Raw genomic sequence first — 144179 nt, 5'->3', positions numbered from 1 at the left:
ATCAATTAAGACTCTTAGATGTATTATTGAAGGGGTATTGAATTTGATCCATTTGCATTGTTAATAAGAATGGTCATCGAGAGAATTTACTTGATTAAGCTACGCATAAACTGTCTGGACACCCTTGATCATGGAAAAAAAACAAAAAAAAAAAAAAATTACATGCACAACTTCTATTTATATGTACATTGTCCAGGTTGGCAATCCATGTGATTACAATCTGAGACGTACAAAAAATGAAGAAACAAACACACGTTTATTTATTTTATTCTAAACCGTCTGATTGAGAAGCTGTGAGTCTCTGACTTTGTCTCTGAGAAGAACTCTAAAACCCCATCACTGAGAGAAAACGTTGGGTACAATCAAGGTATCACATCAATGATACGATAAACCAATGAAATTAATAATTATTACCCACCGACCAAAAAAAAGAGGATCCTTATTTGCAACGTGACAGTTTATTATTGAAAAAAAATTAAATAAATATTACATCATATTATATTATATATTATTTATTTATTTATTTAATTATAATCACGATTTATTGATCTTAATATGGTATTATGGTGCCCGCCTTCTCTTAGTTATGACTTTTTCACTATTTACAAGTTACTAAATTTGTTTATCTCCAAAGGAAGCTGCAATGAATTGTTGCCTTCTCTATTATTAGTTGAAATATTAATTTAGTAAAATTTGTTTAAATTTAATTTAATTTAAACTAATTAAAAAGTAAATGTAATATCCAGTCCCAAGTTTCAACTTCGTTTAAATTTATTTACTTTAATTTATTAATCATCTAGTCAGATTATTTATAAAAATAATTGTTCACACCCGCCCTAATCCCAAGCGCATAAAATCTCAATTAATTTAGACAAACTTTACTTGAAAGCATAAAATCACTCGATTCTCCCTTTTATAATGAGACTCGTCAACGTGGCACATCCCTTTATAATTAAGCTTAATTAATCAAGATTAAGCATCATCATTAGCAACAAAGCATATTTAAGCAACATAAATTAAATTATTAAAAGACATTTATGAACAATAAAGATTGACTCATAACACGATTTTATAAACTCTCTCTCACAACCTTGATATAACAATTCGTAATTGATCAAACAAGAAAATTCATCAGAAACCAATTGCAAGCTATCACGTAAGGGTTATATAGTTTGTGAGATCGAATTATAAGTGTAGTATTACTCTATTTATGAAACTTCAAAGAAGTTTTGTACTTGAAGGTAAAATTAATGAAACGAGCAATACTAGTCTACAATAACAAAGAGGGCGTACAAAGATAATTTCCACTCTTCATCTTCATGATTTTCTCTCTCTCTCTCTCTCTCTCTTTTTTCATTTTTTCTTTGTTTTTTCCTTTTTGTTGATGTCACTTTATAGTCATCTTTATATTGTCTTTGTAAGAATAACATTTTTCATTCATCAATGGTCCTTTAAAATACGTTGGAATATTTTGCTGGGAAACAACACCTAAATTTGAAAGAATAACAATTTTATTGGTTGAAAAATTGAATGAAAGAGTTTTAAATTTGATTCGTGGGTTTTCTTTGTCTCACTAACTTGACTATATTTTTTTGGTACGACTATTCTCTAGGGAATTAACTAGATATTTATAGGTTTATAATATGTCCATGCTGACCGTTTTCGGCCAGATATATAGCCATTAAGACTAGCACGGATTTAGTTGTTAATGGCTAGCGTAGATCTTATCATTAACAACTATAAATCTAATTGAAAACAGTCAGATCAGTGTATAATCGCTTAAATTCGATCGGTCATGTGCCATTTCGATGACGTTGATCAGCAATAGATGACAGTTGTAAGATCCAGTTGTAGTCTTGAATAATTTGGTTTAAGTATAAGAGTAATAATGTCTTAAAAATCTTGTGTATAAAGATAAAATAATTTATGAATATTCTTATAAATTGTTTTACATTATTGTCTAAAATTTTTATTAATTAAAAATAAAATATAATAAAAATATGAATATCAAATAATCTTATAATATTTAATAATATAGTTGTATTTAAATTATTATCCCTGTAACAATAATTTCAATTATAAAAATATTTTAATACTTGTCAATAATTTGAGATGACGTTAGAGAAGCCCAACCAAACATACACTAGTACTTCAGTGGGTGTTTTACTTCCTTTTGTATCGAATCCCTGACACGCGCACACGGCTATGCTACCTATCGTCTGCTATCTTTAGCCACCATTACCGCTTGCTGTCATGGTGTGATTAAATCCCACCGGATCCGGTTGATGTCGGTCGGGTTCGGCTGCTTAGCCGTGATCTTACAGTCTAGCCGCGATCGCATGGGTGGACTCGTCTGTTTGACCGTTTGGACGCGATCGCATGACCGGATTTGCTCCGATTCAGCCGTTCGACCTGGGTTGAATACTTTTGTCTTGCAATTACTTTTGCCTCCTCTGCATCCGATTCCGATATTCTTAATCAGGTTTCAAATCTATGTTCGATTAATTAATGGTGCGACTGTAGAGTTTTATTTTCTCAAACCTTAGCAGTTTGCGGCATGTCACTGCTAGTTGCCATTTTTGTTTTATCTTTTGATGGTGAGATTTGGTGTTTATTGTTTCTGTTTGCTTTAAGATAGTTTTTGCGTTTATTGGAATTAATTGTTGGTGATTTATTTATTTACTTTTGGTTTTGTTTATGTAGTGTCAAGTGTATTTGGATCATTAGTTCTTCATTACTGGCCTTTTTTTTTTTTTTCTCCATGTTTGGTGATCGTGTGCTTAGAAGGTGTTTGGTAGCTTAGTAGATATTGAATTGTAAATGTTGATAATAAAACTGAATCTTAACGTGCTTATTGGGATTTATGGTTTTTGACTTATGACTTGTAACTTGACTTTTCAAATTAGGATAGTTGAAACACGGGGATAAATGGATAAGTGTAAGGGGGCGATAAGTTTTATGATTTTGGGCTTTGGTGGAAGGATTTTGGATGGTTAAATGGAATTATCAGGAAGGGAGTTTTATCAAGTTGAAAAGAGAGAAACTGGATAGAGACAGAAAATAGGAAATTTAGAGCATGGTTGTTGATTATGTTTTACTTGAATGGTGACGCTGACAGAGCATATGGGGGGCTATTGGGAGCAGCATAAAGCAATTACCATTAGAAAAAGGGTTTCTGTGTTCACCTGAATATTTTTACATGTCAAATATTTGAAATGACCTTGAAATTTAAGATAATCTAACTAATGTTTACTATACTGTTTTATTAAATTTATGGCCTATATCAAGATTAATTGGTTTCAAATCCCAGTCTTGCCATAGAGAACTATAGTTGGCTATGATTTGGGATCTAGAGCATTAGGTCTACAACTTAACAATGCCTTAACACTTGAGTTATGGGCCTTGAGCTTGGGTGATTTGTTAGTTAACAGGTTTGTAATTTTAGGAAGCTCATTGCTAGCATCATAGATTGGATAGGTATCAGCCCAAAACCTTGTGAATTGGTCTTTACAGTGCTTCCTCTATCAATTAGATCCTTTATTCATAGAATAAAGTATCTAGGCATATTTATTTCTTCATAATTCGACTTCTATGAAGTTGCTTCCTTTGCTACAGCTGATAAAAATCATTTTTTCCACGATGCATATGTAGAAAGCCTTCTTTTTTTTTCTTTCTAGTATTTATTAGTGTATTTGCTCTTTCTTCCCCTTTTTCCTTTCTATAGTCAAGATAGTCGAACGTAATGACAGAACACAGCCATATTATTATGAGCTTGTGGTAAGAACGGGTTGTAGTGCCCAAAAATAATATTCTAAAGCTTTTGTATTTTCTCCTTACTTGTGTGGATCAGGCCTATGTTATAGAGTATATAGCTTCGATCATAGGGATCAATTTCTAGTCGCATAGTTTCATAATAATTCTGTAAAGCTTCTGCATAATTTCATTCGGATTGAGCTGATATCAGTTAAGGTCTTCATTATATATATAAAATTCAGATGAGTGTTCCCGGTTACTTGTGAGCATGCTTATGTAAATTAAAGAACTTTGTGATTTATTTTAGATATATATAAAAATTATTAGATTTATAATATACTTTTATGTGATTTAAGCCCAAATGATGAGCTAGATAGTTGGATGCCCGAATCATATAAAGCACGACCGGCCTAAAGATATTAATAGCCCAAATGATAAGCTATTCCTACTATTACCCCAAAATGTTTAAAATAGGTGAATTTAGAATGACAAGTTTATGTTTGGAATAGTTGTATTAAATAATAAACATCATTAATCTATGTTTGAAATTGATATAACTTAGACATTAATCACTTCATTTTTAATTTCTAAAATTTAATTGAAAACTGAGACAGAGAAATAAATGTAATTAATTCAAATCAGAACATTATTTATCATTCACATTCTTTCTCCAAATCAAAAACCTATAGAATTTCGGATTTACTGTTATGATAATAATTAATTTGGTAATGAAATAATCACAACTTTGGTTTAAATGCGTTTATCAGTTTTAAAACTGAGCTTGTTTTCTTGTTTTCGTTATTTTAGTTTTTCATTATCATTTTCCTTTGCTGAAGCAATATTATTGAGAAGTTATAAGTTTATTGACTCTATGCATACCATAAGGTATCATGAATTTAACTGTAACTTTTATCAGTTAAAAAATGTTTATTTAATTACATGGTAAACATAAAGTAAAATATGTTTGTTCATAATTTTTCTTTCAATGCCCAATTAGTCAAATGCATAATAAATCATCTTGCGGAACTTCTTCCCTCTTATTATATTTACCACAATTGATATGGGGCTACGTGGCTTCATAATCTTTTTGCATGAGAAACTCGTTTGATATTATATACTTGTTAGATGACTTTACGGGGACTTGTCAAACCTTCTTGTTGAAATACCTTGGTTATACTATTAATTCACATCTTTGGATTGAACTTTGTGAGTTTTAATTGTTTTGGATTTGATGTCAAGGAGTCTGGTGCTGTTTTGTTACATTATGTGTAAGTATGTACAAGGTGTATCTGGCTATTTGAATGGACTTTTGAATGATACATTCTTATAATATGTGGTAGTTGTGCTTGTGTTGGAAATGGGGAATATCACTATTCATATAGCTTTTCTTGTTTCTTATAAAATAAATGTTTATTGGTAATCTTATAAAATAAGTTTCGTTTCTTTGATCATCTTAGCGCTTCAACGTCTAACAGAAATTAATTTTTATCAGCTTCTGCACTTCCGTTACTCAACTTAAGTGGATTAACGGACTAAACAGACTTCGCACTTCCGTTACTTTTGTACAGCAATTCATTTTGATCAGCCTAACTTCGTTAGTCCTTGTCCATTAATTGTATTTAACTAACTTTTGAACATTAACTAAATTCTTCATTTCTTCAAAATACCCTATAGATGCTGATGTCAACAAGATGGTGTCATGCTGACATCAGCATGAAAGTGTTATCCGATATGAAAAGTTTAAAAATTATAAACCCTGTAACAAAATAAAATCTGAAATCCAAAGAACACTGTAACAAATACAATAAATCCAAAATCCAAATCCAAAGATCAAGCTATAAACTAAATAAACTAAAAACCAATGTCCAAATCCATTTCAATTTTAATGTTGTGGAGACCTACTAAATGATGACATTCTCGGTCTTTATCTCTTCCTTGACAACCAACAACAAGAAGCAATCATACTATTAGATTCAATTTAGTATTCTACGTATGAAACTTTTGATTAGTAAGAAACTGCATAATTAAACATTAAGTAGCATAGCAAAATGTATTCAACATGCAGCTTACAATTTTTAATTTTCAATTTTCAATTTGCAAACTGCAAATTTCTGTATTTAATTATTATGCTTAAATCAACAGCAATATAAGACCAAACAACCGCTTGAAAACATAATTTTCTGTATTTAATTAAGAAGAAACTACATATTTAAACATTAAGTAGCATAGCATTCAACATGCAGTTTGAAAACTGTAATTTTCTGTATTTAATTATTGGTTGAATCGTTTCCTAATCACCTGAATCGTTGAAGAATAATCCCCAACTTATCAATAAATGGAGGCTCTATCAAATTTTTGATTGAAAATTGGTGCATTCCAAGTATCCCCAACTTTGCACTAATGAATATATCAACATAACACAACCGCCAAATCATTAATTCAGAAAAAAAAAAAAAAAACATTTATCAAATAGAAAGAATTAGACCAAAAAAAAGGCTCTCAAACCAGAAGGTACTGAGGAGCTCCCAAACCAGAGAAATATTTGCGCAAAAACCAGAAGCTCCCAAACCAAAAATGAAAACTAGAAGAAAGCTTAATCTATATACACAAGCATTTTTTCAAAACAACAGCATTGCCATATCCAAGTGAACCCACAAACCAAACCCCACAGGGAATATCCACTAATCATCAATTTCACAAATAAAATTCCCGAAATATATAAATATAAATGAGTAATACAAACAAATAAACTAAANAACCGAAAAAGGATGTTATCCAAACGCATTTCAAGTAATTGTAATAAAACTTGACCCGTTGACCCCTTGGCTTTTCCGGCGATACGAACATATTTAAGTAATTGGCGTTCTGTAAGACCATAATGAAAACGCAATTTTTGTTTTTCTTCTAAACGAATACGATATTGAGATTTTTTTCCGGAGCGTGATTGGTTTCTAAGATCGCTTCCTGCCCTAGGCCTTTTACTAGTTAGTCCCGGTAAAGCCCCCAGACGGCGTATTTTTTTAAAACGAGGCCCTCGGTAACGTGACATAAAGACTCCTTTTTTTATTGAAATTGTACAAAAACTAAACAAAATTAAAACTGAACTAAATGATAATGATAAATAACGTAAAATCCACTCCAATAAACTATTGGAATACAAAGAGTCAGAAGATATATTCTCTCAATATACAGATTTTTTTTATTGTATATACAATATATATAAATCAATAAATCACAAAAATTTTCCTTTATTTTCTTCATTTATTTTGCCAAGATCTAACCCTTTTACCCCAATATATATTCCTATATGGAAGTTTATATGACATAATATAAATGGCGTGGTAACTCTTGGAAAAAGGTGAAAGAAGTCTTTTCAATCTTATTTTTTTTGAAAGTACATTAAAAATCATGTAAAAAAATGAAAAACTATGTAAAAGCCGGCTATCGGAATCGAACCGATGACCATCGCATTACAAATGCGATGCTCTAACCTCTGAGCTAAGCGGGCTCAACTAAAATAGTGTATACAAATTCACTAAACTACTAGATCGTATTAATTAACTATTCTATTCATATTTTTCCTTATCTATTTAGAATTCATCATATTTTCGATATTCTAGAACAGAATATAGCTCAAATAAATAGTGACTATCATTAAATAAATAAAACAAAACCTTAATTAATTAATATAATATAGCAATATATCGACTTTCTAATTTTGATTTCATGAGTTTCTAAATAAGAAAATTTTAATTAGACCGGAAAGCTTTTTTTTTAAGTTAAATGATATCTGATTTGAAATTCTTGGTTTTTTTGTTCTAACCTCATGCAATTATNTTTTTTTTTTTTATATAAATTTTGTAAAATTTTGTTTTAACCCTTATAATTTATGCTTATTTCAAAATTTATAGGAGGTTTTATGTAATTGTACAAGGGACTAAACCAAAAATGTGCAAAGAAAATTGGGCCCAGGCCCGGGCCTTGGAAGAGGGCCCAATGGAGGGATCGGGCCCTCCTCCTTAGGCCTGGTCCCGTTTTGGGACCAGGCCTCCTAGGACCACGTTTTTGGGCTGGGTTTTTGGACCCGGTCCCAAATGCCCACCTCTACCTCACGCCATGGTTATTAGTATCCTACGATATGAGTCGCCAACGATACATATCAGAGAGTATATCCAAAAAAATTTTATATGTTGATATGTATCCTTAAAAATATTAATATAAACCGATACAACTTTATTAATTTGGGCCGAAGCCCCAAAAAAAAAAAATTTCGGGTCAAGTAGGAATAGATCGAGTGGAACTGGGTCATCTGACCCAGTTCACTAAAACACGCCCAAATTTATCCTTCCCTAATTTTACCCTAGTTAGATTCACTCCTAGTGAAAGAGCAGTTGCACCTCTTCGTCCGCACTCCTCAGCAATTAAACCAATTAAGTTGGACATCACCCGAGTTGTGGACGAATTTATTCAAGTAAATTAAGCTGCTATTTTTCTCTTTTCATTACATATTTAATCCCTTGCTTTTTGTTGAAGACTTTACAAGTAATATAATATTACAAAACCTTTCATTTGTTCGTCTTGTTCATCATAAATCAAAAAGTGAAGAGGAATACATATTGCCCATTTTGCGTGATGAAGATGGAGAAAGTGAAGAGGATAGATGCAGAGACTCAATGGAAGCTGTTCTAACAAATGGAGTTGACTGCCTTTTTTGGGGAAAGAAAGGAATTCTTCTATCGAATATCGAAAGGCCATAAAGCATGAAGGAGAAGCCTATATACACTATGTATACGTAATGAAAAAATACACTATGTATACGTAATGAAAAAGGATCTCAAAAATGACAACCCGAATCTTTTTTTTTTTTTTCTTTTGAAGAACTAATTAATCAGACAAGAATAAAGATAGAGTCCCATTCTACATGCCATGCAATATCAATACTGGCAACAATGAAATTTATAGTAAGAGAAAAATTCATCGACTTTAGAAATTGTGAGGGTTCAAGTCCCTCTATCCCCAAATCCCCCAAAAAGGGCCCATTTAACTCCCTAACGATTTATCCTATGTTAATGGTTCCAAATTCGTTATGTTTCTTATTCATCCTACTCTTTTTCATTTACAAACGTATCCGAGCAGAATTTTTTCTCTTGTCACACACAAGTCGTGTGGTATATAGGATACACGTACAAATGAAAACTTTTGAGCGAGGAATCTACATGTGAATGATTCACAATCCGTATCATTGCTCATACTGAAACTGACAAAGTCTTCTTTTTTAATATTCAAGAAATGCAATTCCCCGTCCAAGACTTTAAGACTGAATTTCGTCTTTTTTAATTGACATAGACCCAAGCCATCTAGTAAAATGAAAATGATGCGTCGGTAATGGTCAAGATAGCTCAGCTGGTAGAGCAGGGACTAAAAATCCTCGTGTCACCAGTACAAATCTAGTTCCTGGCATATGCTTAATTTGTATGAGTATCTATTCTCCAAATTAAGTGATATGGATCAACATACATATTCATTAGATATACATATTCATTAATAGTATAGATCCTGATACATACATACTTATCCATCTAGCTAGGTGTCTAGAAATAGACCCCCTTTTTTTTTTTCTAGATGAGTAAAGAGTATATAAAGTATGTATATGTAATAAAAGAATTTGATTCTCTTTCCTCTTCTTTTCATTTGTTCATACTATGTCTCCTCTCATTCAAAAAGAATGTTAATACATCATAGATATTTGAAAGGTTAAATTAGTTGGTTGAAAGACCCAACCCAAAATCTGGTCTAGCAGAGTTGAAGGAAGGGTGGGAATATCCAATATTCATCTCAGATATAGTACAAATAGAATGCTATCCCTTTTCATTTCGTTCTATATTTTTTTTATTTTTTTTATTTCTTCCTTCTCTATTATATGACCCTCTAGAGCCCATCTAAGTGATGTACGCGATACAAAGTTCATGATGCAGAACTCTATTTTTTTAGTTCATCCTATTGGCTCGGCTCATCCGAAATAAGCATACTCCAATTTTGAGAATCTCAAAGAATTCTTAATTGTATTGTCTTTTTTTTTTTTATATTTAATTTATTTATATTTAGTCCATTCATAATATTCATAATAATAATACAAATAGACTTCAATTCCTCTATTTGATCTAGACAAAAACGTACAAATATTTGTTGAATAGCAGGAGTTGTAAAAAGGAAGATTGTTTTCTTCAATAAGCATCTTGTATTTCATAAAAATTGGGGGCAATATAATCCTTAGATAAGGGCCATCCGATCCAACTTTCAGGCATTAAGATACATTTCAGCCGTGGATGATTATCATAAAAGATCCCAACATATCATAAGAGTCCCGTTCTTGAAAATTTGCACTTTTCCAAACCCAGAAAACAGACGGAATTTTAGGGTTACTCCTTGGACCAAATACTTTTATGCATACCTCTTCCAGTTGATCTACACCATACTCTATTCTCGTAAGATGATACACATTGGCTAACAGTCCGCTCGATGCTACATCATAGGCACATTGGGAACGTAGATAATTATAACCATATACATATAAAATGACAGCAACGGAATGCCAATCCTCGGGCTTTATTTGTAAAGTTTCTATTCCTTGGTAATCAAAGCCCAAAGATCTATGAACTAGCCCATGTTTGACTAGCCAAGCAAACAAACGACCCTGCATCTTTTTTATCTCTCCCGCATTTTGATTTCTATATGTATTTCACATTTACAATGAAATTTTTGAATTTATGAAAATGAATTCGCTCTTTCTTATTGTGTACAAGAGAATCCTACCTAATTAACGAATTCGGGGGAAGATATGAACTTTTGTATTTGAAAAAGGTTTCCAGAGGGATTTCTGACGTAGATGGTGGTTGATAAAGTAATTCTTGATCATAATTTCCAGTAGGAGTACTACATACAACACGAAACTTGCGATTGGTAGTAAAAGTAAACAACCGATTCTCCTGTTGCAATCGAATTCGTTCTTTATAGATTTCTCGAGATATTTTCTTATGAAGTTTTGTTATGACATCTATAACTGCCTCTAGTTTAGGCGGGGAAAGGGGGGGGGGGGGGGGTGTGGGGGGGAATGAAAAAAAAAACAATTATAATAAAAATTATAACCGTTGGTTGGCATGTGACCGTTGGCTACCTGTAATTTCTGTTAATTTTTTTTTTTTAATAAATTTTGTAAAAAAAAATTTTAACCCTTGTAATTTATGTTTATTTCAAAATTTATAGGGGGTTTATGTAATTGTACAAGGGGCTAAACAAAAATGTGCAAAGAAATTTGGGCCCAAGCCCGGGCCTTGGAGGAGAGCCCAGTGGAGGGAGCAGGCCCTCCTCCTTAGGCCTGGTCCCAAAAGGATCGGGTTTTTAGGCTGGGTTTTTGGACCCAGTCCCAAATGCCCACCTCTACCTCACGCCATGGTTATTAGTATCCTACGATACGGGTTGCCAACGATACATATAAGAGAGTGTATCCTAAAAATTTCTATATGTTGATATGTATCCTTAAAAATATTAATATAAACCGATACAAATTTATTAATTTGGGCTGAAGCCCAAAAAAAAAAAAGTTCGGGTTAGGTAGGAATAGATCGGGTTAGAATGGGTCACCCGACCCAGTTCACTAAAACACACCCAAATTTACCCTTCCCTAATTTTACCCTAGTTAGATTCACTCCTGGTGAAAGAGCAGTTGCACCTCTTGGTCCCCACTCCTCAACAATTAAACCAATTAAGTTGGACATCACCCAAGTTGTGGACGAATTTATCCAAGTAAATTACGCCGCTATTTTTCTCTTTTCATTACATATTTAATCCCCTGCTTTTTGTTGAAGACTTTACAAGTAATATAATATTACAAAACCTTTCATTTGTTTGTCTTGTTCATCATAAATCAAAAAGTGAAGAGGAATACGTATTGCCCATTTTGCATGATGAAGATGGAGAAAGTGAAGAGGAAGATATGTTACCCATTTTGCATGATAATAATAACACTAGTGGAGATATAGATATTTACATTGATCTTGGAAATGATATAGATTCTTAATTTTGTGATTAATTTTGATTATGTAATACCATAAATGAAAGCCAATAATATCACAAAATTCGTTAATTAATCTTGGGGATGATATTAATTTTTAGAAAAAAATTTATTATTTTTTAAAAAGGCGTATCCTATGATACGATACGATACGATTAGCGATACACGATTCAAAAAATTAGATTTTTGATATATGATACAATATGCAATTTGACAACCATGCCTCACGCCGTACAATCAAAATCATGGACAGACCCATGTTATGGCCTCAGGTGAGTTGTCATTTTCACCAAACAAGAAAAGAAATTTGGAACTTGACTTAAAATTTTTTTTTTTAGCACACACCAAAGAACTCCCTAACTAACTATTCTACTGGAGCTTGACTTGTTCACACTTTATCGACTTTCATTTCCATACATTAACTCCCGTAAGCTACCAAACTATATGAAATTATATAGTTGTATATGAAATATATTAAATAATATAGCTTTTCATATCAGCACAACATTAGCGTAGCATTAGCAGAACATTAGCTCGACATATTTGACATAATTTAGTACTTCCATTGATCATAAACTATGTGATAAAATAACCCATTTGACATCTCTACCCTTATCGTCTATTTGGATTAAAAAATGGAAGCTGGTTTTTAAGCACAAACAAATCATTCATTACAGCCTTTAGCAACCCTGGTTTATTATATACACGGTCATCAATAAGGCCTTTACAATAAAACCTATAAACAAAGAGATTTCAGAGCAAGACTTGCCATCAATGATAGAAACTCCACATTTGTGCATGTATATGATACACGAGCTGACTCAAATGAACCAATCATTCTAAAGAGGTATTGCACTACTAGGAAGCTAAACAATGAACTTTTCTAGATCTTTTTTCTTGTTTTCTTTCACTAGCTGTGATAATATTTATTAGCCTCGATTAACTTTTTTAAGATGAAATTTGGCTGGTAAAGGTAATGAGATGCAATCCTTTCTTTCACACTATGATATCTGCTAATGCTTAGGGGATTATTGAGTACTAGAGCCCTATTATGCTTCAGTGCCCAAAGAGCGAGTATGTGTTTGTATACAATTTTTATTATCATTACAAGCAATTGTATTATATAAGATATCTATAATAGTTCAACATGCATTTATGGGTAAAACTCTTGTTATATTTAAATAGATCACTAGTAACTTACCTAGAGTTATATAGGAATATCCAAGATGACATAATAAACAAAGTGGTTTGTGATTATAAGCCATTGCTCAGTATTTAATTTCTCTGAACTTACATAATTCTACTTATATAGTAGCTATTTGTATTAGCTACATAAAAATAGGTATTTGACATGTTGCATGTCTTACTATTTGCTCATTCAGTTGTGGAACTAAATATTATGTAAAAGATAGGAGCTAAACAAGCTTTTCCTGTCTTGGCATCAATTAGTGGAAGATTGTTGATGTTGAGAATTAAAAACACATATAACAATTATATTATTTGAAATGACAAGGACCAAAGTTATAATACTGAAACGATTGACCTTAAATATTAGTAAATTGAAACCATAAGGACAAAAAAGGAATTATTTGATTGTTGGGAAGAAGAAGTGATCTAATTTGCCTAAGTACATGAGTGGTGTTATCATTTACATACGAGTAGATAATATTTTAATTTAACACTTTATGATCATTGGCTCCTCACGCCATACAATTAAAATCATGGATAGACTCATGTTATGACTTGGAGTGAGTTGTCATTTTTACCAAACGAGAAACGAAATTTGAAGCCTAACCATAATGTCTTTTCTTAGCACACAATACTCCCTAACTAACTATTAAACTGTAGCTTGACTTGTTCACACTTTCTCTGCTTTCATTTCCATACATTAACTCCCTTAATTAAATTATCAAACTATATGAAATTATATAGTTGTATGTGAAATATATTAAATAATATATCTTCTCATATTAGCACAACATTAGCATAGCATTAGCACAACATTAGCATGACATTAGCACGACATATGCACAAAATATACACGACATAATTTAATACTTCCATTTATCATAACCTATGTGATAAAAATAACCCATTTGACATTTCTATCCCTATCGTCTATTTGGATTAAAAAATGGAAGCTAATTTTCAAGCACAAACAAATCATTCATTACAATCATTAGCAACTCTGGTTTATTATATACATGATCATTAATGAGGCATTTACAATAAAGCCTATAAATAAAGAGATGTCAAAGCTAGACTTGCCATCAATGATAGAAACTCCACATTTGTGCATGTATATGATGCACGAGCTAATTCAAATGAACCTATCATTTCTTATTAAATATTGCACTACTAGGAATCTAAACAATGAACTTTTCTAGATCTTTTTTCTTGTTTTCTTTCACTAGCTGTGATAATATTTATTAGTCTCAATCAACTTTTTTTAAGATAAAATTAGGGCTAGTAAAAGTAATTAGATACAATCCTGTCTTTGATACTATGATATCTGCTAATGCTCAAGGGATCATTGAAAATTGGAGCCCTACTACGCTTCAGTGCCTAGAGAGTGAGTATGTGTTTGTATACAATTTTTATTATCATTATAAGCAATTGGATTGTACAAGATATATATAATAGTTCAACACACATTTACGAGACACTACTAGGAAGCTAAACAATCACTACAACAAAAATGGCCTACGGTAACATGCAAAAAGTGTTATCGTAGATAATTCGTAGCATTTATAAAGATGCTATGATAACTCATGTTACTAAAAAGCAGACATTGGTAACACTTTTTGCATGTTACTAATCATTTCAGTAACTGTCATAAAATGTTGTTGTTAAGTATATTGTAGCACTTATTCGTAGTTACGAATGATTTTTGGTAACACTGCATAAATGCTATAAATAAGTTTTCTGTAACATTCTTAACCTGTTATAGTTTAATTTTCTGTAACATTATGAAAATACTATAAATAAGTTTTTTGTAACATTCTTAACCTGTTACAGTTTAGTTTTCTGTAACATTCTCAAAATATTATAAATAAGTTTTTTGTAACATTCTTAACCTGTTACAGTTTAGTTTTCTGTAACATTCTCAAAATACTATAAATAAGTTTTTTGTAACATTCTTAACCTGTTACAGTTTAGTTTTCTGTAACATTCTCAAAATGCTATAAATAAGTTTTTTGTAACTTTCTTAACATGTTACAGTTTAGTTTTCTGTAACATTATGAAAATGCTATAAATAAGTTTTCTATAACTTTCTTAACCTGTTACAGTTTAGTTTTCTGTAACATCTCAAAATGCTATAAATAAGTTTTTTATAACATTCTTAACCTGTTACAGTTTAGTTTTCTGTAACATTGTTAAAATGTTACAGAAGAGTTTTTAATAACATGTTAAAAGTGCTACCAAAGTATCATTCATTGCATTTAGTAAATTTTACAAAATTATTTTCCATAACATTTTGAAAGTGTTATCAATGTGTCTGTTATAGCATATATAAAAGTGTTATAGTTGTTATTTAAATAATACAAATTATAAACAATGATACACTGATTTTCCAAAAAATATTTCATCGATGGTAAACCTTCATATACAAAAAGTTTGCATAAATGCCTAATAAATAGGCACTCAACATCCTTTACATCCATAAAATCTAATATGCTTCATATATCATATCACATTTTGTAACATATAAACCTTCATACACAAAAAGTTTTATATATGCCTAACAAATATGCACCTATCATTTTTACATTATAATACCTAGATGATTGGAAAATTAACTATAAGCAATAGTTAATACCTTCCAATCATTCAAAGAATTCTAACAACAAAAACCATCATGCATACCATCTTCCATTCCAAAATGTACTTTACCAAAAGGGTACTCTTGCATTTTCACAACCTACAAAACCATCAATACAAAAAAAATCTTCAATTCCCATGTATATTCTCAAAGATGACAACACAAATATATTATAAATTCAAGAAAAGATTAAGACAAAAACACCCCAAATATTTAATGCAAAAGAAAGAGGAAAAGAACATGTTTAAATCTTCAACGTCACAATCACTAGTTCTAAAAAATGGCACCATATAAGTTTAAAAGAACATGTTTAAATATTCAACTTCACAATCACTAGTGCAAAAATGCCAACTGTAATTTTACAGTTTGCAAACTGCAGTCTACAATTTTACATACTGCAGTTTGCAAAATGCAGATTGTAGTTTGCAAAAATGCCAACTGCAAAATTGTAGACTGCAGTTTACAAACTACAGTCTGCAATTTTGCAAACTGTAGATTGCATATTGCAGTTTGCACACCATCAAGAATCTTTCTTCACTCAATTAAATAACAAAGAACACTTTATTATGTTATAGTGCAAAACCTTTAAAGTTTTACAAAGACAATAGAGTGACCTACTTAGATATATTTCATGTCATGCTACATAATTTAAATAAAAATTAAAAACTTCTGAAGATAGATCAAACTCTATACATAAATTGTGTGTTCATACAATTAAAACATTGAATACATATATACCTCAACATGAGCAAATTAAGATACTAACATAATGCATACCTCACTACCAGCTACACTAATGACATGAAGAGTATAACCTTGCCCAGAATTTCCTACATCCAATAATTTAAAAGAGCAACAGTAAGTTTCTAAGTTATACCTCAATCTCAATAGGAAATAATGAAGCCCAAACCGTATTTGAACTATACAGCATATAAACAAAATACACCATTTTACATGGGCAAAGTAATGATATTGCAATACTATAATGCAGAGTAAAAGAAAAAAAAACACAAAACAAAATATTCTCGGAAGTGAAAAAATAAGTATTTGATCATATGGTTAGTCAAACATTAATAAGAGGGAACTTGAATTATTTTCTCCCAGTAAATGAAGAAAAAGAGAAAAGAGATCTCACTTGCAACATAAACCAACTTCACATGTTACTAGACTCAAAACAAAATCGTATTAGGTACCTAAAATGGAAAAGAAGTTACCAAAAATTGTGTTCGAAAAGGTAGGACAACTTTGTCAGAAGGCTAAGCAACTGTACTCCCAATAGCATCTTCAATAAAAACCGTTTCGGATGCAGACCTCCACAAAAATGCATTAGGGACCTTGGCTATATCAATCCAAACTCTTATAGCATTAGGTCCAATAGGAACATGATGAACACGTATTTTTGGATCATCTGATGAGAAACGTCCTTTAGTTACTACTTCAGTAGACCCACTCCAATCAAGCAACTTGTATTTAGTTTTGTGGGGGATTGTTTTCACAATCTGCAACACCAAATGGATACAATAAAACAATTTCCATTCTCAAATGAAATGACTAAGGGAAAACGTATACATTTATTGACACAAAAACATCTTGATATAAAAATAATCTAACTGATACATCTTCGGATTCTTCAACTGTTTGTCTTTGACCCTGTAAAGTTCATGTGAGAATATGAGAAAAAAATACAAAGTATAATTATGAAATTAAAGAAAAGGTTTTAGTGATACTAGCCTGATTTTGATTCAAAGCTAGGTTGAGTAAGTCCTTCATATGGTTCATTTCCATTTTCATCTCCGCTTGCTAAAGAAAATCATTATTAATTCATACACATATGGAACTGTGTCTTTTAATCTTTTTCTTACTTATTCAGATGCACCCAATCCTTATTCATCATCATCATTACTTAATCTACACAATTATTAAAAGCCAAACAATACATGAATAATTATAGGTAAACATAACAAGAACATTATGAAAACAACGAAACATGAGTTGAATGTAACCAACATAATATGCAAATTCCATTGAACAACACAATAATGCTTACTCTCCAAATACTTAATGGTTGTAGCTTATTAACTCCAATCCTTCTTGTTGCAATAATCTTTAATGCCCTCTTGATATGGGACAAATTTCGATCTGCACAAACGGAAATACTATTACAATTTGACAAATACAATAAATTCATATTCAAATATGCACATGCAAACTGCAGTCTACAATTTTTTACTATAGTCTGCATTTTTGCAAGCTGCAGTCTGCATTTTTGTAAATTGCAGTCTGCATTTTTGCAAGCTGTAGTCTATGGTTTTGCAAGCTATAGTCTGTAGTTTTGCAAGCTGCAATTTGTAAACTGCAGTCTGCATTTGTGCAAGCTGCAGTATGCAAACTGTAGCCTGTAGTTTTGCAAGCTGAAGTTTGCAAACTGTAGCCTGCATTTTTGCAAGTTGCAGTATGCATTTTTGCAAACTACAATCTGCATTTTTGCAAACTGTAGTCTATATTTTTGCAAGCTTTTTGCAAACTGCAGTCTGCATTTTTACTCTGGATTTGTGTTTAATTTGGTTACTAGTTTAAATCTAAAAGCATGAGAAGCAGAGTGCATTAACAGAATATCAAGATTTTGAAGCAAAAAGTGAATTCAGGATATCCGAAAAAATAAAAGGCTTTACCGACCTTAGCCAACCTTTTCTCTTCAGCTTAAAAACTGTATCAACCAGATTTAACAAAGATACACTTACTTTAGATGGAGTCTACTGCATGAAAATCAATAATAAATATTACTAACATCTCCAAATATGCAATCAAAAAGAATAAGTCTCTCGAACAAGTAAATAACATAACATTTAAAAAGGCTAAAAGGAGTATACAAGAGGAGAACAGTAGAAGAAAAAACTAAAAATAGAAAATAATCCTCAACTCTAAAGCAAAGAAAACATCATATATGCTTAATTAACCAATCAAAAAATTACTTGAATCATCATCAATGGTACGACCCACCCTTTATCATCAATATTCTTATACTCAAAATCTTTAAGGTCATAACTGCATCTTCAGGATAGTACACATAAAATGCTAGTTAACATCTATATCAAGCTCCCAATGTCACTAAAATAGTCACTCCAAAAACCTTAAATCAACTACCATTGATTTTCTTTTGCGATCATAATTTTCTCAACCTTGCAACCAACGGCTCCCATTCCCCTGCTCCCAAAAGGAAATACATAAGATAGAGAGAAGAAAATGAATATGATGACAATGATAACTGCAGTCTGCATTTTTGCAAGCTGCAGTCTGCAAAAATGCAGACTGCATTTTGTAAACTATAGTTAAATAAACTAAATTTGACTAGCCATTGAGACGATTGCTTTAAGCTTAAAAGTTTCTACATTGCCACTTTTGACACAATTTTAATTCTAGCAAACAAAGCACAAAACAATAAACAGTAAATGCACAAAAAAAAGTAACAAATGTGAGGAAGGAGTGCAAGAGCGAAAAGAAGAATTGAAGGAACTAGAAATGACCTTTTTTACAGGCGGCCCTCCTCCCAGAGTTTGTGTACCCTGATGAACAACATACTCACTATCAAATAGCCAAAAAACGTAAGCAAACAACTAACAAGATTAAAAAAAATGAAGAAAATGATTCGCCTGAACCATAGCTTTACTGATTTGCCTCTTAAATGATGGGGGCTTCGATTTAGGATTCAATAGGTTATGGGTATTGGAGATTTTAAACTAAAAAATTGATGAAACCAATGATTTTCACTAGATTTTTCTAAATGAAGATGATTAAGTGTAGGGTATTTTGTTTGAGTGAGTAGCTTGGAAGAGTTGAAAATGCTCTAAGTGTAAGGTGGCTTCATTGAGATAACAAAAAAATTGTTATAGGGGGAAGTTTGTAGCTGAAATTTGAGTGAAGAAGTAAAATTGCAAAAATGGTGTGAAGAAGATGAGTGAATGAGGTATTAGGTATTCTTTTTTTTTTTTTTTTTTTGGGGGGGGGGGGGGGGGGGAGGGGGAATTTTGTTTGGCGGATATACAAGTTTTTCCCCGGTTAAAGTTTAATAAAATGGTAATAATTTTAAGTGTTATTATATTTTGATTTAGTAACACTTTTAAGTGTTACCATATTTTAATTTAGTATAATCAATATTATTTCAATACAGGCAAATTGCCTACGGGCCGGGAGGCGCTGCCCCTTGCACCCCTACCCATTGATCGGGCAACGAGACTCCCGAATGCGTATGCATGACCTCTTATTGTTGAAGTGGTGGACAACTCCAGCACTTGGGAGACGAAACGACACCAAAAAGTGATGAAATCACACTGAGAATTAAGGTGAAGAGTCAAGACAGTGAAATGGCTTTTTCAGGCGAGACTTCGAGTCAACCAAGCTTGGGGAAGGTAGGGAGTATGGACCAGCCCCTAAGATATCTAGAAGTTGCCGAAAATCTAAGAAATTAAAGTCATTGAGAAGATGAATGGTCACAGATGGAGGAAGCTTAATGGTCGTTGGAATCCATGAAGGTCTTACATGATGACGGCTGGCCATTGGAGAAGGAAAATGGTCGTCGAAGGTGGAAGTTGGACGGTCTCCGAAAAATGGATGAAGATGGGTGGACGTTTTTGGCTTTGCATAACCTTCCATCTTCCTTTTATACTATTTGTAAAAACATTTGAGTTTGGTCCCCACATGAATGAGATGTAACAAAGTAAAGCCCAAATAGTATAATTTGACCCCTAAACAATAAAAATGAGACCAAATCAACCTCATTTCATATTGACAGGAATAATATTTTGTTTTCCGGTAAATAATTAGGTTTATGGTAACACTTATAAAATGTTACTGTATTTTGATTATATGGTAACATTATAAAAAGTTACTATATTATTAGGTCTATTGTAACAATTTAAAAATGTTACTGTAGATATATTTTCCATAACATTTAAGAAAAAGAGTTACCATTGATATAAAATGTGTTACAAAAAGTTAAAGTGTTACATATAAAAATTGTTATCGTAACATTTTAACATCAAGTGTTACCATAGATAGTCTACGGTAACACTTTAATGAAAAGTGTTACTGTCCAGTGTTACCATAGGCCATTTTTGTTGTAATGAATGAACTTTTCTAGATCTTTTTTCTTGTTTCCTTTCGCTAGCTGTGATAATGTGTATTAGTCTCAACTAACCTTTTTTTAGATAAAATTGGGGCCGGTAAAAGTAATGAGATACAATCCTGTCTTTGACACTGTGATATCTGTTAATGCTCAAGGGATCATTGAATATTGGAGCCCTAGCTACTACTCTTCAGTGCCCAAAGAGTTAGTATGTTTTTGTATACAATTTTTATTATCATTACAAGCAATTGTATTGTACAAGATATCTATAATAGTTCAACACGCATTTACGGGTAAAACTCTTGTGATATTTAAATAGATCACTAGTAGCGTACCTTTAGGGTGCATTTGGTTCAGAGAATGTTATATTACTGGAAATGTTATATTAATGAAAAGATAGATTACCTTGAAGATTACTATAAATGTTTAGGGAAATGTGTTTGGTTGGTTGGAATAAATTGGTGGGTATGTTATATTAATATGTTTGGTTAGGAGGAATAAATTGGTGGGTATGTTATATAATTTACTAAATTGCCCTCCTTTTTAAATATTAATATAATATTATTTTTTGAATAATTTCTTTTAACCCCCTACATTTCAGATTTAGCTAAAACACCCCAGTAACAAAAAAAGTTTAAAACTTAACAAAAACACTCCCATCTACCCCAAGCCGCTGCCGACAGCCTGCCACCACTGCCGACAACGGCGAAAGTTGAGATTTGGCCATGAAAGGCCAAATATTTGGTCGTGAAATGATGGTCGTTTCATGGCCAAATCTGGCCTTTCACAGCCACAGATCTGGCCTGCGCACGAACGACCTAATATGGCCAATCATGGGCCATTCAGTTGCCTCCAACGGTGGTGGCCAGATCCAGCCACCACTCTCGGGTAATTTTGTATAATTTCAGGGGTATTTATGTTCTAAAAACTTTGAATGTAAGGATAAAATAATCAATTGGTATTTTTGTAAATTTTTTTAAAATAAGGGCATTATTGTCCTAAAATTTTAAATAATGGGTAAAATTGTAACAAAAATAAAATAACCAAGTAATCTTAAAATACCTAAGAAAATAGAGGTAATCAAATTACCTTCTATATTACCAACAGTACCTATTATTGGTATTGAAAAATTATCAGAATCTTATATTACTTGACAACCAAACATAGTAATCAAGTAATATAAAATAACATCACCTCAGTAATCCTATATAACCACCAACCAAACACACCCTTAGAGTTATATAGGAATATCCAAGATGACAGAATAAATAAAGTGGTCTATGATTATAAGCCACTGCCCGGTATTTAATTTCTCTAAACTTACAGAATTCACCTTATATATATAGTAGCTATAAAAATAGGTATCTAACATGCTGCAGATCTTACTAGTTGCTCATTTAGTTGTGGAACTAAATATTATGTAAAAGATGGAAGCTAAACAAGCTTTTCCTATTCTAGCATCAATTAGTGGATCAAAAACACATATAACAATCGACTTATGTTCTCTTTTAATGATACTACTTACTTACCAAAAAAATAAAAAACAAAAATTACATGCTAGGGAAAACAAAATGTTTGGTGGCTAACAACTTCAAGAATCTTAATATTAGTAGATGTTAGTTGTAAAATTACGGGTGCAATTTTGTGCTCTTTATTTTATGTTTTGAGTATCAATCTCATGATTACTTGTCCAATTTGTCACAGGCAAGGGAAGCTTGGGGGTGGTTAAGACCCTTGGTCCCAAGGTCATAGAGTTGGTGAACACATAAAAAAGTTGAAGAATTCTGGGTTTCAAATGTATATACACACACATTCTCAATACTATCTCCATGCAATTGTGTCTTGTGTTTACTAGATGTCATTCTTCTTACGTCTTGTTTCATGGATCCTTTCTTATAACAACTAGTGTCTTAGTAATATTGTTGAATGAGATGTAATTTATATTGTTGCCTCTCATATTTGGTAGGCCAGCCCTTTGATCATTTTTGTAAAAAAATAAGTCTAATTACATATCAGGATTTAGTGATTCGTGTAAGGACTATATGATAATGTTTTAGTTCTTCACTATCGTAAACTCTTCTAAGTTTTAGTTCGTATTCTTATGTATTAATTTACTTTATTCCCTTGCTTTAACTATTTCAAGTGTTGCACTTTGGATCCTTCTGATGCTTTTTTTACTGTTGTGGTCTTGTGAATGCTTGATCTGTAACTCCTTTCTATGTGGCTGAAATCTTGCATTGCACTTTGGAATATAACGTTGCTACTGTTGAAATAGATAATTTCGTTGTTAGATGCACTTGATTTTTCTCAGTCCATTAATGGCCGCAGATTTTTTATGTGTGCAGGTTGGATTTTTTAGATTTAGAAGTGATACTGATCTCTTTGAAATTGTGAAATGCAAGACAAGTGTTTCTGCTATTGAGGTAATGTAATCTATACTAGAAGAGTATGTTTTATAAATGGAATCTATTTCTCTCTCTCTCTGACACCCTTAATGCTTAATCATTTTATAAGTGTGTCAAGATTGAGGCTTGATGGTTATAAAATTTGTTTATTGAGAAAACTATAATCTGGCCTTTCAGGTGAGCCCAAAAGGTAAAGCAGTTTTCCACCACGTCGCCTGACCGTAGGATACGTGTATTTTGGTTCAGAACTAGTAAACTTAGAAGAGTTTATAATGAATCACAATCACTCGAGGTATATCAATTTGCTATAAAATTCTGGTAACAACATTTTATCCTTTGGGCCCAATGGGGATGGTCAAGTATCTTTTTTTTATTAGGTCGCCCAAGTTCTTAAAATAAGTGATGCTCCTTTATATCAACTAGAAGTTATTGATTTTGGGAGAAGAATGGCTGTTGAGAACAAAAAGTGCACCGCCACCAAATGCAATTTTCTATGAAAACTCTAATTTCCTTATATATGCAACCCCGTTTGGGATAAAAGTAATACATATTGCTCCATTTTTATAAAGATACAGAGATACTTGCTCTCTGTATTTTAGTTGTCTTAGCATCATCGATCATCGTCTTTATGTTTATTATTATATTCTTATTTCTTCCCTGATATTTATATCTGATAGGTAGTAAATTTACACATGATAAAGTGGCCCGAATCCTTGGGAAGGTGGAGAACAATGATAGGTTCTTGAGGATTGCTTTGTATCAAGGTGATCAAAGTAGTAAAAAGTTTAGAAAGATCCTAGCTGCTGCAGCAAATGCCAATGACAGCATAGAGCTTATAACAGATCCTACTCTCATGTGTTGTGCTTTCAAGAAGCATAGAATCTATTTATTTAGGTACGAGAGTACTTTGCTCAACTTTACTGTTTGCAAAATGGTTTCTAAATTTTGTTATCTTGTTACAATTAATCAATTATTTAGCAACATAAACAAAAACCAGAGCCATAAAAAAGTTTTACATAATGGACTTTTGTTCCATAGGACACATCAAGGGAGGTCATCTATGTCATTGTCACGGACATCTATTATTCATTTTAATTTTGAGGATCTACAAAACGGATTTGTTCAAGGTGGTTGGTGGGTAAGGTAAAACGATGGAAGAGCATATGGTGGGTAATTTTTTTTTTTACCCCTTTTTTGGAGATTTATGGTGGTGAGTTTACTTTTGAGGATTTGGGTATAGGGTGGTTGGTTGAGGTGGCTGTGGTGGTGGGTTTGGGGTGGCTAGTTGACATTGCATCTGTGTGTTTGTGTTTGTGTTTGGTTGTTGGACATTTTTAATTTTAGTTTATTATTTAAAAAGGGTCATTTTGATCTTTTCGCTTTTTACGCCAAGTTTGTTTGAAGAAAAAAAAAGGTGTGTATAATAGATTATTTAGAATAGTTTTTTTGAAAAAGTTGAGTTAGATTGTTATTATGATAATAGGATTTGAATTTGAAAATATGTTTGGTAAATTTTTTGAAAATATTTTCTAAAAATATTTATATTATTTATTAATCCCCTGTATTTGTTAATTTAGCTAAACACCTCTTACAATAAAAATTTTAAAATTAATAAAAACACTCTATCCACTCATTAAATGTCGGCAGCTAGCCACTATTAAATGTCGGCAACTGGCCACTACCGCCAGACGATGGCCGAAAGTCGTCGAAATGACGCACGACTGGCTAGATCTGGCTGGTAGTGCACCGATCAGGCATTTTTCGGCTAAATCTACTATGGATCTGACTGAAAATGGCTAGATTTATGGCCAATAATCTGGCCATTGACAACCATACCTTGGCCATCATTTGGCTATCAACAGCTAGATCTTTAGCCATAGATCTAGCATTTTTTGGTTAGATCTAGCCGAAAAATGCCAGATTGACGCACGACTGGCCACATCCAGCCGGTCGTGCGCCATTTCGGCCACCACCGCCGGGAATATGGGGTTGGGTGGGGATGTTTTTCTCAATTTATAAACTTTTATTGTTTTGGGTATTTAGTTAAATTAACAATTCTAGGGGATTGACAAAATCTAAATATTTTGAGTTGAATAGAATATGATTGGATTTTGAGAATATTGAAACAAATATGTATTTGGATAGGATTGGATAGGACATGATTTGAAATAATGAAACAAACACACCCATTTTTTAACAGTGTTTTTAGGGTTATGTTTGGGATTTCACTACTTTGTCTTTGTCAATCATAAAAGTTATACAGTTTACTAACTTCAAGGGTACCTTTTGTTATTTCCAATACCTTAGAGGGATTTCTGTAATTAGTTTAAACCTTAGGAGGTGGTGGAAAACCCCTTTATTTGTGAAATGCAAGACCAAGTCGACGAAATAATTAATTATTTGCATGAAACTTCTTTGAAATGATGATAACACAAAAACAAACAAAAATTAGGTGATCATAAAGTGTAATCTTTGTTGTATACGTAAGGATGCAAAACGAAACACCTAAACTTTTCTTGCTTTATCATTTTATATATAGAAATGGAAAAAAAAAAAAAACAAAAAAACGAAATAGGGAAGGTAAATGGTATGAAACTATCCATCATAAGTAAGAGAATATTTAATTTGTTAGGGCAATAGGGGCAATGTTACTGCTATCAGTGCAAAAATAATTGCAATATATATTTTAGTTTCAATACAAGGATTATAATAAGTTGCATTAAAGAGTTGACACTACCTTATACAATATTTGTATAACCTGGATTAGGTATATAGAATTGAAGTTACAGCAAAGACATAGGAACCTCCACCGAAATGAACCTCGTGTCATTGATTATGTCAATCGATTAGGTAACATTAAATAATAAATAATTTTATTGATATTTTTNCATTGCATCTGTGTGTTTGTGTTTGTGTTTGGTTGTTGGACATTTTTAATTTTAGTTTATTATTTAAAAAGGGTCATTTTGATCTTTTCGCTTTTACGCTAAGTTTGTTTGAAGAAAAAAAATGGTGTGTTTAGTAGAGTATTTAGAATAGTATTTTTGAAAAAGTTGAGTTGGGTTGTTATTATGATAATAGGATTTGAATTTGAAAACATGTTTGGTAAATTTTTTGAAAACATTTTCTGAAAATATTTAGATTAATTATTAATACCCTATATTTGTTAATTTAGCTAGACACCACTTACAATAAAAATTTAAAATTAACAAAAACACCCTACCCACCCATTAAATGTCGACAGCTGGCCACCACCGCCAGAAGATGGTCGGAAGTTGCTAGAATGACACACGATTGGCTAGATCTGGCCAGTAGAACGCCGATTTAGCCTTTTCCGGCCAAATCTACCATGAATTTGGCTGAAAATGGTCGAATCTACGGCCAACGATCTGGCCATTGACAACCATACATTGGCCATCGTTTGGCCGTCAACGACCAGATTTTTGACAATAGATCTAGCCTTTTTCAACTAGATCCACTATAGATCTAACCAAAAAATGCTAGATTAGAGCATGACTGGTCACATTCAGCCGGTCGTGTGTCATTTTGACCACCTTCAGGCGGTGGTGGTCAACTGCCAGGAATATGGGGGTGGGTGGGAGTATTTTTCTCAATTTATAAATTTTTAATGTTTGGGGTATTTAGTTAAATTAACAAACCTAGGGGGTTAACAAAATTTAAATATTTTGAGTTGAATAGAATATGATTGGATTTTGAGAATATTAAAACAAATATGTATTTGAATAGGATTGGATATGACATGATTTGAAATAGTGAAACAAACACACCCAAAGTTATTTTAACAGTGTTTTTAGGGGTATGTTTGGGATTTCACTACTTTGCTTTGTCAATCATAAAGGTTATAGCGGTTTAGTAGTTTACTAACTTCAAGGGTACCTTTTGTTATTTCCAATGCCTTATAGGGATTTCTGTAATCAGTTTAAACCTTAGGGGGTGACGAAAAACCCCTTAATGTGTGAAATGCCAGACGAAGTCGACGAAATAATTAATTATTTGCATGAAACTTCTTTGAAATGATGATATATATCACAAAAACAAACAAAAATTAGGTGATCATAAAGTGTAATCTTTGTTGTATACGTAAGGATGCAAAACGAAACACCTAAACTTTTCTTGCTCTATCATTTTATATATAGAAATGGAAAAAAAAAAAAATGAAATAGGGAAGGAAAATGGTATGAAACTATCCATCATAAGTAAGATAATATTTAATTTGTTAAGACAATAGGGGCAATGTTACTTCTATTAGTGCAAAAATAATTGCAATATTTTAGTTTCAATACAAGGATTATAATAAGTTGCATTAAAGAGTTGACACTACCTTATACAATATTTGTATAACCTGGATTAGGTATATAGAATTGAAATTACAGAAAGACATAGGAACCTCCACCCAAATGAACCTCGTGTCATTGATTATGTCAATCGATTACGTAACATTAAATAATAAATAATTTTATTGATATTTTTAATGAATAATACTAGATATACAAATTCTTTGTAATAACTATTTCATACAAATTAATGTATCCTAAAGTAAATAGATAAATTTATATATAAAGTTAACTTATTAAATGTTCAATAAATTGATATAGGTTATTCATATATATTAAAAAAGTTATACCACATCAAATTTTATATATAGTTCGTAGACATAACACCACTTCTTTTTAATTATTCACAAGAGATTTTTTTTTTTTTTTTGGTTTACCTTGGGAGTTTAAGCTAGTTTACGCCTCAACTAGTCTCCCGACCCCGAACAAGACTTTGGAAACAAGACAAGCCCTACGATTTGTGACCAACAATATTAGCAACCGTTCTTGTGATTTGAACCTGAGACCACCGGAAAAACAAACCCCTTGGCCCAAGCCTTTTACCATTTGACCAATCCATTGTTGGATATTCACGAGAGGTGATTATTCATGAGGTTGACAAAAGTTACACTAAATAAATTGAGGATTAATTTATCTAATTTACTTACAGGATGGACCACACAGTTTGTATAAAAGTGAGTAAAATGATATCTACGGCCGCAATAACCTAATGGAAGCCCAAGGAGTGTTGAAATAATCTTGTTTCAAATTCGCCATTCGTTTGAGACAAGGAGCTTCTCAGTATTTGTTCAAATCTTCAGCAACAGAAGAGAAGTAGAACCGGCCATCATAAGTTTCCGATGATGCCAACTCCAGTACAAGATTATGAAAAAGAATCGATACTCCTTTACTATTCCTGAGCTAATTTTGAATAATCCCATTTTTTTTACAAGTAAATCCACATCCTTGGAAGAGTTAAGAAGAAAATTCATGAGATCCACGCAGTCGTTTATGAAATTGTCTTGGCAATGACATTGGTCAAACGTCACAATATTTCTTAACACAAATTCCATGGCTGCGTCGATATTTATCTTCGGAATCTCCTACATTCCATTGTTGAATCTTATGTCAAATAAGTTTTTTCTCGAACTCACTTTGAACTTGACTCCAGTTTGATGTAGCACTGTCACACTCGGTATCCCAATATGCACAAGAGAATTTATGAGTAAGTTTGAGCATCGAAAGTATCTCAGCATTTTCCTCGGAGTAGATCGCTATATTGGCGAGTGTAAAAAATTCTTGGAGAATGAAGAATGGAAGCTGATTTTCGAGCACCAACATGTCATCTTTTAGGGAGTATCGGCCACGGTTTACTATAAACACGGTCATCAATGGGAACTTAAGCAAATATTCCCCAATAAGACATCAAAAACAAAGACAGCATCTATTAAATCATTTTCACAAAATCATGACTACTTATGCGTTCATTCTTCTTGATAAGATCTATGAAAAGCTGCCGGATTTTCAATGTCAATTGAAGCATCAACATCGCTTGTATATATCCATCTGGGTTTCAATGTCAGCTGAAGTTCTATTCTTTCATATGGACTTAAATTTACAAGGGCACACATTAAGATTTTATGTAAAGTGAATCAAAATTTGGATAAATAGAAAGAAGTAACTAGGAATGTGATAGAAACTATTTATGTTAAAAACAGATCCAAAATTTACTATGGGCCTTCGGGATACAAAATTTGGGTCCTACTTAGACCCATAAACTGACATGGCAGAATATATAAGACCCAGCTGAATCTGATTTTTGGTCAACTCTTCTCCGGTAAAAGCCCTAACCCTCACCAACAATTTATCAGCAGCAAAAAGTACAATACCGAAATGAAAACTAGGGCTTTCTCTAATCAAAGTAGACCTACATCTCTATAGCTTCGTATTTAAATCAACTCCTAATATATTGAGCTTGCGACATAAAAAATAAAAGCATAGTAAATTGTTTTTGTTTTCTGAAAACATTTTCATTTTCAGTCAGTCATTCCACATTGTAAAAACTCCTCCATTTGTTCCCTGAACTGAATCCCCTGACCAGTTGCCATATCCACCCGCCGGCATATCATAATCCACCTTAACCAGAGCGAGTTCTTCAGCCGATCCCACTCCGTTCGCTCCCGAAGAATTCGAAGTCATTCCGATCCCGTTTCCTAGATACCCTCCATTGTAACTCCCACTGGAACTTCCATTATTGTCCAGCACCGAAGAAGAATTAGAACCCATGTTGACCAGCCCGTGAAGCAAAGCCGGATTGTTCTGAAGATAACTGTTGTAAAAATGAGAGCTCTGGCTCGACGGGTGCAAGTTATACGTCGACCCTGCAGATTGCTGGTGCAATTGCAGCTGGGTTTGAATGTAACTTTGGTGAAACGAAGGGTCCTGAGTGTACTGAGAAACGTCCTGATTTTGCAAGGATAGTAAAGGTTGAGGACTCTGATCAAATGGTGTTTGCATTAATGGATACGCCTGTAACCTGCTGGAGCTGGAGCTGGAGCTTCCGTATTGGAAAGTTGAACCGAGAGCGATCATTTCTTCACGACGTCTTGAAGATTCAAGAGCTTGAGCCTCTTTTAATCGTTTCGCCGCGCCTCCTCCGATTGGTAGAGTGTTGCTTTCGAGTATGGCTTTTACATCGTAGCGATTCATGTCGAAATTGGTGACTGCGTTCAAGCCTCTGAACTTTATCGCCGCAATGTCATATGCTTCTGCAGCTTCCTCCTCCGTACCTTAAATTGTTAGAAATAAGTAAATAGTTTCGGTAATTCAATGAGTGCATGTGAATTTAATTAATTAATTTAATTACTCACTGAAAGTTCCCAAGTAGAGATCTTTGTTTCCTGCAACTCTTCCAATCCTTGCTTGCCATCTTCCATGCTGGTGATGCCTTGTAACTCCACGATACATGGAAGCACCCCTCGAAAAACCACTACTCTTCCTGTATTTGATCGCCAAAAATGAATTAATAATAAGCTTTTCGGTGACAAAATCGTTAATCATATCCAAACACGAAACCTCTTATTAGTTAATTTCGAGCTGTACAAATTTTTATCCCTACCTTCTAATAGAGGCCACAAATTCTTGTCTAGTCATGTGTTTCATCTCTTCCAATTCCTTCTCGTAGTTACTAATCTGCAACCACAAATAACAAGTTACAGAAAATATACATACAATCTCACATACAAATTATATTTTATTGAAAAGAATTTATTAATAATATATCCCCTGATTGTCATGATGTTTATTTGGTGTGATTCATAATCACATTAAATATTTTATATCAGTTTGTAGTTTATACATCGAAGTCGTAATGGTAACCTACTGGAAAATTGGTAGTGGTGGACGTGCCCCAGTACTTCAATGCAGCTAGATCATAAGCCCTTGCTGCTTTTTCTTCTTTGTCATACCCACCTGCACAAAGAAAAAAAAAAAATTAAAGAAACCTTTTTTGTGACTTATACAAACAGTAAAAGATAATGGAAAAGAAAGGTTCCAGAAAAGATGAAGAGAAGATAACTTTACTCACCTAAGTATACTGCAAGTGACAATACAAAGCAAAACCACCATGATAATTGATCAAAACAAAAAACCAAAAAACCAAAAAAAAAGTTAGTAACTTCTCAAACGAAGCTCCAGTGAAAATTTTACAACAATATCAAGAAACTCTTTTACCTTGTCGTCCTTTCCTTGATTGCCCTTCCCTTCTACAACTATTATCCCAAAGATGAGCTTCATATCGTCCTGTCCATCGATGCCTACAATTAACACATAAATTTTCAATGTAAACTATAGTAGTGAAGATGAAAGAAAAAAATATAATTAAAAGTATGAATATGTGTTTATGTTTACCTTGTTACACCGCGATATATCGAAGTTCGTTGGCCAAAAGTGTCCAGAGTTCGTCTAGGGGCGGCTTCAACGGTGTTAGTACTATTATCACCACTAGTTTCACAAGTTGAACCCTTGCCACTTCCCATGGACAATGTCAAAGACTGCAAATTGTTAGCATTTTCCTGAAACTCATAGTTAGCAGAGGCGGCTACAATGGTACTTTGCACTGGTACTAGGCTGTTGTTTTGAAATAGGTAATCAGATTCGTTGGCTTGAATTTCATTGAACGCCACAAGATCTGACTGATTCTCAGATTTGCTAACACCAAGAAAATCAGCAACCTTCGGAACTTCACCACTTCCATGAGTATTAATCAGATTCCATTCTGAAAATCACAACATATACACAAATAATGTGAGAGATAATGAGAGAAAGGGAGAGTGAAATAATAGGAGAAAGAGAGATATTTACCTTGGCCTTGAAATGGGTTGTCCATGTTATCATTCACTAACCCTAGATTGAACTGATGAGACTGAGATGTATGAAGTTGTGGAGGTAAGGAAGCATGAGTAGGAGAAAGAGGAAAGGAGAGCCAGTTGTTTGAATTCATGGAACCCATTATAATCTCTTTCTTTCTTTTGCTAATAATCTTTGGATTCTTTACACTTTATTTCCTTCAACAAATCAAACTATCTCCAACATGTAACAAAACACAGTGAGTATACATGTGATAGAGAAAATTCTGCAGATGGCGAACAAGTAATCAATATTCAAGTCCTCTCGTGAAGGAGAGGGAGAAGGAGGAGGTTGAAAAGAGAGAATTTAGAGAATGAATACAAGGGTTTAAAAACAGTCTGAACATAGACACTTCGACTGAGTTAATTTCAAAGGAACCCCTATGGCAGTGGTGATTTTAAGTGGTCTGACTATCAACACCATTTTCCAAGGCTTGAAAACCAAGTGATCATACTATAATAATAATAATAAATGTATATCTGTGATACTGAATATGGACACGAGTGTCATAATTAACTAAACTATAAGTTGGGGATCCTTTCAAATTCAGTCTTTGTACTAAGACAAACCCACAATTCCAACTGGAAAAATCCAACCCCCACCTCTCTCTTTACCCCCACTTGGTTTCTTGGAACTCTCGTCCTCGTTCTGTGCAATATATGACTCCCCAAAGCCCAGCATTCCCACACTCTGCAAATCATCTCTTAGTCTAAATATTGACCACTCTACGTAAAGTTACTTCTCTCTCTCTTTCTTTATATTCTTATCAACAAAAACTAATAAAAGATCAAACCCATCAACCACAGAAGATCTCACAAATGGTTTTACCCATCAGAAACTTAACAAAAATTTGTAGATCCCCGAGTTTAAAGAGGGGGTGTGTACGGACATGCAATATTATAAGGTAAAATCCGACATATTAAAAATTGAAAGTATTAGAGAGAAAGTGTAAGAATCACTCATGTTCACTGTAAAAACCAAAATTATTAGTTTAGAGAAAAATAAAATAAAAGATTGAAGGATTTCATTTGTTTCCCCAAGCAGAAATCTGTTGACCACCTAATTGGTTTTCGCACCCGTCAAAAGTTAATCTCAGATTTAATTAAAAAAGCGATCTCGTGCATGTCCTATAGAGACACTAGAAGGTTGTATTGTGGTGAGTAATTCATTGTTTATGAAAATTGTGGCATCCAGTTAGGCTAAGTCTAATTAACTTCTAAGAAAATTAAAGATCGATCTAAACCATCCATTTTATATATAATCACCTCACCAACTCAGATGGTTATTATCCCAATAAGGCAAAATGCGAGATCAAGTGAACTGTCTTTTTAAATTCACTGCAGTGATAAGAAGATCGAGAAAAGTTTCACATCACTTCAACATTACCATAAATATATTATCCTTCCGCATATTTTCCACTAGAAGTTAATTTCTACTTCAATAATATATCATCAATACATCATTGATCTCTATCCTCTCTAATTAAACTTTAAATACCATAATGTCTTTATAGAATCCAATAAATTACATAATCTTATTCGTTATAATACATAAAATAATAAGATACATATACACGAATGATCGATATGATACATCAGCTCTATTCTCTCTACTATAAACTTTAAATACCATAATATTTCTGTATAATACAATAACTTACACAATCTTATTCGTTATATATATAAATAATATGATATATCTAATTTATCAGCTCTATTCATTATAAATATATACGAATAGATATGGTATATCTATTCATTTAGTTTTTTTTTTGTTCTCTTTGATGTGCAGAGAGTTTCTAAAGATGTTGCATGTGTTGATAAACATACACATGCAAAAATATTCCCATGTGAAGGATGATTCAAAAGTGTACATCTACAAGAGCACAAATACATATATATAATATACAAAATCTCAATTCCTTAAAATATCTAGAAATAGATATAAGGGTCATCATTTGCGGACTGAACTTTTCAGAGATTAAGACTGTGCCCTTCTGTGCTTATTGAATAAGAAACTTGATACGAAGAATCTGAGACTGAACCTAAACCAGAAAATAATAAACAAAACATTCTAAAAGAAAACAAATTAAATCACCTGCCATTTTCTATGACACACTTCCCGCCAAATTCTTGTACTTAATATAAAGTTGGTTGACCGAAATGCTCCACAATAAGGGAGCAGGACCCACGTCTCTCGCTTTCTTCAACCTTTGCATATCAAAACCCTAATCAGAAAATGCAAAACGAAAACAAAACACAAAAAAGAAAAGAAAATCACTGCCTCTGTTCTTTTTTCCTTTTCCTAAACAAGAAAAAAAAAACTTTTAAAGGAATCCATTATTGTTTCTTGAAGATCAAAAGCTCACGAAGAACAAATTGAAAAAACTTTTTATTTACTGATAAAATTATCTTAACGAATCTCTCTGGTTCTCGTTCTCACTCACAGTTCAATTCGTTTCTTGGAAAATGTAAAGAGAAGAGTGTTGGGGATTCGCCACCGGCCCATAAGTGGTAAGGCACATTTAATCAAAGACACAACCCACGTCGTTTCAGATATTGCGGCCAAATTCGAAGGAATGTGACCGACACGTGGCGTTTTCATGATGGCGTTTTGTTCTCAGAGGTGCCAGCCAGGCGGGCCAATTATCCGGTTTGCATGCTTGCACAAAAAACCACAATTTAGAAGGCATAAATTTGACCAACCTTTGACCGTCTCACCAAATGTTCTTGCTTACAATTACCAAATTGCCCTCATCACCTTTATGTCATTCAACAATTTCATACTTCGATAAGTTAGGGCTAGGGAAAAACTCAAAAATTATTACATTAAAAATGGATTCATTTTTCCAATTTTCAAATTGTGGTTTCTAAATTTCTGAATTGTTGCATGGAACTTGTAACCAATTAAGTACAAATTTCAGGATTGTTTAATTTAATTTAATTTAATCTGAATTACTTCTAGATATGTAATTTAGTTCCCCAATGGCCTTTTTTATGGGTGAAAGTTGATTACATTATGTGATCCCAATAATAATTAGGCACCTGATGAGTTTATTTCTACCAATCATCAACTTCTTTAACATGAAATTGAGACTTGATGAATTCCTGCCTTGTGCTTTGCATCATTTTTATATATAAGTTGATCGATATACAAAATTATGGGATCAATAAAGATTGTATGGCCACGATAACATTAATAATCTGTTCTTGAATTAGTGTGCATATATATATGAAGTTGATGGCAAAAGAGGTAAGTTGAGAAATAGAATGAAGAAATGAGGGGCAGATTGGGGCGAAGGAGGTCACGAGAATCCAGAGAAAATTTTGAGAGTTTCCAGGAAGAGATAGGAGGAAACGCCGGGAAAGTGCTCGTGTCGCCTCGAAATGAAGCACTTTTTAATTAGAAAGGCAAAAGTAATTTGGTGAACCCTTGTTTTCTTGTACATAAAAACCCTAGTAAAGGTTAGGGTTAGGGTTAGGGTTAGGGTTAGGGTTTGTTAGGAGAAACAATTGCTTTGAAAGGAAGAGCCTAACATTATGTTTCAATTAGCACTCCAAAGTTGTTAATTAAGGCTCTACTGGATCACGTGCTGATGACAATAAAACACATTGTTCATATTAAATATAAGAAGCTAGTAATAGCTAGGCTGAATAATGGTGAAGGAAATCTGTAAAGGAAGAAAAGTTAAATTCCTTCGATTACAATGTTGGAAACAAGAAAAGGAAATCTTTGACCTATAGTTACCTTATGTTTTGGTTGTAATTATTTTAAGGAAAACCATGATGGTGCCTATTCTTCTTTACTAGTGTTTCCTTTAAACTTTCAGATCCGACTTGGTTTACCCACATACGTGTATATTCGGAAGATATGTATATTAATAAGATATTATTTCTTTCAAAGTGTATTTATTGCACAAACAACAAACAAAATCTTTTATATTACATATTGGGAGTTTGGCACCCTGTTTCTCTCTTTAATGGAGTTTAATTTTATCATTAGAGTACCATGTCATCCATACAACCAATCAATGTATTTATATCACCTATGAGTATTTTTTTCTCTTTAATTTTTATCAAAAATATGGTGGATAGTTATTAATTTAAAAAATTATGACACAATAATGGTACGAGTAACATAATATCCTTATATATGGTATCATGGATATTCTCCGGCCAAATTATTATATAAACCTAGAACCAAAAAAAAAAAAAAAAACCCTAAATTCAAACACTTTCTTCCCCACCCCACCACCACAAAATCCTCCAACCCCATCTTCATCAGTTGGTCGGAATCGCAACCGGCCAAGTGTGATTCGGCCAGAATCACACCCAGCTAGGTGCAATTTGGACCAACCCCCACCAATTGGTCATAATTGCAACTAGCCTAGTGCGATTTGGTCGGAACCGCACTTGGCTGAGTGCAATTTTTGTATTGAATTGTCGAGGAAATTGATGGGATTGGTATGGATGGTGAAAATTCCAAATCCGCGTCAATTTGGCCAGATGCGATTCAGTTGAAATCGCACCTAGGTGAGTGTGATTCCAACAGATTCGCACACGACCAGGTGCGATTTAGCCGAAATCGCACCCCACAATTCTGCTGAACTATTTTTTTCTTCAATTTTTTTAAATTTTTTTTGTTTGGATAATGTTGTTGTGTGTCGATTTGGATAAGGGTAGAGATTTTGTGGGTTGATTTGTGTGGGAAGATGTGGTGAGAAGGTTGGGTGTGATTCCGACTAATTTGTACCTGGCTAGGTACGAATCAATCGGAATCGCTGTGTTCAATTTCAATGAAAGAGAAAGAAGAAAAGAGAGAATAAGAAGAGAGAATAGTATTTTTGTTTTTACATTGTTTAGACCATGTCAAAGAACAAGTTTTCCTAACAAAACATAACGCCGAGTGGGAAAGTATCGTTTTGTCAAACCTTGTGTGGGAACATGTCGTTCTCCCTAACATAATATTATTAGTTTAGTGTGCGTGGATGATGTGACATATCCTTATATTATATTGAGTACACACTGTGTAAATCTCTAAAGAAAATTCAAATTGTATAATACATTAAATTCACTTCCTTGAGGATTGGTTATGTCTACTAACCATATAGCAGCATTAGTGTAGATATTTATTGCCCTCCTTAAAATATACAATGTGAATTGAAAATATCATAGAATAAATTTGTTAGGTTTTCGGATGCCGCAACTAAACCACCCCTATTAATTAAGATGGTAATGTCAGCATCCTTTACGCTTCATTAAAGTTCCGACTCTTCCAGTAGCCAAGGCGGGTAGCATTACCCAATAAACACTATATATAATTTAGACATTCTTGTTTTAATTTAACAAAAATAAGCCTGAAACCACAGTTCGACTCTGCACCAACGGGAATAATTTAATTCCTCATTGTCACTCAGAAAGCAATCGTCACAAAGTAGTTGATCAGGTCAGAATGTTTTGCAAATTAAAAAAGCAAAAATCTCCATTATATTCAGTGATTTGAAAAAGAAGAAGAATGAGCTATTAAACTTTAGTGTTTTAAGTTTGATTATTTAACATGCAACAAATAAAATAAATAAAACTCTCTTCATGTTATACTCTTGGGGAAATGTGATATATCTTTTGTATGAATATGGAATTTAAAAGCTACATACAAAAGGGTCATTGAATATAGTTTATAAAAGTTTTAAGTTATGAAAAAAAAGATTTGAGAGGTTTGATTTGGACAGAATTGTAGAGTGAGCTCGGTACAAATGTTGTAATGATTAGTTAATTAAAATTGTGCGAAAGGAATGAGATCTTGAGATCTAGCTATATACATATAGATAGATAGTAGTCTAATTAGGGCTTCCATAAATATACTTGGGGAAGATCGCTCCATATATGGATCACCATGTGTGTCTATATTTTTATATAATTATTAATTTAACAAAATCTCAATCAGCATAGATGTGTATTCCCAATTTCTAAGTCTAGATTATCGATTTAGAATTCTGGTTCTCGATTATCCAAACAACAATGTCGACTCGCATGTGGCCTGTTGGCTTCCATTTATTATAAAAAAATTCTTATTTTCCTATTATATATCAAATTTATATATCTATGTGCGTGCGTGTGTACAAATATAATTAACCATATATCTAGTTGTAAATATGGTTTAAGAAAGATAATAATATAGATGATGGGATCCTAGATTGGAGGGAGGAAGAAATGGTTTTCAAATATAATTTTGACTTTCTTCATTGATTGATTCAATAGGATTTTGGATCTTACTGGGAAATATAATGTTTATAAACTATAGTGACTGTAATCATTTAATTTAGTGCTTTATTATGCATGAAATCTTGTAGTTTTATTTACAATATCTATCACAAAAATATCCGCAAGAGATATCATTTCATTTACTGATTAAAATATAATAATACTTCTTGAGCTCCAAGTATATATTTTATTTCATTATTAAATTATTAAGAACCCCCTCCCTATATCCATGAAGGGTTATTTATTATTAGGGAATAGCAATTACGAGGTTTTGCATTCTACTAAAATTATTTTTAATCTAATAATATAATTAATATTGTCTCCCTTCATAGTAATTAGCTTTAAATTTAAGGCCTAATAATAACTGATTAATTATTTATTTATTTTTGTCCCTTCAATACTAAATAGATTGAAAAATGAGATGTAAATTTATGAATTTGTTTTTATTTGATAATCTTAACCTTAAATGAGATGACTATGAAAGGCTTGCAATAGTTAATGATATTATGGACTTATAAAGTCCATGATTTAGTACTAAAGAAAAACCCGGCCCAATAATGGCCCAGTAAGTCCTTGTTTTCGGGATCGTGAAGGGATTTTGCTATAACTATGCCAAGTATTTCCATTAATATTAAATTGCTCTATAAATGTCTTGTTAATAAGACTTTAAATTTATGGTCAAGGTCATCATAGAAGTGATACAAGTCATTAATAAAACAAAAATATCAAATGAATTATAAATTTATATTTAATACATATAAATGAAAATTCTCAAATATGAACGTTTCAAAATTTTATCTTATAGATCAAAGTTGAATGATTATTGGCTAACTTTTGATTTTGCATTTTGTAAAGGTGGCGAGCGATTGCTCATCTTTGATTTGCATATTAAAACTTCAAAACATTTGTACTAAAGATTGATTCAGCTTTGGACCCTTATTTGTAAAATATTATTTTAGTTTAACAAGTGAAAATGATCTTAATTGAATTAATAATAAAACGTTATAACTAGAGATTATTGTGTATATACGCAGTCAGGGGCGGATCCAGTACTTGGCCCACCCTCAATTTAAAAAAAAAAAAAATACTAATATTTATAATTTCTGGATTTTGGTCTACCATAACGAAATATTAATGGACAAAAATATTAATGTGTAATTAGTTTTTATTTTGGTTCACCCTAGCAGAAATTTCTGGATCCATTATTATCTATAGTTTTTTCTAGTGTTCAAAATTTTCATGTTAAGTTTATTTATTAAATATTAAAATACAATATATAAAAACATTTTTAATTTGATTGGCTTAGATTTTTTTTTTTTCTGATTTTAAGTGATTTTTTGATAAAATTATTGTTAGCAATCCGGCAATGGTTGGATAGGAAACAATAAATCAATGATCTTAGTGAATTAAAGATCCAATACATAAGGGTGTCACACAAAAAGACATTATAATATAAAAAAGGGGAAACGACTTACACCTACCCAAGGTTTGGAGATACGACAGATTGGTACCCAAAAGGTTTCAAAAAGACAAACAAGTACTTTCCATTAGGGAAAAGACTAGAATGCCTTTTGAGAAATATTAGTCTATTTTTTTAATTACTTTTAGTCCCCTTAAGTTTATTAATTCCATTAAATAGCCCCAGAAAAAAGTTTAAAAATTAACAAAAACACCCCTACTCACCCATACTTGCCAGATTCTGGCGGCCGCCACCGTAAATGGCCGGTAATTCACCGATCTGGCCTTTTCCGGCCAGATCTATAGTGGATCTGGCCGGAAAAGGCCAGATCTGACGTAAGAAAGCCAGATCTGGCCGGAAAGTGACGGCCAAAGTGTGGTCATCGTTGACAGACAACGACGGCCATGGACTGTTGCGGTCGTCGACGGCTAGATCTGGCCTTTTTCGGCCATATCCGTGGTGGATCTGGCCGAAAAAGGCCAGATCGGTGAACTATCGGCCATTTCCGGTGGTGGCGTAGACTGTTGTGATAGATTCCGACTACCACCGGTGGTGGCTGTCGGAATCTGGCAAGTATGGGTGGGTGGGGGTGTTTTTGTTAATTTTCAAACTTTTTCTGGGGGTATTTGATGGAATTAATAAACTTAAGGGGTCTAAAAGTAATTCCAAAAATAGACTAATATTTCTCAAAGGGCACTCTAGTCTTTTCCCTAACGAAAGGTACATGTTTGTCTTTTTGAAACCTTTTGGGTACTAATCATCATTTCTCCAAACCTTGGGTAGGTGTAAGTCGTTCTGCCTATAAAAAAGGACACTATTAATTTGGGACAATATTTTATGAAACTATTAAAAGGAGACACAAGTTTAAAAATAACTTATATGGTATGTGATAAGCATGTAATGCTTTATATTTTTATACAACTTTAAAAATATTTTTAATTACAGATTAAATTCATAATAAAATTAAAAAGATTTCTGTATTAATTTTTATAATAATTCAAAAATACAAATGGTTTCCTAACTATTTCTAATTTTGTAGTGAATTTAATTTTTTGATTTTTTTTAACCTTAATTTAATAATCTTAATTTTTATTTATTTTTACTTCTATAAGTATTTGTAGTGGGTATTTATGTTTTTTTAATTTTTTCCGTTAATATTCCTATAACAAATCATTATATAAGTATAACATGAAAAATCATATAATTTTATTTTTATCTTGACTTTCTATCTTACAAATAATAATAATAATAATAATAAAAAGAATAAATTAATATTGCTTCATATAGATATAACGCAGACACTTGGGGGTCTGATTTTAGTTTCTAAAAGAATTAGACTTTTAAGGTGCATTTGATTTATTATTTTGGATAGGATTTTGGGAATAATATTCGGTAGTTGAATAGGAGAGTATTATGAGGTAAAATTTAAAAATTTATAAAAAAGCCCCTAGGTTTACTAATTTAATTAAACACCCAATATATAAAATGACAAAAATACCTCACCACCTACAGTGCCAGATTCCGGCCACCACCGCTGGAATCTGGCCGGAAAATCGTGTTACGACACAGACCGCTCGGATCTGTGTCATAACGCGTCATTATATCTAGCTGGAAAAGGCCAGATCTACGGCATGTTGTGGCTGCGACGATCGAAAAAGGCCAAAACGATAGCCATCTTTGGCCGTCGCTGACAGCCAGATCGGTGAATTATCGGCCAGTTCCTATCGGTAATTCACCGTTGTGGCAGATTCCGGCTACCACTGATGGTGGTTGTCAGAATCTGACAAGTATGGGTTATAGGGGTATTTTTGTTAATTTTTAAACTTTTTTTATGGGGTATTTAATGAAATTAATAACCTCATTGGATCTAAAAATAATTAAAAAAATAAGATAATATTTCTAGAATAATGTGCCCAACATTATTTGGAGAATAGGATTAGGAATATGAGCAGAAATAATAAGTCAAACATGCCCTTAATATAACGCAAAACATAGTGGGTTTTAAAGTATTTTACGTCAGATCTTGCATCACATGGTTGTACCTACGTCGACTCATACTGCGGGACAACCTTGTCTTGAATGTACAACACGAATATATTACAGAAAGTACAAGGAAACCCCACTGACTTTTCTTTTCCACTTCCTTAATATCGTCGAATCACTAATAGCAGAGATCATCTTCAAGGCGTTAAAGGTTTGTTTTTTTCTCTCATTGTGATTTCTGATCTGAAATTATGCTTATGCTATCTTTCGATATTAGAACTGAAGAATTTGGTCTAGAAAAGACTCAGTTTTTTTTTCTGCAATTGGTGTCGCCATTAATTGAATTGAATTTAATTGTACCAAGTTCATGATTTTGGGTTCTTTGGTTTGACTGAATGATGGGTTTTACGTTTCTGGGAGAACCCAGTTTGGGTTCTGAATGGTTTAGTCTTGTGATAAGTCTTTGTGTTTGATTGCTAATTGATACATCTTTGTTCATTGTTGTTTTTCAATTTTGGCTTGATGAACAAAATTAGACATCACAAATCTAATTTAAAATTATAGTTATTACTTTTGAATCATCAGTGCTTTTGAATTATCAGCATAGGCACAGTGCAGGTTTTTTTTTTTTTTTTTCCTTTTATTGTACTTAATGTGCCTTCTGATACATGTCAGGGTAGGTTTATGTAATATTGTATTGTGTTATGGATTTTTCATGATCTATTGTTGTCTTTGGAAAGGTTTTTAGTTTCTAAGTTCTGTTGTCGTTGTTATACTGTGAGACAGTTGAAGAGGATGAGCTTCTGAAGAATCCTGTGTTGTTACATGGACTCTGTGTTCTTGATTAAGTATTATGATTTATGCGTGGTGTTACATGCGTGAGTGGCTGTTAACTGGACAAGAGTTACTAATTAGGGTTTTTTCTCTTGAGTGATAGTTCTTAGTTTTGAAGATAATTTCATTTATGCTGATCCTTTAGGCCATAGGTATTGTTTTCCTTAAATATATAATCAACGCTATTGGCTGATGAATAAATTGAATGAAATTTGTCCATTTGAATACGTAGGTGATTTGTCTTAAACAGACTATCATTTGTTATAGGAGAATAAATAGAGTCATCTAACCCATACGGTGATCAAATCAAACATGAGGAAACTAGCTATTTTGATGATCCCAGCTCTGTAAAATTCACTGGCCTCAAAAGTGTAGCAGTGATTAGGAAGAACAAGGTCCCTAAATTTAAGAAGAAAGATTTGACTTAGCTTCCCAAAATCGCAACCTTGGAAGTGATTTGAAATTATTGAATGAAGAGCAAGGGGATGAGGAAAAATGTACAGATATAATATATGATGACCAAAAAATAGATTCTCATTTGGACTGGATAGTGGCTTTCTTTGGAGGCGTTTCATGTATTAGCGTTATTTTTTGTTATTATTATTAGTATTATTATTGTGGAATGGTTGATTGGACCATACCTGAATATTTAATGTTTTATTTGAATTGTTTGAACTCACTAAGTGCTCCTTTCTCACAATGACAGACATTAAATAGATCGTGATGGTGAAAGCATACACACAAGATCATGTTTACAAGCACCCATGGGAGCGGGTAACTTCTGCATCTTGGCGCAAGTTTGCTGACCCTGAGAACAAGCGTACGTTGTCCCATATACTTGAAGTGGATACGCTGAGCCACAAGCTCGATTCTCTCTCCGGGAAGCTTTACACAACTCGTGCCCTTACTATACATGCCCCAGGACCATGGTTTTTACGCAAAATTGTTGGTCAAGATATCTGTCACTGTGTTGAATCTACAGTTGTGGATGCTCAATCAAAGTCAATGCAACTCACAACCCGCAACATTAGTCTCCAAAAGTTCATAGAAGTAGAGGAAAAGATCAGATATGAACCCCACCCAGAAAATCCAACTGGGTGGACTGTGTGCCAACAGGAGACTAGTATTCGCATTAAACCATTATCAGCACTGGCATCAATGGCAGAAAAGGTGGAGCAACGATGTGCTGAAAGGTTCATGCAGAATAGTGTTAAGGGTAGAGAAGTTATGGAGAGGATATGCAAATATCTTGAAGCAGAATCTGGTGGAATTGCTTCTAATTTTCACTGATAGAGTTAATTTCTGTCTTTTAGCATGCTTTCTCATTGGACTTTCGAGCTCTATGAGAGTAGAGAATAACTTACAATGTGAGAATGTAAAACTAATGCATGTTTTACCCACTGAATCTCCTTTCAAGAGTTTGATACAAATTTTGACCTAGTTCAATTGAAATTTTGGAACATAATGTTGCAATGTTCTTGTTGTTAAGCTAAAGACTGAGCTTTGTATTGCTTTCATGGATTTTGCTGAGAAGATATGTTGGTAAATTTGTTCCAACACTAGAAACATATAATAGGGTGTGTTGTCGCACCGTATTGGACTGGATTAACTTCATGGGATTAGATTAAAATGTATATTAATGGATTGGTAATGGATAGGACTGTATAAATTATAATACTATTTTGTGTTTGGTGAAGTAATGTATTAGACAAAATAAAGCCTAATGAAGACCATATACGCCTAGGCATTTTGTTCCAGTGGGGACTATATACCTTTATATCAAATCATCATATAAAAGGATCTGAGATGTAGGGATCAAACTCATGATTTACACAAGGGATGAGAATTTACTTTGATATCACTTGTGACAAGTCGAGCGTTTATTAACCCTTAAAAAAACTAATATTATTAGGTGATATTATCTATCTACCTTTAACTCGAATTCTACATATATATATTTACAATATCGCAACAAGAAGAAGCAATTATTATAGTTAATAGTTCATGTATAATAATGTTTTACGAGTTGAGTGCAAAAATATAAGCACCAGAAACAAACTCGAATGGAACCAAAATGTTATTTTATTATCAAGATTAGTCTTTAGTTACCTGGAGTCCTTGGGCCATGTAACCTGTTTTATTTTGAAGTCTGATAGCTGAAATAGCTACTGCAATTGCTTGCTGTCTTGAGGAATTATTGGGGTGTTTTTCTTCCTTTAAAAAACAAAGAGGATAAGGATGAAACAGTCCTTACATATTATCTACAACACAAATATTAGTAATTTGGTTCGGTGTCTCTTGTTTTATTTCTATAATATGAGTTGCATCCCTAAGGTTACCCTGTCAAATAATAAATCTTCTAATACCAATAGTATTCAGAAATTTGAATACCACCCATTACTTGAATATTTTAAATTATTAGATCATTTAAATTTTTTTATAATTTTACCCTTAATAATATTAAAAAAGAAAGATAATTAGATCATTTACATTTTTTTATAATTTTACAATTAATAATATTAAAACAGAAAGATAATTCAATAAAAAACTTCTTCCAAAATTCTTTTATTTCTCCCAACTAAACATATTAATTATTCCAATCCAACCAAACATATTTAATATAACATTCTCAAAAACACCACTTAAAAGTAAGATTTAGATCCTTATAAGATAAAAACTGTTTAGATTTTTTAATAGAAGTAAGATAAATATCTCTAGATAATTTGGCCTTTATCATCCTAAGATGAGACACGTGTCCTGTCATGTGTCAACAATATTAAGCCTAAGGCTTTCCAACGTTGTAATCCAACAAACCACGTGGGTTGTTTTGTATTATGTAGGATCCATCAAAATCAATGTGTTATTACTCCTTTGACACTACAGAAGAAACAATCAATTCGCACACAACACAATTCAAATACATACCCAAATGAAATAAACGCCAATAAAAATAAAAAAACAAAAGCAGAATTAAAAATTTACAAAGCTAGGCACAAGAAATTCCATGGATGTTTACTTTCCATATCATCTGGAAATTGCACAACCAATTTAACAGAAACTGCTAGAAGAGAGAATATATGCCATATGACATGACATACATTTCACAGCTAGCCAAGACAAAAAGTCCATCAAACCAGAGACCACAGAGATTCAGACCCTAAACACTGAAGCCAACATACAAGTTCTCGCCAATCATAAGATATAGAGTTCTTCATACTTTGCAGAGATGTCCTAACTCTCATTCATTCCCCTCTCCAGCATCATATATAACAATAAATAAGGACACCTGATAACATACGCGGCCAACTCCGAAGAAGCCCCACAGATGAAAATGACCATCACTATTTTTTTTGGTAAAATTGAAACGTTCGTTCGATTTAGATTTTATCAAGCTTCTCTGCCTTGATAACAGGGTTTGCTTTCGCTATTGCATCCCGTGCTGCAGTGCGGTAATCGAAGGGGCAGTTGTGTTTGTCTGAGTAGCGATGTGATGCACAGAACATGTTACCACAGCGACATTTGAATCCTGTCAGGCCAACCCGCTTCTTGCAACTGTTGCACCGGTTAGGACCCTCCTTCGGCTTTGCCTCAACACTCTCCCCTGAGCTTGAACCACATGAGGGCTGCTGCACAGAGATGACTTTTGACTCCACTGAACTAACTTGCACATCCACAGTGGCAGCAGCAGCAACAGCAACAGCAACAGGTTCACTTGCATTGCTGCTTGATGATTCATTCACAAGGCTTCCAATAGATGATGCAGCGAGCTTAGCTTGTTCTTGTTTCATCATCGTATCCTTGTAGCATTTGGAACACATATTCATCGTTGCCACACTTCCAAAGAAGCCACAGTTGTTGATGCACAAAATAGGGCGTTCAGGAGGAGCTTGGCATCCAGTCTCATCATTTTCCATTTTTTCACCTCTCCTGCACCATAAAAGTTGAAAACTTTTAGATGAAAAGAAATTCAAAGATTGAGTCTCGACTCATCCTTTGTGTACATTGAACAATAAGTGCATGCAAATGAAAACAGTAAGACATGAAGAACATTCAGGTTATTTTATTAAATATGACACTGTTAAACTATGATATAAGAGGAAAATAAATAGGTACATCAACGAACTAGAAATCCACAAAGCAATCAAAAGGTTGGAGCTTAATAAGAAACAAATTAGTTTTGGCTAATTGTGCCAAACTGAGCTAGAACAGCAATTCAAGCAAGCAACGCTCATTACACGGTTGTAATATGAAATGTTTAAAGCCAAAAAAAAGCTGTATTAAGCATATCACGTGTACTAACACCTTCTACCACGAAGCATATAATCTGTACAAGGCATTGATTTAGGTTGGTTTAGTCAAATCAATCCTCTCCAACCAACAAGAAAAACTTACCACGTCATTATGCTGATGTGGTGCATCCAACCGCACATTTAGACACACATGAATGTGAAAAGAAATTGTAAAAGTGGAGATAATTTTTTTTCTTTTAGAAAAATAGCCTCGTGTCAATAAATGAGTGGGTGGATGCACGACATCAACATAATGATTTGATACATAAAATGCACTCAAGTCTTTCTCCAAACCAAGAATTGAGCCACTTCTACAAGCGATGAAACAAAAGATGACATAGTTACAGAAAGTTGTGAAACAAATCAAGCAAACTGACTCATGGATATGTTTGGTTCAGTATTTCATGCCGCTGTATTCTAATAGCAACTCTAAATATCATAGAAGAAAATCATACTGACACCACTCAACTTTCAGTCAACCCTCTCACTTTCAGAACTACACTCCACACCCTCAATGTAAGTTGCTATTATGAAAATGATAGTATTTGACAGATCAACAAGATATCCCAACTAAGGTGAGATCTTCCAAGTCTTGAAGTGACACTAAAAAAATAAGCCAAATCTGGTTTCAAACCCAAGAAAGATCAAATGTTATTTAAATCACTATAACTGTTACAGTACAGACAATGAAAATGAATGAGTGAATGGGGTCTAGAACATGGTATGTCCAAATAAGTGCCGCTCCTTAAATGAGAAAACAATTCCATTTACACATGTATGCAACATTAAATATTTAAATTATATTCAAAAAAAGGACAATGATGTTCTCCTTATCTTAACTTTCCCAAACATTTTGAGATCTTGTGACAAATAGCAATAAAATTTTAAAATCATGATTTATTGATTAATATGTATCCTCATCAGCGACAAAATATACATTCTAAATTTTTATTCTAATTTCTCTTATGCATGCATTATTAACACAAATCTATTTCCCAACTCCAACTAGTTAACAAAGAAAAAATTGCGCACAGAATAACCCTGAAATGGTGCCAAAATCTATACAAAAAAAAAAAAAAAGGTACAGTCAATTCTCAAACTATGAACAACAAAATATCCTAAACCAAAAAGAAAAAAATGCAACCATGTTATGCAATTGAAGATTCCCAAATTTGATGAATTAAAAAACGGAGACTTCCTAAAATTATGAAGAAATAGATGCTGATAGAGATGCCTATATAAGAGTCCTTCTTGCTTATCCTTTTAGGAATCTCAACTTAATTAAAAATTTTAAAAGCTTCCTCAGAATGTTCAATGTCCACTTTGCTGGTTGAGTTTCATCTTCACAACCATAAATCTCAGGCCTCGGTTGGACTAACTTTTCAATAAGGTTGTTGTGAGTCAAATATATTACCAATATTCCAAGACTATTACTTTGTTAGATGCTATCTTTTTCAAAGACTATTAATGTTGGACGTGAATGATGGTATCAAAAACCAAAAGGTTTAGTTGATTTCGACCGAATGTCAAAGTGTCAATAATTTTTCTTGAATAAACGCATAAACCAGGAAATACAGTCAACAAAGAACAAACATCAAAATCAACCTGACACAACAATATATTTTGATAAACACACTGTCCCAATTATGCCCCACAATTTGCATATACACAGAACCAAAATAGAATCAATCAAACATGAGCACACAACATTTTATACAGTGACATGAAGTAAAACCCCAAACTTTTCAATAATTTCTAAAATTGCTCAGCCATCCCCCAATCCCATAAGTAAAAACCACAAACCATCAACAAAAATTAACAGCTAAAACCGATAGATGCTATCAGTAAAAACCAAACTCTGAGGCGACCGGTTCAATACATCAAAAAAGGAAGCAAAGCCAAATAAACTAAAGCTAGATTATTGAAAAGAAAAAAAATAACAGACACTTAAACATAACCCACTTGAATCAGCTTATTATACAAATTAAAAACGAGTTTTACTCATAAAAGTGTAACAAAAATTCAATCTCTAAACATGCCCAGAAAACAAAAACAATTTTTTTTTCTTATATTGGGCCATTACCATGCTGATCCACTTCAGCATTGTCAGTAGGGTAATCTTCATCCTCCTGCTCTTGATTTTGTTGTGGTTGATCTTCAAGTGGTCAGTCTCATCTGTTTGGATGTATTGATCAGGATTAGTTTCAGGCTCCACCTCAAACTGAGTGTGTCCCAGTTTGTCTAGAAGTTTCAGACTCTTCTTATGAGCTACCTGCACTGTTAGTACCAGATTTGCAAGGAAAAATTATTTCATTGAAAATCACATCCCTACTAACAATTACCCTAACCCCTGGGGCAGCCTCTCTACAGCCTATACCCTTAGTTCCTCTTGATGTCCCAAAAAAACACACTTAAGAGATCTTGGCTCTATTTTTTCCCTCTGGTATATGCATATGTAGCACTCCAAAGACTCTTAAGTGTTCAAGAGATGGTCTCCCTTCAGACCACTTTTCTTCAGGGTACTTAAAGTCTATTGAGCTAGAAGGGCTCCTCTTTATAAGATAGGCTGTTGTACCTAGTGCTTCCCCCCAAAAGGTTTTTGGTAGACCAGCTGTGAATAAGAGACATCTAACCCTCTCTAGAAGGGTTTTTATCATTCTCCAACAACCTCATTCTGCTGAGGGGTTCCCCTAACTGTCCTATGCCTCAAAATTTCCTCTTCTACACAGTAAGAGTTAAACTCCAGATTACAGAATTCCAAGCCATTGTCTGTCCTAAAGGTTTTCACCTTCCTATTAACTAGTTTTCAACCAGTTTTTTTCCAGCCTTAAACTTGGTTAAGGCTTCATCTTTGGACCTAAGCAGGTCGCTCATACCTTTCTGCTATAATCATCCACAATGGAGAGGAAATAGCAATCCCTATGTGTTCTAACCCTTTTAGGACCCCAAGATCTGCATGTACATAATCCAACCCTTTTTCAGCTAGATGATTCCCTTTTGGAAACTCATTCTGTGCTTTTTCCCAACACACAAACTCACAGAAAGTTAATTCAGATATGGATTCCTTACCAAAATTCTTGTTGGCTTAACATTGTCATACCTTTTTGGCCTATAGGCCAAGTCTCAAATGTCATTTCTCTGCAGCAGTCAATTAGTAGATTAAAAGCAGAATTATAGTGAATGCACAATGTTGACCACACAGAATATACAGCCTATTTTGTTTAACCCCTTCAAGCAAAATTTCATTATTCTTATACACAACTATGAACCCTTTTTCTGCCTTATAACTACATCCAGTCTCATCCAAAGTTCCTAAGGAAATCATGTTTCTTTTAAGGTCAGGTATATACCTTACTTTGGTTAACATTATGACTTTACCATTATTTAACCTAATGGTTATGTTTCCTATGCCTTAAACTTTACAAGAGTGATTATTATCCATGAAGACAGTTTCTAACTCATTTCCTAAAGTTCTGGAACCATTGGATGTTTAGACTCATATGAAAAGTGCATCCCGAATCTAGAACCATTCCTTACTGCTAGCTTGGTTTGAGACAGTGAGGGCTCTGAAATTTCAATGCCAGTGCTAGTACTAGCTAAATTACTATTTGTATGTGATGTTTTTGTTTCTTTATCCAATCATAGCAGTTCTTCTTAAGTGGTCTGGTTTATTACAGTGAAAACACTTCCTAGTTTTCCCCTTAGACTTGTTATTCTTCCCTTTTTCTTAGTCTTAGGGTTCGTGTTGCTAGAAATTCTTGTTACTACCTTCCTAATTGTCTAGGATCTATCCTACTTTTACAAGCAGTTATTCCCATTCCTTTCTGTATTTTCAACTCCAATTCCCTAGTTTCAGGCCAGCTAGAATCAGGTCAACACTGGGAACTGTCCCAGTGTATTGTAAAGCATTTTCACCACAAGTACCATCAGGCAATGAATTTACAGTATCATCGCCAAACTAGAACTCCTAACTCTTGATATGTACCTTTCAACACTAATGTCATCTTAAGAAACTCATCAAGGTTTTTTTCTACAGACTTAGTAACATCCTTTTATAAGAGAATAAAGCTCCTTTAAGAAATGCTAAGTGGTGCAAACTATAAGGAATAAGGATTCGAGTTTACCCCAAAGTGTGAGTGGTGTTTCCATGCCATCTATCTTTCGCAGGACTGCATCGGACAGATTCATTATTAGATTATAGGCTTCTCATCCACTTCAGCCTTCTTTTTCAGTTTCTTTTTAGACCATTGGTGGTATCTTTTTTCAGAGCAAGCCCTACCTTATTAGTGAAAGGAGGCCTTCATAGTCTTTTCCATGTATTAAATCGATCTTCCCATCGTATTGGGAGATCTCTATACGAGTAGTGCTCATTGTATTGTAATGATGGGGCAGGACAGTCTAAGGAGTACGTGGCTTGTTATACCAGAGGTTGCCAAGTACGTCAGGCAGTTTTTAAGGCAGTTACTGGTGTCCAACCGAAATACCCTTAAACCGTATCAAACAAAGCTAGACACAAACAAGACGAAAGTGACAAGACTACTACAACCCTTAGACAATACCAAGATTTCTCCCCTGACTCGTGTTTGTGACTCAGACTAACCAATTCGACCAGATTCAACGACAATTCGAAACCCTAAAGCTCTATAAACGTTTAATCCGAAAAACCCCCAAACCTAACAAAACCCTAATTTCGATTTTGCACAAATTCGTCGATCCCTTGTGTTTGTAACCTAATCTCACGAATTAATCTCAAGACTCAGCAAGATTCGAAGTCCTAATGATCTAAGAACCTTAAATCGAAAAAACCCCCAAACTGACAAACCCTAATTTTCGAATTCGTCAAGAATCAAACATTTCTAAACCTAAATAACCCTTAGAACTTTTCTGATACCACTGTTATAACCCAGCCTAATTAATCAATTCGCAACACAAACACACAATCAAGATTCAAGATCAAACCACACACACAAAATCAAGGCACGAATTTACCGTGGTTGTCTATCCAATCTTGGATAGACTACATCCACATTGAGCTCCGAAATACGGATACTCACAGTACTAAAAGAATATCCAACGATTACAAGAAGACAACCATACAAATCTGCCAAAACAAATCAACCCTCAACCTAGGCCTATTCGCTCAAGAATCTCTCAATAATATGCAAGAAACAGAGGACAAAAACCAACCTCAAGAAGGAAAGCAACCCCTTTCTAATCTACCCAGATTATACCCAAAACCCAGCAAATACTCAACCCTATTTGCTTTCTAATTTTCCTCTCATGAACCCTAACCTTTTCAGATAAACAAAAACATCGGCTGTTCACATCACTGTTGCTTCTTTTATATTGCCCATATCAGTAAATATCAGCATGTTTTGTCTGATCTGACGGCTAAATTCCACCAATGAACTTAAATAAAACGACCCCGTTTTGGCTTCACATTATTTTCAGCTGAAATAGCTACTGCAATTGCTGTCTTGAGGAATTATTGGGTTGTTTTTCTTCCTTAAAAAAATAAAGAGGGTAAGGATGAAACAGTCCTACTATTACAAATATTACATGTACGAACAAATTGATGTGACATAAAATGAATGAAAGAGCGAATATAAAAGTCAAACTCATTATATCACTTTTTCATTTATTTTGTGTCACATTAGTTTGTACATAAATCTTTAAATTTTGTGTCACTCAGTTTGTACACAAATCTTTATAAGACTTGTTTATACACGTAGCATTACTCTATCTATTATCTACAACAACCAAATATTAGTAATTTGGTTTGGTATTTCTTGTTTTATTTCTATAATATGAGTTACATGCATACATTCCTATAGTTACCATAACCATGTAGTTGCAAATAATAAAAGATTTCTGATAATCTAAAAATTTGAATACCACCCATTACTTGAGTATTTTAGATTATTATATAATTTTTTTTTATTTTTCCCTTAATAATATTAAAAAGAAAGATATTCAATAAAAAACTTCTTCCAAATTCTTTTATTCCCCAACAAACATATTATATTCAATCCAACCAAACATATTTAATAACATTCTAAAAACACCCCTTAAAGAAGATTTAGATCCTTATCAGATAAAACTGTTTAATTTTTTAATAGAAGTAAAATACAATAAATATCTCTAGATATTTGGCCTTTATCATCCTAAGGGAGACACGTTCCTGTCATGTGTCAACAATATTAAGCTAAGGCTTTCCAACGTTATAATCAACACCCACATGGGTGTTTTTGTATTATGTAGGGATCCATCAAAATCAATTGTTATTACTCCTTTGACACTAAAGAAGAAACAATCAAATTCGCACACAACACAATTCAAATACATACCCAAATGAATAAAATAAAATAAAAACAAAAGCAATTAAAAATTTACAAAGCTAGGCACAAGAAATTCCATGGATGTTTACTTTCCATATCATCTGGAAATTGCACAACCAATTTAACAGAAACTCTAGAAGAGAGAATATATCCATATGACATGACATACATTTCACAGCTAGCCAAGACAAAAAGTCCATCAAACCAGAGACCACAGTTCAGACCACACACTGAAGCCAACATACAAGTTCTCGCCAATCATAAGATATAGAGTTCTTCATACTTTGCAGAGATGTCCTAACTCTCATTCATTCCCCTCTCCAGTATCATATATAACAATAATAAGGACACCTGATAACATACGCGGCCAACTCCGAAGAAGCCCCACAGATGAAAATGACCATCACTATTTTTTTTGTAAAGTTGAAACGTTCGTGGATTTAGATTTTATCAAGCTTCTCTGCCTTGATAACAGGGTTTGCTTTCGCTATTGCATCCCGTGCGCTGCGGTATCGAAGGGCACGTTGTTTTGTCTGATAGCGATGTGATGCACAGAACATGTTCCCCAGCGACATTTGAATCCTGTCAGGCACCCGCTTCTTGCAACTGTTGCACCGGTTGGACCCTCCTTCGGCTTTGCCTCAACACTCTCCCCTGAGCTTGAACCACATGAGGGCTGCTGCACAGAGATGACTTTTGACTCCACTGAACTAACTTGCACATCACAGTGGCAGCAGCAGCAACAGCAACAGCACAGGTTCACTTGCATTGCTGTTTGATGATTCATTCACAAGGCTTCCAATAGATGATCAGCGAGCTTAGCTTGTTCTTGTTTCATCATCGTATCCTTGAGCATTTGGAACACATATTCATCGTTGCCACACTTCCAAAGAAGCCCAGTTGTTTCATCTAAAGGACTATTTTGAGTTAGGAACATATCTTTGACATCTTGGGTATTACATTGGGCCATGTAACTTAGTATATTGTTGTTGTGTTTTATTTTGAAGTATGATAGCTGATGTTTTAACCCAAGCCTAATTAATCAATTCGCAACACAAACAAACACAATCAAGATTCAAGATCACAAACCACACACACAAAATCAAGGCACGAATTTACCGTGGTTCATCTATCCAATCTTGGATAGACTACATCCACGTTGAGCTCCGAAATACGGATACTCACAACACTAAAAGAATATCCAATGATTACAAAAAGACAACTATACAAATCTGCCAAAACATATCAACCCTCAACCTAGGCCTATTCGCTCAAGAATCTCTCAATAATCTGCAAGAAACAGAGAACAAAAACCAGCCTCAAGAAGGAAACGCAACCCTCTTTCTAATCTACCCAGATTGTACCCAGAAAAAACCAGCAAATACTCAACCCTAGTTGCTCTCTAATTTTTCCTCTCATGAACCCTAACCTTTTCAGATTAACAAAAAACGTGCGGCTGTTCATATCACTGTTGCTTCTTTTATATATGTCCATATCAGTAAATATCAGCCCTTGGATCTGTCTTGATCTGACAGCTAGAATTCCACCAATGAACTTAAATGAAACGACCCCGTTTTGGCTTTACATTATTTTTCAGTCTCCACCTTGAAGCCAACTTTCTTTCTTTCATTTATTTCCTTTCTTCTTTTCCATTGCTGGACTTGTTTTTAGTGCAGTAAGTTATCACATATTTCTTCTCAACTCTAAGAGAAAGTGTTTATCTGATGTGAAGCAAGTTCAATCAGTGCTTGAACTTGGCTGTGGTCACCACTTTGGTTCCCATGTCCGCTGGATTCTCTTCAGTAGGCACCTTCAAAAGATTAATTTCTCCCTTGGCAATCAGGTCTCTGATGAAGTGATGCCTGACATCCACATGTTTTGTTCGTTCGTGATACACTTGGTTCTTACTCAAATGGATGGCACTTTGACTGTCAGAGTAAATTGTTGCTGTGCCATTCAACAGATCAGCTTCTTTCATAATCCCTTGCAACCATGTTGCTTCCTTTAATGCATCTGAAACTGCTACGTACTCTGCTTCAATAGTAGAAAGTGCAACCAGAGGTTGCAACTGTGCTTTCCAGCTAGCACAGTTGCCTTCTAGTGTAAAGTAATAAGCAGTTGTGGACTTTCTGGAGTCTCGATCACCTGCAAAATCTGCATCTACATACCCAACCAGATCAAGTGATGCATATCTTTTACAGAAAATTAAACCAATTTGAATAGTGTCATTAATGTATCTCATCAACCATTTTAAATCATTCCAATGTTCATTTCCAGGATTTGACATGAACCTGCTTAATAGTGATATTGCATATGCTAAATCAGGTCTGGTGGATATCATGGAATACATTACAGAACCTATGACATTAGAATAAGGGACATTCTCCATTTTCAAACTATCTGAATCTGTTTTTGGGGATTGAGACTTACTAAGTATGAAATGGTTTGCTAAGGGCATTGTCATTGCTTTGGATTCATTCATACCAAATTTTAAGACCAGTTTCTGTAAGTATGAGGATTGATGGAGTTTAAGGGTATTTGCACTTCTATCTCTATCAATCATCATTCCTAGTATTTTCTTTGCCTTCCCTAAGTCCTTCATATCAAATTCAGTATTCAATTTGGCCTTTAAAGCATTAATTTGAGACATGGACTTGCTAATTATTAACATGTCATCTACATATAGCAGAAGATAGATTGGCATGTTATTCATACAGGCAAAATAGAAACAGTTATCATACATGCTTCTAGTGAATCCATTTCATATTATGAATGCATCAAACCTTTGTACCATTGTCTAGGGGACTATTTAAGTCCATACAGAGATTTATTCAGTAAGCATACATAATCGGGCAGTTTTTTATCCTTAAAACCTACAGGTTGACTCATGAATATTTTCTCATCCAACTCACCATGCAAGAAAGCAGTTTTAACATCCAGTTGTTTTATCTCTAAGTCATAGTGAACAACAATTGCTAGCATGATTCTAATAGTTTTAAAATTAACTACTGGAGAAAATATTTCAGTGAAATCAATACCTACCCTTTGAGTGTAGACCTTAGCCACTAACCTTGCTTTGAATCTTGGTGGGTCAGATTCATTTATCCCTTCTTTCAGTTTGTACAACCATCTGCACTCCACCAACTTCTGATTCTTTGGCTTTGGAACTAGTGTCCAGGTTTTGTTTGAGTGCAATGACTCCATCTCTTCCTCCATAGCAGCCACCCATTCTTTTCAATCTTTTGAACTCATTGCCTCATCATAAGTGTTGGGTTCTGATCGATGTATCTCTGAACCAGCCAGGAGTGCTGTATAGATCAGGTCAGCATAGCTGTACCTTGCAAGAGGTCTGATCTCCCTCCTGACTCTGTCCCTGGCTAACTGATATTGGGCCAGATTACCATGCTGATCCACTTCAGCATTGTCAGTAGGGTAATCTTCATCCTCCTGCTCTTGATTTTGTTGTGGTTGATCTTCAAGTGGATCAGTCTCATCTGTTTGGATGTATTGATCAGGATTAGTTTCAGGCTCCACCTCAAACTGAGTTGTCCCAGTTTGTCTAGAAGTTTCAGACTCTTCTTATGAGCTACCTGCACTGTTAGTACCAGATTTGCAAGGAAAAATTATTTCATTGAAAATCACATCCCTACTAACAATTACCCTAACCCCTGGGGCAGCCCTCTTCTACAGCCTATAACCCTTAGTTCCCTCTTGATGTCCCAAAAAAACACACTTAAGAGATCTTGGCTCTATTTTTCCATCTCTGGTATATGCATATGTAGCACATCCAAAGACTCTTAAGTGTTCAAGAGATGGTCTCCCTTCAGACCACTTTTCTTCAGGGTACTTAAAGTCTATTGAGCTAGAAGGGCTCCTCTTTATAAGATAGGCTGTTGTACCTAGTGCTTCCCCCCAAAAGGTTTTTGGTAGACCAGCTGTGAATAAGAGACATCTAACCCTCTCTAGAAGGGTTTTATTCATTCTCTCAACAACCTCATTCTGCTGAGGGGTTCCCCTAACTGTCCTATGCCTCAAAATTTCCTCTTCTACACAGTAAGAGTTAAACTCCAGATTACAGAATTCCAAGCCATTGTCTGTCCTAAAGGTTTTCACCTTCCTATTAACTTAGTTTTCAACCAGGTTTTTCCAGCCTTTAAACTTGGTTAAGGCTTCATCTTTGGACCTAAGCAGGTACGTCCATACCTTTCTGCTATAATCATCCACAATGGAGAGGAAATAGCAATTCCCTCTATGTGTTCTAACCCTTTTAGGACCCCAAAGATCTGCATGTACATAATCCAACCCTTTTTCAGCTAGATGAGTTCCCTTTTGGAAACTCATTCTGTGCTGTTTTCCCAACACACAAACTTCACAGAAAGTTAATTCAGATATGGATTCCTTACCAAAATAGTCTTGTTGGCTTAACATTGTCATACCTTTTTGGCCTATATGGCCAAGTCTCAAATGTCATTTCTCTGCAGCAGTCAAATTAGTAGATGATAAAGCAGAATTTATAGTGAATGCACAATGTTGACCACACAGAATATACAGCCTATTTTGTTTAACCCCTTCAAGCAAAATTTCATTATTCTTATACACAACTATGAACCCTTTTTCTGCCTTATAACTACATCCAGCTTCATCCAAAGTTCCTAAGGAAATCATGTTTCTTTTAAGGTCAGGTATATACCTTACTTTGGTTAACATTATGACTTTACCATTATTTAACCTAATGGTTATGTTTCCTATGCCTTAAACTTTACAAGAGTGATTATTATCCATGAAGACAGTTTCTAACTCTCATTTCCTAAAGTTCTGGAACCATTGGATGTTTAGACTCATATGAAAAGTGCATCCCGAATCTAGAACCCATTCCTTACTGCTAGCTTGGTTTGAGACAGTGAGGGCTTCTGAAATTTCAATGCCAGTGCTAGTACTAGCTAAATTACTATTTGTATTGTGATGTTTTTGTTTCTTTATCCAATCATAGCAGTTCTTCTTAAGGTGGTCTGGTTTATTACAGTGAAAACACTTCCTAGTTTCTCCCTTAGACTTGTTATTCTTCCCTTTTTTCTTAGTCTTAGGGTTCATGTGTTGCTAGAAATTCTTGTTACTATCCCTTCCTAATTGTCTAGGATCTATCCTACTTTTGACAAGCAAGTTATTCCCATTCCTTTTCTGTATTTTCAACTCCAATTCCCTAGTTTTCAGGCCAGCTAGAATCAGGTCAACACTGGGAACTGTCCCAGTGTATTGTAAAGCATTTTTCACCACTAAGTACTCATCAGGCAATGAATTTAACAGTATCATCGCCAAACTAGAATCTCCTAACTCTTGATATGTACCTTTCAACACTAATGTCATCTTAAGAAACTCATCAAGGTTTTTTTCTACAGACTTAGTAACATCCATTTTATAAGAGAATAAAGCTCCTTTAAGAAATGCTAAGTTTGGTGCAAACTATAAGGAATAAAAGGATTCGAGTTTACCCCAAAGTGTGAGTGGTGTTTCCATGCCATCTATCTTTCGCAGGACTGCATCGGACAGATTCATTATTAGATTATAGGCTTCCTCATCCACTTCAGCCTTCTTTTTCAGTTTCTTTTTAGACCACTTGGTGGTATCTTTTTTCAGAGCAAGCCCTACCTTATTATGTGAAAGGAGGGCCTTCATAGTCTTTTTCCATGTATTAAATCGATCTTCCCATCGTATTGGGAGATCTCTATACGAGTAGTGCTCATTGTATTGTAATGATGGGGCAGGACAGTCTAAGGAGTACGTGGCGTTGTTATACCAGAGGTTGCCAAGTACTGTCAGGCAGTTTTTAAGGCAGTTACTGGTGTTCCAACCGAAATACCCTTAAACCGTATCAAACAAAGCTAGACACAAACAAGACGAAAGTGACAAGACTACTACAACCCTTAGACAATACCAAGATTTCTCCCCTGACTCGTGTTTGTGACTCAGACTAACCAATTCGACCAGATTCAACGACAATTCGAAACCCTAAAGCTCTATAAACGTTTAATCCGAAAAACCCCCAAATCCTAACAAAACCCTAATTTCGATTTTGCACAAATTTCGTCGATCCCTTGTGTTTGTAACCTAATCTCACGAATTAATCTCAAGACTCAGCAAGATTCGAAGTCCTAATGATCTAAGAACCTTTAAATCGAAAAACCCCCAAACTGACAAACCCTAATTTTCGAATTCGTCAAGAATCAAACGATTTCTAAACCTAAATAACCCTTAGAACTTTGGCTCTGATACCACTGTTATAACCCAAGCCTAATTAATCAATTCGCAACACAAACAAACACAATCAAGATTCAAGATCAAAACCACACACACAAAATCAAGGCACGAATTTACCGTGGTTCGTCTATCCAATCTTGGATAGACTACATCCACATTGAGCTCCGAAATACGGATACTCACAGTACTAAAAGAATATCCAACGATTACAAGAAGACAACCATACAAATCTGCCAAAACAAATCAACCCTCAACCTAGGCCTATTCGCTCAAGAATCTCTCAATAATATGCAAGAAACAGAGGACAAAAACCAACCTCAAGAAGGAAATGCAACCCTCTTTCTAATCTACCCAGATTATACCCAGAAAAACCCAGCAAATACTCAACCCTATTTGCTTTCTAATTTTTCCTCTCATGAACCCTAACCTTTTCAGATTAACAAAAAACATCGGCTGTTCACATCACTGTTGCTTCTTTTATATATGCCCATATCAGTAAATATCAGCATGTGGATTTGTCTTGATCTGACGGCTAGAATTCCACCAATGAACTTAAATAAAACGACCCCGTTTTGGCTTCACATTATTTTTCAGCTGAAATAGCTACTGCAATTGCTGTCTTGAGGAATTATTGGGGTGTTTTTCTTCCTTAAAAAAATAAAGAGGGTAAGGATGAAACAGTCCTTATCTATTACAAAATATTACATGTACGAACAAATTGATGTGACATAAAATGAATGAAAGAGCGAATATAAAAAGTCAAACTCATTATATTCACTTTTTCATTTATTTTGTGTCACATTAGTTTGTACATAAATCTTTATATATTTTGTGTCACATCAGTTTGTACACAAATCTTTATAAGACTTGTTTATACACGTAGCATTACTCTATCTATTATCTACAACAACCAAATATTAGTAATTTGGTTTGGTATTTCTTGTTTTATTTCTATAATATGAGTTACATGCATACATTCCTATAGTTACCATAACCATGTTTAGTTGTCAAATAATAAAAGATTCTGATAATCTAAAAATTTGAATACCACCCATTACTTGAGTATTTTAAGATTATTAGATAATTTTTTTTTTTAATTTTACCCTTAATAATATTAAAAAAGAAAGATAATTCAATAAAAAACTTCTTCCAAAATTCTTTTATTCCTCCCAACCAAACATATTAATTATTCTAATCCAACCAAACATATTTAATACAACATTCTAAAAAACACCCCTTAAAAGTAAGATTTAGATCCTTATCAGATGAAAACTGTTTAAATTTTTTAATAGAAGTAAAATACAATAAAATATCTCTAGATAATTTGGCCTTTATCATCCTAAGGTGAGACACGCGTCCTGTCATGTGTCAACAATATTAAGGCTAAGGCTTTCCAACGTTATAATCCAACAAACCACGTGGGTTGTTTTGTATTATGTAGGATCCATCAAAATCAATGTGTTATTACTCCTTTGACACTAAAGAAGAAACAATCAAATTGCACACAACACAATTCAAATACATACCCAAATGAAATAAACGCCAATAAAAATAAAAAAACAAAAGCAGAATTAAAAATTTACAAAGCTAGGCACAAGAAATTCCATGGATGTTTACTTGCCATATCATCTGGAAATTGCACAACCAATTTAACAGAAACTGCTAGAAGAGAGAATATATGCCATATGACATGACATACATTTCACAGCTAGCCAAGACAAAAAGTCCATCAAACCAGAGACCACAGAGATTCAGACCCTAAACACTGAAGCCAACATACAAGTTCTCGCCAATCATAAGATATAGAGTTCTTCATACTTTGCAGAGATGTCCTAACTCTCATTCATTCCCCTCTCCAGCATCATATATAACAATAAATAAGGACACCTGATAACATACGCGGCCAACTCCGAAGAAGCCCCACAGATGAAAATGACCATCACTATTTTTTTTGGTAAAATTGAAACGTTCGTTCGATTTAGATTTTATCAAGCTTCTCTGCCTTGATAACAGGGTTTGCTTTCGCTATTGCATCCCGTGCTGCAGTGCGGTAATCGAAGGGGCAGTTGTGTTTGTCTGAGTAGCGATGTGATGCACAGAACATGTTACCACAGCGACATTTGAATCCTGTCAGGCCAACCCGCTTCTTGCAACTGTTGCACCGGTTAGGACCCTCCTTCGGCTTTGCCTCAACACTCTCCCCTGAGCTTGAACCACATGAGGGCTGCTGCACAGAGATGACTTTTGACTCCACTGAACTAACTTGCACATCCACAGTGGCAGCAGCAGCAACAGCAACAGCAACAGGTTCACTTGCATTGCTGCTTGATGATTCATTCACAAGGCTTCCAATAGATGATGCAGCGAGCTTAGCTTGTTCTTGTTTCATCATCGTATCCTTGTAGCATTTGGAACACATATTCATCGTTGCCACACTTCCAAAGAAGCCACAGTTGTTGATGCACAAAATAGGGCGTTCAGGAGGAGCTTGGCATCCAGTCTCATCATTTTCCATTTTTTCACCTCTCCTGCACCATAAAAGTTGAAAACTTTTAGATGAAAAGAAATTCAAAGATTGAGTCTCGACTCATCCTTTGTGTACATTGAACAATAAGTGCATGCAAATGAAAACAGTAAGACATGAAGAACATTCAGGTTATTTTATTAAATATGACACTGTTAAACTATGATATAAGAGGAAAATAAATAGGTACATCAACGAACTAGAAATCCACAAAGCAATCAAAAGGTTGGAGCTTAATAAGAAACAAATTAGTTTTGGCTAATTGTGCCAAACTGAGCTAGAACAGCAATTCAAGCAAGCAACGCTCATTACACGGTTGTAATATGAAATGTTTAAAGCCAAAAAAAAGCTGTATTAAGCATATCACGTGTACTAACACCTTCTACCACGAAGCATATAATCTGTACAAGGCATTGATTTAGGTTGGTTTAGTCAAATCAATCCTCTCCAACCAACAAGAAAAACTTACCACGTCATTATGCTGATGTGGTGCATCCAACCGCACATTTAGACACACATGAATGTGAAAAGAAATTGTAAAAGTGGAGATAATTTTTTTTCTTTTAGAAAAATAGCCTCGTGTCAATAAATGAGTGGGTGGATGCACGACATCAACATAATGATTTGATACATAAAATGCACTCAAGTCTTTCTCCAAACCAAGAATTGAGCCACTTCTACAAGCGATGAAACAAAAGATGACATAGTTACAGAAAGTTGTGAAACAAATCAAGCAAACTGACTCATGGATATGTTTGGTTCAGTATTTCATGCCGCTGTATTCTAATAGCAACTCTAAATATCATAGAAGAAAATCATACTGACACCACTCAACTTTCAGTCAACCCTCTCACTTTCAGAACTACACTCCACACCCTCAATGTAAGTTGCTATTATGAAAATGATAGTATTTGACAGATCAACAAGATATCCCAACTAAGGTGAGATCTTCCAAGTCTTGAAGTGACACTAAAAAAATAAGCCAAATCTGGTTTCAAACCCAAGAAAGATCAAATGTTATTTAAATCACTATAACTGTTACAGTACAGACAATGAAAATGAATGAGTGAATGGGGTCTAGAACATGGTATGTCCAAATAAGTGCCGCTCCTTAAATGAGAAAACAATTCCATTTACACATGTATGCAACATTAAATATTTAAATTATATTCAAAAAAAGGACAATGATGTTCTCCTTATCTTAACTTTCCCAAACATTTTGAGATCTTGTGACAAATAGCAATAAAATTTTAAAATCATGATTTATTGATTAATATGTATCCTCATCAGCGACAAAATATACATTCTAAATTTTTATTCTAATTTCTCTTATGCATGCATTATTAACACAAATCTATTTCCCAACTCCAACTAGTTAACAAAGAAAAAATTGCGCACAGAATAACCCTGAAATGGTGCCAAAATCTATACAAAAAAAAAAAAAAAGGTACAGTCAATTCTCAAACTATGAACAACAAAATATCCTAAACCAAAAAGAAAAAAATGCAACCATGTTATGCAATTGAAGATTCCCAAATTTGATGAATTAAAAAACGGAGACTTCCTAAAATTATGAAGAAATAGATGCTGATAGAGATGCCTATATAAGAGTCCTTCTTGCTTATCCTTTTAGGAATCTCAACTTAATTAAAAATTTTAAAAGCTTCCTCAGAATGTTCAATGTCCACTTTGCTGGTTGAGTTTCATCTTCACAACCATAAATCTCAGGCCTCGGTTGGACTAACTTTTCAATAAGGTTGTTGTGAGTCAAATATATTACCAATATTCCAAGACTATTACTTTGTTAGATGCTATCTTTTTCAAAGACTATTAATGTTGGACGTGAATGATGGTATCAAAAACCAAAAGGTTTAGTTGATTTCGACCGAATGTCAAAGTGTCAATAATTTTTCTTGAATAAACGCATAAACCAGGAAATACAGTCAACAAAGAACAAACATCAAAATCAACCTGACACAACAATATATTTTGATAAACACACTGTCCCAATTATGCCCCACAATTTGCATATACACAGAACCAAAATAGAATCAATCAAACATGAGCACACAACATTTTATACAGTGACATGAAGTAAAACCCCAAACTTTTCAATAATTTCTAAAATTGCTCAGCCATCCCCCAATCCCATAAGTAAAAACCACAAACCATCAACAAAAATTAACAGCTAAAACCGATAGATGCTATCAGTAAAAACCAAACTCTGAGGCGACCGGTTCAATACATCAAAAAAGGAAGCAAAGCCAAATAAACTAAAGCTAGATTATTGAAAAGAAAAAAAATAACAGACACTTAAACATAACCCACTTGAATCAGCTTATTATACAAATTAAAAACGAGTTTTACTCATAAAAGTGTAACAAAAATTCAATCTCTAAACATGCCCAGAAAACAAAAACAATTTTTTTTTCTTTTTTTCTAATAATATATAAATCAAGCCCCAAAAAACATAACCCACAAAAATTTCCCTTAACACAAATACAAAAATAAGTAAAAAATCAACATTAAAAAAAACAAAACACTAACCTTTAGCCAGAGAAGTCTATAAATGAATCCCTAAAGCCGATCAAACAAGCTCAAAACGGCTCCGATGAGCCCTGCGTTTCAAAAAAAAAAAAAAAAAAAAAAAAAAAAAACCCAAAATCAATTCATTAAAAACCCAAAAACCCTACCAAAAAAAATTAAAAAAAAAAAACAGAAAAATCGAGAAAAAAAAAACACACAATCAAAACCAAGATCAGAAAACCTAACCCCAAAACGTTTTGGACCAGATCCGAGAGAGAGATTGAGATAACGGAAGCCGAAGAGACAAACCAGAGAGAGACGTTCCGAATTTTTTTTTATTTTTTTATTTTTCCCCTTCTGGTCTCTCCCTGATTTTTAAAAAGGCGTTGTTTCTCTGCCAACGAAGGCTCTTTATTGATTAGGAGCAACGTGTCGCCTCGCTATTGGATTGGCGTGTTACTTTATTTTTTCCATTTTGCCCTCCGCCGGATCCTTAATATCGGTTTTGACATGCTGGGATGATAGAGTGACAGGCAGTGAAGGCTGTGAGCTTGACGGTCGAATGAGAGTTGAGAGAAGTGGGCGTTTTGTATGTGATGGTAGTTGAGTTGTAAATTTTTTGGTAAGCAAAGTAATTAAAATTTTAATTTATTTTATTTTTGTTTAATAAAAAGATTAATAACCTTTTTGGGAGAATAATTAAGGATAATTAACAATAATTAATCACTTCATGAGGCTGGTACTTGGTACTTCACAGATAAAAGAGTTAATCACATTAAACCTCCTAAAGTATGATTAAACAGTAAAATCCTTTTGAGTTTTTTCAAATAACAAAAATTTTCCCACCATTAAATTTTAGATGTTAAAATAAGCAATAGGAGGGTAATTCGGTAACTACCTATTAACTTTGAATAGTATAAGTTCTAATGGCTCACTAACAATAACTCAATAAGAAGTTTTTTTGTCATTTTAAAAACTTTAGGGAGATTTATGTCATTCCATCATACCTCAAGGACTATAGTAACTCTAAATTGATTGGTACCCTTCATTGATAAAAATAGAACATCAAGATGATGCAAATTGCAAAGAAAAAATCAAGTACCCTTTTGTCCTTTAGATAAAATTTCATTGATATCTCTCTAGGTCAATTTTTATATTTTTTTTGTTAATTGAAGTATCCGGGTAAGCTTAAACGTACGTTGACTAATTCTCATATAAGCTATCCCACAACAATATATCGCCGCAGTCCCTCAAGAGTTTTGATTTTATTGGATGTTATAAAAGATTAAAAAAAATTAGGGTTTCAAGATTAATTTGATTAAAAATTGAAATCTTCGATACAAATAGATAATCCAAAGAAATTAAGAATTTAAAAACAAAAAAAAAAGTCAAGAAAATTTGTAATTAGAAATATACCAAGGCCTTGGATTTCCTTAGACCAAAAAGGTAAGAGTCCATAAAGATTATAGAGACTTTTATAAGATCTTATTAGAGTATCTTCAAATTACTTTTTATATAATCAAATTTTTTTATTTTAAATAGTTTATCCATAAAAATAAGAGTTCAACGGATTTTTTTATCCTTTAAATATAAATTAAAGTGTGAGTTTAACTCTTTACATCTAGAGAGTCAAATTTCACTCTCTATTATAATTTTAATTAATAAACTACAAGTTTCTATGTATTTTATTTATTATTTCTCTCTCCTATTAAGTCTCTTTCTTGAAAATAAAGAGCATCTTAATTAAATTTAAAGAGCCTATTAGATTTAAATAAAAATTTAGTTCTTTATTATATTTAGAATTTAATGAAAATATTCTTTATTTATAAGAAAAAATATTTTTTAAAGTAAAGAGCACCATTGAAGATGCTCTTAGATTTTGATTTAGGTGATTATATCACAAAATTAGGGGTGGACAAATACGGTAGAGTTCACTTTATTGGTCGAACTGGATCATAACAAATCAAAAAAATTTGGTGCAGTTTGGTTTATCGGTTTTTTAATGGAGGTTGTTTTATGTTTTAGGGGTTCTTTTTTAAAACTTTTTTAGGGTTTTATGATATTTGTTGGGTTTTTTTTTTTGAAATTTCTGAGAGTATTTTGAAAAAAGATTAAAATATAAAGAGGCTAGCTAATTAGCCTTGACTAGCATAATTACTAATTAGCTAGCCTCCGAAGATTTTTTTTAGTTAAAATAATTATTTGAATAGATAGGAAAAGTGTGGACAATCTTTTAGTTCCTTCAAACGAAATTGATGGTTTATAATTTGTGTTAAATGTATTTAAGTAAAAAAAAAAAAAACATATTTTTCATATATTTTTGTTAAAAAATCATGGAAGAAATTTCTACCCATCAAATTGGATTCTATCTAACTTCGTTGTTGTTTAGAATTCTATCTAATTTCGTCGATATTTCTAAATCGATGCCATATCAAAACTCCAGGATGAAATATAGTAACCAAATGTATATTTACTAATAAATTTACCAAAACTAGTCCATTATAAAGAGTACTATAAATTTTCTTTTAGCCCTCGCCCTAAGGGAACCGCACTATATTTTTGCAACTTCGCTGGGCAAAATGAATTCCATCGTTTCGATGTTTGGGTAAACGACAAAGATTTAGTGTGATGCCCAGAGTGCCCGTGGGTTATAAAACCAAATGACAACTCAGAAAAGGATAATGTATACATGTCTCAATAACAGTAAAAAAAAAAAAAAAAAAAACTTTTTTCAGAATTTCATGACTTACCAAAATTTCTTGTACTTTATAATGTTTTTGTTAGGTTAATTTATATTATATCGATAAATTAGTAATTTAAAAAAAAAAAATTAAATTGATACATATGACAACTCAGAAAAGAATAATGTATACATATCAGATTTTTCATTTCAAGTAATGTGTAATTTTATATAACATTAACGTGCGCAAATAAAAGATTTCCGTTGATCCTTGGTTTCAAACTCTTTTCGCCGGCTTTATTATTTGCTTGCCACCATGTATACAAAAGAAAGTGTACATATTCCACACTTCCACCGCATTTGAGAAATTAAAATTTTCATCTTGAGGTTTGGCTTAAGTAATACTTTAGTCATGAAAACTTTTCTAATAACGTTTTAGTCCTTCTCAGCTCTCAAGTCCCAATAACATTTTGGTCCTAACTAAGCAAATCTTACTATTTAGGGACCAAATGTTACTATCATTCTATCAAGGACCAAAACGTTACTGACAAATTTTACAAGACTAAAGTGATACTTACATCAAACCTAGAGATATTGTTATTAGAACCTTGAAAGCACGTGCTGCTACTGTGATTCCGATGTAGACTTGCCGGTTTTTCGGGCGGCAGCTGGTGGCTCAGTTTTGTCATTCTTAGTTCCTTACTTTCAGTATATCAACTTATCAACTTAAATTTGTGACACTAGTCAATAGATATACATAATTTATTCGTATATTCGAGCGTTTCGTTTGTGAATCGAAACATTATATTATAAAAAACTGGGATATATGTGAAGACTTTACAACACTTTGGCTTTAATTTACATGTTAGCATCAATCTCATCAGCAGCCATTGAAGACACTCTGAGATGACTGCTACATGACTAATTAGTATGGATTATTAGTTTCACTTTCAAAGTTGCTAATTAAGTTCCACCAGTACCATTTTTCTGAGCATTCATTAGGCTCTTTGTCAACCAGATTGCAGTCTCTCTCGAAGACACAGTTTCTTCGCCAAATGGCCTTAAAACACCGGCAAGATCCTCCAGCCTTTCCTGTCGAAGAAGATTTGCACAAATCTCTAGCAGTGATTCCAGGGCTTCTGCTCTTTGATGGCTCCGAGGATCCTGCTTTAGCCTCATCTCCTCGCTCTGCAGAAACGTTATTGTACTCATCAGCGAGTCACTAGAGTCCCCAATCAGTTCACGAATATCGCTTTTTCTTGCTTGTTTCAAAAGGCCAAGACCATTTTCTTTTGCTCCATCACTATTTCCACATTGCAGTGTTTTGCGCGCTGATAAAGTTCTTTCTAAACGCGGTGCATTGTGTTCATCTTTGTTATTTCTTCTCAATTCCGATGCCTTTCTATGATCAGTATGCACACCTTCTGTGTCAACTTCTTTAACAACTGGCAGTTCTTTTTGCATACTCTCCAACTTGGTTTCAAAATTTGAAGCATTTGCATGACAATTTTCTTCCCAAACAAACAAGAACTCCCTTGGTGGCGTCGCCTTTGTGCCTTTTGTTTCTTTTCCAGTGCCAAATTTGCTAGCTAATCCGGTTCCTTTTGGTTTATCCCTGCAGCTGAGCTCAGACTTTATCGGGAGAAACACAGGCGATAACTTGTGGCATTGAGCAACATATGGCTCCAAATGGGGATGCCTCAACAGCTCCGCGGCCTAAAATATGGCACCATGAAATGAAATTATTTCACACACATTATCATGTCCATTTACAAAGAAATCGAAACACAAAATCAGCCCATTTGAACTCACTGTTGGCCTGTGTTCCGGGTTCTTTCTCAGCATGCTCTTAATCAATCTTTTCCTGCAGTCGATAAACTTCCCGTAATCAGTATGCATAACACATTACTATCATAATTACAGAGGAGATTCATGACATTGTACTTACAATGACGACGAATATGCAGTTGGCAGTGGAGAAATGAAGGACCTGTTTATTTTGCTAATAAGTCCAGCCATATCCTGATTCACAAAATTTCAATAGATCAAAATGGGCTGATGATTCAGCAGTGTAGGCCAAGCCAATTATACTTACAAGAGCTCTGAATGCAGGTTGATGTGCAGCAATTTCAAATATGCAGCAACCTGCCATTGCCAGAACAGTGAAATGTCAATTCTGGGAAAATGATAAAACCTGGTGGCTAAATCAGACCATAATTGAAGATATATTATAATGTTTAATGTTTATAACCTAAGGACCAAATATCGGATTTGTAGCCATAGGGTATATCAGCAAGTAGCTCTGGACACATATAGTTTGGAGTGCCCACAACCTGCATAAATATAAACATGAGAAATCAACTAACAGAAGTAGTTTTTATGAAGAACAATCTAAGATCATTTGACAAACAAGAGAAAATAAACAGTTACAGTATGAGTACTAATTCAATATGAAAGATCGTACGAATGCAAGATTAGAATCACTCAACTCTGATACCATAAGTTCTCTTTTTATAAAGGCCCTTCTTAATTTAAATCCCCACTAAAAGTGTTTTGAGTTGAACACCTAAGTCTCCTAAATTCCTGTCAAATCAAGTGTCTTTCTTCTGCACCCTTAACTACTTCTTTGAACTAAAATGATCAAAGTTATACAAATTACAGGATATACTAAGGGATTGAAAAGGAAGTGTATCCATTACCGAGGAAGTGAGTTCATCTTTGCCGAGCAATTTTGCAAGTCCAAAGTCACCTAGCCTTATGTCATTTTCTTTTGTAAGAAATATGTTGGAGCACTGCAATTACATAAAAAACATAACTTCAATTTTCATATCATGACCGTCCTCTTCTATCAGGTAAAAGCTAAATAGAGGTACATACTTTTATATCCCGGTGAATGACACGATTCGAGTGAAGATAGTCCACAGCCAGCAGCAGCTGAGTCAGCCATTTGCAGAGCTTCTGAAGAAGAGAAAATTGAACATAATGTGGAGTTAAACAAAAATCTATCATGTTATATATATATATACAAGTTAAATCTAGAAGCACCCTAGTTTCTTAGTTACCTCTTCTGAAGGAACTTTCCCTTTAGAATTTTTTATCATGGCAGCCCTGTAAGATCATTATCAAAGTAAGAAAATTGAGCTTGCATAAGTAAGAAACAATCAACACTTAAAAAGAAAGCTTTCAATGAGACAGACAGACGCATGCACACAAGCACGTTTCATACGCTGTTGTAGCGTGTCATATGTCTTTCTTACTAAAGAATTTTCCTCAATGTTAGCACAAAACTTACATGTCTCCTCCCTCGCAGTAATTTGTCACAATGCACACAGAGGATTCCTGCAAAACATGAATGCATATAAACAAACAAAATGTATTCACCAATCTCCATGGTGTGTGGTTGATAATTCTGGAGAAAATTTATCAACGGTGGCGTTTCCACGGATTACCTTTTCCACCCATGAATCTTTGTACTCTACTATATATGGGTTCTTCAGCTTTGCTATCAAATCCATCTGCAAACACAAATAAATCTCATTCATTTAGTCTTTCCAACACCCCCTTCTATGCTCTTAATTTAGCAACGGCAATCATGCTTGAAGACGCGAAAGTTTAATGAAATTGTTGATGAAAAGAAAGAAGATTACATCATACAGGCATCAAAAACATGTATTGAAACAACATAATCAGTGACAAAGAGGACGAGAGAATTAGAAAATTAACCTCTTGAAGAGCAGTACGCTTGAACTTAGCTGTTTGTTTTGCTAAACGGATCTTCTTCAACACATACCTATACATACAATAATTGATGATATAATTATGGAATAAAAACATGACATCAAGAGAAAATAATTGATTTACTTACTTCTTTTTCTCAGATTTATACTGAACTAAAAAAGTAGCACCGAAAGCTCCTCTCCCAATCTGCTCTATCACTTCATAATCCTCCATCTTCGACACCGTTTCATCGTGCTTGATCTCCATTTCCATGTCAAAACACCAGTACTACTAACCTTAACCACAAGATCACCTCCTCATTAAATCGAATTAAATATGAGTAAAGGAAAACCCACGGGAAACTGCACACAGCATTAAATGCTATGGTGACACGACAAAGGAGGACTATCAATAATAAGACTTTTCACAGGAAAGTTTTTCCTGGGAAAATTCTTGGAAGAATAAAATTTGGTTTTGATTTGAAAAAGGAGGGAAGAAAAAGCAAAGAAAATATAAAAAAAAGCAAAAGGGTACAGTGACAGGTATGCCAACCAAGTGTAAAATTGTTAAAGGCAAAGTTTGCTTATAGTTTCAGATTGCAGAGAAAATCATGGCCACCATGTGTAGTTGGTATGTCACTTTCTCCCTAAACTGAAAATAATTGTCTTCTGGACATTTCAACAGCCAAAGATTTGTTCAAGATTTACATAGATACATATATAATGAACGTTGCAGAATTTCCATATTCAAGAAATTGATTGGTTCTCAGAACTCTTGCATTCATTATACTTCTCAGTAAGTTCTAATCCTGATTAAAAATAAAAATAGAATAGGATAAACGAATGCAATGCATCGCATCATTTATGTATTATCATATGGATTTATATGTGAAAATATATTTTATTAGTTACCTAAGTCTTTGTGGTCATCAGCTACCCTAGTTGAAATCAGCCACCAACCAAAAAGTCTTTCTCTTGTCTTTATTAAATACATAATGACAATAATCACCTTGAGATTCGATAAATAACGAAAATCTATTTACAGTTAAATTTTATGTCTTAAAATAAAGAACAAAGAATAAATGGTAGAAGGACACTTGGAAAATATATTTACAAACCCTTAATAGTGTAATTTTTAATGCCTCTATAGCGGTTTATTAAAGATAAATATAAGGGGCGTTTGGTTGGGGTAAGGTAAGATTATTAAAGTTATATCATCTTATATTATTTGATAACCACGTTTGGTTATCGACTAATATAATATTTCGGTAATCTTCAAATATCAATAGTAATTGTTGTTGGTAATATTGGAGGTAATCTGATTACCTCTATTTTCTTATGTATTCTAAGATTATTAGAGTAATTTTTTTTTTTATTACAATTCTATCTCTTATTAATAAAATTTTTAGAAAAAAATGCGCTTATTTTTAAATTTATTTACATGAATATAGCTTTTACTATTTCACCCAAATTAATTAATTTTTTTAACAAAATTACCCTTGAATTCAAAACAAATTGCAACCCACCTAAGCCACCACCCCCACCCACCTGCCTTCTATGCATCGTTAGGTTGTCGGCGGCCGGTAGTGGCTAGGTTGGTGGGGGTACTTTGTTGATTTTCCAAACTTTTATGATGAGATTATTTTTGCTAAATTTTTAAATGCAGGAGGGTTAAAATAATCCAAATAATAATCAATATTAAAAAGTAATATAATAATAATATTTAATTAGAGGACGATTCAGTAATTTAAATAACATACCCACCAATTTATTCCTTCCAACCAAACATATTAATATAACATATCCACTAACTAACCAAACACATTTTCTTAAAGATTCCCAGTAATCTTCAAGATAATCTAACATTCTCAATAATCTAACATTCTTTAAACCTTGAACCAAATGCACCTTAATGGTCATCCTTATTAGCAACCGATATGACTTGAACTTATGATCTTTTGAGTAATATATCTAAGAGTCTTTGTCTAAACAACCAAGGATGGTTACGGGGAAATTTTTGTTATTTCAAAAATCTGAAAAGGATTTTTTTTATTACATAAAAGCGCGAGGATCCATGTTTTTAACTCTTTAAAAGTTCGTACGAATTATTTCTTAATATATGTATATTCAATATCTTTTTTCGTATATTTTTATTATTATACAAAGTTGTCTCCACTTGCCAAATTTGTGATTCCGTCACATTTTATATTATTTGAAATAAAAAAAAAAAACGTTTCAATAATTTTAAAAAATTTATAGTAGAAAGTAGGAAATACTGATCAATTTGATGGAGACTAAAATCTACTCCCTTTTTTTCTTTTTCTTTTTTTCTTTTTTTCTTTTTTTTTAAATTTATGAGTATTCGTCACCAAGATTGTTGAGTCAATATTATGAAATCAAAAAGACTTCTTTCACAAGTCAAGTCTAACATGCTTGACGCTTGGGCAAAAATGGTGCGTTTGGTTTAGTATTTTAGATAGGATTTTGGGGATAGTATTGGGTTATTGGATAGGGGAGTATTACGAGGTAAATTTTAAAAATTTATGAAAAAGCCCTTAGGTTTACTAATTTAATTAAAGACCCTAACATATAAAATGACAAAAACACCCCCACCACCTGCAGTGCCAGATTCCGGCCACCACCGCCGGAATCTGGCCAAAAAATTTCGTTACGACACAGACCGGTCGGATCTGTGCCGTAACACGTCGTTATGGCCTTTTCCAGATCTACGGTCTGTTATGGCAGTCGACGACCGAAAAAGGCCAAACGACGGCCAAAGATGGCCGTCGTTGACCGAAAACGACGGTCATTTCTTTGGCCGTCATCTGGCCTTTTCCGGCCAGATTCGTGGTGGATCTGGCCGGAAAAGGCCACATCGGTGAACTTCCGGCCATTTCTGGTCGAAAGTTAGGCCGTTGTACAGATTCCGGCTATCACCGACGGTGGTTGCCAGAATCTGACAAGGTGGGTTGTTGGGGGTGTTTTTGTTAATTTTTAAACATTTTTTTAGGGGGTATTTAGTGAAATTAATAACCTTATGGGGTTTAAAAGTAATTAAAAAATAGAGTAATATTTCTGGAATAATGTGCCAAACATTATTTGGAGAATAGGATCCAAAATATGGATAAAAATATTAAGCCAAACACAGCATACTTTTTATTGATATTATTTTAAATCAATAATTACCTATTTATTTTAAATTAATTTATTAAAATTGTTAAAGTAAATGAAACATTATTTCATTGACCTACCATTTTACTTGATATTAATTAGTATAATATATATGTATTATATAAAAGGTATTATTTAATATACAACACAATATTTATACGAGCATTGTATATTATTAGTTAATATTATACAATACTTTTACTATTATATTGTCCATTAGTAAATCATGCTAATTGAATAAATAATTTAATCGATACTTTTAAAATACCTATACTTATCATTGTTATAATATGAAAAATAAGTAATAATAGTTGAAAATGAAAATTATATTAATGTCTCACATATAATTTAAATGAAATTCTCTATTTATAAAATAAAGAATACAACAAAACTTATATTTAAAAAAAAAAAAAAAACACGAAAACAATTTTCAAATATATAACAACACAAGTACACAATTGAAATTAGAGTTGATAGACCCTTAAAAATTCTCTTATTATTGATGAACGTCAAATTTTACACTATTATAAGTAGAGGTGAGTGGTTCCAAGTATCTTGTATTTTTTTAAGGAATCGAAACCGGCCGGTTCTTAAGATTTTGAATTAAATCAGAACCGAAACTTGAAACATAAGTTTCGGTTCCAATTTCGGGTAATCGGGCTAATTTTATTACCTCCCTCCTTTTAAAAATGATAAATGCACCCCCCAAAAAATACAAATACACCTTAATAATTTACAAAAATTACAATTAAATCCTAGTTCCTACTCGGGTACCTGGACCTCAGTTCCAGTTCTGATTCTCAGTTTCTACAGTGTTGGAATTAGAATTCTCGATTCCAATTTTTTAGAACCGAAATCGGACCCTAATAGGGTCAATTTTAATTTTACCCTTTACCCATACTCACTTATAGTTATAAGTTACCTAATATTATCAAATTACCTTTTTACCATTATTTCAACACCTAAAACTTTATGATAGAAGGATTTCTATCATGGAAAATGATAGAGTTACCGAAAAGTTTATATCAAATTTGTGCACCGAATGACGTGATAAAATCCTGACCGTTGATTAATATTAACTGATAATAAATCAACGGTCAGGATTGTACCACATCATTTAGTGCATAAATTCGGTGTACACCCGTCGATAACTGTAGCATTACTCTTCTATCATTTCCTGAACCTCAGATAAATTTTTGTTATTTTAACGTTAACTCAGGGAATTAACGTTATTAACTCTTTAAATTATTAAAATATCGAGTATATGATTTCTTATAATTTTTAAAATTTACTTTATTTTTCTTTTTAAAAATAATTATTTTTTTTATCCACCATTATCTCCATTATTAACAAAACATATATCCAAATTTTCCACTTCTCTCCAGTTGCTTCAATTCTCTCGAAGATTTATCCCCATCCCCCTCCTCGCAGCTACTCCCATAGAGAACCCAGGTCAGTTTCTCTTCAAGTGTTCCATTTCTTGTGTTCAATTGATTTCTCCATGACACCATTGACTAAAGCTTGAATTTTTGCTGAGTTGAATCATTAAGTGTATATATATGTGTATGGTAACTGCGCAGTTGCTTTCTGAAGCAGTTGTTTTGATTAAAGTTTCAACTCTTCACTATAATCTCTAAAGTTGTTTTCTTGAACTGGGTTTTTGAGTTCATGTATATATCTCAAAGGGTTTTTATTCTATTGAACTTTAGGTGATGTTTAAGATGACATGAAAATTGAGGTTTCTTGACTTTTTCAAGTTCAAACATTTCAGAATACTGTATTCTTTAATTCTCTGGTAGTTCAATGCTGTGGACTTTGAGAACTTAGAGGAGATGATGCAAAACATTTGGTTGATTGGAACCTTGGTTTGGAGTTGCTATATTTATTGCATCCAATGTGTCCATTTTGTCAAGATGCAATCTTTGAGTCATCGGATGTAGTTGAGCTTGTTTATAGAAACCTGGGGTCTTGGGGTCCTATCAGAGATGGGTTTTTTTCGTGGGGAAGAATCTGAAGATAAGAATACCAAGGATGAAGATCATGATGTGGTGTGTGAAATGCAAGAAGTAATTTAGAACTTTTTAGAAATTTTAACCAATCCAATGTGTGTTCACTAAAAGATGGGTCAATCTAGTTATTTATTTGGCATGTTTACATAGGTCCCCTTGCATTAGATATGACATATCTAAATTGTGAACAACACAAGAAATGCATTAAGATGAAATTTATAGTGGAATCCAGCATCACCCGAATCGCAGCTAACAAAAGCTATCCAACTTTTGCAGGGTCTGAGATAGGAAAAATATGTTGATAGCATTAAAGATGAGTATGCCGGCTCCATAAACAGGCATTCGTTTAGAAGATAAATCCAATGGTTTTCCTTTGGCTTCTTGTCCTCTCTCTGTCTCTAAACCATCTTGGGTGGTTCGAACTGAGGCAAAAACTTGTCTTTTCTCAAAATCATTTATAGAAATAGAAACAACCATCAGTACTGAAAGTAGTGCCATGTTTTATGTTGTTAATTAATGCTGTTTATTGCAGTCGAATGTTCGGAAACATGTAAGGAAAAAGCCAGATCCACCATGTGTTGTCTGCCAAGGTACCGGACGAGTTGATTGCTTCCATTGTTATGGAAAAGGTCTCTCCTCTTTCTGTGGGTTTTAATTTGTGAAATTCTTGATGCCATAGTAATTTTTTGCTCACCTAATTGGTATAAGAATGTCAAATCTTAATCAAAAAGTCTACCTCATCCATTCTCCATTTTTAGTTTATGTTCATTGACACTCGATTGGTGGGAGAGAAAAGGAAATTCAGAAGGAACAAAAGAAAGAAGTATTTCCCTTTGTATTTGTATGATGAAATGAAAGCAGGGTTATTCCTTCCCTTGTATTTTGCTCCTATTAATACAGAGGGTAGTGATGTTTAATACTAAAGAATAACAAAGGGAGTCAACTTGTTGAGTCTTGTCAATTTAGCATTATTTTTAGTTTCAATTTTGTGTTTATTTATGCTTGATTTGTATCAGTTTTCAGTGCTTGCTAAGCTCTGTGATTTTCCACTAAAAACATAAATTAGTTTTTAACATACCGTGATATTGTAGGCAGGACAAACCACGTCCATCTAGCAATGCTTCCCAAAGGAGAATGGCCAAAATGGTGTGTTATTGAATCATTTTTGTTACCTATATTTCCATTAGTAAACTGCATGGTTGTCACACAATAGTGCCAATCCGAACCGTTTGCAGGTGCAAAACTTGTGGTGGTAGTGGCCTCGGCTACTGCTCCCGTTGCCTTGGAACTGGGGAGTACAGGTCTAGAATGGGTTTCCATTTCATGAAGAAGGATTCTGATGACAAGAAGCCCAAAATTCGAGCCAGCCAAGGAGCACAAACTGCAGCAGATCGATTTCTTTTAGGAGAGCAATAGGACGCCAACCAGGAAATATGAAAACTGGATACACAGCTTGATACATGTCATAGGTTTGCAAGTACTAGGAAAACCTCCAAGCCTTCTCTTTACAATATAGATTGATAGATTAATATAATTTATGTTGTACTTCTTCAATGGAAGCAGTATTTCCAGTTTCGAATCTTAAATTCTGCACAATGCTAATTGAATTTGAGGCAGGTTTTCACTGTCTTTGCAATATAGACTGGTCGATTAACATTAATATTATTGTATGCATAGTATCTGATAACTTTTTTACTTTTGCACACAAATTAACACGCAAGATTGAGGGACTCAGAAGCTGAGAAAAGGAGGGAATGTGAAGGTGGGCATACACAGAAAGTTGCAAAATGATATATTAGTATCAGAGAATTTATTATAAATCTAGTTCCACAATGCGGAGGTATAAAATCAATGGATAAGAAGGTTATTTTATTCATATATTACATTCATAGAGAATTCGACCATTCAACTACAAGAAGATTCATAAAGGTGAGTGAATCCACCCTTCTCTTAGTTATTTTTTCATCTTCTCTATTTGAATAATTCTCTATTCTCCTTCTATTTACTGAAAGAAAATGCCAAAGAATGACAGGAGAAAAGCGCCAACCAAGGATTCAGCGACAGGCATGGTTGCGGCTGATTCACTAGGAGCAGCAGCTGCTGGTGTGGGAACTGATGCAGAAGGACCTGGAGCTGGTGCAGGAGCTAACACATCCTTCTTCGCCATAGTTGCGGTCATGGAGGCAGCTAGGATGAGGACAGCGCATAAGATCATCTTCATATCCATGGCGAAAAGGTTGAGTAAATTGGTAAAATAGAACTCGAAAATGAGATCTAATCACCGGAAATGCGAAGCCTTGGAGATGAAGAAGTGAGTAAAGGGTTTTTCTTATTTGCAATCCTGAAGAGAACTATGGGGTGAAGAGGGGTTATATAGGGAGTTTGCTGAGATTTTTTCTGGTTTTTTGAGGGTTGTGTGGATGAATTTGAATGAGCAAAAGCTGGCGAAGGGTGTGGTAATGTTAGGTAATTAATTACACTAGGCAGCTATTTGTAGTTCTGTGATGTTCAATTAGTTACTTGTAAAAGCCTTTTTTAGGTTTTATTTTATATACTCCTTGTGGGATTTTTTATTTTGAGCATACCCCTTTTTATTAAATATCCTTTTTCCTTTATAAAAAATCCCCCTTTCTCAGGGGATTTTCAATAATTATAGAGGGGTTTTTGATAGTTTTTGAAAATCTTGGTTGTGCTAAGATTAAACAATCTCATAAAGGGGTGTATCAAATAAGCCCAATTTTTTTTAATTGAATTATATGATAATTAATCCGTAATTAGGAAATAATAATACTTAAATTACCTTTGTTGATCATTTTAAGTAGTGGCTGTTATCGGCCTTTGAACAAAACAAAATCCAAGTAACAAATTAACGTTGAACCAAATATAATAGGATCTTGAGATCCTAAAGGCTCGGATTTGATTAAAATTTATAAATTAAAAATAACAAATAAAAGACTATGAGTAATAATTTTAAAGTCAATAAAAAATTTTAATAAATGGACACATCAAGGTATTGATAATTCTTTTATTACTTCAGCAGGTTACTCTTACACTCCAATGATTTCCTTTATATGATTATCAAAGAGTAAAAAATTATAGTTATTAAAAAAATATCCAAAGATACCTTGTATGAACCCTTTAAATAATAATTATTACGGGTTAATTTTATTCCGTCTAACTTAAATATGAGTGTGTTTGTCTCAGCTTATGAAAATTAGCTTACAAGCAACAAGTGCTTGTAAGTTAATTTTAACTTATAAGCATTTGAAATTTTAAACAATTATGTGTTTGGTTAAAGTACTTATAAGTGACTGATAAATAATTGACGTGTTTGATAAAATATGGCTTATAAGTACATTTTATTATAAAATGACTAAAAATGGTACTATATTAAACAAGGGTATACTATGAAAATTTAAAATTAAATAAGGATAATGTGGTAATATACTTTGTCAAATTAGCTTATAAGCAGAGTGCTTGTAAAAAAAAAAAAAAAANACTAATCTTCAAAGGGTGTTATCACACAGCAACCCATCATCGTGGCTTTCTAGATAAATCATGGACAAATGTACTACCTTTGCACCTAGTAGAGAATCGAACATAGGATTGTGAGTTGGACTATTTGCAGCTCTAACAGAGTTATGAAAGTGAATATGCTTAATAACATATATATGATAATACATAATAATTCAATTCTACGAAAAATGCGTTTAATATGTTTCATTTTAAATGATTAAAATATAATAATATACTGAAATTAATACAGAAAAATACATATAAAATTCTAAATATTATTTATCTATAATCGAATTAAATATAATTTCTAAGAAAAATAAAAATAAAAATAAAAACAGTTAATACTACACTCACAAACACTTCTCACTAATTTTCTCTTACAAATGCGACATATCAGCTCGTAATTGGTCAGCTCGCAATGGTCCTGCCTACCTAGCAATGGATCCCGCCTATCCAACCATGGGTCCTGCCTGACCAAATGCAAACTACCACATCAATGTTTTTGTGATAAAATTATGAGAAGTGTTTTTCAATATATCTTTTTTCAAAAACTAAATTTCATTTCTAGTTCAACACATATACTTAAATCCAAAAAAAAAATCAGTAGTTCTTGTTTGTTTAATGAATCTTGTAATCTTGAAAACCAGTTCTAAACTGATTCATATTCCTCTACAGCAAGGAATTCAATCTTCTCTACACTATATAAACCCAAACGTTTTTGTTTTTTTCAATTGACTTCATGTTCATTGGTTGCTTGGTCTGCAAGTTTCATTGAAAACACTGAGCTACTGCGGCTTCTGATTCCTGAAATTTCTGTAAATTAACAACAATGGCTTCTGCTAATGCCCCCCAAGAAAGCCTCTTGCTTTCTCTTTCTGGTCATGGCTCTTCAACTTCAAGAACCCATCAACCAAGTCCCATGCCACCCACCCACTATGACTCCTTCCTTTTCACAAAGTATCTGAACTGTTAGTTGATTTTAGGATAGAGATTCTTCTTGGACAATTCAATAAGGTTTTGATATTACATTTCAGGAAGAGCCTCTTTCTTGTGCTAATTTGGTCTGCGACATACGAGGATGAAATTTACTTGGCTCCTTCAAAATGTCTTGATTGAGGATGTGTATGTAAGTTGCTTAGAGAGTGCAAATTTCCTCTGAGCTTCATGTGTAGTATACAGCCTTTGTATATAGCTGGATTGAAGAAATATCATATTGGCATCTCTTCTTTAAGGATGAAAATTGTTTAGCAAAACATCTGCTATATTCATGAAGAATTTGGTTCATTCTGCTAATAGTGCTTTTGGTATGCGCCTCTAACCAATGAAAATACTTGATCTTTAGTGAAAAGCATACATTGGACAGCTCCTGCTTCGGACTAATTATATTCTTAATGCTTAATTATTCTTGCGGGATGGAAATTGATACTGTAAAGAGCACTGTAGATATCGGAGATGGGCATTCTTTTAAGTTAACAGGGTGATAGGAAAAAGCCACGAACATTCTGTGAAAGGAACAAATGTGAAGAATGAAGAGAAAATTGGTGGAGCTGGGAATAGACATTTACGTAGTTACCATCATGCATATGATTTATTCTCAATCAAGTAGCTAAATTCTGTAAATTGGTTTTTGTTCTTAGCCTTAAAACATTCTTTCAAGTTACTCCTACCATCATTTTTCTCATATTTCCATACTCGCCCATCAATAGCCAAATGATTAGCCCTATATTGAGTGTTACCCTTTCCTAATTTGAAAGAAGAAATTCTATCTGTTGCAGCTGTATCCTGGCCATAGAAGAATGTCAGTAAAATATCGTCAAACCAGATAATAGAGTCTTTGTTTGGATTTTTAATGTCGAGGTTATATGTGAGGGAGCCGTTCTGCAATTTCGAGGTTTAATTTCAAGGATGAAAAGAGAAATGGTCAGATTTTCAACTTAATATTGCCTGTATAACAAATGTGTTTACTAATTCTCTATTCACATCCAATTATGATAAGCATCATTTAGCTCCACAAACTGGATGATCAATTATCAAAACCTTATAACAATTCATCAAATAACTAAACAAGAAGGATGTGTCTTTCAACTTCTTACAGTAACACAGTATCTAGAAGTGAAAAACTTGTAGTTTTCCCATTAACAAAAAATGAATTCCTCAATCCCATTTCATATTCATGCACATTGAAACAAATATGTCGTACTAAACAATATATCAAAACTTAAAACAATGTTCCTTTGATACATTACTTCAATTAGTATAATCAAATTCAAAACTAAACCAATATAGCAAAAAGGAGAGAACCTATTTAATATACATTTCATTGATGTCAGCTCGAGTAACTTCCTTTAAACAATAAAAATAAGGAAAGCAACAATTAAGTAATCCTTCTTAAAACTCTACCTTTTCCCCCCTTCTCCTTAGGCACTTTGTTCAGTTCCAAGCGAAGTAAGACATTTTATTTTTTAAACACATATGAGATTTAAAATATAAATGCAGTTGAATAGCAGATCTAAAATATATGTGCTGCTTCTTCTTCAGGTCATACCATGAGGTCTATTTCTAGGAGAAGTTCAAGCAAATGCAAGTTAGACCAGGGCTTCCTCTCTTCCTATTCTTCCATCATCACCACCTCAACAAAATTAGAACCAAAGCAAGTTCATTCATTCATGTTTTATCCTTGCACACAATAGATTAAAACTAATAATACAAATGAAAGTAAATATCTCTTTCTCTAAAGTAGAAAGTACAACCCCAACTTCTGGAGAAGCACAGCAATTGCAAATGTTCTACAACACTTTGAATCTTCAAAAAACAGAAGTGAAAATGTACTAATTCTAAGGATGTTTTTATATCTCTACCTTTTACACATCGGCTCTGCTATCAACACCGAGTGACTCCAAACTTTCAATGCATGTAGCAGCTTCAAAACCAATTGTGTGACGAGGTAAGGAAAATTTGTTGTCTTCTTCATCCCTCAAACCATACCAGACCAAAGTCTTGGACCCGACAGTTAGGAGAAGTTTTTTACCCTTATCCGTATATGCCAAAGTCCTAATATTGGTTTTGTCAGAGGCTTCAAACACAACTGAATGTTGTTTAATCCAAGTCCAGGGTTCCCTGTTTTTTGCCACCCATATGACAGCAGTGGAGGAATCCTCATTTGATGCACAGACACTCAAGCAATCTCCTAAAACCCCCAAACGGAGGTCATCATCGCTGTCAACATCTGGAACTTGCAGCAGATCAAATTTTTCCACACCTAGCTTAAACCTAACAACTAAGGGTTTTGCAGTTGATTCATTCATTGGTTTTGCAGTTGATTCATTCATTGATGCCAACCAATGTAAAGCACCATTTAGGAAACACCCATTCTTGGGAAAATCAGACACACCGAATGGGAAATCTCCGACCTTTGTCCACAAATTTGATTTTAAGCTGTAAACGTTTACATCAGTTACCAACATCTTACCATCCTTGAATGATTGGAAGATCTTGACTACCTTGTAGTCATTTGTCACCCCATCATGTCCAAATCCATGGCTAAAATGTTCATGCCCTCCCCGAATCTTGCAGTCCCTAGGCTCGGGTAATATTTTATACTCTCTGGTGAATGCATTCCAGAGAACAAGTCTAAATTCCACATCACGATAAAGGCAAATTAACCCATTGCAACAGCCCACAATTTCATAATCCCTGCTAAACCGTTTGCTGTAAACGTCTCTTAGTGCTTGATTATGAGAAACATCAACAGAACCTAATGTGTTAATCATCTTTTGGCCAAGAGGCTGACGGATCGACACAAACAAATGGAAGTTGTCGCTGTTTGTGTTGTTATGGTGAAGATACAACCTCCGAAAATCCTGACTGTTGATCAACCGACACAAGTGCGGTGATACACATTTAGAACGCATCAGCATCTTGACTGGAAGTCGTAGATTCACAAGCTCGATTATCAAATACTTATCAGATTCTGACATTTCTTCATGATTGGACCCAGAATTTTGACCCAAGACTTCCATAACTTTTCAAGAGCTAATTGATATTGTGAATTTCAAAACGATCAATTGTGAGGTCCGACCTTCCTGTCACTGACAAACAGATAATCATTAGTTAGCTGCTCTGTTTCAGGGCTCCGAAAGACAACAAGAATCATATAACCCAATTGAGTTTACCTCCTAATAATACTGTTATTATAACTATAAAAGATATTAAATTCATTATTTGCGGTAGGTTTTGCCATGGCATCAAAGTCATCAAGTTTAACAAAGATACGTGAGAAATTGTTATTTGGTTCAAGAAAAGTTACCCTAAAAGAAAGTTCAAGATCATACCTGGTCAGGCGCTCTCCTCCTCCGCTCCACAATTTCCCTGTTCCCGGTCGAAGTTATTTATTTTCAGCTGAAGCGAAATGGTGAGAAATTCTTGATTGTTTGGGAGGAATGAATTAGATAGGTGAGAAGAAGTTGTTTGTTTACAAAGAAAGTTCCAGATATGTAGCCTAGGGTTTGCAAACTTCCTTTCGGCTTAATGGATAACTATGTCCATCCGAAGCCACAGAGTTAGCTACATGGTTTTTGCGGCAGGTACAGTGTTAGATCCAAAGTTGATTCCCGCCGCGGGCAACACACATTCGGCAACGAAGCTATTTTTTAGGAAATTTCCAATTAGTCCCTGAAGATTTTAAATATGGAAAAGCACCCCCGACAAGGCTTACACGGATATACCTGCGCGCGGGAAAAATCATGTTTGACCTTTTCTTGTTTCCAAATCTACCCCTGCCTTATTAGATTGACCAGCATGAAATATTTATTCAACCAACTTAATATTATTTTGCGGCTATATACGAGAAGTATATTTTAATTTCACATTTTAGATGTGCAGTATCCTATGTTTTATTATTGTTTAATTATTAATGAAATTGCATATCTTTTTATTATATTGATATTGTGAGTAATTTGAAAAACATAATGCTTTTTATATCTATCAAAGATGATACTGGAGTCTTGAAACTTTATCTGATTAATCTTTGCCGTTGCTTGCAAACTTATATAGATTAATTGAGAATTATTGTAATTTCAATGATCAATGCTGGCTATACTTTTAATTTAAATCTAGAATAAATTATTTATAGAATATAGTGATGAGCAAAGGGGGTGTTTATCTGAGCTTATGAAAATTAGCTTATAAGCAACAATTGCTTATAAGCTAATATTAACTTATAAGCATTTGAAATTTTAAACAATTATGTGTTTAGTTAAAGTACTTATAAGTGACTGATAAGTATTTGATGTGTTTGGTAAAATATGGCTTATAAGTACATTTTATTATAAAATTACTAAAAAATGTACTACATTAAACAAGAACATACTATAGAATTTTAAAATTAAACAAGAATAATGTGGTAATATATTTTGTCAAACTAGCTTACAAGCAAAGTGCTTATAAGCCAAAAAAAAAAAAGCATCTCCTGCCCAACTTATTTTTTTTTTTTTTGCTTATAAACTCAAAAAAATTATAAATAAACAGGTCAACTTAATTTTAGAGCTTATAAGCAACTTTGACCAGCTTATAAGCTTAGACAAACACCTTAATTAGCCGTTCTAGAAGCCTAAGGTCATTATGGTCATATGGTAAATGTGTTTAAACTAAGAAAGTAGGGCCCCCGCAACACACTTGTGCTCATGTCTAATTCAGTTGCTCATATTAAATTTCTTATGTTCAATGTTCTCTTAACCGTAAATATCAAAACAAGCTTACTCTTAACCGTAAATAGGTCAAAATTTGTGTGACAAAGGCTATGTGTGTATTGTGTAACAACCATAAACGGGGTTAGGTCAATATTCTTATTAAGTCGCTCTCAAAATTAATATATATATATATATATATATATTTTTTTTTTTTTTTTATTTTTACTTGTAGGAGAAGTTATTTCACTCTTCGTTGGATACGTTAGATCCATCTAGACCGTGAAGATCATTAGCTTTAAGCACATGCAATCAGACCGGGACTCCCTCTTGCTATTGTTCTATCATCAACACTTCAACAGTATTAAAATCACCATATAACTGAACATAACATTATTAATTTTCATTCTTTTTATGTCTCTAATTAAATCCTAACACAAAACTTATAGCTTGATAAAAATATCCAGAAGTAAAAAACTAAATAGTTTTCTAATAAACAAAAAAGGAATTCCTCAACCTCGTCTCCAAACATGCCATATAAAACAATGCATCAACTTTAAATTTTACTCAACTTAGCTAACAAGTACAAATAATAAACCAATATGGCAAACATCAGAGCAACTATTTAATTAATTTCTACAATATCAGCTAAAGATTTAGGGACAATCCATGCCAATCATATGTCAGATTCAAGTGGCTATTTATCAAGATTTCATATGCCCAAAATGTGACAGCTGCACAGATATTTGGTCAAAATGAAGGAGTTTGATGTGAAGGCGACATGGACAGAGCTGTGTGGTGGGTGAAAGTTCTGTCAACACACATGTTCATTCTTATCTTATCCTTGCATATGGTAAATTAAAACTAAGAATGCAAATGAAAGTACATATCTCTATCTCTGAACTAGAAATTACAAACCCATATTCTTGAGAAACACAGCATGTAAATGAGAGCCTATTCAGGTTATCAAAATGTTCTACAAAAAATTTGTATAATATATTACATTTTAAATTATTAAAATATAGTAATATACTGAAATTAATACAAATATTATTTATCTATAATCGAATTAAAAATAATTTCTAAGAAAAATAAAAATGTATCATTCTTAGTTCAACACATGTACTTAAATATGTAGTTATCCGTAATTCTTGTTTGTTTGATGAATCTTGTAATCTTGAAAACCAATCCTAAACTGATTCATAGTCCTCGACAGCTAGAAATTCAATATTCTCCACACTATATAAACCCAAAACGATTCTGTTTTTTCAATTTACTTCGAGAACATTGGTTGCTTGCTCTGCAAGTTTCATCGAAAACACTTCTGATTATGGCTTTTGCTAATTCCCCCAAAGAAAGCCTCTTGCTTTCTCTTAGTAATCTTTCTCTTTCTGGTCATGGCTCTTCAACTTCAAGAACCCATCAGCCAAGTCCCATGCCACCCACCCACTGTGACTCCTTCCTTTTCACAAAGTATCTGAACTGTTAGTTGATTTTAGGATAGAGATTCTTCTTGGACAATTCAATAAGGTTTTGATATTACATTTCAGGATGAGCCTCTTTCTTGTTCTAATTTGGTCTGCGACATACGAGGATGAAATTTACTTGGCTCCTTCAAAATGTCTTGATTGAGGATGTTTATGTAAGTTGCTTAGAGAGTGCAAATTTCCTCTGAGCTTCATGTGTAGTATACAGCCTTTGTATATAGCTGGATTGAAGAAATATCATGTTGGCATCTCATCTTTAAGGATGAAAATTGTTTAGCAAAACATCTGCTATCTTCATGAAGAATTTGGTTCATTCTGTTAATAGTGCTTTTGGTATGCGCCTCTAACCAATGAATGATGGATGAATAATGTATATGATTTTGTAAGGCTCAAACTGACAGCTAATATCAAGAACCAAGGGGAAACCAAAAGCAGGTTGAGGATGTAACAAACAGAGACCTGAATTTTAGTGTAAAAAAATGAGTCATAAAAGAAATCAGAATAACGAAAAGGATTTATCTAGCTCTAGCCAATCCTGAAATCTGTCTTAGTTGTGCACGTTGTGAAATGGTCCCAGAATCAGTCAGTCAATCTGATAGCATCTTCTTAAACCTCTTGGTAAGCAAGCGACAATCTTGACCAATAGCTGTATGTTTTCTTTTTTCTTTTTTATAATTTTATCTTTTATTAATAAAATTTTTAGACAATTCAAAAAAATGAATTGCACACACTCGATGTATGCGTCCCAGTCTAAGATTATGGAAGTACCGAGCATTTATTGCTACTGTGGAAAAAAAAAAAAGGTAAACGGAAATCAGAATGAGGAAAAGTATTTATCTAGCTCTAGCCAATCCTGATATCTGTCTTATCTGTGCTTGCCGTTAAATGGTCCCAGAATCAGTCAATCATTCTGATAGCATCTTCTTTTGAGTTTTGACAAATAGCTGTATGCTGTAATAGCTGTATGTTGTGAAATGGTGTCCGCCCATCTCATAAAAACGAAGCAAAAGCAAGGTTGCCTAAGAGTGAAAAAGTTAAATAAAGATGATGATAATAACGGGGCTTAGAAACGTCATGGAAGTTAGCTTACATGACAAGGGTCAAAGATATTTGATTTGAACAAATTACAATTAAATAAATTATAATAGTAGGTTGAAATTTGTAATTTTGTTTTGTTTTACAATTAAATAAACTATATGCATTATTTTTTTAAAAATATTATATTTATAAAAATTGTATACAAAATCTTTACTATAAAGTGACGATGAATTAATATAAAAATTAATTTAATAAATTCATGTTAAATGATAATAAATGATAAAACAATGTAAGAATAGTGTCACGTCAGTCACATCACTTTTATGGATGACCTTATTTTTTAAAGTATTTTTATATCTACAAATATGTCTCTACACAATGTATAAATGCATCTAATAATCAATTAACGGATCTTCATTAATAAATACTAATTATCGTATACATTAATAACATCATTTTGTCATTTAGATTAATAATGCTACCTGTCACGATGAATTTATCAACTAATTCCAATGTATTGGGTGTTATAAATTAAGATTTAACTAGTTTTAAATGTTTTTGAACATATTAACATTATATTATTATATATTAATTCTAATAAATATTGTAAATTAATTATAGAACAAAAAAACTCATTTACTAGCAGTAGATGACAGTCTTACAATATTTGAGTAATTTTCAATTTTCAATAAAAAATATGAAAAATATTTTTTACCAAATATGGTTTTCTAATTCAATCTCAATTTTATTGGTCTATTACTAGGGGTGTTCAAAAGCGGTTAACCGAACCAGTTCACCACTTTTTTTAACGGAACCGGTTTTTCGGTTTGGGAAAATTTTTGAACCGAAACCGAACCGGTTTGGAGGGAAAACTGGTTTTTTGGTTAACCGGTTTTCCCTTTTTTTTATAAAACTTATTTTTTTTATTTTTTTTAAATTAAATTGTAAATATAAATAATACATATCCAAATAAAAATTAGACATTCATATATATCCATTTACCACTATTAACAATACATTAAAAATATTATTATTATTTATTTAATATATAATATTTATTTTTATTTTATATATATATATATATATATATATATTGTAAAACCGGTTCAAAAAACTGGTTTCGATTAACCGTTTTTTATTTTTTTTCGAATCGATAACCGAACTGAAAATTCAATTTTTCGAATTTTTTAAATCGTAATTGAACTATTTTTTTGATTAACTGATTTTTTGATTCATTTATCGATTTGATTACCGATTCAATTCGATTTTTATATTTTTTTGAACACCGTATCTATTACCTATATGTGCTTTAATGCCATAAAATAGATATTGAACATCAGATATTTAAATCTTTTAAACAGATTTCTCTTTTCTCGGTTTCACCGCGTTAATTATTAATATATATTGAATGAAATCATAACTAACGTGGCAGTCTTACGTAGTCACATCCCAAAAGGATAAAGTCTGGGACGTTGGGAACGCACGTGATGGGTCCAATGATTAATTCGGACATTTTGGAGCGCTTTTGGAATGGTATTGAACTGAATACCCGTGACTCTCTTCCTCCTTTGCTCTCTCTCTCTCTCTCTCTCTCTCCTTCCGTCTAATAACATTTTCCTACACCCATTTTCGACCCTATTTCACTCAATCACCAGGACAGTGACTATACAATCAATCCACGCGGCATGGTGGGCCGGTTGTTGGTGATCAAGAGCTATTTCTAGATATTATCACTCTATCGTAATATAATAAAACCTCATAGTTGATATTTTATATAAGAATAAATTTTATTCAGTCATAAAAAAATCTAATCCTAATGTAAGATAGTTATAAATAAACATAAATTTTATATTGTAATAAGTTATAATTTTTTTAATTTTTAAAAAGTTGCCTCCATATAATATATGTTATATTATATTAAAGGTGTAAGATAAAATAAAATATTTATCTAAAGTTATTTGGGATAATTATTTATGTTTTAGAGCTGTTACTATATCTTTTAATTTACAAATGCGTAATAATTTGCTAGCATGGACACTTTCTTGTTGAAGCTAAAATATTTTTAGTTTCTCAAGCATGTTTAGAGAGTTTTATGTCACGAAACTTTTTATATTTTTATCCTATCATTGTCATGATTATTTCATTTATCTTATTGTCTAAGTACAGTAATGATTTATTCTTAAGTTAAAACATACACGATTTGTTGCTCATTTGGATGATCGAGTAAGATATTAATATCCATTCTATTAGTGTAATGAAGTTGTCGAATCTGATCACTCAATTCTGTAATGATTATTTTATTCTCTTTATCAATTTCATTTGTAACTTGTAATTTATCAACATCAGGGATTCTAATTTTACAGTGTTTAAAATAATTAATAATTGTATATGGCTTTATATCACGTTATTTTAACATGTGTCTATTATTTATATGAAGATTTAAAAAAGTCATTTCCAATACAGCATATTGATTTTGTGCCTTGATGAAATAGTATTCACTAATAAAAAAAACATATATATATATATAGTCTGTCATCTTTCAAGTTTAGTATTTTTGTTCTTTTCAGATTGATGCCAGATGGATCAGGTAGTGGACAGGACACATGAGGAAGTCAGAAAATGGAAGGTACAAAGGGTGGCTAAATTTCGTCGGCATTAGAACCATTAAAATAAAATAGAGTTTTAGTAATGAGAAGAGAAAAAGATTATTTATTTATTATAGTTTTTTTAGTATACCGAAAGAACAAACTGCCCTCCAGAAGTTAAATTTAGAAGAATTTATATTAACGGTGGGGGGAATTTTTGATGATTTTCATCAAATTTGAGTGCATATCAACTAAGTATTTTAATCCTAGGAAAACTGTAATTCTATTTAACTGCTCATATCATAATTAGTTGAGTATTAATTAGGATTTTATTTTGTTTACTTGATTAAGTAGAATTAGGATTCTTATTCTATTTATATACATATATAAGCTTTGTTATTTCAGGTTTCAACAACAATATTTCAGAATTTTCTTAGACATTTATCACGGTGGAGTAGTGAATCAATTGGCAAGTGGTTTGTTAATTTCATTCTTAATTATTTAGAATGTCAAAAGTTTGTGAAGATTTAATCATAGATATACTTTTGAGATTACCGGTAAAGTCTCTTCTTCATTTTAGATGTTTGTCAAAGTTATGGCGTGATTTGATCGATAGCAAGTATTTCATTAGTATGCATCATCAACAATCCATCAAATCCAACACCAACATTCATCTGATCATTGAGGAAGAGGAACATCTCGATAATCTCTACTCATATTTGGACTATTTTGACGATGATGGTCGGGTAAATAGATTATTAACAACAATAGACAACCCAATGAAGTGTTCAACAATAGGCTCTTGTACGGGGATGTTTTGTTCAATAGTTGGATGTTGTAATGGGTTGCTTTGCATTAACCATTTTGATTTTGGTCATGTTTTATGGAATCCATTTACAAGGCGGCATAACAGGTTACCTACTGCACCTGAATTTGTATTTGATCCTCTAAAGAGAATGGAGCTTCACTACGGATTTGGATATGATCATGTAAATGATGACTATAAAGTGGTGAGAATCGTTCAGAGTTTTGATCAAGATAATTTTAATGGCAAATATTATATTATTTGTATTCAAATTTGTGTTTATAACATTGTTTTAAAACCCGGACCGGAGGGCAATCCGTTTTGTTGTCTGAGTCACAGGTCAACCAGTCCAACCGGTTGGACTGATGACGTTAGAGACAATTTTATTTTTAAAAAATTACTATTATCTCTCAAATTTTAATATATTACAAAAATCTCCTTAAAAATTTTAATTAGTCCCTAAACTTTTTATTTATTTTAAAAATACCCCAAAAAATAACAATTAATCCCCAAACTTTTTACATATCTCCAAAACACCCTTATAAAACCGCAATTAACCCTTATAATTTTAAAATATTATAAAAAACCCCTAAGACCTGAACCGGACCGGAGAAGCTATCAGGTCCTGATCTGACCGATCTGGTTTTTAAAACAGAGGTTTACAATTTGAGATTGAATTCATGGAAGCGGATTGAAGATTATCCGCCTAATAATGACTAATGAGATAGTAGCTCAATCTCTCATGGTCCAGTTTCCGCTCAGATCATCATCAAATGCTGCCGCTCATGGTCATGGACTATCTCAACTAGTAGTTTGCAAAATGTCTCTTTTCAGACTCTAAACCATGGATTAGATCACACCCAATTACAATATCATTTTGCTTACATGCTCATATCCAAATCCATAGTCAGCTATTCAAAAACTGAATTCCTCGATCCCATTTCATATTTACTTTGATACATTACTTCAATTAGTATAATCAAATTCGAAACTAAACCAATATAGGAAAAAACAATATAGGACTATTTAATATATACTTAAATATGTAATTATCCAATAAAAAATCCATAATTTCTCTTGGGACAGGGTTGTTGTTTGGCCAACGGCTCGACAAGGTTGTCGTTGGTGGAGATACAACCTCTTAAATTCTTCGCTATTTGATTGTCTTGATTGTTAATCGTAAATTCTTGATGGTTGATCAAGTGAAAAATATTTTTTAATTACCTCCAACATCTCAAATGAATATTTAGGAGTAGAAATAAATATAGATTATGCTTGCATTTTATTTTTCATTTTAATATATATATGATCAAGATAGGGTAATGTTTCATGTTTCATTAATTCATGTTTTATACGATTGTTTGAAGAATTGAAAAGGATTTCCCATGCAAATATTTAATCCATAATTTTTCAGAATTCAATAAGAAATTACCACTTTCATCCTTTTTTTCGTTTCGGCTTGACACTTTGACCCCCAAAATCAATTGCTTTAGGCTATCTAAGTGAATATGCCTAATAACATATAAATTAATTAAAAACATTATATTCTCAACACAAATAATATTAAATATGTTATATATATATAAAAAAATCACCAATATTTAAAAAAAATAATAATATGGGGTGCGTTTGGCTCCATTTTCTACCCATATTCCCAATCCTATTCTTCAAATATTGTTTGACACATTATTCCAGAAATATTACTATATTTTTTTAATTACTTTTAGACCCCTTAAGTTTATTAATTTCATAATACCCCCAAAAAAAGTTTAAAATTTAATAAAAACACCCTCATCAACCCATATTTGCCAGATTCCGGCAACCACCGTCTGTGGTAGCCAGAATCTGTAAAACAGCCTACACCACGACCAGAACTTGCCGATAGTTCACTGATCAAAGAAATGGCAGTCGTTGATGGTCAATGACGGCCAAATCTTGGCCATCGTTGACCGAAAACGATGACCATATCTTTGGCTTTTTTTTATCGTCGACGGCCTTTTCTGGCCAGATCCCTGGTGGATCTAGTCGGAAAAGGCCATATCGACACGTTACGACACAGATCCGACCGGTCTGTGTCGTAACGCAATTTTTCGACCAGATTATGGCGGTGGTGGCCGAAATCTGGCACTGTGAGTGGTGGGGGTGTTTTTATCATTTTATATGTTGGAATGTTTAATTAAATTAGCAAACCTAGGGTTTTTTTTATAAATTTTTAAATTTTACCTCGTAATACTCTCATATTCAACTACCCAATATTATTTCCAAAATTTTATCTAAAATAATAAACCAAACGCACCATATATATGTTCTACCAGTAAAATTCAATTAAACAAAAAATGTGTATAATATATTACACTTTAAATGATTAAAATTTAAAATATAGTAATATACTGAAATTAATACAAATATTATTTATCTATGATCGAATTAAAGATAATTTCTAAGAAAAAAAAAATGTATAATACTAAAGTTCATTCCTAGTTCAACACATATAATTAATTATGTAATTCTCCGCAATTCTTGTTTGTTTGATGAATCTTGTAATCTTGAAAGCCAATCCTAAACTGATTTATATCCTTGTACAGCTAGGAATTCAATCTTCTCCTCACTATATAAACCCAAAACGATTCTGTATTTTCAGTTTACTTCGTGTACATTGGTTGCTTGCTCTGTAAGTTTCATTGAAAACACTCAGCCTACTGCTGCTGCTTCTGATTCCTGTAATTTCTGTAATTTAACAACAATGGCTTCTGGTAATTACCCCGAAGAAAGCCTCTTGCTTTCTCTTATTAATCTTTCTCTTTCTGGTCATGGCTCTTCAACTTCAAGAACCCATCAACCAAGTCCAATGCCACCCATTATGACTCCTCCCTTTTCACAAAGTATCTGGGCTGACCACTGTCCCAGCAATACTGGAGGTAACCTCTAACGGACTTGAAATTTGTATCTTTTCATGTTCTGTGTGCTTGAATCTTTATCTACGTGTGTAATTTTGTGTAAAGATTTGATTTTGCTGAATGAAGTATGTCAAGAATTGATTTTATTTTATTTTTTTTAATTATGTGATAGGGGCAAATCTTCAATATATGCCTTGGAATCTTCAAGATGATACTATGAGGGTGAATTTGAATTCTGGTTTTGGAGTAGGTTCTATGTCTTTTTGGGGAAATCAAGAAAACCCCTTTGGGCAGAATCTGGGCAGTGCATCCCTGGGAGGGAGAGGTTATATGTCGAATGATTATAATAGTTTGAATTTGTACAATAATGGTATGGCAAGTCAAGATTATGTTGCTAGTCATCAAGAAAGTCTGAGTAGTAATGAAGTTAGAGGTATAAATGCAGTTTTGGGTTTGGAAGATTCTGATATTATTTTGCTGAGTAATGATCAATGGAGCTCTGAGTACCTTCAGAAACTACTGTGTTTGAAGGATTCCAGGATTGTAAATAAGATGATGGGGGTGGTTTATAGCTTCCCAATTTATCTGATGACTCACCAATATGGACACCATCTGTTTGTGAAGCTGATTGAATCATGTGATGAGGAACAGCGTGGACTGATTACCACGACAATAACGTCAGATGACGAGTTGTTTTTGACAGCTTCAGTCAGTAAATTTGGGTAATGGTCCTGAATCTGAAACTTCAGTCATCTATTTATGGTTGTACTTGTCCAGGACTGATGTCAGTAGTTACTTGTTTTGTGCAGTTCACTTTGCATCAAGAGGCTGATCAAAAAGCTAGTGGGATCACCCCTCATTTCGCTGGTGATTTCTGCTTTACATCGAATATTTAAAGACACAATGCTTAATGGAAAAGGATCTTCTGTTATTATATATTGTTTAGAGACTCTCAGTGATCAGCAAAATGAGGTACTTTCACTTCAATGGAGCTCAATCATGGTTACTGTCTTTTAGATATATTAGCTGCAACATGACTTCGTCTTGTTTGGTTCCAGTTACTATATGTTGCAGCCATAAATCACTTTAGAGATCTAGCCACCCATGTCGTGGGATGTATTTCGTTTAACAATTTCATTAATGACATGAGAGGTCCACACAGAGCACAACTTCTAGATTTAATATCTTGTCATGCTGCATTCCTCTCAAAGGACCCTTCAGGGTAAAGATCACTTCCCATTTTAGTGTCAATATTAATAATTTCTTGGCATATTTTGGTGCTTAACCAATGGAAAATTTTCCAGGAACTTTGTTGTGCAGCATGTCTTAGAACTTAGAGATCCTATCTTGACACAAAAGATATGCTTTATCCTTAGAGGCAAGTATGTGGAACTCTCACTGTTAAAATATGGCAGTCATGTAGTAGAGAAATGCTTGAAATCTCCAGGGATGGCACATTATGCAGTTGAAGATTTTCTGAAGAGCAGAAGCCAACTTTTTCACCTTGCCAGGCATAAATATGGAAACTATGTGATCCAAACAGCACTTAAAGTCACAAAGGTATTATTTCCATCTTGAAAACTTATTATACCTCTGAAGATCATACATTGAAAATTAAGCATATATCTAATTTAGAACTTTTAATTCATCTTTTCTGACTTCTCCTTTCAATTCTGCAGAGTGAAAATATTTCCCTCCATAGGAGACTTCTTCATGAACTCCGAGATTATCATGATTTGCAGTTTGGATACGGAAGGAAACTCTACAACCTGATTGCTGCTGGAGTACCAGTTGGTGGGAGTGTGTGATGTACAGTCTTGGAACAAGCCCCAATCTGTTACCTGTCCTTGTTTATATTCAAAATTATGAACATTATATGTGTTACCATAATAGGGTCCTGTTATTTGTCTCTGTTTGTTGTTCTATACTGAAATGTATAGGGATGGCAGTAATTTACCTACAAGGGTTGCAATTTAAGTCGGCCATCTCCATTGTTCTGAATGGTATTTTTGTAGCCTTGTAGAGTCTTTCTTTTTTGTCAGATGAAGTGGAGTTTATGTTCATTCTAGGTTTTTAACCCTTTGAATGGTTAATAATGAATTTTGTTTAGTTGTGAATTAGTCTTTGTTTTCATATTGTGATGAACTAAATTTCTTGCTTTTGCAACTTCATTGTTCTCTTGGCTAGCCAATTCTCATAACCTAAGACCAAATTGCTTGTGAGACATGTTTAACATTTTTAAAACGGGTTGTTATTATTTAACCGTTGAGAGATAATGAAGTATAAAACGTATCCAAAAACCGTCTAATCATTCGGATCCTTATTGTACAGTCTATAAATTATACGCTCTCTATTTGAACTATAACAACTTATTTTAATTTTGACTCTTTTAGTTTTATCTCCAAGTAGTACATATATAAAACTTTGTCGAGCCTTTCCTAAAACATAACTTCAAATCTGAGTTTAGTATATAAATGAACTCGGAACATACCAGTAGGAGGTGCTTTAGTAATTAAACCTTCATAAATCTATTCATTACCATTTTTGTTCAATAAGATATCAAATGGATGATTGACTCATTCCATACTAGAATTAATTGCAGGAAATATATATATATATTGCATTATCATTTACTCCCTAATCAAGAATTAAAAAAAAAACTCTACACTTTCTGCAAGCGTGGGTGAAATAACTCCTTTCAAAAAAGTTAAATATAATAATTTAAAAATAAAATGCCAAAAGGCAGCAAGCTTTCGTAGCTCAGTTGGTTAGAGCACCCGTTTAGTAAGCGGGAGGTCTTGAGTTCGACTCTCAACGAAAGCAAACCATCACTTTTCTTCAGGGTTTTTTGCTTTGCCCGTAAAGCAATTTTTATTTTTTAATGTTTGAGCAAGATGGTGCTACCAAACTAAATATTTAAGTTTTATCATCAACATAGCTATTGTACTTTGTACATATAAACTGTAATTGAGAATTTATGTCTACATAATACATATCTGAAGTGCACAATACTTTACAAAGGGACACATTATTTCTACTTGTTTATCACTGTCCCACTTCTACCAGCCAATTTATGTTCTTCTACAATGAAGTGGTTACAGAATACAGAAACATGGGACTGATATCAGTGAAGATCTACATCTAGCTCGTCCTAGTAGATGCTGCAACAATGCACTTGCCGATGATGCGAACATCTCCCTTTGAAATTTTTACTTTACAGATTGGGTAAATTGCAACCATGACAAGAACATGGCTTTGAACAGATAAGTGTCTTCCATGCTTGTAAAACTTGACCTGTAAGCATGAGGAATCACAGAAGGATGAAAGTTAGCTTCCAGGCCATACTTCAAGAACTGTTACCAATGTTTAACTGTGAGTAAGACTAGACCATTAAGGTTCTCCGCATACCAAAAATTGGTCTAGATAATTTTCCTCTCACTGTAATATTCATTAGAATCCCCAGAAAGTAAAATTCGTGTTTTAAGGAGTATTCTTAAAAACATGAAGCACTTCTTCCACTGCATAAAATCAGGCAAAAATAACATCAGAAAATACCTGCAGCTCCTTGCAAGATTCAGAAGACTTGTGTTCTCATCCAATGAATTCTAGGCGACTGATGACCAATCCAAAAGATGCTCCTAACTGATTGTCACCTCCAGAATATTCAAGATAAATCCAACCCATAGGTTAATTGATGCACACCTGTCTCAGGTAAGGAAAACAAGTAAGGGGTCAGTTATAATCAGACTGGCAGAGCAACTCTTCCAAAGCTTAACAAGCTCAGAAGAAGTGTAAGGGAGAGAAGCCATTTTCTGAAAGTTCCCTTGCTGTCACCAATCCTCAGCATATGTGAAGTTCCGACTGTCCTTATCCATTCCCTTAAAAAAATTCGAGACTAAGATATACCAAGTAACATCATTAGGTAGAAAGCCATTCTCAACTCCTTTATGTAGAAAGAAACAAGCATCATTAAACAGGCCCCCCTTGCAGTACCAATTGATTAAAGTATTATAAGTAATAACATCAGGATAAATTCTTTCAGCTTGTAATTTATCAAAGAGATTTAAAGCGTCCCGAATGCGATCCATCTTGCACAAACCATTTATGAGACTGTTATAGGTGACTATATCAGGTGTCAAACCTCGATGAATCATATCCCTTAGAAACTCAAGGGCAGTATTTACTTTCCCAGTTCTACAGAGACCATTAATCAATATATTGCATGAGATATTGCTGGGAACAACTCCCTTCCTCATCATTTCTTCAAACAAAGCCAACCCTTTATCAACAGCCCCGGCTTTGCATAGTGCCTTTATCAGGCCATTGTAAGTGATTTCATCAAGAGGGCATCCTCTAAACAACATATCATTTGCAAGCTTAAGTGCTTCTTGGATTGCACCTCTTCTCAGAAAAGCATGGATTAACGTGTTGTAAGTTACTGTGTTGGCAATTACACCCTCCAATAACATGTTCTGATACAATCCCAAAGCATCTTCTATCTTATCATCCTTGCACAGTCCAGATATTAAAGAATTAAATGTAAAAATGTCAGGTTTACATCCTCTGCTTGGCATTTCACCAAACAATTCAAAGGCCACATGGACCTTTCCAGCTTTACACAGAGCACTTATAAGGCAATTGTATCCCACCGTATTCAAACTAAGCCTCTTAGCTGACATCTCATTCATGATATCATTAGCTTTCTCTAGTTTTCCTTCTTTGCAAAAACCATCAATTAAAATGGTGTATGTGATAACATTCGGTTCACAACCCATCACTGCCATCTCATTAACCAATTCAAGAGCTGAACCTAAACGCCTCTGCTTACAAAGTCCATGAATCAATATGTTAAAAGTAAAAACATCAGGGTTACAGCCAATGCTTAACATTTTATTATACAAAATATCCTTGGCTTCGTCAAAACGTCCACTTGTCACATACCCATTAATCACAGTGTTGAAAATCACAACATTAGGACAAGGTACTTTGTTCAACAATGCCCTTGCTTCATCAACTCGCCCGGTTCTACACAACCCATGCATTAAAAATCCATATGTTAAAGCATCAGGGGTGAAACCACGACGAAGCATCCGATCGACCCATTTTGCTGCTTCAAGAATTCGATTGCCTCTGCAAAGGCCATTGATAACATCATTAAAGGTCTGAACATCTGGCATGCAACCCATCAGAAACATTTCCTCCAAAAGCACCAACGCATCATTCACTCTATTACTCTTGGACAGTGCGTGTATCAAAGTCTGGTAAACCACAGAGTTCGGAACACATCCATGTTTAGTCATGTCCCTAAGTAGCTTGCATGCAGAATCCACTTCATTAACCATACAAAGTGCTTTCATCACCACCCCAAAAGTATAAACTGTCGGTGAAGCACCCTTACTCAACATGTCATAAAACACATTTGGCGCAACATTATGACAATTACCAGCCACTAATATCTCCAACACAACATTATAAGACTTAAAACTAGGTTCACAACCATAAACACTCTTCATATCCAATAACAACCTAGTGGCTTGTCCAGGGAATCCCGCTTTCCCATAATACTTCAAAATCAAAATGAAAAGGGTCTCTCTAAAAACAATACCCTCTTCTTTCATTTGCAATAACAAACCATCTATAACCCTAAACTCCTGATTCCCACCAAGTTTATCTATCAACACATAGTACACATCAAATGTATGACAATAGCCCTTCTGGGCACCAGCCCAACTGAATAACTGCATACACGTATCAACATCTAGTGGCAATGCAAGTAATTTACATAGTTGATAAGGGGTTATTTTATTAAGAGACTTTCTAAGCTCATTGATATCAAATGGTTTGAGCAATCTTTCCCATTCATTATCAGATTCCGATTCATTGCTTCGAAAAATAGTAGAATCGCTAATAAACCCAGATGAGTAAACTGCAAAACAAGGGACTTTGAAGAGAGATTTAAGGAGGGTTTTGCTCACAAGTGAAGTGAGCTTTGGAGTCTTTAACATTAGTGTCTTAAATAAGCAGCCAAAAGATACAGAAACAAAAACTAACCAAAGAAGAAGCGAAAGGCACCCTTTTTAGCCAACTCAATCTGTATCGAAACAGGGAGCTCTGGGACTCTGTGAGGAAAAAAAAAACACTCGTATGTACATACGCCATTGACTTCGTTGTGTTTTGTTTTCGAGCTTCCATTTGTTACATACATTCGTTTTTGTTCTGATATTGGGCTGGGCCGGTCCGGGCCAGGCCCAGCCCCATATTTAGTTACACATGACATGATTTAAAATTAAAAATTAAAAATCGGATTGAGTTGAAAAGTAATGTTACACTCAGAATCTCTTCTAAAAAATTGGTCCGATATGGTAAATCGTAATTAGTTAGCAATAATTTATTAAATAGGACCCAGATGAGATCTATTACGAACTGACTAATTATAAACTATCACGTCAAGATCGTGAGATAAAGTTTATGAAAAAAGGTCGTGAGTCTTACATTTTCCAGAGCTGAGTCCACCTCCACATTAATGTAGCTGATATATTAAGTAATCTAAAGGAAGAATTTATGTTAATCTTATCTCGGGAATATTATTATCCTTAGGTAAACCTTTAAATTATAGTCTAATAGTATATTAAAGAAATGGAAATGAGAGTGATTCAAATAGTATTATAGAAGCGAGACTGAGAGTGGTTGCCAGAGTATTATAGTATAGTAAGCCGGCCAGAGAGTTGTTGCCTAAACATTTCAAATTCTTGATAAAGGTGTTGAAACAGGAATCCAACTTATGAAGGATCTTATCTTTTGTATATTCAAAGTTTCAAACCACAACCGTGTCACAATAGGATTAAAAATCATCAGAGTTGAATACAATCATAGATTTCTAATTCTAATTTTTCCCTTTCAAAATACATATTGATGGGACAAAGAAGCCCAACTTTGTCTACATTACTATCCGGGCCACAGCCACAAGGCATACTATGATGAAGATCCTATATGTCAAAAAGCAATGAGTTCAAATATGCTGTGCAAACTACACAGCAAATTTTCACACATCCAGCTGAATGCTCAAGGAAAATCTGGATCTCGTGCGAGCATGAAAGGGCTGAACTACACTGCACATGATTCACATTGAGACTTCTGCGACCCTAGAACAATTCTTGCAGCCTCTACAACTACGTGTCCGCTAACATAGTGCTGTCGGCATACAGGCATGTAGATATCAGATCCTCCAATCAGTTCAGTCTGTGTCTCTTTCGTCTTCCTTAAGGTGAAGAAAGCACGCTTCCCGCAGAATTCGCATCGAGCGGTTAATTTAGTAACAGAATCAGCCAGGGGAATTATATCAAGCACAGAACCAAAGCTCCTTCTGCCAAGATATTTCTCGCCATCAAAAAGGACTAATATAATTCAAAAAATGTTAAAGGGCAATTAAATCTTCTGAAAGTATAAGAGCGAGGATTGAGAATCAGAACATTATCACACCTCAAATAGTCACCATCCAATCCAGCAACTATCACAGTTTTTCCATCATGATCAGCAGCTTCACTACAAAAATCATAAAGGTCTTCAAAGAATTGAGCCTCGTCAATGCCAATCACATCTAGCTGTCACCATGTACTGGACATGAGTAGAAATTACACAGAAAGATAACTTACAAATGCAACTAAGGTAGCAACAAATACACACTCAAAATCAAGATTTACAAATGTGCGGGCAGCATTCTTTCTAACAGGATTTGCCTTTCATTTTACAGTCTTCACTAACCAGTACCAAGACAATGCCCATTTACAAAATGGGAACTACTTTTATTCATAGAGATCATATTAATCATTAAATATTAATCAGGCAGCATCCTTTATCATAATAGATATCATTATATTTCTGCATTGAATTACCTTATCATAAGCATCACAACCAAATTTTTGTCTGAATGATGACAAATTCGCCAATGCACAACATGGCAATTTCACTCCATCATGTGTAACTATAGAATCCAATCCAAATCTTGTGTCCTTGTTGGATTTTATTACTGCTACACTTCTGCATAAAAGACCAGAAAAGAGAACAAAGGATAGTAAGAACAAGCCCAAGAATACTTAAATATTTTATTCAAGTTTTAATTTAGTATTAAAGGCAAATTTGTTGAAATCCTACATAATAGTTAACATGAAGGATACATGCAAAAATCATCATAGTAATTAAAAACGGAGTCTTAGGGTTAGGTGTTTGAGCAACAGTATGCATTTCTGCACAATAAGATCTTCAAATAAGACCTAAATAACAGACAAATCCAAGCGTTTAAAAGCAAAAGGTCAAGAAGCAATTCAGTACCAGCCAGTGAAGTTAGGGGCAAGTAATAAGTGAAAACATTAGCAAGAATCTTAAGAAATAAATACGCACAAAAAATATATTTAAAAAAAAAAGGAGAAGAAGAAGAAGAAGCAAGATTCCTTAAAAGTAATTCAACCTTTCTTGCCTCAACTTGTGATTGGAGTTCTAATGGTTGAATTGAAGCATCTGAACATCCTATGATTTGTTTCCTCTAGTCTTCTAGTGAAGAGATGTGATGAGTTTTATCAATAAACCTCACATGCCAACCACCCAGGCTTTCTATCTCTCCTTTTACAAAAATGTATCAGAAGCAGACTTCAGCAACATGGCAAATTGATTCTGAAACACTCAATTACCACCTAGCAGAAGATTGTAGCACAGGGAACAATACTTTAGGCATCAAAAAGGTCAACATCTTCTTTGATGACATGGATACTCGAAATCCAATGTGAATATTGAAGAGAGTAACAAATAATGGATTTCACAGGAGGTCGTGAATAATCAGGACTCCATATCACCACCTCATACAGCAAGACCAAACTGATGACTTAAGAAACTAGCCCAATTAGACAGTAATGCACATAGAAAACAACAGCATATTTCAAGCACCATACCTATATAAGAGTCCTCCATATTCTCTATATTTCCCAACAGCACTGAGGGTGAGACATGTGGAGCCTTTCGAATACTCAAAAGGCCACATTGTATAACAAGCATAAAGAAATAGAAATGTATGGGAAGGAAATAATCTCAACAACCTGAGCTAGTTGCCACAGAAATCAGGAACATAGCCTGCGTCCTTTAAAGTACAAGTCATTTCCTTAATCATTCATAGATCTCCTCAGAATGTCTATGAGATTTATCACCCATAAGGAAGAAATGGACCACTCCTCGAACTTCGATTTACTATAACCAGGCTCTTCATCAACCCTATATCTCTCATCTTCCCCCTAACATCTGCAACATTATCCCAGGACCCAACTGTGGCAAATGCATTAGACAATACCACATAATCCCAGCATTTCCAGGATCCATCAAGTACTTTGTGCTGCAAGCTTCACCAGGTTCATGTCTCCATGAATTCACATGCTCCAAGCAAAGCCCCCCATATCACAGAATGTTCCTTGCAGGGTGAGTTTAGAACAAACTCATAAGCCTCTTGCAACTTCCCAGCTGCCCTAAAAGGTCAACATGGCTGATAATGTTGCCCTCTAGGTTGGATTCCATAATCCCTCGTCATGCATGAGAAATAATCCAGCCTTTGCTAACTAAACCTCCATGGCTGCAAGCAGAAAGGACTGCAAGAAAAGTAATGTAATTTGGTCTGAAACCTTCATCTCTCATCTTCTGAAATGATTCCAGAACCTCTATTACTTTCCTGCTGGGCATAACGATATCAATGCAGTCACGTGACAACATTTCTATTTAATAATTTATCAAATACCGATGCCCATCAAAACACTGCTGCATTTAAAGTACATATCTATAAGGGCACTATTAACTACAACATTTTCCCCAATATTGCACTTTATCATGACACCATGGGCTCGTTTGCCATGCTCCAATGTGGCCAAAGTGGCACAGGCTCTGAACACTGATGCAAAGGTATATTGGTCGGTGTCAAACCGTTTTCTCTCAACTTATAATAAAATTCCAGTCCAACTTCTCAAGCCCTTTTGCACATACCCAGTAATCATTGCATTCCAAGAAATTAAACTTTTCTCCTGCAACTTACAAACAGAACATGAGCAGTTACTAGATTCCCTGACTTTGCATACAATATCAACAATTTATTTTCCAAAACTCATGGGAACATACCCAACAAAACCATTTGTGCATGGATTCTTCTCCCCTTTCTATATTCTTTCATGAATATGCACTTTGCAATAAAAGAGAATATGTCCCCGGTTCCACTTTCACTCCCGTTCTCCATAAAAGCCCAATAGCTTCACTTAACCTCCCCGAAAAACAAAGGCCTTTTAATGTTTTATCCAAATGGCGGAAATTCTTACACGGGCCAACCTGAAAGCTGGGAATACCTCACTCGTGACAATCCCACCAAACCATGGAACAAAAACAGTTTTACATTCTATTCCATCAAAATTCTCGAAAACAAAAATTACAAAAATTTGACCTTCATGTGAAAAGCTGTTGCCTTTTCCATTGTACTATCGACTCATAAACACAATAACAAAACCAAAAATAAATTTCAAACTAATTCCACAACTCTCCTTTTTCAACCAAACATGGATGATTAAAATTCAAACCAAACCCCATACCACATAAATCATAAAATAATCAAACAAAACAAAAACACTAAATTTAAGCAAACCAGCTATAAAATACCTGCCTTCTCGGTCTCCGCTTGGATCCTTCGAAGAAGCGTGGTCGTTTTGCCGGCAAACCGGGTCCACAATCACGTGAACTTCACCTGATGCTGAAGAATTAGAGGCCTTGGTTTGCAAGCTTCGATTTTGAACAGAAAAAAGCGGGAATTTAGGCGAAGCCATTGGGGGTTCAGATTTAGTGTGGATAAATCTTAGGGTTGCAGAGTTGTAGGGTTACAAAAAATGGATTTTGAGGGAACGGTGAGGCCTTTGTGAGGTAAAGAGACAAAGGGTGTGTGTGCGAATGGTGGAGCTATAAGAGACTTCATGCTTGAAATAGTAACATGTGGGTTGTAAGAGAGACAAGGAAGGAGAAAGGTTTAGGGTTTTGCTTGCTAAGAAAAGAGATTAAATTTTGGCATGCTGGCCTTGGCTAAATTTAGGGTTAAGGGTGAGACTTTGAGATAGAGAAGCAGGTGAGAACTGAAAAGTGGCAGAGGTTTAAGGATGAAAGAGGGAAAGTGCTCAATCAAGGAAATGAAGGGAAATATAATTATATTTATTTTTGCAAAAACAATTGTAATAAATTTATAAAGATAATTAAAACAATTTATAGATTTAAAAAAAAAATAGATATAATTTAAAATTAAAATACTTTTCATCATAAATTATGTCAAAGTAAAAATAAAAATAAAAAAACCATTAAATTTATTTATAGGTTTAGACACATAAATTTAAAAAAAAAAAAAAAAAGATTTTAGAATGTATCTAAGCTAGTAATGATATTGTTTGTTTTACAATTAAATAAAATATTTTTCAAAATTAGACAATTATAAAAATGGTTGACGAAATACACTAAGAATTAGTCAATGTTGAATTAAATAATTAATTAAGAATTACACAAAGATGGGTATTATTAAATATAAAAAAATAGTGAATATACTAAAATTATGAATTTATGTGACATCGTAGATAACCATATGAATAGGGTAATTGGGAGTGTGAATATGAAGATTAAGTATCATCAATCCACGATTTAAGTGGAAGGTCATACAGTGGATTTACATCTCTCCTCAAAAATTAGTTAGTGTCTAAGCTGGTCTGAACACCCTGATTACAAAAAATAAGTTTATGTGCTACAAGCTTGGTTTACATTTTCATCATAAAAGAAAATTTATTCCTATTAATTGGCATAATAAATTAGTGTAGTGGTAGCTAAATGCATAAAAATTTACTAAAGATAAAAGCATTTATTATTATTATATATACAGAAAGTTGGTAGGAATCTAGGGGACACATGAACCACTCCCTAGCAAAATTATTATGTACCATGTGATAAAATCATAATCAAATTTTAATACATTTCAATAAGCCCCAATTGGTATGCATCCATTGCCTTCATGACTTAATCCAAGTCAATTTATAATTAACACTTAGTTAATGTTTGATTATTGGGTATAGGCATAGTTCTTCAATTGGGTCATTTCTCCAACTAAGAAATTAAAATTCCAATCCACCCATTGTATCTAATTGTCTACAATTTCATTTATTTTCAATAAAAATAATCTTCTTATGGGTATTATTATTATTATTATTTATAATTGAGGTATGGATCAGCTTACACGCACTTTGGTTATTCCTCAAGGGGAGTTATCCCATGTAATCTACCGTCGCAACCCTCAAAGTAAACCGTGGAAAAAGTACTATCTTTGTGTCTAATGAGGAATCGAACGTAGATAGGATTGTGGGTTGAACCATTTGCAGTCTCCTTGGTTTGCCATATTATTATTTTTATATATTGATATAATGATTATCAAATAGAATCATTAAATTGACATATTATTTCATTGATCGTAATATAAGAATGACCACTTCTTTTGATATTAGTGGTTAAAACCATGGTTTAAAAACTGGACTGGACGGTTGGACCAAGATCCATCACATGTCCGGTTCGTCAATATGAAACCTGGTATATTCAATAACTCTTATGAACGCCATTAAATCGAGAAAAGTGCGATAAACCGTTCCAATATTTCAAAAGTGAAAAAAAAATCCCTAACATGGTAACACCATTCTTTTTCCAGTTTCTCTAGCAAAGCTCTTCTGAAAATTAAATCTAAGCTACCCACTCAAGTTGACATATATTCATTGATCTAATATAAGAAGACCACTTCTTTTGATATTAGTGGTTAAAACAAGAACTCCGTAAATTTTAGGGTATTAATTTTATAGTTTTTCTCATCGTCTTTAGGTTTAGATAAAATTAACCAACAAACCATTTTTGTAATATGAAATGAAGCATGATGATGAAAACTAGAAAGCACCTAAGTTTTACACTTAAAAAACATTATTAAAAGTGATTAAGAATTAATTAACAGCCGACTAAGTATGAATACAATACTAATTAACTCCAACAAACAATAAGTTATAAATAAAATGTAGCACATAATTGAGGGGATTTGATAATTGGGATATTAAATTATGGAAAATGTGAAGCCAAAAAGAAGGGGCAGCCTTATTAACGTCATGGCAGTGCACCAAATGTAATTTATGTTGTATTTTTGGATGAGTGGTAGCACAACAAGACATCCCTTCTGTCTTCACACATCCCACCAATTTCTTCATTTTTATACTCTAAAGTTCCACCCATACCTACTCATTTTGAGTGCGACTTAGTGCACAATTATACATATGAGTCAATTAGCGTACTTCGACTAATATTTAGGGGAGACTAACACAGCAACCTTCTAAGTTGATACATGAATGTCACGTAGATTTTCAATTTATTCAATTAAATCATAATAATACGAATATATATTGGTTTGTTGTACTATTGAGATATAACATTTCCGAAATATTTGATTTTTATTTTTGTTTTGAATATCCATCTTATCTAAGGTATCGTGCTGATGAATCACAAGTCAATGCATATACGTCATATATTTCAATTTAAAAAAAAAAAAACTATTACATCTGACTATTTTTCCAGTTTTCTGTTTTTTTGGTTAACTGAGTGTCTGATTAGTATGCGTATCTCAGTTAATCCTGAAAGAGATTATCCACAACAACCCACCGTTGACTCTTCCGGATATCATGGGCAAAGAGTTTTCTATTTTTGTAATACCTATGTTTTATGGAAATCACCATGTGAATGACAAATTATTCAATTCAAAAGCATAAATGTTGAAGCATCCCTTGCCTCCAAAGAAAGTAAACATGTTTTGAGTTAATGCATTGATTAATTAATTAATGAAGTATATATGCTTCAAAACTTTATTATTATTCTTGCTTGCCACCATAACCTTGTTTATTAATTTCTCTTTGAAATAGCAAAAGCTTTGACAAAGTCTTTCTTAATTCATTTTTTATTTTTTTTATTTTTTATCCTTTCTTACTTCTTCTCTTGTCACCTAAGATAATATTCAACATCAAATAATAATTTTTAAATTTGAGGTCAGATGGCAAGATTTTAGCCATCTAGATGGATTATTTAGAGATCTTGTGTTTGTGTCTCACAAAGTGATTATATACTATATTTGTGACTCATAAGGCCTGTCGGGTGTTTAATAGATCTCGAAAATTAGTTAAAGTGTGCACGCTTGAACACCCCGATTAAAAAAAAAAAAAAAGATGCAAAAGACAAAATAAAAATATTCATTTATATTTATTTCCTCACATATCATCTAAATTGTTTACTTTTTTTCCATCCAAAAAGCAAATGAGATTCCAATTTTTCCTTCATATTTTTCATTTCCCTTTCAACTTTTGTTTTGTACTATATATTCCAATAAAAAAAAAAAAAATTACACATTATTGGAGAACTTTACAAACTAAATACCTCAAATATCAAATTTTACCCACCTATGGGTAGCTCAGTGGTAAGGGCGAACCAAGGAGACTGTGTATGACTTCAACCTATAATCTCAGGTTCGATTCTCCGTTGGACACAAAGGTAGAGTAATAGTCGAGGTAGTACGTTATCCCAGACACCTCAGTTAAAAAAAAAAAAAAAATCATAAAAATATACATTTGTATTTGAACCTGAAATATACCCAATTTAGATTAGGGTTTTCAATGACAAATTAAGCAAACCCTAATCCACTAATCTAAGACAATTTTGTGGTCAACAAAGAGGTTCATACTCCAAACCACAATATAAACACCAAAAACTATCTATTTTTGAAACAAATTTAAAGGCTAATTATTCACCTAATTAGAGGACCATATTAGCCCATGGTGATGGACCACCTCAAATGTCCAACACTCAATTTTAATATTATTGCATCATAACCGTGCAATTTCCATCATATTCTTAAAAAATAAAAAAAAAATATTATATAGTTTAAAAGTTGAAATTAGCCATGTAAAAAAAATAAAATTAACTCTATAATAAAATATCACATAAGATGATATATTAGTTACTATGATAATAAAACATCACATAAGATGATATAGTTACTATGAAAATAAAATAAAATGTAATTTTGAGAGAAAATTAAATTAAATTAATTAATTAATTTATGTATATTTGAAAATGAAAATAGAAAGAAAATTATATTAAATTAAATTAAAGAGGAACATGAAAACATAGGGAAGTAACCATGTCCATGTTTCATCGTCTAGCTTTGTAACTTTCTTACATCGGCAAGGCAAAGTCCAAAGCTTTGTCTATAAATATAAATTATTATGATTACCCATTTTTGATCCAAATCCATTCTCTTGATTTTCTCTCTCATGCAAATCTTCTCTCTCTTTCTCTTTCTCTCTCTGCTTCAAGCATAAAAAAAAAATCCATTCATTACATAAAAATCACAATACAGTAAACAGAGAGAAAGAAAGAGAGAGGAAAAAGAGGGCCTCTCGCCCTCTCTTCGTATTATGCCTCCTCTTAGATCTTAGATTCTCCCACTTTCCCATCTGAGTTCGCTCTCTTTGGTATTGAAATTCTTTGCTTTTCATTTTTAGCTACAAAAGAAGAAAAAATAATTTATATCGTTTCTTTGATTGGATCCTTTTGTTTTAACTTTTTTGCTTCGTTTTTAGGAATACTGGGTTGTGGGTTGATCCTTGATTGATCGTTTAACGGTTCCATGTTATTGGATTCAATCCAAGGTTGCCCATTTCTTTGATATTCATATTAAATTTCCAAGCTTTTGCTTGATTTTTGTTCACAAGGTAATCTTTTTCTCTTTGTTTAATCCGCATTATGTGTTTTTGTATTGGAAACTAAGTGTTGGATTGTGTTATATGTAGATCCAGTTTGTGCTGTCTTGTTTTGCTGATGATTGTATGATTCGTGTAGGATAAGGATTGATTGTTGTTTAAATAAGATAAAATGATTGTTTTGATGAATATTTATTTGATGTTTGATTGGATATGTGATTTGTAGAATGGAAATGGAGCTTGGTAAGCTGTTTATTGGTGGGATTTCCTGGGACACAAATGAGGACCGTTTAAGAGAATATTTCCAAACTTTTGGAGAAGTTTTAGAAGCTGTGATCATGAAGGATCGGGCCACAGGTCGTGCCCGTGGTTTCGGTTTTATTGTTTTTGCTGACCCTGCGGTTGCAGAAAGAGTTGTCATGCAGAAACACATGATAGATGGTAGAACTGTAAGTTTCAATTCTCATTTAAAGTTTCTTTTGATTTGATGAATGATAGCATACAATTCAATGATCATTTTGATTGGAGTATGAGGGGGATTAGAGTGTTCTGTTTTATGGTGCCATTATTGGTTCCATGATTGTTTTTTTTGTTTAAAAGAAAAATGATTTGATTTTGTTAATAGTTTTGGTAGGTTGTTGACTATTGATGATAAGTTTCTGATTGTTAACATGTCACTGTTGAGTAAAAATAACACAAGTAAGATTCAAGATATTTCATTTTCAGAAATATAGCTTGTCATTAATTACTGAGTGCTGTCATCGTCAAAGTGCCCTCTCTGGACAAAAAAGAAATGAAAACTAATAGAAGATTGCTTCATTAGTTTTGGAATGACTTTTAGTTAAACAATTAGCACAAACGGTAATATGCTCGGGATATGATGTGGGTTCTATCCATTTGAAAGAGACAGTTGGGGGTATTCAAATAAGAGTGATTAATGAACTTTCTTGCAAGATGCATATGCAAAAATCAGTGACAAAAATGGAAAGTAGTGTCATGGACTCAATAAATTGTAAGGGAGGATGTTCTTCATGCTTACTATTTTGGTGCTTTGAAATAGGCTTGCATCAGTTTTCATGTTGACCACGATATCAACTCTTTAAGTCTCATGTAACATTTTGAGCTGCTTAATCATTCTTCGAGACTAATTAATGAGATGGCCAGATGGGGCACTTTTTATATTAATAAAACGCTTGAGATGAAGAACATAAAGTTTTCAAAGCCTCTTCTAGCCTAACTCCAAACATATTGCATATCTTGCACCCCAAGCAATACAAAAATTACACTAATTCATGATGAAAGTAGCAGAACTACTCTGGTATAATTTTCAAGGACCCATCATATACATTCACAATGTATATCTTAGAAGCTTTGAGTAACAGTTTTTTTTTGCATCATGTTTAAATCGTATATTATAAATGCGAAATTTATTATAGTTCATTTCTCATTATCTAGCTTTCCGATTATCAGGTTGAGGCAAAAAAGGCTGTTCCTAGGGATGATCAGAACATTCAGAACCGAAACAGTAACAACATTCACGGGTCTCCTGGTCCTACTCGCACAAAGAAGATATTTGTAGGAGGTTTAGCATCCACTGTAACAGAGGGTGACTTTAAGAAGTACTTTGATCAGTTTGGGACAATTACAGATGTCGTAGTTATGTACGACCACAACACTCAAAGGCCTCGAGGTTTTGGATTCATTACTTATGATTCAGAGGAAGCAGTGGATAGAGTGTTGCTCAAAACCTTTCATGAACTTAATGGTAAAATGGTTGAAGTCAAGCGAGCAGTCCCCAAAGAATTATCCCCAGGGCCAAATCGCAGCCCGTTGGGCTCATATAACTATGGTACAAGTAGAGTCAGTAGCTTCCTGAATGGTTACACTCAGGGATACAATCCAAGTTCAGTTGGAGGGTATGGAGTTAGAATTGATGGCAGATACAGTCCAGTTACTGTTGGGCGGAGTGGATTTTCCCCAATTGGTCCTGGTTATGGGATGGGACTGAATTTTGAGCCAAATTTGAGCCCAGGCTATGGAGGAAGTGCAAACATTAGTTCTAACCTTGGCTATGGTCGTGGGTTGAACCCTCCATATGGTGGAAATCCAAACAGGTATAGTAGCCCCATCGCTTATGGTGGGAGCAATGGAGGTAATAGTCCTGTCCTTAATTCACCAAGTAGGAGTTTGTGGGGAAATGGGAATCTTAGTTATGCCACAAACTCTGCAAACTCCAGTGCTTTGGGCCTTGGAAGTGGGACTTCAGGAGTGGATTCTTTTGGCAGCATTGGAGCACTTTGGGGTTCCACTCCTAATCTTGGACAAGGTGGAGCTGCTGGTTCTGTTTATAGTAGTGACAATCTTGGTTATGGCACTGGAGAATTAAGTCTTGGGTCAGGAGCTTTAGGGTATGGAAGAAATAGTCGCTCTGGTGTCACACCACCTTCTGTTTCAAATGGTGGTTATGACGAGGCTTATGCTGACATTTATGCAAGTGGTTCCTTTTATGGTGATTCCACTTGGCGATCTTCACCTTTGGAGCTGGAGGGGTCTGGCCCCTTTGGTTTTGGGCTTGGAACTGCAGCTTCAGATGTTATGACTAAAAATTCTGCTGGTTATGTTGGTGGTTATAGTGTTACTAATAGACAACCAAATAGAGGTAAGATGATTCTGCTGTAGCTTACTCTTTCATGTTTCTTGTTTTCTTAAACCCCCTTCCTTCTTCTATTTATTTATTTGATTTCTTCTTGTGATTGTTAATTATTATGTTCATTTTAAGTTTTTGAAAGAAGTTGTTGATCAATGCAAAGATGAACTATAGATTTACGTTAACAGCACATAATATGAAAAATGCTGGTTTCTCTATTGTGTATAACTTACCTATGCCTCTTGGCATGGGGTCCCTTTGTACTGATCACCAACATTATGGCCTATTGATACTCTTATTAGCTTAACATCATTTTTTTTACTTATGAAAAAAATATTATATTATTTAATCAGAAGCTAGATGTGCCAGAAAAGATCATGAACAACCGGTAAACAGATCAATCAAATAGGAAATGAAGCACAGATTTGATGATTATATGCAAGTAGACTATTAGTTGTGAGTGACCTGTTTTATTTTGTTACCTTCTCAGCATGTGCTTTCTTGGCATTGCATATTTTTGCTGTCAAATATGCTATTTATTTGATAATGTTGAGCCTATCATTAATGCCTATTGAGCTTTAAAAGGATGTTGTTCACTTTTACGCTGAATACTATGTTCCAGTTGTCGGTGGTATTTACATTCTTGTGTTCATCACTTGTTTCAGGAATTGCTGCCTAGGATGATTCTGATATGGGTGTCAAAAGGTCATTGTAGGTGAATTATATCTGGTGTGGTGAAGCAGGTGATGACTAAATTTCTTACACTTTCCTCATTGAGATAAATCCGTTTATATGAAAATATGATTAGAACTAATTGGTTTCGCCTGTTTTGATGAAACTATAGAGAGCAGTTACAAGGGTTTTCATGTAAGGTTTGAGCTTGGTTTTTCTTTATATAGGTTTTCTTTCTTGGGATTTGATTAAGATGTAAAATCAGATTGCCAGGTATACGAGAATATTGTATCATCCCTCTCTGGTGACACTGATACATAAAAAATTAGACCTTTTGGTTTAATTCTTCTTCTCTTTGTTACTTTTGTACTAACCAGCAAAGTTGCTGGTTCTTGTCAGTATTTCATTCTCTTTTAGTGATTTTTGTATTCAGAAACTGTATGAAAAAATGTTGGTTGATTTATTGGTGTGAAATTCTCAAGGATTCTTAACTATGGTCCCAAAGAATAAGCTACTACACAGTGATTTATTTTAGATGGCCAATGCATTTCCCAACAAATGAAACTTTATGTTTCATGAAATATTCTTTTTACCAAATGTTTTCAGAAAGGAAAATGTTTTTCTTATGCCTATGAAAGATGCAGAAACCAACCAGCATGGTGTTCAAAAGTAAGAGAGAAAAAAAAAAAAGGGTAAAAAAGAAATATTCTTGCACAGTATTTGTTCATTTTCTTCTTTGGTTGCCGCAATGGAATTTGCTACAACTTCTGAAATCTTGTATTTTGCAAATAACTTTTGATTGGAGATTCTGAACCTGTTAAAAGGGTAAGGCACCTTTTTTCTTTTCTTAAAGTCTAATATGTACAAGGAAAAAGATCATTGAGTGTTGTAATTGAATTGTATACTACTAATAACAGTTACCTACTCAGGGAATCCAAAGTTTGGTGCTAAATCGATGTCAAACCAACTTTGATCTGATAGTAATATTTTTGGTAAAATTATCCTTTCCAGCAATCTATCTCCAGCGTCTTCCTAATATATATCTGGGTGTATTAAAAGTAGATTTATGTTATCGACAGATAACAGGAGCATTTTATAACCATGATTATTACAAATCAAATATGATTAAGCCAGTGCAGTACAGAGTACATGAAAATTGATGGATTTATATTCTTCTCTCTCCCAATCAAATACTTGAGTTGGTGGGTTTTAATTGCTCAATAGAGGATAAGAGAGGATATTGGTGATTCAAGATTCAAAGAGGTACAGGTCCCATGACCCTGACCCTGACCCTGACCCTGACCCTGATGTAAAGAATAGGATTTACTTGAAAGGAGCCCAAGACACACTCCACTGACACTGAAATGCACCATAAAATTGAGCATTTGACAACAACTTGTCTTAAATAAGAATGGGTTTATATGAGAGCTGAGACCCTGAATCTGTGGTCAGATTGACCCCTTATCCTAACTTCCCTAATATGGCTCCAATACTTCCTTTCAGGTCATTTTCATGGATGTAATTCCCCTTCAACATCTAAACGGAGGAAGAATATCATTGTTGGGTGGTCCATTCTTTTAGGGATTAGGCCTATCACACACTCTTCATCTAGGGACCCTTCAAAGACATCCAATGCTATTCTCTAAAGCTTTATCTGAAACCTAATTCTGTAGTGCCATTCTAAGATGAACTTATCAAACTGGGAAGACATCATGTCAAATACTTGATAAAGTTATGTAGGATCTTTCGAACCGGTAAATTATCAATTAAAAAAGCAAGAAAATGAATATATTAGCAAATTGAACTAGTAATTTGATGTTCATAATCCAAAAATTTCTTTCCATTGAAGTTGCAAAAGCTACAAATATGATAGCCTTCACTAGACACTACCTATTTAAACAATCTCCTTTAAAATATTCCTATACAAAAATGATAGCCTTTCACTTTTTCTTCCAATGTGTCCACAACATCACCAACCTTCTTTCAACATTCTTTCCTTTTCCAGGATGTACATTCCTTCTTTATACTTCTGGCTCTCTTCATAGGCTTTCTCCTAGGGATCATTAACCAGTTAAACAATAGAAAATGTACAAGATGAAAACATAGTGTAAAGCAAGAACAAAAACCAATCAACAGCAATCCTTTCATAAAGACCAAATACTGCCAACTTAAAAAAGAGCACACAATTATTTCACCAAACTCATCTACAAATTTGACTGAAAAATTCAAAACAAATCGAACTGAACCGAAAAACCTAATCTTATCCCTTATGATAATATTTACAATACATCTATAATGTCTCATGTTGTAAAACTCAATCACTAAAACACAATCTATAGAAAGTAAATAAAACCCTCCACCACAATCCATTCACTGCTAATATTGGAGGCTTAAGTCTTCCAAGTAAAATCAAAATTTCATTAAAACAATATCCCACAAAGATTCAACACCATAAATACATGAATGCTAACATCATTTCTACAAGCAGAACTATGATACTGGTCCGGTAATGTTACATTGCCAAAATGATACCAAGTACTCACTAAATTGACAATATCATACGGTATTCATATTTAGTTCCTACTACTAATACAATACTGTATCTTAAGCATGTTTAGAAATAAAGTTATGGTACTGGTTTGATAACATTATGATGCGAAAATGATAGCAATCCTCACTATATTGATAATACTGAATTTTGATGTTGTGGATTATTAACATCTCATATTACAAATTTATCATTTAATGTTATTGAAACATAAGGAATTAAAAAAAGGGTGAAAGAAAGAGAGACATACGTATTTCCAACCCAGTAATTGGTGACAAGAGCTACAATAAAGGTCGTTAACAGTGTGCAATCCACTGAAGAGAAGCCGGTCTTCTCTAGGCCCAAGAGACACGTTTACCCTGAAATTATTGCTCAAAAAACCATTGCAATGAAACAAAATAAAATAAAATTTAACAAAACGACTTAAAATACGACAAATAAAGAATTGGGTTTGGCTTACACTGATCGGAAAAGATAAGCGCGGCCAAAACGGCCCTGAAACTCCTTGGAGACGATATGATCGGGTGAGGCAGAGTCCACCTTACAACTCTTGCACTTGAAGATCCGAGGCCCACTTAATGACTCTATAAATAACCGACCCATTTGCTGACCTTGATTGATCGAATCAATTTGCTTCTCCCTCACCCTTTCTCTTCTGTTAATCAATTTAATCAATCAATCAAATTGGGTTTTTTATTCTTATATTTGTATGTGGTCAGGTGTTGGCAGTTGGCTTGCATACCGACACAGTAGGGGTGTTTTTTGTCATTTTATTATTTTTTGGTGATGACTGATGACGTGTTATTTTCCCATTTACTTGGATAATAAGCTTGAATAATACTACACATACATCATTTTCATACAACATTATGTGGCAAAATATGATTGGTTAATTTAAAGTTAAAATTAAACTTTTATCCAATCATATCTTACCACATAATGTTGTATGAGAAATATTGTATGAAAATGATGTATGTATAGTATTATTCAATAGACTTTGTTTTTTGTCTTCATTTGATCATTTTTATTTTTATTTTATCCGAACACCTCAATTAACCGAAAACAAAAACCCTAATTAATTAATCTTATCTTGATTCACATTTAATTAATCTTATCTTGATTCACATTTTAAACCTTAATTATATTTTTCATTTATATGTTTTTTTACATAAAAATAATAAGATAACATTATCTCAAGGTGCAAAACTAACCATAGGTTCTTCCCTCTATCGGAACAATAGGGTTTTTATGCTCGTTACTAAACTTGTCGAAGAGATGAAATAAAACCAAAGTATACCTTTTTTATCTAAGATTGAATCGATCAAAAAATTAGGCCAAAAATTAAAAAACATTCTGAGAAAATAAAACTTCCATCGAAAAGAAACAAATTAAAGGCTCCATAAAAATTCTCATAGAATTGAGAATGAAAACTTCATTATGTACATATCAGATGATCAATTAGTAGTAAGTACATCCAATCCGATAACATAATATAGAAAAATACAAGTATAAAATGGAATGTATGATATAATTAGTTTTGAAGTTCCCTTGAGGTAATTTACATTTGTTAATCCTTCTTCAGCCATCATTAATCATCCATAGAAAACAAGCCAAAAAAAGAAGAAAAAAAAAATTAAATAACATTTCAACAAGATCAAGAAGCTGATCGAAACCATGGAGAAGAAGAAATGTGGGGGGGGCTTGCTGAATTTCAGTTTCACTAGCAAATTTAAGCTGATTGTTACATGTTAAGTTGAACAACATCCAGCCTTTCTAGGCTCCCCATTTTCTGCTGCTGCTGATTCATTTTTCCCTCCTTGTAAAACCACTGTCTTTCCATTTGTCAATGAGGTGGAATCCTTGTTCTTCAGCTCTTGCGATATCATAACTTTCCGGCTTAATATATTGTAGATCTCTTTGACGACGGTTTGAAAAGCAGCTGTAACGTTCAAGGAATCTAGAGCTGAAGTCTCCATGAAAAACAAGCCCTGTGCCTCTGCCAAGGCCTTCCCTTCCGCAGTTGTTACCTCCCTCGCCTCCTTGAGATCTGACTTGTTGCCTACTAGTATGGTTACTACATTCATGTCTGAATGCGCTGTTCCAGAAACAAATGAATCAAAATCAATCCTTGGTTTATTGTATTAAAGAATGGACAGATTAATAATATCAAATACAGAAACAAGGGGGATGGTAACACAATCACAAAAAGTTTTTTACTTTATCAAGAACCAATTTTATCTTGAAACCATGAAAAAAAAAAAAAAAAAAAAAAGGTGAAGAGATTCTTACTGTGAAGTTCATTAAGCCATCTGCCAATGCTGTCGAATGTCTGTCGTCTACTAATGTCATAGACCAGAAGAGCTCCAACTGCACCTCGGTAATATGCAGATGTAACAGCCCTGAATCGCTCCTGACCTGCTGTATCCCAGATTTGTGCCTTAATTTCCTTTCCGTTAATATCCATCTTTTGGGTCTGGAACTCTACTCCTATGGTTGATTTCGAATTTGGGTAGAACTCATCTCTAGCAAATCTTGCAAGCAAATTAGATTTCCCAACAGCAGAATCACCAATCAGAACAATTTTAAAAAGATAATCCTCAGTTTTCTCCTCCTCAGAATAAAAGGCCATCTTCCAACTCTCACAATTGTCACTCTACAGATCCATATTAATCTTCTGAATTGTAGATCTTTCCAGGAACCATGACATTTGCCGATATTATATCTTCCCCTATGCAAGGTGAGAACATAGGTTAAGAAAAGATGAGAATAAAGGCAATTTGCAAAAGAAACTTGAGAGGCAGGGAAGGTATATAAAGTACAAAAGCTGAAGTTCAATAATTACTTAAATGTAGTATTGGGCAGAGTCTGAGAAAATACCTATCTTCTGAATCTAATATTGAGTTGGTCTAAAAGAAAGTAGTAACTTCTACTCCACCCTCTACTTCCTGCCACTTATGCAAGTCTATCTGGACTATATGACAACTCCAATCTGGTATTCCTAAGGGAAACACAGTCTGAGGTTCCTGCAGTATCAAGCAACACCAGGGACTGAAAATATGTAATTAGAAAAATAGAAAATAAAGTGATATGAGGGCAGAAACAGAAGCAGAATACCGTGAAATTCATTTTCTACTTTTCTACGTTTTAATTTTCTCTGTGTTCTTTAAAAAGAAGCTACAAATGAAAGGAATTGTGTATGTGCATATAAGCATTTTCTACAAAAATAGCTTGTATATTACACACAACAAGCTTCCTACATTCTCTAAAACCTTCTAGCCCTAAAAGGTTGACACCCTAATCCCTCATCTAAACCTACTTCTGGCCCTTCTCCCACTCCAAATCTCGCTTCAGCTTTGCCTCTCAATTGATGATCTTTTTCTCAACCTGGGAATGATTGATAATAGTTTAGACAGCACTATGATGTTTTATTCATACATGACACAACTGTTCATAATTCTACTAATCTAAATCAGAAGTCTCATCCAAAACCAGTAACATATAAAGATGCAAAAAGTGCGACACTTCCACCAAGTTCCATGCATACTTTCACATTTCCAATGTGAATTCTTTGGCTGCAATATCAAATGGCAGCATAAATGTCAATAATATGATAAAGAATTTTGTGTCAAGAAACCAACTTAGAAACTTTGCCATGTCAATCACAACAGATTTTACAGAAAGTTCCAAAAATTATAATATATAAAATGAAGTTAAGTGATGAGAACCAATGCAACAGTCAGGATAGAGAAATTTCTATATATCCCTTAATCAGATCTATAACGAAAACACAGTTCATATCAGCCTTATGGTCAGTCATCAAGGACGACCAAAAATATATAGCTATCATACAACTCAATATGAATTTTTCGATAACACAAGATCAAGTTTGTGTCAAGAGAACATACTCTTACTACATTGAAAACATGTATTTCAACAAGGGAACCTTGAATAGCAGAGAGAGAGTTTTCAGAAAATTATAAAGTCTGCCTCCCTAAATAACTTTTTTTTTTTTCCTTCTTGAGTAAAATGTCACGGAGTAGCGTATAGAGTGTATTTTAAATGATGTGAAACATATAGCGAGTTTTGTTTTTACAGAGTTCACAAATCATAGCAATATTTCTTATAACTCTTACTGAAAGAACATAACATGAATAACACAAGGAAAGGTAGCAAACTCATGACAGCCCAATTCCTACAATTCATTAGGTGTCTGTTATGTTGGGCAGTTTTAGCAAATTCATTTCTAGATTTCTAGACAATGAATTATAAAACCTGCTCCACAAAACAGCACCCAAAAAATATAGCAGAAAAAGGGCTGTCATGAGTTTCTTAAGGATCCTTTGTTTTATATCTCTCTTCCCTCTTGCCATTTTCCTCTTTCATTTAGACTCTGAGCAGTCAACAACACAGTAGTTGAGAGTGCCATTTCCTTTCTCATTTACATTCTGAGCAGTCTACAATGCAGTAGTTGAGATCTACAACACTAATGCAGTAACTAACCAGAATATAGAAATTTCAATTTCTCCCCAAGCCATTTCCCTACAAAAATTGTAACTGTAAATAAACAGAAACCCTAATATGAAAAAACCTATAAAATCCACATCTCAGTAAATCCACAAAACCCATAGTTCACATTGGTATTCACGCAGGGAATATGCAGAGGAAAACAAGTAAAACATAACCACAAAATAAATTATGCAAATGGACTTCAACAAAGATAGCACAGTAAAGCTCTCAACTTTAAAGGGTGGCATTCGCATCATGATAAAATAAAACCAAACCCATGATTAAAAATCCAAACTTGGCATCCATTAAACTTGAATTGCTTAGATGAACTACAAAAATAAATCAAAAAGGCAAAAAATACTAAAACTCCATCAACCACTTCTCTCCACCAAAATAATCTTAACCAACACTACTGACATTCACTAAACTTGACTCCCAAAACGTGTCTCCCAAACAAACACTACTAAACCATTTACACACAAGGTTACAATTTTGATCAGCAAAAACACTCACTTGAACCATCAGAAACACCCTCTTATTCAGTAAAAAATGTTAACAACCGAAGCAAATGAAAATAAACACATCAAACATAAAATGAACAACAAATAAAGGCTAAAGAAGACCAACCCGGAAAATTGTACGGATCATAAGAACATTATTAAAGATAAAACTGAACAACCCAGATGAATATTTTGCTAGAAAAACGGATTCATTTTATGCAATGTACCTGTTTAAGAGGAACGGGTGACTCCCGTGACTTGTCTCTCAGATTTGAGGTGAAATCAAAACCGTTGAAGTGGATCTAAGGGTGGAAATGAAACGACTGAATAAAGTGTTCGTTTTAGAGAGCGTAATGAGGCGGTTTTGTAACGGTTCTTGTAAGAAATTGAGAAGAGTTCGAGGAGGTAACAAGCGAGCGAGCCAGAGAGACAGAGCCAGAGTGGAGTCGACGAGGCAGAAGGAGAGAGCGAAAGACGCCAAGATTTACATTTTATTTGCAACGATTGGGCTCGGTTTATTAATGGGCCTACTCTTGGGCTTTTCACGGCCCAAATATTTATGAACTGCTCACTTTTCCTTTGTATTAAGTTAAATACGATGTAAGATAAGATCATCGTCCACCAAAAAGCTTGTCATCCGACCACACCTAACTCATAAGTGATATTTCTTACTATCACGTTGTTTGGACGTAGATTTGTTTGAAGTTTCCCGGAATGTGGGAGATGACCTAATGAAATTTTTACCAATAAAGATAAGCTGACAAACCTTTCTTATTAACTTTCTTTCACAATCGCGATCTGACAGTTCGTAATTGGTGAGATGAGACCTATTATAAATTGACTAATTACGAACTATCATATTACATTTATGAAAGAAAGTTAGTGATAAAATGAGTTTGTGAACGTAATATTACCCAGCTTTCACTTATTTCACATGAGATGAGATGGGAAAGAATGATTGTTGAAGAGGGACAAAGAGCATAGTTGAAATGGAACAGAAGAGAGGTAAACTAAGTTGGGTTTTGAGAACTCCAGTTCCAGGTCCTAACTAAGAGACCCAAATGACTGGTTAGGAAGTAAAAGAGAGTGGGGGCGATGGAGCCTGCAATGGCTTTAAATGGTAGGGGCCAATGGCTGATGAATAAGATTACCACTGCAACAGCAAGTGACATTCATTGATTCATTGATTCATTCAATCAATCAATCAATCAATCAATCAATATTTATCATGTTGCAGAGTTGCAGAGCCTTATCCAGCAAACAAAGAAAGAGAGTAAAGTGGGTTTGTGGCGTACATTTACATTGTCAATAATCCCACTTTTAACTTTTGCATTAAAGATGGATGCAGCTCCCATTGTCGTAGTTAGGTGCTTGCAGCAGCTGTGTGCAGCCAGAAGCACAGACCCCACTCCCAATTTTTGCGTATATTTTTGCTTCAATCATCAAATCCCTAACTTTAGCTTTCTTATCTTGATTGAGACACTGCATTTGCTGTGCTTTCATCTCGCCCGGGCTTTCTCTACCATATAATTCATTCATTATAGTTGGGTATTGAAGATAGAGAAAAGCAAAATGATAATAGGGTAATCTACCAGTTTGTTTGTTTGTATTATTTATTTATTTTTTTACTTTAATATGGTATATTTTTTAATCTTAAAATAAGGGTAATTTATAAAAAAAATGTTAACTTTGATGGACCCACATGATTTTGTCTTGAAAAAGCGTATCTATGAGTGTGTCATTATACTATACAAGTTATCAAAGCCCTCATCTCTTAACTGATGTGAGACTCTGACACTAACACAACCTCCTAGGAGACAAGAGGCTTGGGAGTGGTCTAGCCGTCAGCCTTCCTTCTAGCGTCAACTATTAGATCCAATTGTATGGTAGATGAGTTCTCAAAGGTATTGTTAGATTTGCGTCCTAGAGCCTGTAAGGTTTTATTCCGAAAATGTGCCTTTGGGTAATGAGGGTATCTTTGTGCTATATAAGAGACTAAGATCCTCGTCTCCTAACCAATGTGAAACTTTGGCACCGACAATAACAATTTTTTTAATGATGTTGCCATTAAGATTGTTTAATATGAAATGTATTGCAATAATTTATAAGTATTATACACCTTTTACGATTATAAAAAAAATTATAAAAAAATATCAAAAACCTTCTTATAAAAATATTAACACCCCCGTTAAGAAAGTACATGATACTTTTCAAAATACATTTCGGGTGCATTTGGTTCAAGAAATGTTATATTATTGGAAATGTTATATTAAAAGAAAGATAGATTACCTTAAAGATTACTAGGAATGTTATATTAATAAATGTGTTTGGTTAGATTTAAATAAATTGGTGGATATGTTATATCGATATGTATAGTTGGAAAGAATAAATTGGTGGGTATGTTATATAAATTACTGAATTACCTTTCTTTTTTAGTATTATTAATTTTAACCCTCTATATTTGAGAATTTAGCTAAAATACCCATATCATAAAAGTTAAAAAATTAACAAAAACACCTCAGCCACTGTCAGCCGTAGGCCGTGGTAGCCAGAACAGTGCATGACCAATCAGATCTGGCTGGCCATGCGTCGATCTAGCTATTTTCGGTTAGATGGTCGCAGATTTAGCTAGAAACCACCAAATTAGTTTTGGGAATTTCTGGCGAGATTCGGCCAGTCGTACGCCGTTTCAACATCGATGGCTGGCTGCCAATAGTGGTGGCCAAATTCGGCCACGAGTCTTGGGTAATTGTTTTCAAGTTCAAGAGTATTTACGTTCTAAAAAATTTGTATACAAGGATAAAATAGTCCATGATTTTTTTTTGTAAATTGTTTTCGAAATAAGGGCATTATTGTCCAAAATTTTTAAAAGTTAAGGGTAAAATTGTAACAAAATTAAGATTATCAAATAATCTTAAAACACATAAGAAAAATTGTTGTATTTAGATTATCATTTATATAACCAATAGTAACAAAATTAAGATTATCAAGTAACCTTAAAACACATAAGAAAATTATGGTATTTAGAATATTACTTATACAACCAATAGTAATTACTATTGGTTTTGAAAGATTATCAAAATATTATATCATTTAACAATTAAATATAATAATATAAGTAATATAAGATGAAATTACCCCGTAATCTCATATATGCTCCAACCAAAAGCCCTTTCATGTTAAACTATTTTTAGGGAATAAAATAATCCCTTGTTTGAGTGTCTCATAGTCATAGCCCATGATGAGATTGGGCTGGCTGGCTGGCTTCCGGGCACCCGGATCAAGTTGAATTGGGTGGAATACCTTTTAAAATGTTTCATGTGTTTAATGGGCTTTCACTCAAATTCAAGTGGTAAAAAAAAAGGAAAATATAATTAAAGTAAAAAGAATAAAATATAATTAGGAAAATAAAGACCAAATAGTCAAACATGTTTTGAGTATATCCTTTAATCAATTAATTTTAAGTAATTTTTTCTATTAATATCTCTTTCTAATAGCAACAATATTATACCTTTGAAATAATTATTTTAACTTTATATACCATGTGGCAATTAACTTTTTAACACGATATTAACATAGGGCAATGAAAATAGGAACATAACACAGTTATCTAAGGATGCGCACCGAATTCGTACACCCAATGACGTGGCGTAATCCTAACTGTTAATTAATATTAATTTATAATTAATTAACGGTCAGGATTTAGTCACGACATTCGGTGCGCAGCATTACTCAGGAAATAACTTATAAAATTAGATTAAATCAGTTGATATGCATAAATAAATAAAAATTAAAAATAACTATTTGTGGAAAATCTGCACATTGTCAAGATGGCCGAGTTGGTCTAAGGCGCCAGTTTCAGGTACTGGTCCGAAAGGGCATGGGTTCGAATCCCATTCTTGACAAAATGACATTACTTTTTTTTCTCTTTTTTTTTTTTATTTTTTTTATTTTTTATTATTATCCCTGATATAGTTGGATATTGAATAAGATCTACCTTTGTAAAAATTATACCAAATTTTAACTTAACTGATTATAAGAAGTTGATAGAATTTTGAGTAGGATCCAACAAAATTAAAGCTATAGTATTACTAATATTTGACATAAGAATCTGATATGATCATTAGAACTTATCTATTAGCCACAAACTGGCAGACCATCTTAAATTGGACAATCCAGCTCAGTATTTATCACCATTAATGTCAGTATTTTAAGAAGATCCCATAAGTGTGAAGAGAAAATTGTGTTGAGCCTCATACTTCTTCCTCCTAATTATGGTAATACAGTTGTTGTAATAACTCCATACCGGTTACTTAACTCGTAGAAAAATATCCAAACTTAGTTATTTAGTTACAGATATACAACTTCCATTATCTCCTCTTCAGCAGTATCCCTCCATCCATAAATATACAGTAAACACTAGTGTGCTAAGAAGAAGCATTATTGGAGCTGGTTAAATTATGAAGCTTCTGTATACCAGTATTTGCTTTCGGTAAGATTACTGTTTTTGTTTTTGTTTTTGTTTTTGTTTTCGCTTTTGTTTTTGTGTTTGGTTTTGAAGATTTGTTTTGATGGTTTATTATTTAGTATCGTCTGTAACATGCATGCATGCCATATCGAAAGAAAAATTATCAGGGCTTCTGCACTGGTTGTTTCTGGGATTTGTAAATCATTCCATTGGGAGTAATGGTTTATGTTGACGCTTGATTTTGGACGCTAATGACTCGCACGTGTAAAGTGTTAAGAGAACCTTAGAAATTATACGTGATGGATCGATGAAATTTGAAAATGGTGCTGAGGTTATATATATATGTTGCAAAAAAATAAATAAAAGATTGACAAAAGGGGGGTTTTTATAATGGTTCGGATGCTCAAAAGTAAATCCTACGTCCACTATCTATTTCTATGATATTGCCCATAAGGCATACAAAGATGGAGAAAAAACTTTGATTACATAGAGAAATAATGAAATGAAGCTCAAATTTATGACTAACTCTCGTCTGCCAAGCCCCCCGTAGTGTCAATTTATACACTTTTGAGGTCAATGAATGTTTTGCAAGTTGTCTTGATACATAGAAAACTCTCATTTATTTATCAGTTGAAATAAGATAAGATTGATATGAATATCTTTGAGGCGGTATAGGTTTGAAAACTAGTACGAAAAACATATTTATTGAGCTAACATTTTCGTGACTTTTAACGCAAAACAGTTTCATTTCATTCATGCATGCAATAAATGCTTTTAAATTTCATTGGTAAATTCATGGAAAGGTTGACTGGTTTCTTCATCATTAACACCTAAAAATCTGCAGAGAAATCTGTGGGACAAACTAATATCCAAGTTGATTTCAATTTTCAAATATAATTATAAAATCCAAGTTTGGCTTGGTCAATGTGATAAGAGTTTGATTCGGTTATTTAAAGTATCCCCACAAATGTAATTAATACGGATAATTTTGATTAGTTGTTTGGTTTATCTACAATTAGTGAGATTTAAATTTTATCTGTTTCCTGCTGGAGAATCTCTACCACTGTCTGCTTTTAGTTTTCACTGTCAGGTTTCATAGAAACTTTCAAATATTAATAAGTAATAACAACACTCCAAAACTACATTAAAACTCCTTCGACACTTGTTGAATGTATACTTGAGTTAGGGTTCATAAGCATTATTGAACAGACATCTAAAGAGGAAGAAAAGAGGGCCTTGAAATATTAAGGTAAATATACATTGTTTGTGGGTATTGTTAAATTTTGTTTTCTGATGCGTTGAAATTATTGTATGTAATACATACAACAAGTTATTAGTGATGCCTTCTATTAAATTTGAAGATATTACTGATTCGTTCATCTGGAATTTTATGTAATCAGGATTTGTTGTTGCAGGGTTGAATCTGGGTGGGTTTGTTAAGGTTCTCTTGACATAGTTTTATGTGTAAAACTTGAGTTGAATTAGTTTTAGCCAATTCCATAAGTATGGTAGAAGCAGGGGTCTCAAAAGCAGATAAGACTGAGTTCACAGAATGCTGGCGAACAGTATGGACGACGCCTTATATTATGAAGCTTGCTTTCTCAGCTGGCATTGGAGGGCTCTTGTTTGGTTATGACACAGGTAAAACAGTTTAAAGATGTTGCCAATAAACATTGGTTTATGTTTTGAATATTCTTGAGAGCAATCAGAAACTATGGAACTCAATTAATATAATCTTCTAATATGGTGTTTTAGGAGTCATATCTGGTGCCCTTCTGTATATTAAAGAGGATTTTGTTGATGTTGAGAAGAAAACATGGCTCCAGGTTTGTTTATTTGTGTTACATTCTTTTATGTTTCAAGTGTAGTTGATTTTATATTGTTGTGTTTAATGAATGTTAATTTGTTGTTGTGCAGGAAACAATTGTGAGTATGGCTGTTGCAGGTGCTATTTTTGGAGCTGGTATTGGCGGATGGATCAACGACAGGTTTGGGAGAAGAATATCAATTTTAGCAGCCGATGTATTGTTCTTCCTTGGTGCAATTGTCATGGCTGTTGCTCCAGCTCCCTGGGTGATTATTCTTGGAAGAATATTGGTTGGTCTTGGAGTTGGAATGGCTTCCATGACTTCACCGCTTTACATTTCAGAAGCATCTCCTGCTAGAATTAGAGGAGCACTTGTTAGTACAAATGGGTTGCTAATTACAGGGGGCCAATTCCTGTCCTACCTCATCAATCTAGGATTTACCAGGGTATGCCTTAACTTAATCATTAATCTTGGGACTATCTTGTACAATTAGTGACTTTGTTTAATTTTGATTTCTTAAAAAAAAAATCATGTATCAGGCTCCTGGAACATGGCGCTGGATGCTCGGAGTCGCAGGAGCACCAGCTTTGATTCAGTTCTTCTTGATGCTCACCCTCCCTGAATCTCCCAGATACCTTTACAGAAAGGTACAACATTAGTATTGCAAAGTTTTTTTTCTTTCTGTCCCTGGGAATAGAAGATCAGAGTTGTTTCTATTATTCAGGATCGGGTCCATGAAGCCAGGGCCATCTTGGAGAAAATTTACCCTGCTAATGAAGTTGAAGGAGAGATGAATAGGTTACAACAATCGGTGGAAGCTGAAAAGGCTGAGGAAGCTATTATTGGCAAAGGCACGTTTTCTAGATTAAAGGGAGCTTTCGGTAACCCTATTGTAAGGAGGGGACTTTATGCTGGAATTACAGTTCAAGTAGCTCAGCAGTTTGTAGGTATCAACACTGTCATGTATTACAGTCCATCCATAGTTCAATTTGCCGGATTCGCATCAAACAGCACAGCTCTAGCTCTCTCTCTGGTGACTTCCGGTCTCAATGCTGTTGGCTCAATTGTTAGTATGGCATTTGTTGATCGATACGGAAGAAGGAAACTGATGATCATCTCAATGTTTGGAATAATTTCTTGCCTCGTTGTGTTAGCTATTGTGTTTTGGCAAGCTTCAGTTCATTCTCCCTCTATTAGCCCAGTTGAATCATTTCACTTTGGCAAGAACAGCACATGTCCAGCTTACTCCACAGCTGCAAATCCATCTAGATGGAACTGCATGTCCTGCTTGAAAGTAAAATGTGGCTTCTGTGCAAATAAAGGAGATGAAGTAAGTCCTATTAATACACTAGTTTCTCGTCCACATCTTGATTTTCTTACTGGTTGAGTTTAATTTATGTTGCTATGTTCAGCATCTTCCTGGAGCATGTTTGATTCAGGATAAATCAAACGAGGTCGTCTGTGGTGGAGAGCACCGCACATATTTTAAGAGTGGTTGCCCAAGTAGATTTGGATTCCTTGCAGTGATCCTCCTTGGATTGTACATTATAGTGTACTCACCAGGGATGGGAACTGTTCCATGGATTGTCAACTCTGAGATCTATCCATTGAGATACAGAGGCATTGGTGGAGGCATTGCTGCAGTTTCTAACTGGACATCGAATCTCATCGTCAGCTTGACATTCTTATCACTCACCGAAGCTCTTGGTTCTGCTGGTACTTTCCTCTTATTCGCCGGGTTTTCTACCCTAGGACTCATCGCTATTTACTTCTTGGTACCAGAAACTAAAGGATTACCGTTCGAAGAAGTCGAGAAAATGCTTGAGAAAGGCTACAAACCCGGCTTATTCAAGAGAAAAAGCAAAGATGTTGAGGGTTCTGCTTGATCTCCTTCTTCCCTTCCCAGTAAATTTTAATAACATTAGCCAATACTACACATCTCTATTTGTCATATGAATGAGCAAAGTGTCTAGCTGGTGTGAGTGTGTGTGGTAAATAGTCTTTGCTCAGGATCTGTTTGTTTAACTACAGACCTTCCGTATTCACCTTGTTTAGCTTTCATAGTAAATATGTGTGGAATAATGTGCCATAGTTTTGTCTTAGGTTTGGTTTGTAAGAGAGAAAAAGTCCAGGTCCTGGTACTGAATATATTTAGAGCTTGATTTTGTGCAACAACTTCTACTCTTTAATAGCAAAAAATGGTCAAAAGGGTATTATTATTATTATTTGGCAGGTCCACTTAATTTAATGTAAAATGTTGTCTGCGGTAAAAGCAACACCGACACTTTGGAGATTCAAAAACTGGGTAGTAAAATAGCACTTCTTCTTCTCTGCCAGCTAAAGCATGATTAATAACGACAAGGAAAGGAATACTCAAACAAAATTGCATAAATCTATGGTGGGGTTGCGGTTGGTGGTGGGGTTGAGATTGCAAAAATTGTAAGTGCTGATGCCACTACACAAACAGATGAACTACTTTACACCAAATATAAGCATATCAATGGCCCTACCAAAAACACCACTCCCTCTTCTTTGATTTGATTTGATTTAAAGCTTAAGCAAAACAAACAATGGTTATGATCAGGATAATGTTTGTATGATAATAGTAATCTGGATCTTCATTCAATAAAGATGTTTAACAGAAGTTGGGTTATCCGAACAAAATAATAAGAAGAAGAATAACCCAAGATTTTTATCACACACCCAGAAACCCACAAGGCAAACCCTAATCCTCCACCTCTAGAGGAATTAGAGAAATCAATAACAGGGAAAAAAAAATTTGAAACCCCAAAAACCTAGTTAAAGCTTAAAATCATACATCTAAAGGTCAGTTGATTACTCACTAATCTCTCTCTCCCTAATATTTTTTTTTTTTTTTTTTTTTTTCAATTCTACAAATGATTTCTCCACCACACTGTACAAACCATCATCAAAAACACTCCCTATGTACATCAAAACAACACCCTTAGTATATCATTAATTACCTTTTCTAAGTAATTAACTACTACTTCTCTAAGGGCTCGATGATGAAGCCTCCTGTCTTGGTTCTCTCAGATACCCAAGAAGTGTTTCGGCCTGCAAATCATGAACAAGAAACCTTTAACAACCAAGCAGAAATGAACAGTTCATGAAGTATAAAAGTCCCTAAATATGTAGTAATCTTAATGGATCGAGACGAAATCAAGCTGATAATCTAGCTTCAAAACTCTATTTATCAATGGCATATGCAACGTAATTTTAAGTTCAAAACCAGTGAATCAATTCAATTCTCACCTTATGCTTTGCTCTCNATTATACCTTTGAAATAATTATTTTAACTTTATATACCATGTGGCAATTAACTTTTTAACACGATATTAACATAGGGCGATGAAAATAGGAAAATAATACAGGGTGCGTTTGGTTTATTATTTTGGATAGGATTTTAAGAATAATATTAAATAGCTGGATAAGGGAGTATTACGAGGTAAAATTTAAAAATTTATGAAAAAGCCCCTAGGTTTGCTAATTTAATTAAATACCCTAATATATAAAATGATAAAAACACCCCCATCACCTACAATGCCAGATTCTGGCCACTACCGCCGGAATTTGGCCAAAAAATTGTGTTACGACACAAACCTATCGGATCTGTTTCGTAACGCGTCGTTATGGCCTTTTCCGGCCAGATCCACCACGGATCTGGCCGGAAAAGGTCAAATATACTGCCTGTTGTGGCCACAAAGGCCGGAAAAGCCCAAAACGACGGCCAGATCTAGCCTTTTCCGGCCAGATCCATGGTGGATATGGCCGGAAAAGGTCATATCGGTGAACTTCTGGCAATTTCTGGTCGGCAGATAGGTAGTTGTACAGATTTCGGCTACCACCGACGGTGGTTACCAGAATCTAGCGAATATGGGTCGTGGGGGTGTTTTTGATAATTTTAAACTTTTTTTCAGGGTGTATTTGATGAAATTAATAACCTTATAGGGTCTAAAAGTAATTAAAAATAGGATAATATTTTTAGAATAATGTGCTAAACATTATTTGGAGAATAGGATTGAGAATATGGATAAAAATAATAAGCCAAACATGCCCACAATTATCTAAGGATGCGCACCGAATTCGTACACCAAATAATGTGACGTAATCCTGACTATAGATTAATATTAATTCATAATTAATCAACAATCAGGATTTAGTGACGTCATTCAGTGTGAATCTTTCGGTAACTGTAGCATTACTCTGAAAATAACTTATAAAATTAGATTAAATCAGTTGATTTGAATAAATAAATAAAAATTAAAATAACTATTTGTGGAAAATTGCACATTGTCAAGATGGCCGAGTTGCTAAAGCGCCAGTTTCAGGTACTGGTCCGAAGGGCATGGGTTCGAATCCCATTCTTGACAAAAAATACATTATCTTTTTCATCTTTTTTTTTTTTTTTTTTTTTAATTATCCCTGATATAGTTGGATAGAATAGATCTACCTTGTAAAATTATACCAAATTTTAACTAACTGATTATAAGAAGCTGAACATTTTGAGTACGATCCAACAAAATTAAAGCTATGGTATTACTAATATTGACAGAAGAATCCGATATGATCATTAGAACTTATCTATTAGCCACAAACTGGCAGACCATCTTAAATTGGACAACCAGCTCAGTATTTATCACCATTAATGTCCGTATTTTAAGAAGATCCCATAGTGTGAAGAGAAAATTGTGTTGAGCCTCATACTTCTTCCTCCTAATTATGGATACAGTGTGTATATAACTCCATACCGGTTACTTAACTCGTAGAAAAATATCCAAACTTAGTTATTTAGTTACAGATATACAACTTCCATATCTCCTCTTCAGCAGTATTCTCCATCCATAAATATACAGTATACACTAGTGTGCTAAGAGAAGCATTATTGGAGCTGTTAAATTATGAAGCTTCTGTATACCAGTATTTGCTTCGGTAAGATTACTTGTTTCGTTTTCGCTTTGTGTTTGTGTGTTGGGTTTGAAGATTGTTTTGATGGTGTATTATTTATTATCAAGTAACGTGCATGCATGTATGCATGCATATCGAAAGAAAATTATCAGGGCTCTGCACTGGTTGTTTCTGGGATTTGTAAATCATTCATTGGAGTAATGGTTTATGTTGACGCTTGATTTTGGACGATATGACTCGACGTGTAAAGGTTAAGGAAACTAGAAATTATACGTGATGGATCGATGAAATTTGAAAATGGTGCTGAGGTTATATATATGTTGCAAAAAATAAATAAAAGATTGACAAAAGGGGGGTTTTTATAATGGTTCGGATGCCAAAAGTAAATCCTACGTCACCTATCTATTTCTATGATATTGCCCATAAGGCATACAAAGATGGAGAAAAAACTTTGATTACATAGAGAAATAATGAAATGAAGCTCAAATATGCAACTCTCGTCTGCCAAGCCCCCCGTAGTGTCAATTTATACACTTTTGAGGTCAATGAATTTTGCAAGTTTCTGATACATAGAAAACTCTCATTATTTATCGTTGAATAGATAATATGATATGAATATCTTTGAGGCGGTATAGGTTTGAAAACTAGTACGAAAAAAATATTTATTGAGCTAACATTTCGTGACTTTTAACGCAAAACAGTTTCATTTCATTCATCATGCAATAAAGCTTTTAAATTTCATTGGTAAATTCATGGAAGGTTGATGGTTCTTCATCATTAACACCTAAAAATCCGCAGAGAAATCTGTTGGACAAAGTTGATTTCAATTTTCAAATATAATTATAAAATCCAAGTTTGGCTTGGTCAATGTGATAAGAGTTTGATTCGGTTTTAAAGTATCCCACAAATGTAATTAATACGGATAATTTTGTTAGTTGTTTGGTTTATCTACAATTAGTGAGATTTAAATTTTATCTGTTTCCTGCTGGAGAATCTCTACACTGTCTGCTTAGTTCACTGTCAGGTTTCATAGAAACTTTCAATATAATAAGTAATAACAACACTCCAAAACTACATTAAAACTCCTTCGACACTTGTTGAATGTATACTGAGTTAGGGTTCGTATGCATTATTTAACAGACATCTAAAGTGAAGAAAAAGGGCTTTGAATATTAAAGTGAATATACATTGTGGGTATTGTTAAATTTTGTTTTCTGATGCGTTGAAATTATTGTATGTAATACATACAACAAGTTATTAGTGATGCTTCTATTAAATTTGAAGATATTACTGATTCGTTCATCTGGAATTTTAGTAATCAGGATTTGTTGTTGCAGGGTGAATCTGGGTGGGTTTGTTAAGGTCTCTTGACATAGTTTTATGTGTAAAACTTGAGTTGAATTAGTTTTAGCCATTCATAAGTATGGTGGAAGCAGGGGTCTCAAAAGCAGATAAGACTGAGTTCACAGAATGCTGGCGACAGTATGGACGAGCCTTATATTATGAAGCTTGCTTTCTCAGCTGGCATTGGAGGGCTCTGTTTGGTTATGACACAGGTAAAACAGTTCAAGATGTTGTAATAAACATTGGTTTATGTTTTGAATTTCTTGAGAGCAATCAGAAACATGGAACTCAATTAATATAATCTTCCAATATGGTGTTTAGGAGTCATACTGGTGCCCTTCTGTTATTAAAGAGGATTTTGTTGTGTTGAGAAGAAAACATGGCTCCAGGTTTGTTTATTGTGTTTCATTCTTCTAGTTTTAAGTGTGGTTGATTTTATATTGTTGTGTTTAATGAATGTTAATTTGTTGTTGGCAGGAAACAATGTGGAGTATGGCTGTTGCAGGTGCTATTTGGAGCTGGTATTGGCGGATGGATAACGACAGGTTTGGGAAGAGAATATCAATTTTAGCAGCGATTTATTATTCTTCGTTGGTGCAATTGTCATGGCTGTTGCTCCAGCTCCCTGGATGATTATTTTGGAAGAATATTGGTGGTCTTGGAGTTGGAATGGCTTCCATGACTTCACCGCTTTACATTTCAGAAGCATCTCCTGCTAGAATTAGAGGAGCACTTGTAGTACAAATGGGTTGCTAATTACAGGGGGCCAATTCTGTCCTACCTATCAATCTAGGATTTACCAGGGTATGCTTAACTTAATCATTAATCTGGGACTATCTTGTACAATTAGTGACTTTGTTTAATTTTGATTTCTTTAAAAAAATTCATGTATCAGGCTCCTGGAACATGGCGCTGGATGTCGGAGTCGCAGGAGCACCAGTTTGATTCAGTTTTCTTGATGCTCACCCTCCCTGAATCTCCAGATACCTTACAGAAAGGTACAACCCCATTAGTATTGCAATGTTTTTTTTTCTTTCTGTCCCCGGGAATAGAAGATCAGAGTTGTTTCTATTATTCAGGATGGGTCCATGAAGCCAGGGCCATCTTGGAGAAAATTTACCCTGCTAATGAAGTGAAGGAGGAATGAATAGGTTACAAAATCGGTGGAAGCTGAAAAGGCTGAGGAAGCTATTATTGGCAAAGGCACGTTTTCTAGATTAAAGGGAGCTTTCGGTAACCATTGTAAGGAGGGGACTTTATGCTGGAATTACGTTCAAGTAGCTCAGCAGTTTGTAGGGATCAACATGTCATGTATTACAGTCCATCCATAGTTCAATTTGCCGGATTCGCATCAAACAGCACAGCTCTAGCTCTCTCTCTGGTGACTTCCGGCCTCAATGCTGTTGGCTCAATGTTTGTATGGCATTTGTTGATCGATACGGAAGAAGGAAACTGATGATCATCTCATGTTTGGAATCATTTCTTGCCTCGTTGTGTTAGCTATTGTGTTTTGGCAAGCTTCAGTTCATTCCCCTCTATTAGCCCAGTGGAATCATTTCACTTTGGCAGAACGCACTGTCCAGCTTACTCCACAGCTGCAATCATCTAGATGGAACTGCATGTCCTGCTTGAAAGTAAATGTGGCTTCTGTGCAAATAAAGGAGATGAAGTAAGTCCTATTAATACACTAGTTTCTCGTCTACATCTTGATTTTCTTACTGGTTGAGTTTAATTTATGTTGCTATGTTCAGCATTCTCTGGAGCATGTTTGATTCAGGATAAATCAAACGAGGTCGTCTGTGGTGGAGAGCACCGCAACATATTTAAGAGTGGTTGCCCAAGTAGATTTGGATTCCTTGCAGTGATCCTCCGGGTTGTACATTATAGTGTATCACCAGGGATGGGAACTGTTCCATGGATTGTCAACTCTGGATCTATCCATTGAGATACAGAGGCATTGGTGGAGGCATTGCTGCAGTTTCTAATGGACATCGAATCTCATGTCAGCTTGAATTCTTATCACTACCGAAGCTCTTGGTTCTGCGGTACTTTCCTCTTATTCGCCGGGTTTTCTACCCTAGGACTCATCGCTATTTACTTCTTGGTACCAGAAACTAAAGGATTGTTCGAAGAAGTCGAGAAAATGCTTGAGAAAGGCTACAGACCCGGCTTATTCAAGAGAAACGCACAGACGTGGAGGGTTCTGCTTGACCTCCTTCTTCTTCCCAGTAAATTTAGTAACATTATCCAATACTAACATCTCTATTTGTCATACGAATGGCAAAGTGTTAGCCGGTGTGAGTGTGTGTGTGGTAAATAGCCTTGCTCAGGATCTGTTTGTTTAACTACAGACCTTCCGTATTCACCTTGTTAGCTTTCATAGTAAATATGTGTGAATAATGTGCCATAGTTTTGTCTTAGGTTTGGTTTGTAAGAGAGAAAAAGTCCAGGTCCTGGTATGAATATATTTAGAGCTTGATTTGTGCAACAACTTCTACTCTTTAATACAAAAAATGGTCAAAAGGGTATTATTATTATTATTTGGCAGGTCCACTTAATTTAATGTAAAATGTTGTCTGCAGTAAAAGCAACACCGACACTTTGGAGATTCAAAAACTGGGTAGTAAAATGCAATTCTTCTTCTCGCCAGCTAAAGCATGATTAATAACGACAAGGAAAGATACTCAAACAAAATTGCATAATCTGGTGGGGTTGCGGTTGGTGGTGGGGTTGAGATTGCAAAAATTGTAAGTGCTGATGCCATACACAACAGATGAACTACTTTACACCAAATATAAGCACATCAAGGCCCTACCAAAGCCTCTCCCTCTTCTTTGATTTGATTTAAAGCTTTAAGCAAAACAAACAATGGTTATGTCAGGATAATGTTTGTATGATAATAGTAATCTGGATCTTCATTCAAAAGATGTTTAACAGAAGTTGGGTTATCCGAACAAAATAATAAGGAGAAGATAACCCAAGATTTTATCACACACCCAGAAACCCACAAGGCAAACCCTAATCCTCCACCTCTAGAGGAATTAGAGAAATCAATAACAGGGAAAAAAAAATTTGAAACCCCAAAAACCTAGTTAAAGCTTAAAATCATACATCTAAAGGTCAGTTGATTACTCACTAATCTCTCTCTCCCTAATATTTTTTTTTTTTTTTTTTTTTTTCAATTCTACAAATGATTTCTCCACCACACTGTACAAACCATCATCAAAAACACTCCCTTTGTACATCAAAACAACACCCTTAGTATATCATTAATTACCTTTTCTAAGTAATTAACTACTACTTCTCTAAGGGCTGGATGATGAAGCCTCCTGTCTTGGTTCTCTCAGATACCCAAGAAGTGTTTCGGCCTGCAAATCATGAACAAGAAACCTTTAACAACCAAGCAGAAATGAACAGTTCATGAAGTATAAAAGTCCCTAAATATGTAGTAATCTTAATGGATCGAGACGAAATCAAGCTGATTACCTAGCTTCAAAACTCTATTTATCAATGGCATATGCAACGTAATTTAAAGTTCAAAACCAGTAAATCAATTCAATTCTCACCTTATGCTTTGCTCTCACACTCCCGGTTTGTGAAAGCGCCACAAGTGGAGGAATTCCTCCTTCTCTAACCAGCAACCCTCTATTCCTAACACTCTCAGCACAAAGCTGCAACAAAGTCAACACCGCAAACTCCTTCCCCTTGACACTCCCATCTTCAATAGCCTCCACAAAAGCAGCGATTCCATTTTCATCAACAATAGCGTCTCGCCCCTCCGCAATTGCCGCCAATAAGCTCAACACCACCATGGCCTTCTCCGCCATTCCCTCACCTTGCCCCACCAACATCGCCACCAACGGCCTCACCGCCCCGGCGCTCACAGCCCTCTCCTTGTTTTGCTTCAAGGAACAAAGCTTGTACAATGTCGTTAAAGAATCTTTCTTCCCTCTGTTTGAACCACTTATTAGCAATGAAACTAAGGGTGGAATTGCCCCACATGCGCCTATGGAACTTTTGTTCTCTTCTATCAGAGCCAGACTCAACAGAGCACAGGCTGCGTTTTGCTTCGAAGTTTCGGTACCGGTTTTGAGAACATATACTAAAGACTTTATTGCCCCTGCGTTTGTGATTAGGGATTTGTTGTTCTCATGCAAAGAGAGGTTTAATAAAGCTGTTACTGAATGCTCTTGAGTCCACGGATCGCTACATTTGAGGAGGGGAATTAAGGCCGGTATGGCACCCGATTCGCCGATAAGTACCCGATTATCGGACCGGTTTTTTGCTAAAAGTCTCAGCTTTGCTGCGGCTGATCGCTTGATGGCGATTGATGAGGATTGAAGACCGTCGACGCAGATCTTGACCGTCGGTTGAAGATCTTCCGGCGAAATGCTTTCGATTATTTCGGTCGAGAAGCTTTCCCTTTGGAGGAACCCCAAACACGGCTCCGGCTCCGGTTCAGGCTCGCTTTGACGGTTTTCGCCACCGGGCTGCGCGGGGCTGTTTTCAGGTGAAGGTAAGCTTGCGAGGCGCTGTAACTCGCCCGATATATCGCTGCTACAGACCGAGAAATCGCTGAATGCTTGTGAGACATTCAAGAAATCGTCTTCTGATGCGTTGGACTTGGCCGATTTGGCGTCAAAAAGTTTGGTGGCAAGCTCGCCAAGTCTCATGTCGATAACCGATTCGGTCAGATTCTCGGACATGTAGCCGGAGTTATCGGGAACAGTAGTGAAGGAACAACTGTTTTCGTCTTGGTACAGATGCGAGCGAATCGTACGCATGGATCGGGCGGGATTTCGGTGGATTTTGGGGCTCGAAACTAAAGATGGTGAGTAAAAATTTTGCAGTAAAGGAAACCGGCGACTTGAAGTAGAATGAGAATCTTCCAACGAAACCATTTTGAAAAACCAACATAAACAAACCAAACGCACAACAAAGAAAGTGTTTTTTTTTTATAAGATTTAGCTTTTGCTTTTCAGAGTCCTAAGAGATTTCCATGGCGAAAATAGACACAGACAGGGAGGGAGAGTTTGAAGAAGAACTGAGCTAGCTGAAGCATTAGATTTATGGGGTTGGATTTTAGTATAGCTGAGTAAATTCCAAAACGACAGACAGGTGAGATTAGAATCGTCACAGCCTGCACAAACACATGGTCAGTTTATGTCTTATCGGGTTAAGTGAGGTGAGGCCCACCACAGACAACACTTTTAAGTTTTAATCAATTAAAGATCAGACGGTGGGGAGGGTGGCTGATTTGACAGTGGATCACAGCCCCGTGAGAGAGTGGGGTCTATTTTAAGTAAGTTTACGAAATTATCCTTGGTAAATAAGTGAATCTAAAGCTAGTAGTGTATTGTAAGAGATTCCGCTTTGGTGTTTACGACAAAAGTTAGTTACAGTTGTAAAAACCGTGGCATGGAGTACACGTGTGGCGACGCCAGGTTGGATCAAGGTAAGTGAGGGAGTAGTGATGGCCGTCCGATCATGATCAGACGGTGATGGAGGGCTTCGATTGATGAGCCGTCAGAAAGAGCTAATTGGAATTAAGTCCTAGAAAGCCACAAACCAGGAGGAGCAGCTGCATTCTAGACACGTCAGCCGCACGTGCTGTTCATTCACATTAGCCACGCGTATCTAGAAGCAGCCAGCCACTGCTTCCTTAAATTTTTTTTTTTACAATTTATTTAACCTGCTTCGTACGATCAAATTAAGTTTTAACACCTTTGTACTTTAAACAATAGTACTAATAATAGTTTAGTAAATTTATAAAATAAATAAGAAAATAATTTATTTTATTTATCTCGGATACATATACATCTAATCGGTCATGATTCATCGTATTAAGGTATGTATTTTATACGTATATTATGCTAATATAAAGCATCCATTATAGGAGTGCAAAATTTTTTAGAGTAAAATCGAAATCCATGGGTTCTTGGGATGTCAGTTTCGATTCCAAATTTGGTGGAATTAAAATTGTATGGTTATGGTTATGGTCCACTATTTCAGAAACCGAAACTGAGGTTTGGGTACCTAAGGTGGAATCGATGGATACACATAATGTATTTGTAATTTTTGTAAATAATGGGGGTGTATTAATTTTTACAAGGCCTATTTGTCATTTTTTTTTTTAGTAGTAGAGGTATATAATTTTTGTTAAGGTTACGGTTTCAAGCATTTAGGAACCGAAACTGACTGGTTCCAATTCTGATTCCTTGGATTTAGGAACAATAATGTATTTTAAATTTTTGTAAATAGTGGGGGTGTATTTATACTTCTTACAAGGTATATTTGTCATTTTTTTTAATAGTAGGGGTGTGATATAGTTTTTGTTCAGGTTACCATTTCAGGCATTTAGGAACCGGAATTGATCGGTTCTGATTCTGATTCCTTGGATTTAGAAACCAGTTGGTTTCGATTCCAAGGGTTTGGGTTGGATACCCGAACCCACCCACCCCTAATACATTGCGATAATTAAATTAATCAAAATTAAATTGAGAAAAAAATATAATAAATTATACATAAAATGTTGGGGGACAAAGACTAATGGGGTGGTTTTGTTAGATTAATTTCAAAAAAAACATTCATCACAAACAAAATTTTATTAATATTTTTAGGTCAAATGGGCTAGTTCACCTACTCATAAATTTAAATTAGGATTAAGTAATACTTAATTAATATTTTAATCTTGGGAGTAAAAGTTAGGTAACTACTCTTGACCCTTATGAGAAAAGTGCTTTTAATTAATTTAATTTAAATTAATTTCTAGATACATGAATATATCTTATCTTATGAGAATTAATTTTAAATTAATGTTCATGATCTTCCCTTAGTGTATACGTCTTAATTTGATATTTTATATAATTTGTCATGTACGATGCAACCAATGTACAAGTGTATTAAAATACATAATTAATGAGTTAACAATAATTATAATAATTAATTAATGATTTTATTTATTTTATTTTATTTATTATGAGACATGCTGAGTTGTATCGCGCCCTAACTGCACTTTCTAATTATAGATTGAAAAGATCGTGTTTGTCTATAGTCCCTTCTTAATTATTATTATTATTATTAATTAATTATAATTAATGATTTAATTTTGTTTACAAAGTCAAATAATTTGAGTTTCATTTGTTTTAAATATGTAAAAGGAGTTGGGTGGTTTAAGCATGCCTTGAATTTATGCTATTTCTAGATTGAATTTAGGTCAATTTGACCATTTTATTAGTTACTCGTAGAGTCATAGTATATATTTTATCGACTTCATCTCCTTCTAACATATGTCATGACGTTCACTTTATGTATATCTTGACGTTTGTTAAGTATCGTTAACCTTTCTACCAAAAGGTATTCCAAATAAATTTTATATACGTTATAAAAGGTTGAAAACGTTTTTGATTGAAAAAGGGTTAACTTTAGGGGTTATTTACCTTTACACGTATCGAAAAAGTTATTGATCAGGGTTCATTTGACTATTCTAATAACTGCCTTTCCAATAAATTTATCAATTTCTTATTCTTTTAACTTATACTCTGACGTTATTATTAATTAATATTCTTAATTATTGTTATTATTAATTTTGGTTTTAATTTTGTTTACAAAGTCAAATAATGAGTTTCATTTTATTAATTATTTTTTGGGGTTTTAAATATGTAAAAGGAGTTGGGTGGTTTAAGCATGCCTTGAATTTATGCTATTTATAGATTGAATTTAGGTCAATTTGACCATTTTATTAGTTACTCGTAGAGTCGTAGTATACATTTTATCGACTTCATCTCCTTCTAACATATGTCGTGACGTTCACTTTACGTATACCTTGACGTTTGTTAAGTATCGCTAACCTTTCTATCAAAAGGTATTCCAAATAAATTTTATAAACGTTATAAAAGGTTGAAAACATTTTTGAAACTTTAGGGGTTATTTACCTTTAGGCATATCCAAAAAGTTATCGATCAGTATTCATTTGACTATTCTAATAACTACCTTTACAATAAATTTATCAATTTCTTCTTCTTTTAACTTATACTCTGACGTTATCTTAACGTATGGTTCCACGTTTGTTTTGAATTTTAACAAATGTATTGTTGATCTATCTTTTCACCAACAAATAAATATAAACCAACTAGAATTTATAGACATGACAATAAGGTTTAAGATATTATTTTTTATTAAAAAAGGGATATATTTAAGTGATAATCGATAACGACGTGAAGTCATATTTACCTTTACACGTAATTGAAACATTTTATACCTAGAAATGGTAATGAGTCAAAGAAGGTTTAAAACATGATCAAAGAAGAAGAAGAAGAAGGATAAGAAGAAGGCTTGTAACACGTAAATAAACACGATAGGGGGAGAGTGGATGGGATTAAAGTAAGATTAAGGTTTAATTAATCATGATTTTGCTTTAATCAGAGTTTATGGGATTAATGATGGTTGGCGCAGACTAAAAATTTCACACGTGGTTGTCAGTGGTTGGCATCAAGAATACTTTATTTCAAAGATAAGGCTTATTAGGGTAATTAATATTCTTAATTAAAGAGATAAAGCTCTGTTAGCTTCTAGAAGGGGGCTTTTTATAGTAGTTGTATGTTTGACTGAGAATTAGGTCAAATCTGCTAATGTTGTGTAAATGTAAGTAACCCTTTTAGTCAATGATCTTGAGCTTTGAGTTCACATTGACAAAAAGGAATTAAGTTGACTACTCTTATCATGGTAGTAATTCATTAGGTCGACTGAATAATGATCGATAACTTGTCAATTTTATCGTTTCTTTCATGAGCTGTTTTTGATGTGTATACAAGTAAAATCATTATAGACTCCGAACCGTCCAAATGTGAGAACTAATACATATAACTTAACATTTTTAGATAAAGGGGAAAAAAAAAAAAGAAAAAGGAGAGAAACAACTAGGGTTGGCAATTTATGGGGACGAGGATGGGGACCTTCATCTTTTGTCCCCTTTCGCCCTTCGGCTGGGGTGGGTATTTTAGGGATGAGAATGAAATACCCACCGTCGGTATCATACTCGATAATTCTTGGATTTTTTTCCATCCCCACAACCCAATCCTAGACTTTTTTTTTGAGGATTTTCTACCTTCTGGGTTTTTCTATTGTTTGTATTATCTTATTTTGATTTTTGGCCATCGAATACGTAGGCTTGTAGAAAACATCATGTATATGGGACACTAAAGTCTCTTTCAAAATCGGGGCATTCAATATAAACCATTCAATTTTGTCAACAAAAGTGCTATCAAATCGCCTTTTTTTATGCATTTAAAACATTGACAACTCAAAGGGTTTGTGTTGAGATTAAATCAATGCAGCATCAATTTAATGAATGAATAAGCGTCATAGTTCTACAAAATCGATGACACGTGGCACCGACCCAGATTAATGATTCTTTAGTTGAAAGTTTGAAACAACTGCTGGCTGGCTGGACCTCATTCCAAAATTTGTGCTCTCTCTATGTGGCATTTCATCAAACATTGGTCAATAGATAGATTCGAGTCACTTCATGATCAGTTCAATCACATGAAAGCATACAGAATTTGCAATAAAGTTTTGGGTAGTGATTCGTGTTGAATTTTAATAATAATTAGCAGCAAAACGGTGGAAGAAGAGCAACAAAACAGGCAGAACAGTAGGAAAACAGCATAAAAACCAACGGAGAGACAGCAGCAAAACAGCAGCGAAACAACAGTGAAACAGAAACAAACACAGCAGTGAAACAGTAGACAAAACAGCAGTAAAACAGCAACGAACACAGCAGCATCTAGGCGTACAAAAATACTATCTTTAAGATCAGATTTCCATCCCATTGGAAGGATCTTCTCGATGCAAATGGCTCAGATGCGGACTGACCTCCACGGTACAATGACGAGCTTCTATTTAAAGTGCAATCTTTAATAGAAGCTTAGAACAGTATAAGATAAAATAGAAATGGTGAAGGAGAACTGGAAAAAATAAAAATGTAGAGACAAAATGAATTCTCTCAAGTAGGAAATTGTCACGGCATAAAAGAGAATAAAACAGCCAATTTTATACTTGCCTCTTACATGTAACAACCATTTTTTTTAATTATTAAAATTTAAACTACCGAGCTTCTATAACAACCATTTTTAATTAAAAAAAAATGAAATTGTCCAACCATGATTTGAATTGTAAAGTAACTGAAGCAATTGCAATTGCATTCAAGTCATAACAGTCTAAAAATACCAAAGAAAAGGGATATAGAGTTGCTCAAAATGGCACTAAGTACTTTTTGAGAGGTCTCTAAATCACTAGTATGGTTATCAAAGTCATAAGCATCCGCTTGTAGGTTTCAGATCCAAATGGTAATATCATCTATTTTGAAACGAAATTTGATTATTAATTTGTTTAAGGTTTTTTAAGTGAAGATATTTCAACCGTTTAAGATAATCGTCGGCTAGACATGGACTAATGGCAATGAATATGAGATGCAAATGAGGTTTTTATATGGGGTAGGGTAAGGGAGACAAAAACTTTTAGTAAGGGAGGGCCACATTTAGGGGCACGGGCATTGGCATTGGCGTGGTGGGTTTGGGACAGTCTACAAGTTCAGATTCGCTTGGTGGTAAACAACGCACGATTTGGGTAATGGCACCCACCTTTTGGGTTTGGCATATGCATGAAGCAAAGCATAAAGCCTCATCAAGTTCTTTTGGTGATAAATGGTATCCCAAAGAACACCATACTTCCCACTGTTGAGAAAGTTTTCGGTACGTGGGTTCAAGTGCGAGAAACCAAAAAAGAAGAGACTATATATAAAATGTTATGAACGATGTGATATGCATGTTTTGATTAATCGACCACATGTTGGACGGGTTTGTCGAAGGCTTTCTCGTGATTGTTGGTATGGGTTGATTAGGCCCACCTTTCCATGTTAAAGGTTGCTTTTAAGGTTAGATATGTACTGGGCCAGGCTTATCTTGTATATGA

At 33.9% G+C, this 144179-nt stretch overlaps 15 protein-coding genes, 3 non-coding genes and 3 pseudogenes across 21 annotated transcripts; 8 read left to right on the top strand and 13 right to left on the bottom strand.

The window, feature by feature from the left end:
• Positions 1-7188: 7188 nt before the first annotated feature.
• TRNAT-UGU lies at positions 7189-7261 on the bottom strand. Its single transcript has one exon. It is a non-coding gene; the product is annotated as a tRNA-Thr (tRNA).
• A 22158-nt stretch (positions 7262-29419) lies between these two features.
• On the bottom strand, positions 29420-32233 carry LOC116115844 (AP2-like ethylene-responsive transcription factor PLT2). The gene is made up of 8 exons (XM_031401975.1): positions 31871-32233; positions 31418-31784; positions 31241-31323; positions 31095-31103; positions 30891-30979; positions 30627-30700; positions 30379-30506; positions 29420-30297 (listed from the first exon to the last, which is right to left on the bottom strand). Exons 1-8 carry the CDS (start codon positions 32016-32018, stop codon positions 29549-29551), a joined length of 1647 nt encoding a protein of 548 aa, XP_031257835.1. The 5' UTR covers positions 32019-32233; the 3' UTR covers positions 29420-29548.
• A 9484-nt stretch (positions 32234-41717) lies between these two features.
• On the top strand, positions 41718-44076 carry LOC116115833 (protein slowmo homolog). Its single transcript, XM_031401966.1, has 2 exons — positions 41718-41828; positions 43158-44076. The coding sequence occupies exon 2, from the start codon at positions 43175-43177 to the stop codon at positions 43739-43741; it is 567 nt and encodes a 188-aa protein (XP_031257826.1). The 5' UTR covers positions 41718-41828; positions 43158-43174; the 3' UTR covers positions 43742-44076.
• Positions 44077-45394: 1318 nt separating this feature from the next.
• Positions 45395-46410, bottom strand: LOC116115840 (zinc finger A20 and AN1 domain-containing stress-associated protein 8-like). The gene has a single exon (XM_031401972.1). It carries the CDS (start codon positions 46363-46365, stop codon positions 45829-45831), a length of 537 nt encoding a protein of 178 aa, XP_031257832.1. The 5' UTR covers positions 46366-46410; the 3' UTR covers positions 45395-45828.
• A 7108-nt stretch (positions 46411-53518) lies between these two features.
• On the bottom strand, positions 53519-53987 carry LOC116115820 (annotated as a pseudogene).
• A 7291-nt stretch (positions 53988-61278) lies between these two features.
• Positions 61279-64756, bottom strand: LOC116115847 (zinc finger A20 and AN1 domain-containing stress-associated protein 8-like). The gene is made up of 3 exons (XM_031401976.1): positions 64630-64756; positions 64406-64475; positions 61279-61863 (listed from the first exon to the last, which is right to left on the bottom strand). The coding sequence occupies exon 3, from the start codon at positions 61846-61848 to the stop codon at positions 61312-61314; it is 537 nt and encodes a 178-aa protein (XP_031257836.1). The 5' UTR covers positions 61849-61863; positions 64406-64475; positions 64630-64756; the 3' UTR covers positions 61279-61311.
• Positions 64757-67837: 3081 nt separating this feature from the next.
• On the bottom strand, positions 67838-71572 carry LOC116115808 (serine/threonine-protein kinase Nek6-like). Its single transcript, XM_031401946.1, has 12 exons — positions 70929-71572; positions 70787-70853; positions 70513-70578; positions 70356-70402; positions 70126-70171; positions 69941-70021; positions 69763-69855; positions 69315-69396; positions 69159-69208; positions 69012-69085; positions 68876-68927; positions 67838-68779 (listed from the first exon to the last, which is right to left on the bottom strand). Exons 1-12 carry the CDS (start codon positions 71051-71053, stop codon positions 68027-68029), a joined length of 1536 nt encoding a protein of 511 aa, XP_031257806.1. The 5' UTR covers positions 71054-71572; the 3' UTR covers positions 67838-68026.
• Positions 71573-75935: 4363 nt separating this feature from the next.
• On the top strand, positions 75936-77583 carry LOC116115819. The gene is made up of 5 exons (XM_031401953.1): positions 75936-76002; positions 76298-76386; positions 76492-76588; positions 77051-77105; positions 77195-77583. Exons 1-5 carry the CDS (start codon positions 75936-75938, stop codon positions 77373-77375), a joined length of 489 nt encoding a protein of 162 aa, XP_031257813.1. The 3' UTR covers positions 77376-77583.
• Positions 77584-82336: 4753 nt separating this feature from the next.
• Positions 82337-83494, bottom strand: LOC116115818 (F-box protein CPR1-like). The gene has a single exon (XM_031401952.1). It carries the CDS (start codon positions 83492-83494, stop codon positions 82337-82339), a length of 1158 nt encoding a protein of 385 aa, XP_031257812.1.
• Positions 83495-93817: 10323 nt separating this feature from the next.
• LOC116115817 (putative pumilio homolog 19) lies at positions 93818-96038 on the top strand. The gene is made up of 6 exons (XM_031401951.1): positions 93818-93992; positions 94144-94693; positions 94781-94943; positions 95030-95193; positions 95276-95531; positions 95651-96038. The coding sequence occupies exons 1-6, from the start codon at positions 93818-93820 to the stop codon at positions 95777-95779; spliced, it is 1437 nt and encodes a 478-aa protein (XP_031257811.1). The 3' UTR covers positions 95780-96038.
• A 682-nt stretch (positions 96039-96720) lies between these two features.
• Positions 96721-96794, top strand: TRNAT-AGU. The gene has a single exon. It is a non-coding gene; the product is annotated as a tRNA-Thr (tRNA).
• A 131-nt stretch (positions 96795-96925) lies between these two features.
• Positions 96926-100089, bottom strand: LOC116115861 (pentatricopeptide repeat-containing protein At5g64320, mitochondrial). Its single transcript, XM_031401989.1, has 2 exons — positions 97527-100089; positions 96926-97265 (listed from the first exon to the last, which is right to left on the bottom strand). The coding sequence occupies exon 1, from the start codon at positions 99974-99976 to the stop codon at positions 97802-97804; it is 2175 nt and encodes a 724-aa protein (XP_031257849.1). The 5' UTR covers positions 99977-100089; the 3' UTR covers positions 96926-97265; positions 97527-97801.
• A 660-nt stretch (positions 100090-100749) lies between these two features.
• Positions 100750-105142, bottom strand: LOC116115809 (thymidine kinase-like). The gene is given in 5 exon segments (XM_031401947.1): positions 100750-101334; positions 101451-101572; positions 101864-102012; positions 104649-104704; positions 104706-105142. Coding segments are annotated over 5 exon segments (690 nt in total). The 5' UTR covers positions 104810-105142; the 3' UTR covers positions 100750-101075.
• Positions 103063-104463, bottom strand: LOC116115796 (annotated as a pseudogene).
• A 4109-nt stretch (positions 105143-109251) lies between the features above and the next one.
• Positions 109252-113464, top strand: LOC116115801 (heterogeneous nuclear ribonucleoprotein 1-like). The gene is made up of 4 exons (XM_031401938.1): positions 109252-109801; positions 110016-110238; positions 111260-112448; positions 113102-113464. The coding sequence occupies exons 2-4, from the start codon at positions 110017-110019 to the stop codon at positions 113113-113115; spliced, it is 1425 nt and encodes a 474-aa protein (XP_031257798.1). The 5' UTR covers positions 109252-109801; position 110016; the 3' UTR covers positions 113116-113464.
• A 1455-nt stretch (positions 113465-114919) lies between these two features.
• LOC116115849 (putative yippee-like protein Os10g0369500) lies at positions 114920-116343 on the bottom strand. The gene is made up of 3 exons (XM_031401978.1): positions 116117-116343; positions 115907-116015; positions 114920-115161 (listed from the first exon to the last, which is right to left on the bottom strand). Exons 1-3 carry the CDS (start codon positions 116257-116259, stop codon positions 115078-115080), a joined length of 336 nt encoding a protein of 111 aa, XP_031257838.1. The 5' UTR covers positions 116260-116343; the 3' UTR covers positions 114920-115077.
• Positions 116344-117144: 801 nt separating this feature from the next.
• Positions 117145-121108, bottom strand: LOC116115800 (ras-related protein RABA5a). Of its 4 annotated transcripts, none has more exons than XM_031401933.1 (5): positions 120890-121108; positions 120157-120195; positions 118534-118679; positions 117946-118384; positions 117145-117751 (listed from the first exon to the last, which is right to left on the bottom strand). In XM_031401933.1, exons 4-5 carry the CDS (start codon positions 118283-118285, stop codon positions 117405-117407), a joined length of 687 nt encoding a protein of 228 aa, XP_031257793.1. In that variant the 5' UTR covers positions 118286-118384; positions 118534-118679; positions 120157-120195; positions 120890-121108; the 3' UTR covers positions 117145-117404. The 4 variants fall into 4 exon arrangements, with proteins under 4 accessions (XP_031257793.1, XP_031257795.1, XP_031257794.1 ...); XM_031401935.1 differs by lacking the exon at positions 120157-120195 and adding an exon at positions 118771-119228; XM_031401934.1 differs by lacking the exon at positions 120157-120195.
• Positions 121109-124486: 3378 nt separating this feature from the next.
• On the top strand, positions 124487-124567 carry TRNAL-CAG. The gene has a single exon. It is a non-coding gene; the product is annotated as a tRNA-Leu (tRNA).
• Positions 124568-126606: 2039 nt separating this feature from the next.
• LOC116115867 (inositol transporter 4-like) lies at positions 126607-128824 on the top strand. Its single transcript, XM_031401995.1, has 6 exons — positions 126607-126771; positions 126886-126956; positions 127048-127383; positions 127478-127585; positions 127663-128268; positions 128351-128824. The coding sequence occupies exons 1-6, from the start codon at positions 126636-126638 to the stop codon at positions 128822-128824; spliced, it is 1731 nt and encodes a 576-aa protein (XP_031257855.1). The 5' UTR covers positions 126607-126635.
• Positions 128825-133287: 4463 nt separating this feature from the next.
• On the top strand, positions 133288-135475 carry LOC116115863 (annotated as a pseudogene).
• Positions 135476-136343: 868 nt separating this feature from the next.
• LOC116115839 (U-box domain-containing protein 4) lies at positions 136344-138263 on the bottom strand. The gene is made up of 2 exons (XM_031401971.1): positions 136775-138263; positions 136344-136576 (listed from the first exon to the last, which is right to left on the bottom strand). Exons 1-2 carry the CDS (start codon positions 138107-138109, stop codon positions 136514-136516), a joined length of 1398 nt encoding a protein of 465 aa, XP_031257831.1. The 5' UTR covers positions 138110-138263; the 3' UTR covers positions 136344-136513.
• Between the last annotated feature and the right edge of the window lie 5916 nt (positions 138264-144179).

The sequence above is a fragment of the Pistacia vera genome, unplaced genomic scaffold, assembly GCF_008641045.1.
Source record: "Pistacia vera cultivar Batoury unplaced genomic scaffold, PisVer_v2 Contig754, whole genome shotgun sequence".
Taxonomy (NCBI): Eukaryota; Viridiplantae; Streptophyta; class Magnoliopsida; order Sapindales; family Anacardiaceae; genus Pistacia; species Pistacia vera.
The sequence above is the reverse complement of the archived record's forward strand: the minus strand, read 5'-3'. Positions and strand labels throughout refer to the sequence as shown.

Coding starts and splice junctions, on each gene's coding strand:
- LOC116115844 (XM_031401975.1), bottom strand. CDS start 32,018: ATGGGTTCCATGAATTCAAACAACTGGCTCTCCTTTCCTCTTTCTCCT. Junction 30,507..30,626: donor TTTGTGGCCTCTATTAGAAG/GTAGGGATAAAA, acceptor GATCAAATACAG/GAAGAGTAGTGGTTTTTCGA. Junction 30,298..30,378: donor TCTCTACTTGGGAACTTTCA/GTGAGTAATTAA, acceptor TAACAATTTAAG/GTACGGAGGAGGAAGCTGCA.
- LOC116115833 (XM_031401966.1), top strand. CDS start 43,175: ATGGTGAAAGCATACACACAAGATCATGTTTACAAGCACCCATGGGAG.
- LOC116115840 (XM_031401972.1), bottom strand. CDS start 46,365: ATGGAAAATGATGAGACTGGATGCCAAGCTCCTCCTGAACGCCCTATT.
- LOC116115847 (XM_031401976.1), bottom strand. CDS start 61,848: ATGGAAAATGATGAGACTGGATGCCAAGCTCCTCCTGAACGCCCTATT.
- LOC116115808 (XM_031401946.1), bottom strand. CDS start 71,053: ATGGAAATGGAGATCAAGCACGATGAAACGGTGTCGAAGATGGAGGAT. Junction 70,172..70,355: donor TACTGCGAGGGAGGAGACAT/GTAAGTTTTGTG, acceptor ATGATCTTACAG/GGCTGCCATGATAAAAAATT. Junction 68,780..68,875: donor ACCCGGAACACAGGCCAACA/GTGAGTTCAAAT, acceptor GCCATATTTTAG/GCCGCGGAGCTGTTGAGGCA.
- LOC116115819 (XM_031401953.1), top strand. CDS start 75,936: ATGGGTTTTTTTCGTGGGGAAGAATCTGAAGATAAGAATACCAAGGAT. Junction 76,387..76,491: donor CTTGGGTGGTTCGAACTGAG/GCAAAAACTTGT, acceptor TGTTTATTGCAG/TCGAATGTTCGGAAACATGT. Junction 77,106..77,194: donor AAAGGAGAATGGCCAAAATG/GTGTGTTATTGA, acceptor AACCGTTTGCAG/GTGCAAAACTTGTGGTGGTA.
- LOC116115818 (XM_031401952.1), bottom strand. CDS start 83,494: ATGGAAGTCTTGGGTCAAAATTCTGGGTCCAATCATGAAGAAATGTCA.
- LOC116115817 (XM_031401951.1), top strand. CDS start 93,818: ATGGCTTCTGGTAATTACCCCGAAGAAAGCCTCTTGCTTTCTCTTATT. Junction 93,993..94,143: donor CTGTCCCAGCAATACTGGAG/GTAACCTCTAAC, acceptor ATTATGTGATAG/GGGCAAATCTTCAATATATG. Junction 95,194..95,275: donor CTCTCAAAGGACCCTTCAGG/GTAAAGATCACT, acceptor AAAATTTTCCAG/GAACTTTGTTGTGCAGCATG.
- LOC116115861 (XM_031401989.1), bottom strand. CDS start 99,976: ATGTTAAAGACTCCAAAGCTCACTTCACTTGTGAGCAAAACCCTCCTT.
- LOC116115801 (XM_031401938.1), top strand. CDS start 110,017: ATGGAAATGGAGCTTGGTAAGCTGTTTATTGGTGGGATTTCCTGGGAC. Junction 110,239..111,259: donor ACATGATAGATGGTAGAACT/GTAAGTTTCAAT, acceptor TCCGATTATCAG/GTTGAGGCAAAAAAGGCTGT.
- LOC116115849 (XM_031401978.1), bottom strand. CDS start 116,259: ATGGGTCGGTTATTTATAGAGTCATTAAGTGGGCCTCGGATCTTCAAG. Junction 116,016..116,116: donor GCTTATCTTTTCCGATCAGT/GTAAGCCAAACC, acceptor CAATAATTTCAG/GGTAAACGTGTCTCTTGGGC. Junction 115,162..115,906: donor AATTACTGGGTTGGAAATAC/GTATGTCTCTCT, acceptor AATGATCCCTAG/GAGAAAGCCTATGAAGAGAG.
- LOC116115800 (XM_031401933.1), bottom strand. CDS start 118,285: ATGGCCTTTTATTCTGAGGAGGAGAAAACTGAGGATTATCTTTTTAAA. Junction 117,752..117,945: donor ATGGCTTAATGAACTTCACA/GTAAGAATCTCT, acceptor TTTCTGGAACAG/CGCATTCAGACATGAATGTA.
- LOC116115867 (XM_031401995.1), top strand. CDS start 126,636: ATGGTAGAAGCAGGGGTCTCAAAAGCAGATAAGACTGAGTTCACAGAA. Junction 127,586..127,662: donor CCAGATACCTTTACAGAAAG/GTACAACATTAG, acceptor TCTATTATTCAG/GATCGGGTCCATGAAGCCAG. Junction 128,269..128,350: donor GTGCAAATAAAGGAGATGAA/GTAAGTCCTATT, acceptor TGCTATGTTCAG/CATCTTCCTGGAGCATGTTT.
- LOC116115839 (XM_031401971.1), bottom strand. CDS start 138,109: ATGGTTTCGTTGGAAGATTCTCATTCTACTTCAAGTCGCCGGTTTCCT. Junction 136,577..136,774: donor GTGTGAGAGCAAAGCATAAG/GTGAGAATTGAA, acceptor CATGATTTGCAG/GCCGAAACACTTCTTGGGTA.